Genomic DNA, 112500 nt, shown 5'->3' with positions numbered 1-112500 from the left:
CCACGTAAGGAGAGCAACTCCCATTTTCTTTTTATATTTTTTAAAAAAATGTAATTTTTGCTTGCTAATTAATTTAAAGAGGCGTTAACATAATACTCCATTTTAAAGATTATTTGCGTGAGTTAAGAAAAATAAGTATATTTTTTAATGCCATAGAATCTACCGTTACCTTTTTGCGTTTATAGAAATTTGTAAAAGGTTGTATTTATTAGTATCCAAAAGCCACTATTCATATAAAAAAATTTCAGGCTCCTACAAGCTACATGGGTCTAGAAGAAAAATAACATCAAAAATTTGGAATAAACGGATTTTAGATAACGGTAAATTTGAACGGCTATTTTGTTTTTCTAAATTTTAACTATAGTATGCCGCAATAGGGGAATGAACCCATTGCCTTTTTGCGTTTGCAAAATTTGAAAAATGCTTATGGTTTCACTGCAATAAATAGTTAAAAAATGGCATTTTTAGAGGGGGGGACATAGGTAAAAATTTTCTTCTACAGTAATAAATTTCTAGTAAAGATCTATGTACATATACGTATAAAATTTCAGCTTTCTATCTTTAAGGGTGTAGAAGTTTTGTAAACATATCCACGGACGGACGGACAGACTGAAACTTATTACTTTAGCATAACTTTTTTTCAAAAAATTTTTGGAAAAGTGCTAAAAAAAGTACGTTCGAAAATATTGTTTATATGCTGCAAAAATATTTCAAACTTGGAACTTTTAATTGTTTTTGGTTATATTTTGCTATATACGTATAATTAATGTCATTTAACCAATAACTTTGCAAAATTAAAATTTTTAATAATTAAAGATAAGCTATAATTGTGCAAAAAATTATTTTTAAGATTTTAGTTAGAAGAGTCTAAAAAGGAACAATCAAATGTCTTTTATTGTTTATTTATCTTACGAAAATAAAAAAATTAATTTACGAAAATAAAAAAATATTAAAAAAACGAAATTACCTACTTCTTCAATAGTTTTTTTCAAATTAAAACATAATTTCAATAGACCCGATTCAATTTTTCAATAGAATTTCAATAGAAAGTTGACCCGATTAAAGCAGTTCGGGAAAAATTTTTAATGCGGCGGCCTTATGCTTATCAGGGCAGTGCTACGAAAGTTCTTCTTTTGTAGTAAAGGTTTATCGAATAAGCTATATTTGAAAATTTTATAGTTTCGATTTATTGAACATGCTCTATAATAAATCTAAGTTGGATCTGAATTTTCGAAAATCCCGGCATGTTATTATGAAGAGTGTCTTGATAAATGTAATATACCTATCAAGGTTATATAATTTAGTACATCAGACTAACTTCAATTCTATAATGTTGAAGTGCATATAGCGAAACACTTATTGACTTGTTGTAGATAGAATTATGGCAGTTAACTTCACACAAATGTATTTTACTATTATTTTTTTTACTATCATAAATTTTTATTAAGTAATTGTGAAAAATGTTTGTTGGAAAACGAGTAATTGAATGAAGAAAAATAATAGATAGATATAGGATAGATATTTGCTTTCAAGTTCAGTTGCTTTACGTACGGATGCTGCGATGTAAAATTTTTTTTTAAGCTCAAAATTCAGGTTTTTCTCAAAAAAAAAGGTTTTTATAAACGAAATTTTTTGAAAGGTAAATATTGTATAACTTTTTATGTACATGCTAAATCATAAGAAGTTACTTGAATTGAAAATTAAAAATTTTCATTCCACAACTATTCAACAAAGAATCATTTCTGAAATTATTTGCCATCTTACGAGAAAAACCCTGTATAACATAAAAATATTTAGAATAAATCATAAGTACATATATCTCTTTTACAGCGTAAGGTAGTAAACTTATGAAAACACGACGGTAACATGAAAATTAGTAAGTTCTACAAGAAATCTGTACAGAATTTATATAATATAAGTATATACCTAAAATATCATGAGAAGTAAGAATAGTGGCGGATTATACGATAAGCGAACTAAACGGTTGCGGGGGTCCCCGAGTTTTTAGGGGCCCAAAAAAATTTTGCATTTTTGCTTACTGCCAGTGCATTTTTTTACTGCCAATGTTTTTGTTTTTAAACAAATTTTTTAAATTTTTTGAATTTGCATTTACATAGCTGACCTATTTTTGTATTTTGTTTTTTGCATGTTTTTTTTAATAACATAATTTTTGCAAAATAAAAAATACAAATTTTTTGTAAATTTTTTTATTCTCAGTAAATAAATCTTCAAAAATTAAGTTAAAAAAAATCACAATTTTTACTTTCTGCAAGTTTATAGCTTTAATTGTGTAAAATTTTATTGTACTGATAAAATTCTTGTGTCGCAGTGCTAAAAAGGGTAATATAAATATTATTTTAAATTTAATAATGTAAATTTTGAGGGAAATATTTGTTATATTACTTCAAATTAGGCTTCGAAAAATATTAAGTTTTAATGAAATATTTATATCTGAAATATTTTACAAAAAAACCAAAGAATTATTGTTACAGTAAGCAAACATGAAAATGCATCAAAGGTTTGTCCAGAAACGTGTCAAAAATTACCTAAAAAATATTTTAATGGAATAAGAATAATATTGATAATTTAATAGAAAAAGATATTTTAAGTCAAATTGATACTAATAAAACAATTGATGAATTCGCTAAAAATAAAGCAAGAAGAAAGTTTATATACAAAATTATTATTTTATATGTTTCCTAGTTTCTTTAGTTTAACTCTCTAAAGGTACGTTTCAACATAGACTCCTATAATGTACAAGACGTCTTAATATTTTTGCATATGTGTGTATCCAAAGTTTTTTGTTCAGAAAAAGGACTATTCATTTCTTTAGTCCATATATAAATTTCGTACGGGAAGGCTGTGTCGCTAAGCGGTAAAATAATTTATTTACTGTTTAAAATTTTAATTTTAATTTAAATTTAGTGAAAAATTATACATATTATTTGTACTTTTACATAAAATGAAAATTTATAAGTTATATTAATTAAATTTTATATTTTGTTTGTAATGTTTAGTAAAAAAAAAAGTGGATTTTGAAAAAATTGTACTAGTTCATTTAAAAAGAAAAAATGACTTAATAAATTAGTAAGATTCAATGTACTTTTTAATGTTTATATTGTAATCATATTTAAATAAAATATAATATGTAGTATATTTGATTACGTACATATAAATAGAAATGCCCCAAAAGTGTTGTGTCGAAGGATGCAGAAGCAATAGTCTACGAGAAAAGGAGAACGTAAATGCTATACCTACATTTACTTTGCCAAAGAACGAAGTCATCAGGGACAAATGGATACAAGCATTAGGAAAAAGGAGTTCTACATCACCGAAGTGTTTTTAATTGTTAAGAACTTTAAATTTTATTTTGTTTCCTGTGGCAAATATAATTTAATAAAGTACCAACTAATGTTAAGATTTTAACAATTTAAATAAGTATGTAATTTAATCTCTTATAAAAGAAAATTAAAAAATTTTTTGAATTTAGTTGAATACATAGGTACATTTATGTCATAAAATGAATTGTTTTTCTCGTCAAATATTACTAGTTTGAAGAAATATTGATTAAAAATTTTATTTTTTTATGTAAATATGTCATGTATTTTTTTCAAAAAAAATTTTGTTTTGTATTTATTATTTTGGTTTTAACTGAAAAATATTTTGTTACCTCTAATTTATTATAATGTAATTTGTTACCTGGAATAAGTAACAAGTTTGTAAGAACAAAAAATTTAATTAAGTTAATATTTAAACGAAGTAAAATAATTTCTGCATATTTTTTGTATTTAATCGTTTTTTATTTTCAAACATCCAAAATCACCATAAACATTTCCAAAATATTCGAAAATACCTAATATAAGAATATATTTCTTAACAAAAAGTATGATGATCAACTTTGAATACACCGTATGTATGTTTTAGTAAATTGTGCATTACGGAGTCTTGAAAATAAATTGGTTTTTCAAGTTTGTGTATTATTTTATTACTTTTAAACTAACTTTTAATAAATTTTATTCAAAATAATTTGATTTGGAAGTAAATTTTGAATTTAAAAAAAAACAAAATTTGAATAAGCGTTTTTTATGTAAACCAAGAAACATGGAGGAAATCCGTAAAATAATTATGTTCACCTCATTAACAAAAGTTTTTTTTTTGTTTAATTTAATTTAAAGGATCCAGATATTTTTTCCGCTTAGGACCCCCACTTCATTTGATTCGCCACTGAGTGAGAATACATTTTTTTTCTTCTTTTTTGTATATTATTCTTATTTTGTTTCCTTTCATCATTTTAAATACATTGCTATATTTCTGTAGAATTATAAGATTTTTTTATTAAAATTGGGCAACCTTATATGAACATATCTTATGGTTTATACTTATTCAATAAAAAATAGCATGAAAAAACTCATTATTTATGAATAACTAGAACTCAAAATAAATAAAGTTGGGTCAAACCAATGGTTTATATTGTAGCACTTTTCTCTTCAACAAGTGAAAATACTGTTTCTAAATACAGTCTATGTATATCTACCACACTATTAAAATTATTTAAAATAAAGGAAACTATTTCTAGGATTGCATATATTTAGGATGATGCATATATGCAGTCTTTGAAATAAAGCAAAAATTAATTTAAAGAGGCGTTAACATAATGCTCGATTTTAAAGATTAATTGCGTGAGGTAAGAAAAATAATTATACTTTTTAATGCCATAGAATTTTCCGTTAGCTTTTTGCGTTTATACAAATTTGTACGAGTAAAAGGTTGCGGTTTCGGAAATATTTTTTTTTTCCTTCTTCACTCCTAGGCGGAGTATAGGAATAGTGCATGATATCTATCATGCCCTAGTTTCTATAGTCATAGAGAGTTAGCTAGGTAGGTGACTAGCCTACCGTAGTTTTTTTTTTATTTATATTAAATATTTCAGTTTATTAATATTTACTGTTTATTTTTCTTAGTATCGAATATTATAAATATTTGAAAATTACTTGTATAATATTTATTAGTATTGCATATTAAGTTATATAATATTGAATATAATTTTTATAGTGACCTGACCGGGGTTTGAACCCGAGATCCTTCGGTTAAAAGGCCGGTGCCATAACCACTAATGGTCTGGTGTTTCGGAAACATAAGGGGTTAAAAATTCAAATTTTACATATTTCAAAAGACAATAACTTGAGGGGGGGTAAAGATGAGAGAAAAAAAAATTTCTTTTAACGAAATGAACTATTAGTTAGTGCCTTAATGCTACTAAAATTTAAGGTCCTCACAACCTGGGGTCTAGAAGAAAAATAACATCAAAAATAAAAAAAAAGCAGATTTTAGATAACGGTAAATCTGAACGGCCATTTTGTTTTCTTAAAGTTTAACTATAGTATACGACGCTAGAGGAAGCAAGCCACTGCCTTTCTGAATATGCAAAATTTGAAAAATGCTTATGGTTTCGCTACAATAAATAGTTAAAAAATGGAATTTTTAGGGTTTTGGGGAGATATAACTTCTCGAGGGAGGTAGATAAGTAAAAATTTTCTTGTACGGAAAAAAGTTTTTAGTAAAGATCTGTGTGTATATTAAATTTCAGCTTTGTATCTTCAAGGGTGTAGAAGTTTTAAAGTAGACGGACGGACAAAGTGAAACTAATAAGCACTTTCTTTCAAAGATTTTTTTCAAGAAGAATTAATATAACACAACACTTCTAGAGCAGAAGCAAAGATGTATATAAACAATTATTTTATTTACCTGCTGTGATTTTCATTATATGTAAATTGAATTTCACACACGTGTATATAAAATTGAGGAATCCATCATTTTATTGGTTTTTAAATGTGAACTTCCCAAGTAGCCAAATTAGCGAATAAATAAAATTGATTGTGCAAGAACATAAGTATAAAGAATGTATATGTTGCATAGTCAAGCAATATATCGTCATATTACACTTGTGGTTCGGCAATTGTTGCCTATTTAATCGTGATGATTATGTCTTACATTATACTTAATATATATTTAGCTAAAAATTAATATTTTAATTATAAGAAAGAATTAATTTTTTTTAATGGTTTTTTGCTAAAAGAACAAAATTTTGCATATAAAAAACATTAAAAAACAATTACATTTTTTTAAACAATTTTTATATCTGTATTTTATTTTTTCACTTAAAACAAAAGTTTTCAAAAAAGAAAACAAATTCAAAGATTTAATTTTTACATTGAGTCCCCTAGAAATAATTATGAATTTGCTCATTTTAAATTTGTTAATTTGCAATCAAAAATTAATGATAGTCTTGAAGATTTAAATATATGAATAAAATCATCTTAAATTCATATCAAATCACTTGAAAAAATCACTTAAAAAGTCAATTTAAAATTTATCTTGAAATAAACTCCGGCTAAAAAAGACCAAACCCCAGCTTTCTACCATGAGAACATTACCAAAATATTATCATCAAGAAAATCACTCAAAAAGGTCATTCAAAAAGTCACTTAAAAAATTTCTTAAAACCTTCCGACGAAGAACTGTGTCTAAAAGTTTAGACCCCGGCTCACTACGTTAAGCCGTTTTCATGTTAGAGCCATTCAAAAGTATCATCAAGAGTGTGACCGACTGACAAACAAACAAACATACAACATTGGGCTATTATTATAATAGATTAAATCTAGAATATCCATTTCCTTTCTCAAAACTATGATTAAGCTCATAAAGTATAATATTTAATTAACAAAAATACTTTTACTCTACGAGCGACAATATTTAAAGCCAAACACAAATTTTTTACCGCGGTGCGAATGTGTAATACTTTTATTTTTCGCAAGACAAATAAAGCAAATTGGCACACCAGATATCCAACATAAATGCACAGTCCTTGCTTCATTTCCTCTAAGCTTGAACAGTCGCTTATCTCAGCTTTATATACTGATCCGAAATTGAGTCGCTTAGCTTTAAATTATTTTCTGAAACCCAGAAAAATAATTGAGTTAAATACATATCTACAAAGGTTAAAGATCTATATAGAGCTGTCAATCAATGTCATATTTTTCAAATTGTAAAAGAAATTCTGATACGCTGCAGAAATTTTGGTTGTTCTTTACAAAATTTTTACGTTTAAGTATTTTAAAAGTTGTGTATTAAGCTCACGAATGCAGTTTAAAGTCGGTATATAAACATTGTTCAAGGAACTAATAAATAAATATTAAAAGTTTAAAATTTGTGAAAAAGTTATATTTCCCTTAAAAACAAAAAAACGCTTTAGTTATGACTAACGTGTCTATAATATAAGTAGCTATTGATGTACCGTGGAAGATTTTCGAAAATTAATTCGTATTCTTAGATATTCTAGTTCTTTCTACGTTTACATACTTAGAAAGCGGTAGGTCGTTGAGCCCAATTTTTGATGTGTGCTTCGGAATTCCTTGTAACATAGATGCGCCCTTCCCCAGTTCTGAAGATTTTCTTACGAAAAAAATCATTCATATTAAAGATAATACTCTCAAAAAGTATTACTCAACTAAATGTTATATACTGAACACAAGCATTATAAGAAAAATTTTCGTCGTCCTTATTGTTTGTGTTTCATATTTATACCAATGTGAAATTCATCCCTCTAAATTATGTAAATTCATACTGTTTAAAATATTGTATTTGCACACATTGTTCCTATGTGTAATTAGTACTATACTAGATTTATAAAGAGGCATTAATATTATAATGCCTGTTTTGCTTTATATTCCAATAACAGATTCTATACGTTTAATAGACTCATTGCAATTTCAAGAATTACAGAAGTTGCACTTGGTGCAAAATGAAATAACGAAATCATTTTTGATCATTTAGCTTTTATTTTTATACAGTACAAGATTTAGGTTTTGATGTAGTGTTAAATGTACTAGCAAGTTTAATAGAAAAGGTCTTTTTGATTCAAATCCATTTTTTTCAAAATCAACAAAGTACAAACATAAAAAAAGCTTTGTTTAATATGTCTTATTATTTCTTATATACTTGTATTATAAAAATGATTGTACAGCAAAAAGAAGAGTTTTAAATTTAAAACACAAAATGTGAATATTTAACACTAATGGATTGGAAGAATTTGAATAATGGTTTGCCTTTTTTAAACCTAACACCTTAGCGAAGAATATATTAGCATTTATGTGGAGCTTCTAGCCATTTAAAAGAGTTGTCGCTGATCTGGTCGCGTCCTTTCGCACAATAACTGGAATATTCTGTTTGCATTTCAGAAATTGTCAAGGAGAGTTGCTATTTTAGAATGAACAGTGTGTTAACTACTATACAACTCAAAGAGTATATTTTAAATATTTCTAAAACTAATAAAGTTAGTTGCATAACATTTGTACAAAAGTTGGGTATATCTTAGAAGTTTTTGCGCAATGACTTGAAAGGCTCAAGTAGCTGTATACAACTCCAAAAGCTAATTTTAAATATTTCAAAAAATAATTGAGATAACTCCAGTAAATTTGGTAAGAAAGTACCAAATTATAGTTTAACGACGACCAGGGACGGATCTCTCATATATGCAAAATATGCATTTACAATGACATTAAAAGGGACGATTACAATGGCAGGGACGACATTAAAAAGTTAAAAAAACCCTAAATTAAAAAAAAATAATAATTTTTTCATCCAAAAAAGGGGTTTCAAAATTTTTGTTTTTTATATCAATTTACCAGCGAAATTAACTTGATAAAATTAACTTAGGTATATACAAATACAATATTCTATTTCTAATAATATAAAAGAAGTGCACGTTTTCATCAGAAAACGTCAGTTACACAAAACACTAAGTATTGTGAAGTAAGATAAGTGAAATCCTTTCATATAATATACATAGAAGCAAGATACACAAAAAATAAAAAAATTCAAAAATACACACGCACACATAATTTATATTGTTTAATATGAATAAGATCAACACTCATGCGTACACATATAATTGTCACACAAAGCAAGATTTTTATTTTGCTGAAATTGCTCCCTATCAACGCTCGCACGTACACATATTATTATACCGTAAAGGAAGATTTTTATTATGCTGAGTTTGCGCGGCGCTAACACTCATTCGTGCACATTATATTTAAATTATTTCATAAATGCAAAATTTTATTTTTGTTGAATGGTCGGCTTCTCACCAAACAAACAATTACGTTATTATAATGTATCACTTTTTCTATATACTATTCAGGGTTGTCGTTTAAATTTTTGGATGCGCAGCAGAAATATTCAAAAAAGGGAGCCGTTTTCAAAAAAAGTGGAGTCAATTCCCATATTTTATAAAAAAAAAATTTACGATACTTCAAATTTCCTTACTCTAAGTTTAAAGAAGATCACAACTTTGTTCCTAGCTTTTCGCATCAATATATTTAAACAATTATTTTGAATTTGAATTTTCAAAATAAATTGAGCTTCTTAATTCAGTTTTAATCAATTTAACAGAAGAAAATACCCTTTCAGCTGGTGCACTACAATGCGCTAAACTTCACAATACACTCAATCGACTCAATTAAAATGACACAATTTGCAATATTATCGTCTATTAAAAAAATTCTATTCACACATATTTCATCTGCTGGCTTCCACGAATTTTCCTAAGTTTGGTTATTTGACACTTTAACTGACTAATTGATAAACTTGACTACAAAAAGATAGGTGCATATTTTAAATTAGTAGAAAAAAGCATATGTATGTACACAATTTCGTTAGCCAAGGTTTTGTCAAGAAATTTTTAAATATTGCAAAAAAATGTTTTTTTTATTTGGAAATTATATTTTTCAACTGAATAACTTTTTCAAGAATGATTATTAATATTGTTTTTGTGTCTAACTGAGGAAAAAACAAAATTGGAGCCACACGACAACCCTGATACTACTACATTAGTTAAAAACAATTTTGATTGAGAGTAGAAGGAAAATAGCGAAAGAGAATGAGAACAATATTCTTAAATAATTGAATAGATACTCGTAGTTTTGTATTGAAGTTGTGTATACCAACTCGTTTTTAAAAAAACAGTTATCAATTACAGAATTAAATATAAATTTGTAATATCTACTACATACATGAATTGAAGAAATTTTGTTTAAGAATCAAGTTAAGAATTTCATGTTCATGTGAAGTTGCGTATATCACACAAAAACTAAGTTACCTAACTCCCCCTCTCAAAAAGTTGTACAATTTTTTAACTATTTATTTCAATGAAACCATAAGTATTTTTCAAATTTTGCAAACGCAGTAATATAGTGGAAGGCTTCTTCTACAACGGCACACTATAATTAAACTTTAAAAACACAAAATGGCCGTTAAAATTTACCATTATCTAAAATCCGTTTCTTTCAAATTTTTCATGTCGTTTTTCTTCTATACCACAGTTAAAAGTCTGAAATTTTAATAGATGTTAAAGACTAATAAATAGTCCATTTCATTAGAACAAAATTTTTTCCCATCTCCACCCCCTCTCAAGTTATCGTCCTCGAAATTTGTAAAATTTGAACCTTATATTTTCAAAAACGCAAGCTTTTTCAAGTTTCTATAAAGGCAGAAAGCTAACGGTAAATTCCATTTATTTTAAAGACTGCATAAATCGTTCATCTCAAATATGTAATCCTAGAAATAATTTTGTTTATGAATGAAAATAATTTTAATACTCGTAGTGTGGCAGGTATACATAGACTGTATTTAAAAGCAATATTTTCACTTGTTGAAGGGAAAAGTGCTACAATACAAACCATTGGTTTGACCCAACTTTATTAGCACTTTTCCAAAAAATTTTTTGAAAAAAGTGCTTAATAGTTTCACTCTGTCCGTCCGTCCGTCCGTCCATCCGTCCTTGGACACTTTTTTTGTTTACAAAACTTCTACACCCTTAAAGATAGAAAGCTGAAATTTCATATGTACATAGATCTTCACTAGAAACTTATTTCTGTAGAACAAAAGTTTTACCTATCTCCCCCCCTCTGGAGGTTATACCCCCCCGAAACTCTAAAAATGGCCTTTTTTAAATATTTGTTGCAAGGAAACCATAAGCATTTTTGACATTTTGCAAACGCAGAAAGACAGTGGCTTGCTTTCCCTAGCGCGGTATACTATAGTTAAACTTTATAAAAACAAAATGGCCGTTCAAATTTACCGTTATCTAAAGTCCTTTTTTTCCAAATTTTTGATGTCGTTTTTCTTCTAGACCCCATACCGTAGAACTTTGAAATTTTAGGGGCTTTTAGATATTAACGAATAGAAGAATTTGTTAGAAGAAAAGTTTTTTCCATCTCCACCCCCTCTCAAGTTATCGCCTCTTGAAATTCGTAAAATTTGAATTTTTGACACCTTATATTTCCGAAACCGCAAGCTTTTCCAAATTTTTATAAACACAAAAAGCTAACGGTAAATTCAATGACATTAAAAAATATAATTATTTTTCTTAACTAACACAATTAACCCTTAAAATCGAGCATTATGTTAACCCCACTTTATATTAATTTTTGCTTTATTTCAAAGACTGCATAAATCGTTCATCCTAAATAAATGCAATCCTAGTAATAGTTTTGTATATGAATGAAAATAATTTTAATAGTGTGATAGGTATACATAGACTGCATTTAAAAGCACAATTTTCACTTGTTGAAGGGAAAAGTGCTACAACACAAACCATTGGTTTGACCCAACTTTATTTTTATATTCAAATAAGCTTCGAAAAAGTAATTTTTTTGTTTGTAGGTTTCTTTTCGAACCACTTACGCCAAAAAGTGAATTTTTGGTATCATAATAAAATTTTTGGTATATAAAATCATAAAATCATTTTTAAATGATTGAAATAAATCTGATCACAACTACGTAAAATATAGTTATCTAAATTGTTGAATTTATAAATTAAAAACTGAAAGTTTAGTTCCAGGCTTTAATTCTGTAAATAATCATGCATTCAGTATGATAAGGTTACAAGAGAGTGATGTGATGCACTTTGTGCAATGCTAATTACATTTTGTTTTCAGTATTAGAAGTGCTGGAACGATGCAAAGGGGGCGCACTTTTTAGAAACCGCTTAGGGCGCCGAATAAGTTAAGTCCGGGCCTGAGCATGACTCAAAAACTTTGTTCAAAACTCACTAAATTTTGATTTTATGATCAGATTGTCAAGATATAAATTTTAGTTGACACGGTAAATTAAGTAACTCTTCTCGTTTTTATCGACCGCATTGTTTATACTATGTGCAGTTTATGTGATGGCAAAAAATTTTGCATACCGAGTTTTTGGTGGAAACGCACTTCTTCATGGTAGAGAAGTGTAAATAAACTATTTTTAGCAACTTCGGTCTTTTGGGCTGTCTGTCTCTTTGTGTGTGGACGCGTGTATCTCAAATTCTGCTGATCCGATTTTAATGAAATTTTATATGTGAGTTTGTTTTGCCTATATCACGGATTGATCAACTTTTGGGATATATCAAGCTTTGGGAACTGTGCTCTTTTGCGTGCCAATTTTAATTTTTGGTGAATGTAAAGAGAAATAATCAAGCATTTTCCTTCAAATTTAATATTTAAATTCAGGATGTTAAAACAATAAACATATGAATTTTTCGGAAACGTCAGGGCTCGAAAACCGAACTAGGGGCCGAATTTGCATTTTTTATTATATCTATGGAACTACTTAATGGAATTTCTGGAAATTTAATATTTGAGTTCTGGTTGTGACCAAAACTAACTGGCAAACATTTCAGGGAATTCGGATGGCACAAAACGAAACTCTACTAAGAGCCAAATTTAGCTAGCTACTTGCTAGCATCATAAAAATTAGAAGGAAGTATTTAACAGGCATTTTACATATTTATAATTTTCTGTAATACATTCACTTAACTAGACAATACAAATTACAGTCGATTATGTGCTGATCACATAAGACTTTTTAATATGCCACTGTTTTGAGATTTAAAAATTGTTTCAAGAACTGCTCTAAACATTCTCTAAATAGTCATTTATTAATTCATCGGCTCAAAAAACGCTATGAACAATTTGTGAAGCCTTTAGGAAATTCTAAAGAAAGGATAACCGATAGAATCTAATTTATATTATACATTAAGTGTTATAAATGCAATCGATTATTTAATGATTTTTTTAAAAGTTATGTATATACATATGTTAATTTTATATTATAATTTTAATATACTCGTAAAAAAAAAACAAATTTTATTTTTAAATAAAGAGTTTTATTTCTCTAAATCAACATTTGCACTATTTGAATATTATTTACTTATTACGTACATTACATTTAAAGCTTAGCTTATTTATCACCTTAGCCACGTGGTAACGCTTTGTATGGGAACGTTGTTGTTAAGATTGCTAACATTGCGTCTGTAATTTTTATGGGAATATTTTCATGCATTAATTTGTGGGTAAAATATTTTGCTATTGAATTTTTCAGTAAATGAAATTTGAAACTAATAAAGTGTATTTTGCGTTAACTCCTCCCTGCTTAAATTCAAACGTCCTCGTTTGATTAAAAATATGGAATATTGTTAATCTGAATTACAGGCTGCTATGGTAAACTTTAAGTTGTTTGAGGAGCTGCTTTGGTATCTGTTTCTATTGTTATTTTGATTCCTGAATTATGTTGGTGGGTAAGTATCTTAGAATTATTATAGTGGCTATGGAAACTAATATGATGAATAGTGGCTATAGAACTGAAATTTATTATTTTATTGGTATTAGTATCTGAGCCCAATAGCTTAAGATGCCGGGTCTTGTTGAAATGGAATTCTTTTGACATTTCCAGGGACTTTTAATATTTCGTTAACACTGTTTTTGTTTGAATTAATATGTAGGATTGCAGGAAGAGGTTTATACCGATTTATTTCTTCTGATTAAAATGATTTATAATTTATGTTAACTGTCACATTATGGTACTGAATTCTGAATGTTCCCGTAAAGTTTATGTTATCATCGTTTATTCAAGCAACACATTTAATATAATTAAGAAATAATGTTCAGAGAGAATTTCCACTAAATATGGAACATGCATGTCTGACATTTATGACGCTCAGGTTGAGTTACGTTTTAGAAAAGAAATTAGCTGTTCTATACTGTAGTCAAATTGGATGAATGTGTGTGTGTAAAAAGTAGGAAATGATATAGGAAATTGATAACTGTTTTCCTCTCCTATTGTGAAAGATATTTGATTTTCAAATGCGTAAATGGGCGTTTCTACAGAGGAAATTAGGTTATGTGATGCACTTTCATCACTATGGGCAGTAGATGTTATCGAATTGATTTGAGCCTGAGGAGCTCTAGAAAGGGCGTCTGCAACGACGTTCGCTTTTCCTGGTTTATAGAGGATTTCATAATTATATTCCCTAAAAATGGCCTTCCACCTTTTCAATTTGTTATTGTTATTCTTACTGCTCAACCCATACGTGAGCGGTTGGTGGTCGGTGTGGATCTTTACTTTGGCCGAATCATAGAGATAGCTTCTGAGCGTATTAAGTGACCAAATAATGGCCAACATTTCTTTTTTGTTTGTGGCGTAGCTTTTTTCTGTCTCGGCCTTGACTTAATACCGCGTCGATAGCGTAGTCCGATGCGTACGTTGTTAAATGAAATTCTTTATTGTAATCAGGATAGGTCAGTATAATGTCACCAGAAGTTAAGGGTTGTTATTTTCGAAGGCATTTTTTGGTCTAAGACAATTGGTTTTTTTTGAAGACTGGGCCTTGGACGTACGTCCATCTTCCCCTCTCAAAAGATTTGTAAGAGGTTCTTGTGAGTTTCGCATAATCCTTTAAAAATCGTTTATATTACTTAGAGAGTACTAAAAAGGACCGCAAGTCCTTAATTGTCTTTGGTATTCGGAAATTTTCTATAGCTTCCACTTTAATAGGATTGGTTTTAATACCATCTGTCGAAACAATGAAGCCAAGAAAGTCCACGCTAGTTTTAAAAAATTCGCACTTGCCTAGTTGAACCGTTAGATTGGATTGTTCCAAAATTCCGAAAATAGTTTTAATGTTCTCTATGTGTTTCCTTTCTTTTTTAGAGAAGATTATTCTGTCGTCGAAATAAATATAACACATCGTTCCGATATAGCCTCTCAGAATGTCGTCAAGTGCACGCTAGAATATTGAAGGGGCGTTTTTAGCCCAAAAGCTAGTCTCAGAAACATGTTGACAAAATATGTTCAACAAAAAGGTAGTCTCATGTCGCGTTCTTTAAGGGGTATGTGATGGAAACCAGAGCGTAAGTTCAAAAGCGTGAAATATTCGTTTTCCCTAACTTGAAAAGAACCCCCTTTATTTCGAGTATTGGGCAGCGATCGCCTACCGTCACCTCATTGAGTTTGCAAGAGTCAATGACCATGCGATACTTTTTTTCTTTATTTTGATTCATTTTTTTTATTACAGCCCACACGTCTGAGTTGCACGAGGACCTGGAAGGTCGAATTGTTCTGTCCTTCAAAAGTTTTTTTGCCTGCTTTTCCACCTCGTCTTTCATAGACTTGGGGTACAGGTAATATCTACTATACGCGGTCCTATCCGTTGTTGTTCTTATATCACCCTTAACTCTTATGTTAAACGTTAACTTTTCTTCAGGTTCACAGAACAAACTGGAAAAGTGCCGTACTACTGCTTCTTTTTCCCTCTTTTGATTATTTGTCATATGGTCAGTGCGGACATTAATTGTGTTCACGATTTGGAGTCGGTGTCAATAAGAATTTTAGGGATTTATCGCTCTCCTCCTTGCATTCAAAGTAGGGCAGGAAAGAGCCACTTAATCTAAAAAATGGATATCCAAAATTTCCTTAAAGTTGGGTGGATTTTTACAAGTCGGTTCGTACGTGCCAGAGTCTTCCAAAGCTTTTTTTCCAGGAATTTCTTGTTCCTGTACCATATCATTATAAGTTTCTTCGTTATAATATGTCATGTATGCTGTTTTGTTATATAGTGATGTGTTCGTGGCGATTGTGTGAATGGTCTCTTTCCTAAAGTTTGATTTAGCATAGATCTCTTCATGTAATCTACTTTCCTTGTTTGGATACTTCTATCTACATCCATAGGTTGAGGGGGTGGCTGTCTGTTTTGAAAATTATGAAAGTTTGTTGGCCGTTTTTATAATTTTAATTCATTGTATTTTGTGATTGGTTATTATGGGCATATGGTCTTGATTGAAGTCTGTTGAAATTAGATTGTCGACTAATATTTGGAGGCTGTGGTATTAAAGCTAGCTGTAGGTAAAACGTGTTTTGTGGTTGCTGCCTCATTGGAAGGATTGGAGGAGCAGCGTTCGGCGGTTTTTGTCTAAATTTAAGTCTATTGTATGTGAATTTTAAAAATTTTGATTTTCCAGTTTAGTGCACAGATGCAGAGCCTGTGACAAATCTGCAAGCTCGTACATTGCAGGAAGCCGCGGCAAGTCTACTTCTAAACATGACAATTTGTCTAAAATTAATGATAAAAGGGAATATGCTGCTTGATAAAAGTTTTGGACTGTCCTGTTAACCTGGACCAAGGATGTTGAAGAAGAACTGATATTCGAAGGTCGTGATGTCTTGTTTGTCCTCGTAGTGTAGATTTAGACATCTATAAATCGTTTTCCAGTTCGTAGACGTGATATGAGATTCTAAAGCCATATCGGAATTTCCCGTAATTTTATTTAGGATCACGCTAAATATCCCATAATTGGGATTAAGTATATTGCTTACCACTTGAGGTCCCTCTAACCAATTTTGATATTATGTGTTTATTGTTATCAGGCATTAAGTTTGTGGATAAATTGAAGAGTCAAGAAAATTTTTATTCTTGTTTTGAGCAAATATCTGGCCAAATTTTAATTTCAAATACTTTTCTTTATTAATTTATTGAGTTGATGATGTATGATTTTCTTTGGGAATTTAATTAATATTAATTAGTTTAATTTTATTTACTTTGTTCTAGAATTTCCCTAGTAGTTAAATTTTTCGAGATACTTGTTGATTTTTTTTTCTTCTTTCCTTTTTTTGAATATTTTTATTAAACTAGAGTGTTGAGTTAAAATCGATAATTATTAATTTATTACGAGTATAGCTCTCTATTTATTTAAATTGTGTTTTTTATTTATTAATAAACTTTATGTATTGAATAAATTAAATAAATTTATGAATTGAATTTTTCAATTTTAAATTGTAATATATTTTGCACAAATATAGTTAAAAATTTTTTAGTTTATTTAATGAGTAAATTATTTTTGCAAATTTCAGAATTTATTTCTAAAATTTTTATATTTTGTTTGATTATTGGTTTGTAGTATTTTTTTTCTAAAAAGAATTCATAATTGAAGTGAAATTTCTTACAAAGTCGTGACGTAATAAGCTACGTGCACTTTTTGAACGATGAACGACTGCTGACTGCTCCTTTTTGCTGTCGCTACTGGGGGGCCTTATTATAATTAGTTAATATTGTATTAATTTAGTGCTTTGGATTTATAACAAATTATTCACATAAGCTCCAATTTTATTAAATTAAATTACTACAGTACTATTTAAGGTTCTTATTTAGTGTTACTTTTAGTTTTCAGCACTTTCCCAAAAAATGTTTGAAAAAAATGCCTATTAGTTTCACTCTGTCCGTCTGTGGACATGTTTACAAAACTTCTACATCTTTGAAGATAGAAAACTGAAATTTTATATGTATATAGAGCTTTATTAAAAACTTATTTCCGTAGAAGAAAATTTTTACCTATCTCCCGCCCTCTAAAAGCTATACTTACTCAAAACCCTAAAAATGCCATTTTCTAACTATTTATTGCAATGAAACCATAAACATTTTTCACATATTCCAAACGCAGAAAAATAGTAGCTGGCTTCTTCTATCGCGGCATACCATACTTGAATTTTACAACAAAATGACCGCTAAAATTTACCGTTATCTAAAGTTTGTTTTTCCAAATTCTTGATGTTGTTTTTTTTTAAGACCGTACGTTGTAGAAGTGTGAAATTTTAACGGTTTCTAGACTCTAATAAATAGTACATTTCGATAGTAAAAATTGTTTTTCTACTTCTACCGCCTCTTAAATTATCGCATTTGGTGGAATTGCATGGCAGTTTCGGTTAGCTACCACACAACTCCAAAAGCTAATTTTAAATATTTGGAAAAAATTATAGGTCAGATATATTCCTGCAATTTCGGTGGAATTGCTTGACAGGTTCGGGTAGCTACCATACAACTCCAAAAACTAATTTTAAATAATTGGAGAAATAAAAAAGTCAGATTCACGAAACTTGGCAGATGTTTCCAATTATAGGTCAGGCATATGCGTAAAGTTTCTATAGAATGGTTTCTCCGATTCGAGTTATATGTGCTCGATGCTAACAAGTACGGCTGAAACTTTTTTACTTGTTAATAATTAAATTTAAAACCCGAAGCTATTAACTACAAGCTATATACTTAAAATAGCCGATATTCTACATGCTAAAATATATACATAAGTATATAACATACAACAATCGAAATATTGTCATGTTTACTCGTATCAAAAAGAAGATTTTAGAACAATATATTACTTGTGTTATTATTCTTTGTTACGTTATTTCACAGGCAGCTAGCACTTGTTTGATTCACGGATTTTGACAGTAATTAAAGTAATGATAATTTACTGTTATATTATGTAAATTTGATCATTAGTTTTCAAATTCAAAATAGCTTACCTGGGTGAATATTTTTTATGTAACATTAAAACAAAATTCGTAACATAGAAATGTGTTTTATTCATCCAAACAACGTGCGAGTCCTAATTTTAAATTAACAAACATATTTTTCATTTCCCATTCATGTTGCATGTTATAATATTATCTGGTAAATATAAAATCAAACCTGTAAGAGTATGAAAAAATTATATTATAATTATTGCGGATAAAAGACTTTGGGTTATTATATTATAATGTATTATAACAAAAAATTTATTAGATTTCATTCTCATTTGCTTCTCAATAAACAATATTTTGTATATGTAATCTACGCTCGTATTTAGTATATGTAATACTATACGATGAAATTTTTAGATATACAGTTTAATTAAACGTAAGAATTTCTAATATTCACCTAAATTTGCAAGTTGATGCTTTTATAGTATTTTGTAATCCAGAGATTTTTAAATGTTTTGCTTTTTACTTATGAATTTTTTTGAAATGATTTTTTTGCTTGTTTTGCGAACTAAAGATTCAGAATCTTAACAAGCCTTTCATTAAAACTGCATTATTTTAGAGCATTAAATTTATATTCAACTGCGAATAGAAGTTTCTTTTATTTTCTCATGGGCATCGGTAGAGTACTTTTTAATGTTAGAGCGAAATGAATTAAGTGTACCAATTCACTGATCATTGGTAAATTTAAACAGCTGCGAGTCTACTCCGAATGAATGAACACAAAGGTCTCATTCTCCATTTTGACAAAATACTTCAGTAAGTACTGCAAAGAAGTCAACCTCCGCTTTTATTCTAGCAATCAGTAGTCCAGGAGGAATCGGTAATTCAATCTAGTATTTCGTAATTACACACAAAATGAAGGCTTCTCAATCAGCGCTGCATTAGAATTATTATAATAGAATTATTTTATTTATTAAATTATGTTAACTATTATGTATATCAGAATTTTATTTATAGTTTTCGACCAGATATAATTTTATAGTTTGTTAATGCTTAAAAGATTGAAAACCATTTATAGAAGCAAGTTAAATAATCTATTTTTACAATTTGAATTTTAATTCAACCCACACGGTAATAGAGATGAAAGCAATTTTAAAATACATTTCACCCTTGTTTATAAAAATATACATTACATAACCCGAAAAACCACCCAGCGTATATATAGAAACTTTCCCCCAATTTGATTTTTGAATTTAAGAAGCTGTGTGGTTTTTTTATCATTAAACATTTTTTATAAATCTCTACTAAATTTGACTTTTTGCACAATTTATACATTATTTCTCACTTTATGAATCCCCTGTGATATTATTGATACATTAATTGTGCATTATGATTTTTGTTTTAAACACCTGTTTGTATTTTATGTACCAATGTTTACATTAGGAAAAAAAGAAGAGAAAACCATAAGCAAGCAAAGCAGATGTTTTAATAACACGAAAATATTGTATTAAACTTTTTTTTTTATTATTTTTAGGTATGGTTTCAAAATCGCAGAGCCAAATGGAAGAAAAGGAAAAAAAGCACAAATGTTTTTCGAACACCTGGTACATTATTGCCATCTCATGCTTTACCTCCCTTTGGTGCAAATATTACCAATATAACAATGACAGAGGGGTTGTGTGGGACATCAATGTTTGGAGATAGATGGGGAGTTGGGGTTGGTTCAATGACTGGTGGTAAGCGTGCTTGCTATTATAGATATTATTTATAATACGATTAATATACGTAGTAGATTGTTTATAGCAAATTTTAATTTATTTTATACATTAATTGCAATTAAAAGATTAAGTACATGTATAATACGAGTATGCTTAAAACACTATTCTTGTATATAAAATATTACAGGAATATACAGCTTTTATTAGGTGATTCGTTTATTATTTCCTTACTATAACCTATAGTTTACGGCAATTAAAATGAGTAACAATTTTGTTTGGGTGGCAAGGCGTCAAATTCAACTGGATTTTCGAGATACTGTCATTTTAAGAAAATCTGATAAAATATTCACTTAGGCGAATATTTAAGCTGCCTTCCAAGAAAAGCAAAACTTTATATCAATTTATATCTTATGTTATATTTCACGACCTTTTGTACAATAATTGTAAAAGGTAAATAAATAAAAACTTTAATAATAGTCTATCTATAACTTGTTTTTTAAGAAAGTATAGCAAAAATAATAAACAAAATTTGAGTATATCGTTTTTAATAAATTTTTTTAAAGTTCGCAGATAAATACAAGGGACGAACTCTTACTTTCTTTTACATAGATATTCATACGAGGTCCTTGCAGTGAATACTGGAAAAATGGATATATTTTAAGTTTTAGTCTTATACTTTTAAAAATTTTCCAAGGTGGTTACCATGCAGTTTAATCTTGTTTTTTTTACTTTAGCAACGCTAGATACATTAAAACCGAATAAATAACCTCAAATAACAATATTTAAATTGTAAAATTGTTTCCATGCATAATCTATATCAGTGATTCCCCAAAGTGGTCTATACTAGGGGTCTACGAAATATGAATTTATTTAAATTTCTCACATCATAGATGTACCTTGCTACTGTTACAAATTTAAATCTCTTAATGAAATTAGCAGGGGGTCTATTAAAAATTGAAAAGCACTATAAGGGGTCGAGATAAATAAGTTTGGGAACCTCTGATCTATATCAACGTAAAAGTTTGTAGTGAGTTGGAAATACGTTGTCATTACTCATTGAAAGTTTTCCTAACTGGGTTTAAGGTTATGATAGCTTTGCGTGTTAAATTAACCTATTATATTTGGTTTGTAAAATTATTACTATGTAAAAGTGAAACGTTATATAGATGATTTATAAACCTTAATAAAACATGCGATTTTAGTGTTATATAATAATATAAAATTAGAAATAGAAGAGAACTAAGAGAATGTTGAATTAGAAATATGACTATCAAGGTTGGAGCTGTGATTATTGCAATGGAAGTGGATAATGCTAGGTAGCATGTTTTACGATTTTCTCTGATATGAAGTAATACCTAAAAATTTAATTAAAGTACATTATTATGTTTGTCATCGAATTAAAAAAAAATTGAAAGTTTCAAGTGAATACAATAAAAATTCTAAATTTTTAAGATAACTAATTTTTTTTTTAAGAAAAATACATTCATAAGTATCCAAAAATTAAAGGAAATAACCTCAAATTCTATTACCTCAACTTGCGTAATATATTTCTTAAAAAGCTTTTTTTTCATTTATTAATGTTTAAAAGCTACTAAAATTTTAGACATATAACTGGTATTACTTTTCTGCTTTTACAAAATTTGAAAAATGTTTTTCAATATTTGAAAAATTTAAATTCAATAATCAAAAACTGGGATTTCTAACTCTCTGAGGGAAATTTCTAAGATTCTTTACTTTTAGACGGGGAAAATAGGTAAAAATTCTCCTCCACATAAATAAGTTTGTGGCAAAGATGTATTAAAACATATAAAATTTAATTAATTATATGTAATGGGTATATATGTCGACTTTTAAATTAGAGGTGTAAACGTTTTGTAAAACGGGCAGACTATTCGTCTACTCGATCCGAGTGAAACTAGGAAGCATTTTTTTTCTAAAACTACAAAAAAAAAACATTTCATGAAAGAAACTGCTTTTCTGTACAAACTGTACATTTCATGAACTTTGAAAGCATGTAGATATACAAATCAAACAAGGACTGCCTACTGAAGACGGACGAAGGTAACGCGGCTAAGTTTTCTTTTCATACCAATAATAACAAAAAAAAAACTAGAAACGTCTTGGCCGACCTTATCCCACTGAATTATGCCCTACACTAGAACAGCTGAACAAACTCTTTATAACTAATGTTTATGGCTTAAATGAAGGATAGTAATAGCTTTTTAATATTTATGAGGGTGTGGTTACAATATATAATTTCACAAATAAAGATTTCTATCTTATTCAAGACCTCAATTAGTTTCTGGATAATTTGAAATTAGCTATCAGGATTATACAACAGCTATCCGAATCTGTGAAGCCATTTATTAAAGCTTCTAAGATATGTTGGACTTATAATAAATTTTTTTTTATTATTTTTTACTACGTTTTTCTCAACTTCATTTCTTGTTTGCTTGTCCAGAAACAAAATATTTGGATTGTTTTTTTGTATTTTGGGAAAGTGCTTTTTAGAAAGGTCCCAATCACAGCCTCGAATTGGCTCCAAATAGGGTTTCGGACCTCAAATAACCCATCCAGCCAAATTTAAAAATAGAAGGTTCAAAAGTTTTAAAATATTTAAATTTATGATGAGAGGAAATATTTTTATGGTTATCTAATATATCTATCTAATAATAAAATAAGTATCTAATATATTATATAAGTCTAATTTAGGCTGGGATAGAAAAAAACTATTTTCTTCTTTTTAGTTCGTCAGAAAAACGTATTTATGTTTTACAGATTTTATTCTAGGGTATACTGAAATGTTTAAAATTAGCTGTTATTAGAACGAGTACCTGTTTTGACAAATGACAGTCGTATTTCGTTTAATTTTGGAAAAATTTAATATAATATTTTTGAGTTGTATGGCAGCTTCCCGAAAGCCTTTTTCAAATTGTTTGGCTATGTTTGCTGTGCGAACGAACGTGCAAGTACTGGTGAAAATGTTAATGGAATCCTGCATATTTCAATTCACGTATGTATATAACACTACACTCTTGTTTTTCAAAACCGCATTCTCACAACTAATATTAAACTTTCGTCTACAGAATACACGTTCCAGCAAATTCCACAAATTTCCACAAAATAATGTAACTCTACAACTTAGTTTGTCAAAATCGAATACTCATAATTAAACTTTCATTTACACAAATTACATGTTCTTGCGAATTCAATGAATTTGTATGCTAATTAACTATCTAAACTTACGTAACACTAAACTTTTCTTTCCGGAGTTAAATTTCTACAAATCAATATTAAGCTTTCACTAATAGAACAGAATATACAAATCCGGCTTATTTGCAATTACCACTGATAAAATTTTTGTTTTTTCAATTTTCATTTCCACAAACAACTGCTGCCGAACAAGCAATTAGAAACATATAACTACGGTAGAAATAATTACACAAACTAAGTTCTTATTTGAAGTGACCGAAAGGATTCCGCGAAAGGAATCAAAGTTGTATATTAAATTTGAAAGAAGATTTAAACTCATTTTTATTAAAGATTAGTTAATTAAAAAAGTTGTAGAACAATAAAATTTAATATGAATTATTTAATATTAAATAAAATGAGTGAATTGTCAAATCTATAAAATAAAAACAACATAATATTATAATATTATATTGTATAATATAAAATAAATAAAATTGGGTATATAACCATTCAAATTAAATTTGATAATAAGAATTAACAAATCAAATCTGTAAATTCCCAAATCTGAATAAAATGGCATAATTATAAATAAGAGTGTGGAGAACTGAAAAACTTTTTTTTTATTTAAATTAAAACCGAAAATAAATTTTTTTTCCTGAGCTTAAAATTGGTATATCTGCTCCATCTATATTATATGTTATATTGTAAAAGTTAAATACGTTGACGCAAACATCGTTTATTCTCGTTAACATTATTCATTTTCCGAAAAAGAACATACAAAAAGAAAATGAGAAAAAAAATTTATCAATTCCCCTAATATTTTAGTTAACGTTTTTATATCTAACAAGTCCAAAATTCCAATACTCAATTGGTCTAATAGTCTAATATTTTTTTTTTTCAATTCCATTGACCGTGATTTCTTATTATTTTTTTTTTTTTTTAAAAAAAAAAAAAGAATTTATTTTTTTAACAAACCAATTGTTTGTATTGTACCACTTTTCCTTCAACAATAAAAATACTGCTTTTAAATACAGTCTATGTATACCTACCATACTATTAAAATTATTTTCATTCATATATGAAACTATTTCTAGGATTATATATATTAAGGATGAACCATTTATGCAGTTTTTGAAATAAAGCAAAAATTAATTTAAAGATGGTTAACATAATGCTAGATTTTAATTGCGTGAGTTAAGAAAAATAATTATACTTTTTAATGTCATGGAATTTACCGTTAGCTTCTTGCGTTTATAGAAATTTGAAAAAGCTCACGGTTTCGGAAATATAAGGGGTCAAAATTTCAATTTTTACAAATTTCGTGGGACGATAACATGAGAGGGGGTGGAGATGGAAAAAATTTTCTTCTAACGAAATAACTATTTGTTAGTGTCTAACAGCTGCTAAAATTTCATTTCCTACAACTGGGGGTCTAAAAGGAAAACGACATCAAAATTTTGGAAAAAACTTATTTAGGCAACGGTAAATTTGAACGGCCATTTTGTTTTTTTAAACTTTAATTATAGTACACCGCGATAGCAGAAGCAAGCCACTGTCTTTCTGGGACTGCAAAATTTGAAAAATACTTATGGTTTCACTGCAATAAATAGTTAAAAAATGTCATTTTTAGGGTTTTGGGGGGTATAACTTCTAGAGAGTGGAGATGGGTAAAAATTTTCTTCTACGGTTTTGTAACAGTTTTGTAGAAGTTTTGTAAACATGTCCACGGACGGAAAGAGTGAAACTAATAAGCACTTATTTTCAAAAATTTTTTTGAAAAGTGCTAAAAATAAAAAAGAAAAAATTTTTCAAATTCATATTTCAATATGGTCTCAAATATCAATGAGGAAGGTTGTATGATTTTTTCATGAACATTTTGTATTTTTTAATAAGGTAAGTTGAGTAACTGCGGCTAATAAAAATGGTAATTTCAAAAATTTGAGTTACCTCATTTCAGTTATTTAAAAGATACTTATAGAATTATTTCTTATGTGTGTATATACCTACTTCCAAACAATTTTTTTATACATAATTATTTTAAAATTAATTCAAACAAGTTATATTTAGCGTTTGCAAAACTTATTTTTGCCCTGCTTTTATATACAGGAAGTTCGAGACTCAATGGTATTCCCGAACTGATAGAATACATGCAGACGAACAAGAAGCACCTAGTGACATTTTTCTTTCTGGGCCCTTGTTCTCGATTTATGGGGCCTCAAAGTTGGAACTACCAAAAAGCGTCTTATTTTCACATTTTTATTTATAACTCGGAAAATGTGACAGGTGAATCTAACTTTGTAGAGTCATTTTATCGCTAATGAAATCCCCATTCTAACGATATACCAGCAGTTGCAAAGGCTTTTTTAGTTTCAAATACATTCAAGTCCAAAGTCAAAATTTGTTAAAAATTTTTTTTCTAAATTTTCGTTTAACTGTCATTTACTCATAATTCCACGTTATCAGCCTATCATTTTTTTTACAGGAAGAAGAGCCCTATATTAACTAACCTATATTAAATAACATGTCTACCAGGCGAAAACTGAGGCCAAAACCTTAGACTAAAAAAAATTGACTAAAACAAAATATTTTTCAAATAAAAACAATTTTTTTTAATCGTTATTACGCAGTGTTATGCATTATTTACATTTACTTTTTCTTTTCCAAAATGAAAGACATTTGCATTGCCTTTATTTATCCACAAAATATTTCCAAAAGTTTCAGGAATATTGTGTCTACGAGGATTCAATTTATAAAAAACAAAAAAAACGAGATTTTTCGCGATAAATTAGTTATAATCCAAGTAATATTCACCCTCTGATCTTCTGTATATTTTGATATTATTCTAAAAATTCAATTATTGATCTTCAGGTGTAGTTAACGTGGAAAATTTTAATTTTCCACTTACTCACAAGAGCGTTTTTTCAAACCTATGAGAAAAAAGGGTATAATAAAATAACCTATTAACCTATGAAAAAAAAGGCTCTTCACTAAAAAATAATGAAATGTTTTTTTCAGTGCCACATAAAATGTTAAAGGCGGAGGTTGTGTTTTCAGTTTTTTCGCTTTTTGTGCAAGTATTTTATGAATTTTAAATAATTATGAATGAAAAAATTATTATATTTAATTGATATTTGAAAAATAACTTTGAAATTTTATCTGCTTTATAATAAATATGAAATAACTTCTTATTGCTACTCAAAAAATTACTACTTCGGTTTAAAAAAAAACATATAAAACAAAGTCGTAATTTCAAATTTCTCTCTTAACATGAGGACTTGTAAGATTTAAGGATATTATTTTAAGAATACGTATTAAGAATATTATTTTAGGCATATGTAATCGTGTATAAAACATTTACATATATATAGGTTTTGTTGAACAATTTTTGTTTTCGTATTTACGCTTTCTATATCCTCAAAGATAGAAACGCAGCCGGAGTAAAAGGCTAATTTAATTAAAGGTCATTATGGTAAAGTGAACATAATATTTTTGAATTTACTTCGGTTATATTTTTTTTTAGAAGCATTAATATAAGAGCAAATAATACTATTATAAACATACATATCTACAATTATGATCTTGATATGTATGTAATGCAGTATTATAAATTATTATTAATTATATATCATATTTATATAATGCAGTATTATAAAAATTATTAACTACATACACTTTGACTTTATAATGCTCGAAAACTTTATTGTTTTTTGTTTAATGTACAGAAAAAAAACAAAACAATACATATGTATGTATGTACATATATCTACATACATATGTATGTATATACATATAATAGAAATACTACTACATAATTATGTATAAAGTAAATAAAACAAAACGAAAGAAAACAGTAAAAATTTTCGATACAATTATACAAACATGGATCTAATAATATATGGCTAATAAACATTGATCTAATAATAGCTAGCGCTCACATATTTCTTAATAATAGAAAAAATCTGATGTGGTCACCATATAACCGACCGCAATGTATATTAACTAAATTAGTAAAAGTACTCCAGAAGATTATAAAAATGCGTTATAAAAGTTTTTTGTGCCGTTCGAATCATACGAAAAGTTCGTCAGCAACTTCTGATAACAATCAAAGCTCAAATATTAAATTTGAAGAATTTCTATCAATTCGTCCCGGATCAGTTTCCGAGCCCGGATCTTTTAAAACAATTTATAGGTTCATTGTTTTAATACCTCGAATTTAAATATTAAATTTGCATGAAATCGGTTTATTATTTCTTTATATACGCAAAAATGTACATTTGACCCGTAGTAAACGTCCAGTTGCTGACATCCGATTTCTTCCAGAAGTTAGGACGTTTTGCGACGGTCGAATGAAGCTTATATATGAAACTTCAAGTAAATCTGTTTAATATTTTCTTAAAAATGATAAAAAATATTAAACAGGTCCGCTAAAAAGTTCTGTTCCCATGGCCTAATATATCACAAAAGTTATAAAATTTTGTATTTACATAAAATATGAAATTTTATATTTACATAAAATATGAAATTTTATATTTACATATAAAATTTCACGAAAATCGGTTCAGCCGAACTTGCGATACACACGTGCATACACAGACAGACCGACCGACAGGTTGCTCAAAATTGTTTATTTATACTTCGCTACCATGGAGAAGTGCGTTCCCATCGAAAACTGGATATGGAAAATTTGTTGCCGATATAACCTACCTTATTGTATACACAATGCTGTCGGTAATAAAGCCAACACGCAGTGTAGCTTAACGTCGAATCGACAATTTGAAATTTTATGTTTTACAAATTTCACCTTTACTACACTCAACCTTATGTCTAGTTTTCAATGCAACTAAATTGAAGGCTATTTTAAGTGATAATTTAAATTTTTATTTTCGTAAAAGTGAAAAAAAACATTTAAATTAAGATTTCTTTTTTCGAATATTGCGAAGAAAAATTTTCTGAAAAAAATAAAATTTTAATTTTGTTTCCGGTCAATAATTTAATAAAATACGCATAAGCAATGATATACAGAAATATTAGGTAAACAATATTTGTCTAAAATAAAAATAATGTATGTACTAGAAGCCCCTAGTGCGAAGCGCACTAATTTCAAATATTTTTGAAAAAAAATCTTTAAAAACAATTCTTAGTAATTCTTTTACTTCGAAGAGCACAGACTCTAATATTTTTAACTTCGTAGAGTCCGTGATCACCTGTAATAACTTACTTTAAGTCCCTATATCACAGGGGTAATCCCACAATTAAGAGAAGCTAAGTATATGAATAAGTATAAGACCTACGTATATAAAATTTTAGCCTTTTTTCCCGGAGAAATCAAATTTATCTCTGTATTACTTATAGTTCCGTTAATAATTCGTATTTTATAGCAACGATTTAACGCATATAGGTTTTTTTATGTTCACCATTTTTGGCATTTTAGATTTGCTCACTGGTAATACAATGAAACTCAACGTGTTAAAATATGAATACATGTACGTTAGTAATTAGTAATTCATTTAATAAAGGAAGAAAAATTAAAACTTAGATAAGGTTTGTCGCTGACTCGCAAAACGTAAAAAAATTATATCGATATACTCGCAGTGCTCATTATAGTAAATCAATAAATAATGATTTGAAATGATCATGAACTTAAGTTTCAAAACAAAACTACAAATTTCACCTCTCTATGCATTGTTGGTTGGGTCTAGTACCAGTACAATGTGCATGAATCACATGTTTAGTATGAATAATTTAAACATGTTTAGTATGAATAATGATCTGCACGAATAAACATAAACTTAACATATTAACTAACATAATCAGTTATAAAATTTTTTGATTTCAAGCATTATGTTGATTTACATCAAAAAAAAATTTGATAGGAACACATGACCGCAAGATTTTGTCTAGTTTAGCTAAAATGTTGCATGACACTACAAAAATGCCTCCCATAAATTTTAGGTAGGCTAGTACGCTTTTACGTAACATACCCAGAAAAATATAAATTCAGCTCTTACCAAAGGCTCATTTTATGCTTACCATTTGGTCCCTGAAAAATTTGTCAGTAAGTTTCGGTAGCAAACAGAAGTCAAACTTTTAACTTTAAGAAATTCCATCAATTAGCTTCATAGGTATGATAACAATTCTCCTTGTTCGGCTTCCGAGTCCCGGCATTTCCAAAAAATTTATAAGTTCAGGGTGTTGACACCCCTAATGTAAATATTAAATTTCACGGAAATTGGGTGATTTTTTCTCTTTATATGCGCAAAAATGTAAACTTTATATTTACATTAGGTTGGATATGTCGATCTCCGCGGCTGTACGAATTGAACCCTAATTATTATATACATATACATTATTACACATTTACATATATATTATTACCGACCGTATTGTGTAAACAATAGGTAGGTTATGTGATGGCAACAAATTTTGCATATGGAGTTTTTGGTGGGAATGCACTTTTCCATAGTAGGGAAGTGTAAGTAAACTATTTTTAGCAACCTGTCGGTCTGTCAGTCTGTGTGTGCACGCGTGTATCTCAAGTTCGGCTGAACCGATTTTGAAGAAATTTTATATGTAAGTTTACTTCGACCATGGCACGGATTGATCAACTTTTGGGATATATCAGGCATCGGGAACTGCACTTTTTAGCGGGCCTGTTTTACATTTTTGACCATTTTAAAGAAACTATTCAACCGATTTGCTTGAAATTTCGTATATAAGCTTCGCTTGACCGTCCGCGAAACCTCCTAAATTTTGGAAGAAATCAGGTGTCAGCAACTAGACGTTTACTACGGGCCAAATATACATTTTTGCGTATATAAAAAGAAATAATCAACCGATTTCATTGAAATTTAATATTTGAATTCTTCGTATTAAAATAATGAATATATAAATTTTTTGGAAAGATCAGGGCTCGAAAACTGATTTGCGGGCCGATTTTACATTCTTCACCATATCTACGAAACGAATTGATGGAATTTCTTAAAATTTGATATATGATTTCTGCTTGTTACCGAAACTAACTGGCAAGCATTTTAGGGAATGCAGGTAGCACAAAGCAAAATTGTACTAAGAGCCAAATTTACAATTTTCTAGGTATGTTAACTATAAGCTTACTAATGTTCTAAAAATTGGAAAGAAGTATTTAACAGACATTTTTATAATATTCTTTAACATTTTCACTTAACTAGATAATACATATTGCGGTCGGTTATATGCTGATCACATCAGATTTTTTTTTTATATTAATATAATGTAAATGCATAAGAACTTTTTGGGCTACTTACGTTTATGAGTAAAATCAAACATAAAAACAACTTTTTTGAGTATTACTTTATTTACATATGCGTTAATATGATTCATGCATGAATTATATATCTTTGCTGACTTTTTTCAAATAATAAATTAAACAGAACCGAATGTTATCGCCTCTGCGCTGCGTAACAGGCTTATCATGAGAAAATAAACATAACACAAAAATAAAAAAGTTCTGCATCAAATCTGTATACAATTTTATTAAATGATATACATATTTAAAATGTTGGCAGAATTTAGAATTATTTTTTTGATTTTCGTCATTTTCTTTTTCTATGTTATTCTTCCGAAGATAAAGAATATAAGCGAAAACACTCGATGGTTGCGCCATCAGATTTGGCTTGTATAATTATATATATATATAGCTAATTCTCAGGTGGCAAAAAATACGATTACTTTTAGAAGGCTAGAGACATGTGACAAAAAGCATTAGATAGGGTTTTGCCTCTAGGGTCCCAGAAAAATCTGACATTGGAACTTTTTGGCCCCGAAATAACCCTATTTTAAGATTTTCTGATAAAATTATTGTATAACAAAAGTACTTTTTCTTTTTAGCCCCGAAATAACCCTACCTTAAGATTTTCTGAAAAAATTTTTGTATATCAAAAGCATTTTTTCTTTTATACTTTATATTACTGGCAAAACAAACCAACAAATAAAACAATATTTTTTATTATAAGAAACACAAACCTAGAACGAGAAATAAATAATATTCGAAAATATAATGATCTCACGTATTTTAAGTTCGAAAAATCGAAATAAACTTAAATAAATGTCAGGTTTTATAAAAGAGATCAGATGTTTTGTGGCATCTGAATATTAACGCTTCATTTGTTATTGTTTTGAATGTTATGTTTCGTCAGCGAGCTTTAAGAAAATATACATACACAATTTATGTACGTACGTATCTACCTAAAATTTTATTTTTATTGTTCGAGCGAAAAACTGTAAAATGCTAAATTCTAATCCATTCATATGTACATACATATATTTGAATAAAATTATTATTTTGTTTTTGCCTAAACCTTTTTTTATTTAAAAAATTTAATCCTATGTGTTCACCCAAAGTTTTAAAAAAACAGGTATCCATTCATAATTATGTATGTTTGTATAATTTTATTTCTAATTGTTCCAACAGAAAATTTCAAAATTTTCAATTCTAATACATTCATATGTGCATACGTTCATATGTTGGAACAAAAAATCTTAAAATCTTCAATTCTAAAATATTTATATATACATACATATGTGTATGTGAATAAAATTATAATTTTGTTTTTGACTAAACCTTTTCTTTATTTGAAAAATTCAATCCCATATGTTCATCCACAGTTTTAAAAAAAACAGGTATCAATTCATAATTATGTATGTTTGTATTTATAATATTATTTCTAATTGTTCCAACAGAAAATTTCAAAATTTTCAATTCTAATACATTCATGTGTACCTACGTTCATATGTTGGAACGAAAAATTTTAAAATTTTCAATTCTAAAACATTTATATATACATACATATGTATATGTGGATCAAATTACGAGTATTATTTTGTTTTTGACTAAACCTTTTCTTTATTTGAAAAATTCAATCCTATATGTTCACCCACAGTTTTAAAAAAAACCGGTATCCATTCATAATTATGTATATTTGTATTTATAATTTTATTTCTAATTTTTTATCATGCATGCATTTTAGTAGCGAATTATTTTATGCATATACAGTAATTTATCGCTTAAAGTGCTTATTGTAAAGGGTATTTTATAATTCTATGCTACATAACTCAAAGCGAGGTTCTAAAATAAATTACTCAAAGATATTAGATTTCAAAGGAACTAATTGTTTGTTTAATTATGTATTTTTTGGTAATTGTTTTTCAGAACTTTTCTTATTTTAAGTTTTATCTTATTATTTTATTTATTAGGAAAAAAACATAGCTATATGTATATTAAGGGAGTGTTTTTGAAGAAATAAAGGAAACTTAAAATATCTCAGCCACAGAATGGAACACAATTTCAAAACTACAGGCATAATACTTGGCAGGCTTGTAATGCAAGCACACACAACTAGTATAATATAGAACTCGTATATATCATTGAAAAATTATATTTTTTATTGAAAAAATTTCTAAGTGTATTTATTAAATTATATATTTTTATATAATATTTCCCAACAATATTTTCAAACTGTTTCAAGCAAAATTTTTTGCGATTTAAAAAATTAAAACAAAAAAATAATATATTTTTTGCAAGCTTTAAAAATTATTATTTGCCAGGTATCCATTTACACAAATTTGTTCATTTTTATGAGAATGAATTGCGATCCTTTCATTATAGATAAAGTTAACGCAAGGTTATAATTATTTTTTATGAACAAGGTAACACAAGCATTGCCTGTCGTAAATTTGAAGCAATGAATAATAACATTTATATATCATCGTGCTTTATTTACTTTTCCCTTTTGGCTTATATAACTAATGTCTTTATATCTAACAAGTCCCAATAGTCAATCTTTTTTACGAAATATTACAATTTTTGGTTTCGTTCCTGTTTTTAGCACTTTTCCAAAAATTTTTTGAAAAAAAGTACTTATTAGTTTCACTCTGTCCGTCCGTCCGTGTGTCTGTTTACGAAACTTCTATACCCTTGAAGATAGAAAGCTGGAATTTAATACGTAGATAGATCTTTACTAGAAACTTATTTCCGTAGAACAAAATTTTTACCTATCTCACCCCCCCCCCCCCCTCTAGAAGTTATATCCCCCCCCAAAACCCTAAAAAAGCTTTTTTTTAGCGAAACCGCAAGCTTTTTCAAATTTCTATAAACGCAAAAAGCTAACGGTAAATTCCATGACATTAAAAAATATAATTATTTTTCTTAACTCACACAATTAACCCTTAAAACCGAGCATTATGTTAACCCCTCTTTATATTAATTTTTGCTTTATTTCAATGACTGCAAAAATCGTTCATCCTAAATATACATATATGCAATCCTAGAAATAGTTTCGTTTATAATTGAAAATAATTTTAATAGTGTGGTGGATATACATAGAATGTATTAGCAGTATTTTCACTTATTGAAGGGAAAAGTGCTACAATACAAACCATTGGTTTGGCCAAACTTTATTTATTTTCTTTAAATGCCACTGATCGTGTCATATTTCTTATTATTTTTTTCTTTTTTTACGTATAAAAGAGTTTAATATTTTAAAAAATCTCAGGATATTATATACAATTTTTAAAAAGCTTCCCATTTAAATTCTATTGCTCGAAAAAGAAAGGCAGTAGGAAAAAAAAAGGAAAAAAAATTTCAAATTCATATTTCAGGTTTCAAATTTTAATGTTGAAAGATGTATGATTTTTCATGCACATTTTGTATTTCCCATTAAGGTAAGTTGAGTAGTGTCGGCTAACAAAAATGTAAATAAAAGTAATTGACACATTTTAACAATTTGAGTTATCTCATTTCGGTTATTAATTCGTTACTTATAGAATCGTTTCAAATAATATCAATTAGTATTTGAGTTATTAAAAATAAATATGTATTTATCTACTTCCAATCAACTTTTTTTGTAGATAATTATTTTAAAACTTAACAAGAGTAATATATTAATAAAATGAATAATAGTTAAACAAAAGTAATATATTTATAAAATGACCCTACCTGTGTGTCAAACTGAACAGTAAACACAAACGGACAAAAATTTACATGAGTTTCTACTACTTGTCATTATACATTTGGAATTTTTGAATCATTTGCTGAGATACTATTTATTTCAAAAATAAAAAAAATATTCAAATCCGGTCATAAAAATATATGATTGTCTTTTCCAAAACCTTTTAAATATTTCTTTACTCAGGTAATATATTAAGTTTTAAAAAATTTTAGAATAATTGAAAATAGAGGTAAAATTTTGAAGTGTATATCAAATTTGTATTGGTGAAATAATATTTAATTGTATTTGAGATATCATTTTCTAATTCCCTCTTAAAATTTTTTCTTTACTATGTATTCATGTCAATATTTAATAATTATTATCCTTTCATTAATTGTATTTTCAACAGTTACTTCCCATATCTTGAGTTAACATACCCTATTAGGAAAAAAGCTGTTCACTTAAAAATAATAAAATGCTTTCGGTAACATATAAAATGTTGAAGGCGAAGGTTGTGCTTTTTGTTTTTCCACTTTTTTGTATGTATTTCAAGAATTTTAAAATAATTATAAATGAAAATATTAATATATTTAATTGATTTTTTAAATATATTTTTGAATTTTATCTGCTTTATTATAAGTGTGAATTTATTTTAATACTTCTTCTCAAAAAATAGCCACTTCGATTTAAAAAAACCCATATAAAATAAGGTCGTGTTTTCAAGTTTCTCTATTAGCATTGGGATTTGTTATATAAGTTAATAGTTCCTGTAAGTTCTTATTCAAAATTGCACTGTGTCTAAGGCAGCCTCACCTTGGAAATAATAATGGCTTGGTTCACAGTGTTTGAATAAAAAAGAACGTTTAAGGTTTAATGTTATCTTTATTCTGCTTTTCTTTAATAATTACAAGCTTTTCATAATAAAAATATTGTATATAACAATTTCAAATATCGTGTGCGTTTAACATAAAAGATCAATTTTAATAACAAATTTATAGTATGCTAAATTGAATAACAAAAATATTGCAACCTAATCAAATTTGGAAAATAAAATATTATTGAATACTATGGGTGTATGTGTTAACTTCTCCCCTTGTCAAGTTTCAAACGTCCTCGTTTGGTTGTTTGATGTTTTCGATGATTTAACTTGTTTGTGTGAAATTTGAACCTTTTTCGTGTTGATTTTGTTGAAAAATTTGATTAGTCAAACAAGAAGTATAAGTGCAGTGCAGTGGATAATGTAATGATTGAATTTTTGATACTCGTAATATTTTGATTTGCTAGTTCCTCATATAATGTGCTGATGTGATTGATATTTTCAATGTTGAGTTTATTTAGGTAAGGTAGCGAAAGTTTAGTTTCGTGATTAGGCTGCGTTACAGTAAGTAATTTTGGTGGATGTACTTCGGTGTAAATACTTGGTGCTTTTGTGTGGTTGTTTCTGTACATCGTATCGTTTATTCGGATTACGTCTTTAAATTCAATCGTTATTTGTTGTTGGTCGAATATTTTGGTAGGCGGTGCATCACTATGAAGTAGTATTCCACCTGCAACAACTTGAACGAGTTGCATTTGCTGTGGAGTTTCTGTTGGGCACGAAGCTTTATTATTATTTAGTAATTGTGTGAGGCATTTAGAATGCAATGACCGACATATGGTGATTGTAGTTGTATTTTGGCATTCAGGTAATGATTGTTTATAATTTCCGCAGTTTGCTGCTTTATTAGTCTCAAATTTAATTACAGTGGCGTTTTGAATCACCGGAAAAAAGACGAAAATTTTTAATTTGTGGTATTTTTAAGATATAATAAATTAAATTGTTGTCTTGTAAAATTTTAATTTTTGATACAGTAAACAAACTACTAATGCTAACGGGAAAATTGTCAAGATTGATTATGTTTTTTATTTCAATATTGTCCAAAATAAGTGGGTTTATAATATTATTTCTTGCCAGTACTATTGACAACGAAATGCTCTTTAAATGGTAAATAATATGATTATTTCGGTTTATTAGAAATTCGGCCAAAAGTTCAAGTTTCTGTTGTGGGAGGTTGACATAGTTTTTATTATGTTCAGTTAGGATATTAATCTGTTTCGTAAGATCGTTTATTCTGTCTTGTAAAATTGAATTTATATTTGCTTGTCGACTGTTGTTTTCAATCAGTATATTATTTTTTGTTGATAAAAGTTCGTAATCGTCATGATCAGGTGTTCCTGCTATAAATTTTAATGCACTGCCAAGGAAGTTGATTGATCTAGTCATACGCTTTGGAATTTCTAGGGTATGCATTGCATGTGAGATTTCTTCCATTTGTTGATTTAAAGTACTACGATGCCATGTTGCATTTTGTAATTGTTCAAGGTATTTCCAATTTTCTGTAATAATTTCTTGATAGTCCGTAAGATTCGTTGTGTGGGAAAAATAGAAGTATTCTTTATAAATTGCTACTTTTCCTTGCTTTATGGCAATAAAGTGTGCCGAAGAGTAGTCTATTATTTTAGCTAAGGTCAGCCGAAGGATGACGACGAAAAATAATCTGGAATATAGATTTTTCTACCATTTATCAATACAGTTGTCCCTAAATCTTTTTCTACAGTTTTTTCAACAAAAATTTTAGAAAATTTATTGCCTAAGCGTTTGTTGATGTGCAAAAAAACTTTGTCACCCGGTTTGTATGTTTTTGTATTAGAGTTCGAATTTAATCTGCTGAGAGTTTTTCCTTGGGAGTGTTGATGAAGTATATTGATTGGGTTCTCATTTATAACAGAATGAATGGAATTATTGCATTTGTATGTGGCTAATAGTCAGTAGTTTCAATGATATTTTGTTGCTCTTTGATACAGCGAGCGATTTCAAGTAGTGTCAAATTTCTCAACTTGACCGTCGCTTTCGCTGTGAAGTGTTGGAATAAAAGATTAGTCTATTTCAAAGTGGTCTCTTAGGAATGTTTTTATAGAATTAGCATTAAATGCCCTTTCGTTATCTGAAACTATGGTTTTAGTATTTTTAAATATGGATAAAATTTGGATAAGTGCTTCTTTAATATCTAGTGTGGACCTTGATGCTATAGGTTTAACAATAGCAAATTTCGAAGGTTTATCAATACATTAATACATTAAAATCGGGGTTTATACAAAATTTGAGACATTTCAAGAGATCTTTCAAGGTTTTAAAATTAATAGTGTGTCTAATGATTTTTTGGAAAATAATTTTAGTGGTTTTACTGTTATGTGGAGATTGAAAGAGAATTAGTTGAGAATTGGTTTACTGGGTATTTAATTGTTTTTATTATGTTTGATAATTCACTATGCATTGTGCCGCTATCGTCATTATTTGTTAGATTATTAATGTAATGTCCAGAGAGAGCATCAGCTACTATGTTTTCTTTACCAGGTTTGTTATGAAATGTGGGCGAAAATTCTTCAATGAATGCTCCCCAACATTTAAATTTTGTGTTTGGATTTTTATCAGATATAGCGAGTATTAGTGGCTGATGATCTGTGTAAATGTGAATGTCATTAATTCCATATAAGCAATGCCGCAAGGATCTTAATGCATACACAATGGCAAGAAGTTCTCGCTCATTTGTGGCGTAGTTTTCTTCAGATTTCGTGAGAGTTCGTGATATCATGGTAATGGGTTTTCCACATTGTGACAAGACTGCACCGATGGATACTAAGAATGCGTCTGTGGTAAGTTCGAATGGTTTTTTATAATCGGTATAGGGAGGAATTTCGTCTTCTGAAGCAAGAATTTTTTTAATACGATTAAAGGCGGTTAGGGAATCCGTGTCTAATTTAATTTTAACTTTCTTTGGCTGATTTGTCCCTACATGTCCTTTTTCTCCTCTAAGATACTTAGTTAAAGGCTTTACAATGTGAGCATAATCTTTAATGAATCTTCGGTAATAGCCGAATAATCCTAGGAAGGATTGTAAGCATCTCAAAGTTTTTGGAGTTTCACAATTAATAATGTCTTTCACTTTATCCGGGCAAGCTTTCATTCCATTTTGTGAGACTAAAAAGCCTAAAAACTATACTTCAGTTTTAAAAAATTTAGATTTTTCTGCTGAAACACGCATACCTGCATCATATAACGTTTTTAAAATTTTTTCCACATCTTCTAAATGGGTTTTTTCGTCTGGTGAAAAGATTATAATATCATCGATATAAACATGACAAGATTTTCCGATATAATTCCTCAAAATGTCATCTATGGCTCTTTGGAAAATGCTAGGATCAAGCCAAATAGCAATCTGCAGAACTCATATTTGCCGTTATTTATATTAAATGCTGTTTTTGTCTGTCTTTTCTCATAAAATAATCTGGTGGAAACCGGATTTTAAATCTGAGGTAGTAAAGAATTTAGATTTTCCTAAATTAGCTAAAATGACCGAAGTGTCCGGTATAGGGTACCGGTCAGGTATGGTTTTTTCGTTAATTCTTCTGAAGTCAATTACTATACGTAATTTGGGTTTTCCGTTTTCATCAACGCCTTTTTTATTAACAATATGAATGGGTGAATTATAGTGAGAGCTAGATACTCTAATGATATTATTTTTCGGTAGTGTTGCTATTTCTTTGTTGACGAAGTCAGTTGCAGAGATTGGATAAGGGTAACCTTTGGTGTAAATCGGTTCATTAGGTGAAGTTCTGATTGTTGCCTTTATTTGAGTATTATACGGTAAGCTTTCATTGGCTTCCGCGAAAACATTTATACTCCTTTTTATTAAGTTGTCAAATTCATTTTTGATAATTGCTGGGACTGACTCATTATCTATTGTTACTAAGTTAGCTTTTTCAGATAAAACGTGTTGCAGTTTTTCTTGGCCTATATTATGGAATATTATATCTTTTTGAAAGTCGATTAAAGCGTTAATTTTTTTAAGAAGATCATATCCGATTATATCATGAAAGGTTTTCAAAGCTGGGAGTATGAAGTATGTTGAGTTTTTACCAAAAATTTTAATTTTGCATTTTCTTGTGATTAAGTTACTACCATTAATTGATTTGACTACAAAGGGTTTGTCCACTGGTGAACCATTGTTCAGGAAGGCATGATTTTTGATATAGTTTTTTGAAGTTCCCGTATCTATCAAAATGCGTAGCTCTTGACCTTTTTCGTTGGTTTTGGTAATAAACGGTAAGAGCGAGTTTATCCTAAAAAATGAACATCTTCAGTAATATTCTACATCTTCTACAGATTCGTTATCATCTTCTTTGTCGGAAACAGCATATGTTTTTGAAATTTTTGTAATGGGGATTTATCTGAATTATAATGATCGCGGGGACGTTTAGTGTTTATAGGGTGTCTTAAATTTGGTTGACTAGGGTTAGATTGATTAAAATTGGGCTGATTAAAATTAATTTGGTTTTATGGAGCTGTAGCTCTTAGTTGGGGTGTTCTTCTAAATTCGTTTATAGATGTTGTCAGGTCTTTATTATTTGAATTACTCATTAATATTTTTATTAATAATGAGCGTTAACTGTTTGTCTACTTTGTCATAGTATTCTGAAATAGTAAGTCTACCTTATCTTAGAATACTTAGTTCACTTTCCAAGACATGTAATGGGGGTTTATCTGAGTAAGTTTGGTTTAGTCTATTGAGAATTGCGTTAAAGTTTAGTACTGTGTTAAAGGCTGCAAGGGTTGCATTAGCAGAATCTGTTATTTTATAACTCAGAATTCCCGTCGCAATGTAATAGGTTTCTGAGCCTGGGGTGTGATATTAGATAGCAAATTGAGCAAATGTTATCTATGCTGGATACGCTGTACTGTCGCCTTGGAATTCTGGAAGGGATTTAACAAGATCTAAACGGGTGTGAGTTTCTTTAAATCCAGGTTGAATAGAGACTGGTTGAAATGTTTTTACAGGAGTAGGCTGCAGATTACGAATCATTGAAGTCAAATTGTCAATTTGGACTGAGAACTCATTTTTAATCCGTTCTATAACGGCAGTAATTAGTTCTTGAACTTGGTCTTTATTTATAATCATTTTGGTAATAATAATGGCAAGATTACAAAAATTGTGTTAGTATTTAGTATTTATTTTATATAAGTTTTTTTTAAATATAATAGTTTTGAATTTAATATTAGGGTTAATATTTTAATATTTGTTCAGTTTTATAAACTTTTAATATTTATTTTTAAAAATTTTAACTTTGAATTTTTTATTAATTTATTAAGAAATTTCAATAACTTGATAAATACCCCAATTTTTTAAGGGTTTTAATTTAAATAAACTTTAAGTTAATTTTACAATTTACTGTAACCCACTATTTTGGAGGGTTTTGTATTCAAAAGTAAAATTAAATGTTTTATTTTCGAGAAAAAGATAACGGTAATTTCACAAATTACTCCAACTCACTATTTTGGAGGGTTTTAGAAGCAAAAAAAAAAATATTTTACTATAACTGTCTCTTTTTAAGAGGGTTTTAAAATTCAAACGTGAAACTAATAACCCAAAGCGAAATTTGAAAAGATATTAATCAATCAGACTTACAACAGTTTCATGTGGGATCTTTCGGGCCACAGTGCTGAGACAATTCAAAGCATATGTTGTTATTGGCCAACCAAATAAAGCAGCGATATGTTGTTATTGGATCCTTTGGGCCTTGTCCTTATTGATTCTTTTCACTATGGCCCAACGTTGGGCGCCAGTTAATAGTTCCAGTAAGTTCTTATTCAAAATTGCACTATGTCTAAGGCAGCCTCACCTTTGATATAATGATGGCTTGGTTCACAGTATTTGAATAAATAGAACGTTTAAGCTTTAATGTTATTCAAAAAATTTTTTTCATTGGTTGATCATTTTTCCGAAATATAATATTTTTTTTTTTATTGGTATGAAAAGAAAACTTCCTTTTATTCGGAATAAAATACTTTTTTATTTTTTGCTAATATATTTCGTGCGCTATCAAAGCTGATTTTCTTCTAATTAAGACAACAAACAATAAAAATTGAAATCTATTAAAATTAGGAATATTATACCTGACTTGATATAATTATCTACCTGACTTAATCTAGAATTTGATTCTTTATTTTTTTTTTTTGTTATTATTTACAAACTAAATTTATACCTGTTTTAAACCTTAAAACTGGTCAAATAATTAATTTAAAGAGCCAAGTACTTTGTCTACTGAACGTATTAACAAACTCATTAGGAAGAAAAAACGAAAAATTGAGCAGGAGAATATGAGCGCATTGTTTAAACAGAACCGGATGTTGGAAGGACAAAGAACAACATGAGCATCTTTAAGTTATGATCATCACTGTACAAACTTGATAAATAAACAACTAAGGAAACACAATATTCGGACATCGGAAACCAATAGTAAATATCAACTTAGGAGTTTGTTAAATTCGGCTAAGGATAAATTGAAGCTATATGAAAGATGCGGTTTGTACAAAATCAATTGTAATAATTGCGATAAATTTTACATAGGACAAACGAAGAGACCCGTTACAACAAGACTTAAGGAACATTTAGGTGAAATAAAACGTGCAAGGAGAGTAGGAATTAACCGGATTTTCGATTCTATGGTTGCAAAACACATTTATGAAACGGATCACACAATCACGGAAGATAACTTAAAGGTATTAAAAGAGGTAAAAGGAAAACACAGGAGAGAAGTTCATGAAAGCATGCAGATATACAAATCAAACAAGCACTGCCTACTGAACACGGACGAAGGTAACGCGGCTACTTGGCTGTTTAAATTAATTATTTGACTAGTTTTAAGGTTTAAAACAGGTATAAATTTAGTTTGTAAATAATAACAAAAAAAAAAAATAAAGAATCAAATTCTAGATTAAGTCAGGTAGATAATTATATTAAGTCAGGTATAATATTCCTAATTTTAATAGATTTCAATTTTTATTGTTTGTTGTCTTCATTAGAAGAAAATCAGCTTTGATAGCGCACGAAATATATTAGCATAAAATAAAAAAGTATTTTATTCCGAATAAAAGGAAGTTTTCTTTTCATACCAATAAAAAAAAAAGTTTAATGTTATCTTTATTCTGCTTTTCTTTAATAATTACAAGCTTTTTATTATAAAAAAATCTGATGTGGTCAGCACATAACCGACCGCAATGTGTATTGTCCAGTTAAGTGAAAGTGTTACAGAATATTATAAAAATGTCTGTTAAATACTTCTTTCCAATTTTTAGAACATTAGTAAGATTATAGTTAACTTACCTAGAAAAATGTAAACTTGGCTATTAGTAGAGTTTCGTTTTGTGCTAGTCGAATTCCCTGAAATGATCCCCAGTTAGTTTCGGTAAGAACCAGAACTCAAATATCAAATTTCAAGAAATTCCATCAATTCCTTCCGTAGATATGGTGAAAAAAGTAAAATCGGCCCGCAAATCAGTTTTCAAACCTTGATCTTTCCAAAAAATTATATCTTCATTGTTTTAATACGAAGAATTTGAATATTAAATTTCAAAGAAATCGGTTGATTATTTCTCTTTATATACGCAAAAATGTATATTTGGCCCGTAGTAAACACCCAGTTGCTGATGCCTGATTTCTTCCAAAAGTTAAGAATTTTCGCGTACGGTCGAGGAAAGCTTATATATGAAATTTCAAGTAAATCGGGTGAATATTTTTTTTTAAAATGGTGAAAAATGTAAAATCGGCCCGCTAAGTGCAGTTCCCGAGGGCTAATATATCCCAAAAGTTGATCAATCCGTGCCATGGTGGAAATAAACTTACATATAAAATTTCATCAAAATCGGTTCAGCAGAACTTGAGATACACGCGTGCACACACAGACCGACAGACAGACAAACCGACAGACCAACAGGTTACTAAAAATAGTTTATTTACACTTCCCTACTATGGAGAAGTGCATTCCCACCGGAAACTCGATATGCAAAATTTGTTGCCATCACATAACCTACCTATTGTGTAATACGGTCGGTAAATATTGCATATTAAGCAATTTCAAATATCGTGTGTAAATATCAATTAACATAAAAAATCAATTTTAATAACAAATTTATCGGATGCTAGATTGTAAAACAAAAATATTGCAACCTAATCAAATTTGGAAAATAAAATATTATTGAATACTATAGGTGCATGTGTTAATTTATATAAAGACATTAATATAACACTTACAGAGTTTAATAATGAGAGTTTATAATTATGAGAGCATATAATTCTTACGAAGTTTAATAATAACATGCTAGAAAAGTTTATGTACAATAGCATTTGCATATAGCCTGTAGCAACAAATTAGGAATACTAAAAGAAGCAGCAGCTTTGTTTGCACCTAGCTTGCACCATCTAAAAAAAATACAGTAAAGCCAAAACTCTCGGGTAAGTGTCTTTGTTTGTCTCAAGCATTGTCAAATTGAAATTCACAATTAATGCCAAATGTTGTTTTTTTTTTCTTGGAAAAGTAAGCAACGCTGGATAAAAAATAAACAAAGAAAGTTTTACGGTTTTTTTTTAAATTAGTGTTGTTTGTGAATGAAAAATTATGTAATATTAAAAAACAAGTGTAAAAAAAGAATATTGTTTAGTACTAACTTATTAAAAAAATATCACAAGTCGAAAAAACAAAATTTTTTGGAAAAGAAAAAAAGTGCATAACGTAACATAGTTCCAAATTTTTATTCCCATTTGAAAAAAAAAAACAAATTAATGTTTCTGGTCATACGCGCATTATGTAAAAAATATTTATTTTCATAATTAAAAGATATATTTATTCAACAGCGTTAAGTTTATTTCATAATTCGTAAATGTATTAAGTTTTTAATTTTAGAAGAAACTTTTGTTTTGCTTTAAACTAAAGAAAGGATTTTTTTAAGCAAAATTTTCAAAATTTTCAAAAAAAGCACATACTTACTACACATACATTCTACTTACGTTGAATATCGTGGACCTTTTTTTATGTATTTACAATTTTCCTGGAAATGATGAAAAAAGAAAAGGGATGCTGAATGAAATATGAAGAAAATGGAAAGAAAAAGTTTTAATTTCAAATATTTTATGAAACAGTACTATATATTCATAACATTTTGATTCAAAATATAAAAAGAAATTATATGGTAAAATTTATTTAACGTCAGATGCTTTGTCTAATTTGTATATAGTAATTCATAATTTTTTTCTATATGTGAATTGTTTTGTTAATATTTCCCTTTATAGAGCGAAGATTGGATCAACAAAGAAATATATGAAGAGGTTGAATACAGTAAGTAAAATAGAATAATAGTTTGAATTATTTCATAAAATAAGTATGTAAAACTGAGTTAATTAATGAAGAAGAATGCGACAATGTACCACTTGCTTTGGTAATTAGTAACCAAAATATTAATTAAAATTTGCAGTTGTGGGGTAATTTTGCATCCAAAACTCCGAAAATTAATGAAACGTCATTCCAACAACGTCTCACATTGAAAAATGTTTTGCTAACATTATCGCCATCAGCAAAAATTACATTGCGAGTAACACCACAAGATATCAAAGATGTGGGTAATATCAAAGAAGTAGTCATGGCGAATATCGCTCATTTCAGTGATGCTTTCTGAACGCACAACTTTTTTCACTGACCTATTATAAAATCTTATTCAATCGTTCATTTAGTTCACTTTATTTTTGTATACATAATTGCATGTTTTTAGCACTTTTCCAAAAAATTTTTGAAAAAGAGTGCTTATTAGTTTCATTCTGTCCGTCCGTCCGTCCGTCCGTGGACACTTTTTTTGTTTACAAAGCTTTTAACCCTTGAAAATAGAAATCTGAAATTTAATACGTACATAGATCTTTACCAAAAACTTATTTCCGTAGAACAAAATTTTTACCTATCTCCCACCCTCTAGAAGTTATACCCCCCCCCCCCTCCCATTTTTTAACTATTTGTTGCAATGAAACCATAAGCATTTTCCAAATTTCGCAAACGCATAAATGCACCGGCTTGCTTCCCCTAGCGCGGTATATTATAGTTAAACTTTAAAAAAACAAAATGGTCGTTCAAATTTACCGTTATCTAAAGTCCTTTTTTTCCAAATTTTTCATTTCGTTTTTCTTATAGACCTCAGCCTGTAGAAACTTAAAATTTTAGGGGCTTTTAGACATTAACAAAAAGTTCATTTTGTTAGAAGAAAAGTTTTTTCCATCTCAACCCCCTCTCAAGTTATCGCCTCTTGAAATTTGTAAAATTTGAATTTGTGACACCTTATATTTCCGAAACCGCAAGCTTTTTTAAATTTCTATTAACGCAAAAAGCTAACGGTAAGTTCCACGACCTTAAAAAAATATAATTGTTTTTCTTAACTCATACAATTAACCTTTAAAATCGAACATTATGTTAACCCCACTTTATACTAATTTTTGCTTTATTTCAAAGACTGCATATATGCATCATCCAAATAATATGCAATCATAGAAATAGTATCGTATATGAATGAAAATATTTTTAATAGTGTGGTAGATATAAATAGACGGTGTTTAAAAGCAGAATTTTCACCTGTTGAAGGGAAAAGTGCCATTGGTTTGACCCAACTTTATTTTTTGGTTATAGTTTTATGGCTATTCGTATTTATGGTAAATTTTAAAGAAAAGATGTAAAAGAATATTAAAGAATATGTAAATTTGTAAATTAGCAATAAGTTTTGAACTACAAAATGTCTCTACTTACATAAATAAACCAAAAAGCTTAAAAGGAACGTAGTAGACAAAAATTTAAAACTTTTGCTTAAAAAATTGGTTAACAAAACAGTTAAATTATAATTAATTTCCTATATTTCAAGAAATAAAAATTTTAAGCCATTTGAGCTTAAATTTGTTATTTATAAGAAATTTATAGAATAAAAATAATTCTAGTTATCTTTATTTTTAATCCTCGAAAAAAACTGAAATACTATCCTAATTTTTTTAAACTTTTGTTTAATTTACTTTAACCCAATAAGGATGGATTAGAAGGTTAACTTAAAATGATTAATTTTTTTAGTTTTTTCTTTTATTTAAAATATTTAAGCAAAAAAGCGATTATAATTATTATCGTTTTTTAATATTTTATGCATAAATAAGAGACATATGGTTGCCTAGTTCAATGCTTCCTTTTTTATTTCATACAGGTAGCTTTCAATTTGAATCAACTAGGTTGAGTTCAAGTTTGCAGATCTTAAAAAGTAGTTCTTATGTTTTCAGGGCTATTCTGCAAAAGAAAATTCAAAAACTGAAAAAAAAAGTTCTGAAAATAAAAACGTCCCACTGCAACCATCTGTTTTTGACATGTCAATTTTATTTTGTCATTTTAGTTTTAAACCTTGGTGTTGGTATGTTAATATTATTAATTTATTTTTAATCTTTTTATGCTATTTTCTTCATCCTCAAATCTACATAATAAGAAAACCATTCAAATTAATTGAAAAATTTAATTTTGATAATGTAGATATGTATACTTACATGTCCTCACTAGTTTCGAGTGTTTCAGACATTATACAATTTTGAAAATTAGCAAGTTTTTTTTTAGAAGAAACTATTGAAATTTATTGAAAATTTTTGAACAAAGTTAAATTTTTTTAAAGAAATTAAAAATTTTTAAGCGGTCTTATTGCGCGGTTTTATTTCTTACTATTAAAATTTAAGGTTATATTTTTTTCTTATTAATGACAGCACAAATTTAATGCTGCAAATGCTGCTGAAGTTCTTTTCAAGTTCTACAAGCAAAAACGCGCTACTTTTTGCAGTATAAATACAAAAACGCACTGCATTTGTAGAACTTCATAAGATCTGCAAACTTGAACTCAACCCTAGTCTTATCTTTCAATTTTCTTACTTAGACAGATTTTTAGTTTGGTTATTTTTATTTGTATTACATTTATATTTGGCAATAGGCACGTGTGACGCATTTTATTTATATTTGATAAGTTCTCGTTCGTTTTTCTTTGTATTGCTATGCACCCAACTCTTTTTTTACGCGGTAGATACGTTCCTACGAAAACCTTGTAAAAAAAAACGTGTAAAAAAGACATGCTACTCATTAAAATTGAGGATGTGTTCCATAATTTTAAAAACCTGTGTAAGATCAAAAAAAGAGTTTTAGGTTGACCTAAAAACCATGCAAAAAAAGTATAATATTAAAAACCAACAACTATCATAATGAAAAAAAAACATATACATATTTATGTATATTAATATTAAAAACAAAAACAAAATATAATTCAAACATATTAATATTAAATTTACGCAATAATATTACCTTTTTGTTGTAAGTAAATCCAAACAGAAATTATATTGACACTAAAACTTATAAAAAACAAATATTTTTTTCTTCGGCACACTTTCAAATACAATTATGTTTACATTCTTAATGATAACGGAATTTTGAAAAAACAGACAAATATAAAGTGCGACTAAAAAAATTCTGGAAATTTCCCCAGTTTCCCCAGTTTAGACCGTGTAAAAAGAGAGTTGGGTATATATATTGTGTTATAGATATAAGTGTTCAATTTTATTTGTATTGGATTTCATGTATACTTCATGTTTCGTTTCATTCAATACTTTTATTTGTGTTGTATATTATATTGATAAAGCAACTAATTCGGTCACTTTTGTGTGTATAGTATTTAATTTTTTTTACGTCTCATTTGCTTTTTATCAATATTGCATATAGGAGAATGTCGTTCGTTTCTATGAGTATTGGATTTAGTATATCTTTATAATTTTACTTGTATACTCATCCATCGCTTTACGGAACTAATGTGTTCTGGAAATTTTATCCGTAGATCGAATCTTTTTACTTACATTACGTTGCCACCACATAATTTCTACCTAAACTTATATACAGTTACTCACAAAATTGAGCATACACCTACTTTTTTAGCACATAAGTTAAAATAATATATACATGCTTATATATTTTTTAAAATTTTTTTTTTATTTTGAAAATATGTTTATTTTTCTACATAATTCATAAAATATTAAATAAAAAACAATAATTTTTCAATAAATATTTAACAAAAAACAAAAATATACTTCATTTTTAAGACACAAAATTGAGCATACAACAAAAGTAAACAATAAAAATAAGGCACAGAAAAGCTTGAAATTTTTAAATTAATATTTAGTATGGCCACCTTTGGCTTCTATAACTGCTTTTAATCGTCTTGGCATTGAGTCAAACAACTTTTTAGTGACAGATGGAGGAATATTTGTCCAAATCTCGGCTATTTTCAGTTTCAATTCATTTTTATTCGAGGGGCTGCAATTTTGGACGTTGCTTTTGAGGTGATGGAACAAATTCTCAATGGGGTTGAGATCTGGTGACTGCGGTGGAGTTTTTAATTGCTTTGGCACATTATATAATAACCATTCTCTTACTATATGCGAAGTATGCTTCGGGTCGTTATCTTGTTGGAAGTGGTAATTAGAAGACAGTCTCAATTTTTTTGCTGATTCTTGCAAATTTTTTTTTAAAATATCAAGATATTTAAATTTATCCATTGTAGTTTCTATGTACTCAAAATTTCCAGCTCCACTTGCAGCCATAGAGGCCCATAACATAACACAACCACCTCCATGTTTAACAGTGGGATTTATATATTTTTTTTTAAATTCTGTATTTGGTTCTCTCCAAACTATTTGCTTTCCATCAGAACCAAATATGTTAATTTTAGTTTCATCTGTAAAAATAACATCCTCCCAGAAAGTTTGAGGTTGGTTTACATAAGTTTTAGCGAATTCTAAGCGCTTTTTCATATTTGCCAATGATATATAAGGTTTTTTTTCGACAAACTCTACCATTTAAGTTGTTTTTACGTAAAACACGGCGAACAGTTTCTGTAGATATTGACTTATTTATTCTTTTAGAGACTTTCAATGTCAATTTTGGTACACTTGCTTTAGGATTTCGTTTGATTTTTCTAAGAACATACCGTTCATCTTGTGCAGATAAAACTTTTTTTCTCCCTCTACCTACATTATTTGTTAATTTTCCTTCATATCTCCACTTGTTAATAATTTTTTGCACTGTAGCATGACTCCGCCCGATTATTTCTCCAATTTCACGCATTGATTTTTTTTTCGAGTACAAGGAAATAACTAGTTTTCGAGTAGAAATGTCAGTCTGTCGTCTTTTTCCTTCCATTTTGCAAGCAATCGTAAAATAGAATAATATATTCCACTTTTTATGTTAAATTCAAGTACAACAATGTTACATAAACTATTTTCTACTAAAAACTCGAAAAAATAAAATTTTATTTGGGAAGTTCCCGTTTTACGTTTTGAGTTTAATTCGTGTATGCTCAATTTTGTGTGTCATAAAACTGTACTTTTTTTTTGTTTTTGTGGTTCCGGGGGATAGTATAGTTTTTTTTTCTTATTTTTTTATGGACTTCCATTACTAAAAAACTAAATTTTCAATTTAGTTTTTTAGTAATGGAAATAAAAATTAAATTAGTTTTTCAACTAATTTAATTTTTATGTGGTAAAAAATCGTTTAATATTTAACGAAATATAATTTAAATAGGGGTGTATGCTCAATTTTGTGAGTAACTGTAGGTACCTATTTCTTGTTAATTTTCAAAAAATATAGTAGGATTTTACTATTATTAAAATGTTATATAACAAGAATCAATAGGAAATTTTAATTCCTAAACAAAAAAGCAATTACATACATAAATTCTTTGCATTATTTTGCTCTGATCCATATTTCATAATATAAAACATTAGTTTTTATATATCTACAGATATGTACTTATATTTAACATATAAATATTTATATGTATATTAAACATTAACATATGTATATGTATATTTGAACAGAAAATTCCTAAAAATAAGTTTTTTTTTATTAAAATTTTTAATTTAATTTAATTTATTTTTAATGTAATTTTTTATACTATGTTTTTTTTTTGCAATTTAAAAATTTCCGCAAATCGAATTTTTTTCCGTAAAAATTCAATTTTATTTGTATTGCGTAATATTAAGACAGAAATAAATAAGGAAAAATATAAAATGTATATCAATTACCAATTGTAAATGAAATATGTACATATATGCAGTAACTTTTTTTAATAACTAAAAAAGAGAATTGGAATTCTTAGTCAACGATGAACGATTCATTTTTGAAGAAGTGAACTAATCAGCTCAGTTCAGTGAAGTATGAATACAAAAAAGGATATGTTGATCTTGTAATATAAAAATGTGTATATTTAATTTCAATTTCTAAATGTGCTATAACATTTCCGGAACTTTGACTATGCTTGGAACAAAGAAATAGACAACTAGATAGAATTCGACTTCATTGTTTTTCAAGATGGTCCTTCCTTAATTGTTTATAATTCGTTGGCAAGTAGAATGTTGTAGCGGGATTTTCATATAAACACATACTATTCATAAGTATCTTTGCCATTGCGTCTTGCATATGCAATCACGATATATAAACTTCAGGGGCAAACATTCGAAAAAGTGCCTATGTTCACGAACTTTTACTACAAAAATTATGGAAACGGTAGTAATAAAATTTCGAAAAAAAAATTGAAATTCAACAATGTCATTATGCCCCGTAAAACTAAATTAAATTGCTTAATTTTTCTTATAGCCGCAATATTTTATAAGTGACCAAATTTTAAAAACTGTATACGCTATTTTAGAGAAACAACCATATGTAAACTACTTTTACATATGTTTTTTAGAAAAACATATGTAAACTGCTCATAAACTTTCCGGATATTTGGCAGATTGATACTTACGATTGTTGCCATATAATTAAAAAAAAATCTGATGTTATCAGCACATAACCAGCCGCAATGTTTATTGTATTGATTAGTAAAAGTATGAAGTATATAAAAAGATTCCAAAAGATTATGAAAATGCAATTTAAACACTTCTTTAGAATTTTAAGGACACCAATAAGCTTTTAGTTAACGTACCTAGAAAAATTTGAATTTGGCTCTTAGCAGAGTTTCATTTTGTGCCGCCTGAAGTACACGACAAGTTCGTCAGTAACTTCTGGTAAAAATCAGAGCTCAAATATTAAATTTCAAGAAATTCCATTATTCCGCTCCGTAGATATGGTAAAAAATGTAAAATCTGCCCCAGATCAGTTTCCGAGCCCTTATCTTTCCAAAAACTTTATAGATTTATTTTTTTAACAGCTCGAAATTAAATATTAAATTTCGAGGAAATCGGTTGTTATTTTTCTTTGTATACGCAAAAACATACAAAGAACCTCTTAACAAAAGTTAGGAGATTCCGCGTACGGCCATAGTCGATATAAACTTATACATAAAATTTCATGAAAATCAGTTCAGCTCAACTCGAGATACACGCGTGCATACACAGACAGACAGACAGGCTGCTAAAAACAAATTTATTTACACTTCTCTACCATGGAAAAGGGCGTTCCTGCCGAAAACTCGAAATCGAAAATTTGTTGCTATCGAATTACCTGCGTTATTGCATACACAATGCGGTCGGCAACTATTTGGTTATCTCATAGAAATTGTTGATGCAGTACTGAAATTTTGTCCAAAAAATATGATACAGTAGCAATTATTTTTGGTAAAAGTCTTTTAAATTGTATTGAAAAATATGTCAAACAAATTAAAGGCTGCGTGAAACATTGTCGCACTTACTATCTGTTAGATAGTTTAAGTGAACTAACTTCATATTTTGCACTTAATTAATTTATTTATTAAAAACCCTACCTATTTATACAAAAACTATACCACTTAAAATTAATTATTTCCCACAGAAATAGGTTAGTAAGCAATTTTATGCATTTATAAAATTCATAGTTTTCCATATCATATCCATATTTTATCATATAGGTCTCAAATTTATTTAAAGTAATGTTAACAAATAAAATATATGTAATTTGACTCCTTCTAAAATAGTCAAAGTTATGTATGGTAAAATATTTACATTAACTAACTATAATGTTTGGATCAGCGTTAATATTAAGTTTTGACAAATTAGAATTTTAGAAATTTTGGTGATTTAAATAAGTGGGAAAGTAATAATAAAAAATATAGAATTCAGAATAATTGTTGTGTAACACTATCCAACTTTTGAAATCATTCATTCATACTCAATTCTACTTATTTTCGTTTTTATTTAGGAATCAATTGTTAAGTTGTTAATTGAAATTAAGATTCAATAGCAAATTTAGAAAATTTGAATTTGCGTTCCCTTATATTTTCGAAACCTCAAGCTTTTCTAAATTTCTCTAAAAGATTAATTTTATGACCTATAGGCCACACGACCAATGGCAGTATATCCAATGGCAGCAAATGCAAGAGAAGCTCAAGATCCTGAATAGGAGTGGAGCGCAGAACCCTAGCAAGAAGTAACATTGTCATCGTTTGGACCCTGCTGATTAATCTCAGGTTCAAATGAGTACGGAGCACTACACTAGAAATGAGTACGTCACTACACTAGAACTCCGTACATCAGGACCATGTTTAGTTTCAGGTCCTACCTCTTCCAGCTGGCTTCCTTGCACGAGTAAAGCGCAATAGTTGTTTTTTTCATCTTAATGATGTCAGACTTCAAGTTCAGCTTTGAACCCAAAACCAGCCTCAGGAATCCAGCCTTGCTACTAAAGGATAGACGGATACTGTCAAGTTTCGAAGCAGTTACGCCTGGAATCTTATAAATTCTAATGAAAGTAACTAGCTTCATCTTCTGAGGTTTAAGAGTTAGTCCACAGCCGGTCGCCAATTCGAATTGAGGTTGAGGACCCTCTGCATCAGCCCATTTAGGGTGTGCAAATTATATATCCAACTAAACAAACACTTGCAGAAATCATAGAGTCAAATTCAAAAATTTCTGTTGATTCTGAAAATTAATATTATTCTCATAAAAATTTTATTCCCATAAAAAATTAAAATTCAAAATTTTAATTTCTGTTTTTTTTTATTATATTTTTTTTTTTCTCATTTTACTCTAAAATTATTTCACACGGTTTTGACCAAATAAGTAAAGTAATTGTTTTTTTCATAATTTTCATTAATCTCAAATTTCAATGATAAAAACTTAATAAACATATTTTTTTATAAATTTTCGTTTTTAAGTGCGAAAGATTAACTTCGACACTACTTAAAAACAACCAGACGATATTAGAACCATTTTTGTTTTTTTCCCTTTTCTTATGAAAGATTACTACTCTGTGTAAAACTATCAGAATGGGATTTATTTTTCTAAAAGTAAATTTTTTAGTTTAAGACTAGCCATAAGAAAATAAAGATCTATTTTAAGAAATTAATATAAAGAATATTTTTTATGTCAAATTTCTTTTTTTATTGAAATTAAAAGTTAAAAAATCTGATCTGATCTGATCAATTTTTAGGACATTACCAAGTTTATAGTTAACATACCTAGAAAAATGTAAATTTGGCTCTTAGTAGAGTTTCGCTTTGTGCTACCCGAATTCCCTGAAATGCTTGCCATTTAGTTTCGGTAACAACCAGAACTCAAATATCAAATTTCAAGAAATCCCATAAATTCGTTCCGTAGATATGATGAGAAATGTAAAATCGGCCCGCAAATAAGTTTTCGAGCCCTGATCTTTCCAAAAAATTTATATGTTCATTGTTTTAATACAGGGAATTCAAATATTAAATTTCAATGAAATCGGTTGATTATTTTTCTTTATATACACAAAAATGTATATTTGGCCCGTAGTAAACGTCCATTTGCTGATGCCTGATTTCTTCCAAAACATAGAAATTTTCGCGGACGGTCGACCAAACCTTATATATGAAATTTCAAGTAAATCGGTTAAATACTTTCTTCAAAATGGTCAAAAATGTAAAACAGGCCCGCTAAAAAGGGCAGTTCCCGAGGCCTGATATATCCCAAAAGTTGATCAATCCGTGCCATGGTCGAAATAAACTTACATACTCGTATAAAGTTTCATTAAAATCGGTTCAGCAGAACTTGAGATACACGCGTGCACACACAGACGGACAGGTCGACAGACCGACTGGTTGCTAAAAATAGTCTATTTACACTTCCCTACTATGGAGAAGTACGTTCCCACCGAAAACTCGATATGCAAAATTTGTTGCCATCACATAACCTTCCTATTGTATACAGAATACGGTCGGTAATCAAATAAATATTGTGTTTTATTAAAATTATTACGGAAAATAATAATATCAATAATAAACATAAAAAAAACAATACTGATTAACGAACAAAATTAAACTTGCAGGTGGATCCCAGACATGGCCACAGCCAAGTCATCTGCGTGGGCGACCACCTTATACCTTATAGCCCTCTCCCTCCAGGAATACTTAGTAACTGATTAATAACCACTTTCCAGGGAAGAAGAGAAAACACAGCCCTTGCGGGATGCACCTTCCAACTGAGCGCCTAATGCATGAGCCGCCAAAGGAATGAAGACGACCCTGACAACATTCCATGATCTTGGAATGTGGATTAGGTCAATACAGCATGCGTAGATAATTTGCAGCCAGGGCAGGATGACCTCGACCGCATTCCGTAGTTTCACCGGCACTGTTACGACTGGGCCTGCTGACTAGAAAGACTGGAAGTTGTTAATGGTCCCTTTTCGGTGACCAAATCCTCGGCATTTGGAATAGACTTCCCCAAATATTCTGGGAAGTGCGCATTCATAAACAGCCCCAAGAACTCCGAAGCGAAGCTGGTCCAGGAGCCTGCAGTTGCGGGGAATAACCCGTCACGACTGGGTCACTTGCCAAGATCCTTCTAAGTCTAGAGGCCTCCGCAGTCCCCATAATCCTTCCACAAATTTGCCTGCAGGAGGATCCCTGCGCCTTCTCCTTCTCAGTTGATGCTTGTATATCCTGAGGTTACACTTGTATGCGTCTTAAAACTGAAGGAGCACTCTGGTTGGTTGCCAATTCAAATTCCTATATAACGATGGTCAGAAAAGGAATGATTTTCGGCCATTTTCCAATTCGTGACTAAAGCAGCAAGAATGTTTGAGGCAAGGATAATATCCAAAACCTCTTCCGATTTTCAGCAATAAAAGTGGGCTCTAGATCTCTTTTACATAATGTGAGGTTAGTATTCAAAATCAATTCTAAAAGTGGCTCACCTCTCATATTAGTTTCCGAGCTTCCTTAGTTCACATGATGCGCATTGGCATCGTTCCCACTAATGAGGCCGACTCGGAGAGACTTAGCCTTCTCCACCAAATCTTTCAAATTTTCGGGCCGAAACACTCAGGACAGGTATACTGATCTTGTAGGTATAATATCCACCAGCGTCTTTTCTGCATCTTCGTCCAGGTGCAAGCCCAGCAAGACCTCTTCTAGATCCAGGTGCATCACGTAATGGTCCGTCAGTCCCGCCTGCCAATCCACTACACTGTATTTTAAGCCCAATTGTTGTGGTTGCAATTGGAGAGACTCTGCGCTGCCTTGGCGAGCATGTGGTATCCGTGAGCATTGTAAACATCTTTACGAACAATTAGGCCGCGATTAAGCGAGTGCTGCAGTCGTAAACTTCTGGACGTAGGTCCAGAACGGTCCTAGATTGTAGGTCGTCTCTTAACGAAAAGACGTGGTACTTCGAGATAAACTTGGTATGCGTTCCTGGGCACAGTGGGATTTCGGGGTACTACTAGGCAAATGGAAAGGAGAACCTGGGCATGCCTCTAAACACTCACAGACTGCTGCTACGCAGTGCAACGGTAGAACGTACCAATCTCAAATGGGCGAATGGAACAATATGTATCGCGACAAGGAAGTTGTGACCAAAGCTAGACTTGCGTCACCCTAGGGAACTGATATCTCTCCGGCGGGAGGACATTGGCGCGATGATAGGGTTTTAACTGGACACTGTCTGTTGGCTATAATGCCAGGTGGAGGGTCCGCCCCGCAAACGATCTGTGTTAAAACTCTTAAAAATAATTACAAAAAAGTATATAACTAAATGATTGATCAGCTTCATGACCTAATACTTTTTGAGTATTTTTTTTTTAGCAATAACCCGAATTTGAAGAGTTAAATATAAGAATAGAAAATGTAAGAAGAGAAAATAATACTTTACTAATTAGAATCTATATACTATATAATTACGTTCGGTAACACTAATAATATTTATTATTAAATCTTGTTATAATAAAAATCGAACCCTGAAAAATGCGTTCTTATTGGAAATGAAAATAACAAAGTTTTAGCCTTAAAAATCAATATCAGCGAGTTTTCGCCCCTAAATACCTTATTTGCTAAAGTTTAATATAATAAAATAACATTTTCTTGTAAAATTTTGTCTGAAAAAGTTTGTCAATAAATTTAATAAATTTAATAAATACTTTTCTAACTAACACATTTTCCAACAAATAGGGAAAAGAAAACATAACTAAATGCATACGTTTAAACATATAATAAAACAATTTAGATTTTTTAGAACTTCGCCAATTTTCACACTTTCAGAAATTAATTTATATACAATATTTAATAAACTATTTTGCTAAACATATTACAAAAATAAATTTTTGAAATACTAAAAAGGTTTATAGGCATATACAACATATTAATTTTGTTCAAATATATGTGAACATAAGTATAGGTATTAGAATTGAACATTTCGAATTTTTCGTTCGAAAATTGTGAAATGAGATTGTAAGCAGATGCATATTAAGTAGATAATTATGCATGTGTATTTTTTTAAAGCTTCCTGACAAAACATTCAAAACAATAACAAATGAAGCTTTAATATCCAGATAACCCACAACATCTGATGTGTTTGCAAAAAGCTTTAATTCTATCTAAGCCTATTTCATCCTAAAAATATTAAGATAATAATTGTATTTTCCAATATTTATTTTTTGGTTTGTGTTTCTAATTATATAAAGTGTAAAAAAAAAGATATATACAAAGTATTTTTGTTTTACAAGAACTTTCACAGAAAATCTTTAAAATTGGCTAAATCGGGTTTAAAAAGTTCCAGTGTCAGATTTTCTGGGACCCTACTCGCAAAACTTTATCTAATGTCTTTTATCCCATGTCTCTAGTTCTTTAGAAGTGCCCGTACTTTTTCACACCTCAAAAATAGCTATATATGTACATATAAAGGCATTATTTGAGCATAGCCAGTATTTAGGAATTTTACATATGACAGCTATGTACATATGTACATATAAGTATATTTTATCGCTTTTGTTTTAATTTTTCTGAATCTTCCTTCGCTGAACTTTACATATTTTATGTCGTTTATATTAAATTTTATATATTTTAATCACACTGTCTTCCTAATAAAATGTTTGAATCCCTCTCTTTAAAATGTTCAAATGTTTAGCTTCAATCGTGCCGAAAAATGCAAGATACTTTTTTGGCACGTTTCAATATGTTTACAAAAATTCTGTCTGCTTACAAAAATTTTGTACCATAATATAGAAAGGTGTATTATAAATTTTGCACCATTTAATATAGAAAGGTGTATGGAATAAAATATGAATAAACATATTTCCATAGAACAATTTGTTTTGTAATTGTAATATATATAAGAATAATCTGACTGTGGAATTGACCCCTAAAATTTTGAAAGTTTGTTAGAAAAAAGTTTCTTTGTAAAAAATCCACCACCTTGAATATTCATTGGTTATTCTTATAAGAACTAATAATGAATTATAAAAGAAAAATAAAATAGCTACACGTTACATTAGTAATTAGTAATATTATTAAAGTAATATTCACAATACCTGTTTATATGTTCCTATGATTGTGTGTTTCAAATAAAAGGTTGCATGTAGCATCTCATGTACATAGTACTTAGTACTCATTTAGATTACAGTACAAAACAATGTGAAGAAGAATTTGTTGGCAGTTTATTCGTACCTCTATAGGTCAGTTGACAGGGCGCTCGCTTAGAAAGCGGTAAATTACTGGTTCGAGTCCAACTCGAGAAGAAATTTTTATTCTTATTAATAACCCACTTCTTAATTATTAAGGTTTGAACAGTGTCGACTTCCTATCCTATTTCGAGTTATATGAGGGTCGCAGAAGTAGAGTGGCGTAAGCCACAAATAAGAAAATAAATTTTTTTTTGCTGTAATCGGTTATGTACATCTTCTAAAATCAGTAATATTAGTGTTCAGTTTCGAAATAGCTTTTTCCCTATTTATTTTTCACAAAAGTACTTTTGCTTTTGTAAAAATTTTCTGATTTTGCAAAAATTTTCTGATTTTTCAAAAGCAAAGTGGCATAATCCACATTGTGGCTTACGCCACTCTGCTTCTGAGCCCCTCATATAACATCGGTAACCTATTTCTTAGACAACATTAATATCTGGTGAACATCTGCAAAAGCTAAAAAGTAATAGTAATCGTTCTCCTACTTCAAAATATATCTTTGTGCCTTAACTAAATCAATTACTAGACATACTTCTTTGTAAATCTTTTTCATTACGTAAACTGAAACATAACGTAAATATTAAATACAGCAATCCCTCCTATAACGTAATTTTTGGGACCGAAAAATTTTTTCGTTAAGTGAAATTACATTATAGGAGGTCCAACTAAACTAATACATATGACTAATATGTATGTACATACATATGTATGTATACGTATGTACTTGATATTTGCCTAAACTAGTAAGTTGTCTGTTGGTAAAGAAAGAAATTTAAATGAAAAAAAAAATAGATTATTGCATATTAAATTATTTTAAAATTATGTAAAACGAGGTAAAAATTACATTAAGTGAAAATAGGTAGGAAAAATAAAATTTACATATATCGAAATTATATAGTAAGAGGTTACGTTATAGGAGGGATTGCTGTATGAAAAAATAAAATTAATAAAACTACTTTGCAAACCATGGATTTTTAAAACTGCTTTTTTATTACAGCATTTTTAACTTGAGTATTTTTGTGCAAATCTTAGAACTAATATTTAATTCACTTATACTAGTCCAATTATAAACAAGATAGACAAAAATTTGCAAAGGTACAAAAAATCAAAGACTAAATAGTATCTCAGAACTTTCGTTGTAAGAAGAAACTCGGTTTGATTAAATGACGAGCTATTTCAAATATTGCTGAAAGCAAAAAAATACGATTTCACATGTGGGATGTCTTTAATAAGAAGACATCCCACATGTGAAATGCTGACACAACATTACATCAGCTACCGTATAATACCTTTTGTGTACAAAAAAGTTATTACAAAAATTGCTAAAGTAATTTCTTATACTAGATTTTTTTTTTCATCGAAGGAAGGAGGAAAGCATAAATGCTACTAACATGCCATTCCCGTGCATTCCATAGTTAGTTATGTGTTTTACCACCAAAACCTCCTCCTTATGTTCTGATACCAGTCCACTTAGACCAACCATCAAATTTTCTTTGATATAGATTGAAAGCGATTGAACGCTCCCCGATTTGGTGTAGCGCATTTTGCGATAAATCCTTTTTAACCTCCTGGGAGAATCTCGGATAACAAGGAGCCGAGAGGCCTCTATACTGACATGTTGCTCCAGATGAGCTCTATGTCTCACCGCCTTTTCGTTAATTTCGTCAGCTACATATGGAACTTTTAGATCTCTGTGCAAATCTCCGTTTCGCACATACCAAGGGGCATCCACCATATTTCGTAAAACCCTATATGTTTGGTACATCCCCACAACTGGATACCATACAACTTGACCGGTTTAATATTTTGGTTATAGACCCGGACCTTATTCTGTATCGGCAACCTTGACTTGCGACCTAGGAGACAATACATTTCTTTATATATTAATTCTAATTCTGTTTTTTTCTTCTTAACGTGTTTTCTAAATATTAGTTTAACACCCAGTGTCGTTTCTAGATATTTTGCCGGATTTTCCTGCGCAATATTTATCCCATTTAAATTAACACGTTGGGGGTTTACAAGAACTTTATTTACAAAATTTACTTATGCAAACTTAGTTTCATTTACTTTTATTTTCCATTTCTTGGTCCAAGCATCAAAACTAATGCCTGCTGTAACTTTCTTGTGGCGTCGTCAATATTCGATGCTACAGCCATAATTTCAGTATCGTGAGCATATGTAGCCACAATTGTGTTTTCTGTTTGAGGCACATCTCTTGTAAAGAGTTGATATAGTATTTTCCCAAAATACAGTCCTTAGGCACACCTGCTCTTATTCTCTAAATGTGGAATAGTATCCCTTCTGTTTGACTTTAAATAATCTGCCGGTTAAATAAGAAGAGAAAATATCTACATATTGCTTTGATAATATTGTTCTAACTTGTATATTAATCCTTCGTGCCAAACCTTGTCAAAATCCTATGCTGTGTCTACAAAAATTATTGCACAAATTGTTCAAGATAATCTGCAAATATTTCAGCCTTATCTTTGTTTTCTATTACCCATTAATACCCACCCCTAATAGGGGGGGCATGTAAGGTTGACGTTTTAATATTTTTTGTAGCCCTCCATAAGGAATAATTACTTTCTTCTTCTGCTGACAAATTTTTAATGTAATTATCAAATGAATCTTCTTTGATTCTTCTTATTTTTCTTTTTAGATCCTGAGTGAGTCGATTAAATGCAGTTTTATCTGCCAGATCTGGTGAGTTTTACTATCTTCGTCTAGCTCTTCTCTTTTCGCTTATCATATTCAGTATTTCTCTCGGATAAGTCCAGTCCATGTATTATTCCAGGGAGCGCTTTGTATGATTTTATTGAAATTCTCTACCTCAGAGTTCAAATCATCTTGGGTTCGTAATTTAATTCTTAAGTTTATTATTTAATATTCTTAAGTTTATATTATTCTTAAGTTTCTTATTCTTAAGTTTATATTATCTCTTCTTTAAAACTAGCCCAGTCAGCGGATTTATTAATCAACATGAGCTTATTTTGTTTCTTGGTAACTGTCTCAAAATTAATATAAGTGCAGAATGATCGAAATCCAAATCATTGTTATCTTCTGAAATTTGGCGAATTTTCTTGACTATAAAATTTTCTTGTCCAGCAGATCTGATATTTTATTTCTATCATTCGGCCAATAGGTTCGTCTACCAGTGAATTGGTAGTGACAACCAATCTCTTTAATAACTTTTTTTAGCTCTCTTCCTCTTGTTGAGGTCAATCTAGAACACCAATCAATATGTTTGAGATTATAGTCACCTCCCAGAATCTTTCTTTAAGGAGATTCAGGAGATCTTTGAATTAATCACTCTTTATAACACGTCCCGGAGGACAGTAAAGTACAACAATATAGAAATTTTGTCTATAAGACTCTATTCGTACAGAAACAAATTGGATTTCGTCTCTTTCTACTTACTTATTCCATTATGTTTCATATTATTCCTTATCCAAATTGCGCAACCATCTTTCGATTTATTATGAGGATGCGCCGCTTTATAAATTATGTAACTATTATTTTTATATCTGTTTGCTGTTTTAAATGTGTCTCCGTTACTAAACATATATCAATATTTTGGGTCCTTAGGAATGTTTCTAATATACACTTTTTATTGAGAACGCCATTTGCGTTCCACGTCGCAATTCTTATTTTAGCTTCATCTATTATTTTTTATTCTTTTTGGCGTACATACATAAACATTATCATAGTTTTTATCATATTTTGCATCATTTGCATTATATTTATATTGCTTTCAGAATTTTTTTTAGGTGGTAAATTCGTTTTTTGGTATGGCTATATGTTTCACCACTCGCCACTTGGGCATATTGTATTCCCTGCACTTTTTTATCCAGTGTAGTTGTTTTTGGGGTTTTTGAAGTTTTGGGAGTATTTCTTGGTATAATTTTTATTGGTTTATGTTGTGTATGGTTATTTTCTCTTTTTTGAAATTCCTTTGCGATTATACAGCCCCTGCAATTCGCAGGATGTGCCTCAGAACAATTAGCACACTTTGGAGCTTCGATTTCTTGTCGTAACTTTTTCCGTATTTATTTCCTTTATTGTATTTAGATTGCTTGATTTCAATTTTAGATTATTATTTTCCCCTCTGAGATACTGGATTTCATTTTTCACAAAACGCTTCTAGCTCACTTATTCTTATATTTAAGTGGTAGTTTTCAGTTTTCTGATCTTTTATTTCATTAACTGCACCCATATGGATATTTTTCTGTTTGCGCCTTTTTCTTTGGTTTTACCATATGGTGGTAACCGCATGACCCGAGGTGTTCTTTTAGAAGGGTCGGTAGTAGATGTTTGATGCAATAAGTGGTCTCCCCCAGAAACTGCGAGACCACCCTTCGAAGAGTGTGGATTTTCCAGATTTAGTGGATTACCACGTGGGGTATAAAATCTTTTTGTTCATTGCATTGATTTTGTTTCATTTCGGACTTTACTTCTCCCAGCCTTTCCGAATAAATCTCTCGTACAAGGCAGCACGCCCAATGTCTGCCGTCCGTCAGGGATCAGTCGCAGACCTAGACAGCCGTTAATTCTGGATCAGACGCTCCTGGATTTGTCCTGGATTTTAGTGGGCTCTTGCCACCAGCATTTCTACTGCGGGTATTTCGCACCCCCACCTGCCGGACAACTAATAATAGATAAGATCTACAAAATTACTGCAATTGAAAGTCAAGAATTCTACTTCATTAAAAAATTTTTAAGTTCTACGAGCAAGTAATTTAACTAAATTTTGAGTGCATAATATGCTTTAAATGCACAGAGCTTACACAACTTTGGTCATCTGATCGTATATAAATTTTACCCACATGTCAGTTGATTTAATTCTAAAACATATTTTTAAAAATACTAATTTATAAGTCACAATGCTTACAAAATTTTATGCCCATAACGAAATAGAAAGCTTTTTAAATCTTTAGTTTTTAGCACTTTTCCAAAAATTTTTTTGAAAAAAGTGCTTATTAGTTTCACTCTGTCCGTCCGTCCGTCCGTCCGTCCGTCCGTCCGTCTGTTCGTCCGTCCGTCCGTCCGTCCGTGTGTCTGTTTACAAAACTTCTACATTCTTAAAGATAGAAAGCTGAAATTTAATATGTACATAGATCTTTACTAAGCTCTTTAGCAAGCTTTTCCAAATTTTTATAAACTCAAAAGGCTAACGGTAAATTACATGAAATTAAAAAATATAATTATTTTTCTTAACTCACACAATTGACCCTTAAAATCGAGCATTATGTTAACCCCTTTTTATATTAATTTTTGCTTTATTTCAAAGACTATGCATATATGCGTCATCCTAAATATATGCAATCCTAGAACTAGTTTTGTGTATGAATGAAAATAATTTTTATAGTGTGATAGGTATACATAGAGTGTTTTTAAAAGCAGAATTTTCACTTGTTGAAGGGAAAAGTGCTACAATACAAACCATTGGTTTGACCCAACTTTATTTTATTTAAAAACGTAAACCAATACAATATTTGTATTATTTCCATATATGAAAACAAAATAAAAAAAAACTACAGATCTAATCAACACGTGAATGAAGAATCTACTTTTTAATCTATCATTTTAAACTGATAAAAATCTAATACAAACAGTTTCTTAGTTTGAAATCTAGTAATTTTAAAACCTTATTTAATTTATTTTTTAACAAGGCTTTAGTCAACTTAATCAAACGGGCTCTATTCCTCCTTCTCTCAATGGAATTAATTCTTGTATTAACATTAGCTCTACTATGGGTAGTGGATCTTATCAACATTACGGATTAAATGCTATGGGTAAGAAATCATCACGTTAACTGAAATCAAAATGATTTAAAAGTTTTTAATTTCGCGCATCAATCATATGGACTGACTTAACTATTAACGTTGTTGAAAAATATCATTTTTGATTTCGTGCAACGTTATCTTTTTAAAATTGGCCAATATACTCTAGAATATGACAGTAAATTTTTTCCAAAATGTCACTCTTTGATATTAATAATTTTTTTATCATAAAGGAGATTCTGTGATGTACCAACATTCAGCTAATGATCCGGATTGTTCAGAAAGTTCACCAAATCATATAGCAGCATCCAACAATTTAAATTCTTGTTCATCAGCCACACCACCTTTACCAAACAACCACCAAGCAAATAACCAAAGTGAGGGAAATGGAACGTCAATGGTAATTAATAAGATAGTACATCTTTAAATATCTTCTATTTCACATATACATATATTAGTTTCAAGAGTCTTTTAATAAAATAAGTTTTATTATTCTCTGCGTTAGTTCATTTCACATTCATTTAGCTTTACTTTATTTACACATTTTACTCGTATTATCTCTATCTTTTTGGAACCGAAGCTATAAGCAAATAGTAATTTTGTGAAAATTCGTTTGAATCTTTGTGTCTTAAAAAAAATTTATAAATTTTTAATACCTTAAACTAAACAAGAGTATGTGCTTAAGTAATAATTATTGTTATTCCATCATCTTTTACATAAATATAGGTATTTTAGCTTTACAATCGCAACGTTCAAAAACTTATGAAGCTATGAGCTTCATAGGTTGTAAATTTACAGATAATTGTACAATCATCTACTAATAAATTATTAACATTGAATTTGTTTACAATCGAGGGGATTTTACAATTTTTGATATTCTTATGTTTTATGAATACGAAATAAATAAACATCTTAAATTAAAAAATATTTTTTCAAATATGCTTCTATACCGTCTCAAAAGCACAAAAAAATTGGGGATAACTTTAAAAGTACAGAAATGTTGTAATTTTTTTTTGTAATACAGATGTTAAACATCATCAAGTCAAATTTGTCGAAACGAATTGTCATCAGACCTGAAAAACCAACTTAAAACGCATCTTGGTAATCAAATAATAAAAAACTAATAACAAATAGACTAACCATTAGTTGTGTCTATATGTCTACATATGTTTTAGTGTTTACATTATTCAAAATACCACCGTTCAAATTTCATTGATGTAGGTCTATTAAATTTTTACTTGTCAAATTGACATGTACAGATTTACTTTCACTTAGCATTATTTCCCATTTATTTAACACTAATTTCATTTAGATTTAAAGTCATTCTATATTACTACATCCTTCCTGCAATTTTGTTCACTGGTTTTTCTATCATAATAACTTTTGCTATACTTTCCAAGCATAAGAAAAATTGTTAGGTTTACTACAGCATTCATGACTTTTCCCATACATATCTCTCTCAACATTAATATTAGCTCAGTCGTAATGAGATCAAAAACCGGAGCTTTATTCAATTCAATGATTTTATTTCTTGAGTTTATATAAGCTTTTTTTTGTATAAGTAGAGTTCTAGTGTTTTTATGAATTACATAATTAAGGACTTATTTCATTTGGGTTAAAAATTTTTTTTAAATGGTTAGCATATAGTTTAGCTTTAACTTAGCTTTACTTGGCGTCTGATCCATCTTTTCAATAAAATTCACCTTACCGTCTTTGCTTTCCACAACTAATAATTTACTCCTTTAATTACCGTTAAGCCTTCTATACAACTTTTTTAGAATACTGATTTAAAATGTTAGACTTTTCTCTCGAGTCTTTCACAAAAGTTATTTACAACCTTTTTATCATCTTGCCCTTCTTTTTTTACTATTAAATCAATTCATCAGTGTTATCATCAGTTAAATCATTAAATCAGTTATTTGATACGGGTTAACATTTGTGGAACGAAATATTTTTCCAAACGGTTTCTTGTGTTAATTTAATAAGGTCACGCACTTCAAATCTTATTGATCTTTAGTTTGCAGTTCAGCAATTGTGTGTATTACACCCATAGGTAAATAATGCAAGGTAAAGCCTGTTACGTTTTGTATATTCAAAATATCTGCTTTTTGATTTTAAAATTATTATTCGTGTGTGTTAGTTTACAAAATTTCTACAACCTTTAAGATACAAAGCTGAAATTTAGTAAAGAAATACATTTTTAGTAGAAACTTTGAAGCAGTTACTAGTTGAACATTGAAATGATAAATGGATGTTAAAATTACTTTTATTTAAAACCATTTTTTATACCCTGTACTTCGTGATGTGTCGGAAAAATAATAAAGTCAGATTCATGTAACTTGGCAGTCATGTGTATGACATATTCACAGGTTCGAGTAATTGCTATATAACAACGAAAGGTGCAGGGTATAATTCAATCGATCGACTGAAACGTTTTTACTTGTTTTATTTTCCTTTGAGACGAGAAGTTGCAGAAATCTAAAATTTTAGAAGCTTCTAAACACAAATAAATATTTTATATTTAAGAGGAAATTCTTTCCACCTCAATCTCCTTGCAAGTTATGGTTTTCAAAATTTTGAAAGATTTAAATTTTCGACGTTTTGTAAACATTTTGTAAACTAATAATTTAGTATTTATGTTTATTGAAAATAATTGAAATGAGTTAAGCTTGTATCTGATTGGGAAGTAAGAATGTACATACATAATTTCTTCAATTATAGAAACATAGAAATAAAATAATAAAATAGCTCTAAAAAATAAACAAACCTGTTTTTGTTTGTGTTACTTACTTTCTAAAACTTTACTTACTTTTTAAAAAAAAAGAGAAAAAAAAAATCGGATTTGGCCAGCACACAAGGGACCATATTGTTTAAGTGCTGCATTAGTTTACGGAAATTTCCTTTAAATATTTATTTGAAATTCTATGAAAAATAAAAACTATATTTCAGTTAATGTATCTTGAGAAATATGAAATTGGTTCTTAGTAGAGGTTCTTTTAAAAAATTTTTTGTGTTTTTGTTTCCCTGTTAAAGTTTCCCAGTTAACTTTTTTAATAACTATAAAAATTCAATTCGTACCACAGCGGGCCTATGTGTACCAATTGACTTTTGGAAAAAATCTAGTGGTTCTTTGCTTTAAAAGCCCAATTTTTAATATGAAATTTCAAGTAAATTCGTTTGTGTTATTTCTTTGTATATGACAAAAATGGAATTTTGCCCGTAGTAAAAATCATTTTGTTGACACCTGATTTTCTCAAAAAGTTTGGTGAGTTTTGTCAGACGGAGCTCATATATAAAATTTCAGGAAAATCTGCTGATTATATTCTTAAAAATAGTTAAAAACGTAAAATAGGCTCGTAGTAAAATTCAATTCCAGAAACCTGGCATATCTCAAAAACTGATCAAAACGTCTCATCGCAAAGTAAACTAAGATATAAATTTTACTGGAAATCGATTCAGTCAAACTAGAAATATTGATTCGCACAGACAGACTGATAGATAGAATGACAGATATCTCTTTAAAAATAGTTTACTTAGGCTTCTCTAGCATAGAGAAACGCATTTCCCCTGAAAACTCGACATGTGAAATTTGATGCCATAACATAGCCTCACTTATTGTGTGCAATAGATCGGTAATAGAAAGAAATTAGTTAAAAATACATATAAAATGATTAATTAGAAACTCTATCTGAAAAAATAAACAATAATATTTTGGTTGAAAAAATTACTAGAAATAACCAGCTAATAAAGAAAGTTAATCTCTTACAATGTACAATAATTAAAATGCAAAAGGTATTAACAATGCAATCTATCTTAAAAAGAGAAAAATAATGTACCTAATTATTTCTTAGAAGTAAGGTATATATTAAATTAAAAAAATTATCAAAAAAGAATTGAATATTTAAAACTTTTTAAAAAAGCATTCGTCCAAGACCAAATTATAGTTTATAATTTCGATATTGAAAATTATAAAAAAAATTCGTAATATGTTAAAAAGATCTGAAAAAAACTGCTTAACTTCTACCCCAAAAGAAGAAAAACTCAATTCTATTGCTTTTCAAGCCCTAAACGCAGAATACTCTTGCGAGAAATTCAAAGTGTAAAAAATGCAGAAGCTAAATTACCCAAAACTTTATTTCATTCTTTTCATTTAATTTATTCATCTGATTATTTTATATATCTCTCAAACTATGATCAAATTTTAAACTATTAAAAATGTTTATATAAATAACTCAGTCGGTGTAAACCAATATAAACAAAAATTTGTTTTTGAAATATCTAGAAATAGCTTTCATTGTTGTGTACCAATTACTTGAACTGATCACTCTATAATAACTTCACGGATATGTCTAACCTATTATTAAATTTTCGTTTAGTCTCTAATTTTCACCAAAACACTACTCACTCACTTAATCACAACCTAGGTTCCCTTACTCGGGCGCCAATTAATGTCCTTCGGCGTCCACCTTGGTTTTTATTCTGTACCTTAATAATTCAAATTTAAATTCTTTTATTATTTTAATATCAAACACTTTTCAAATTTTATTTAACAAATTTTTATTAAATAAAAATACTAACTATCATAATTAGTGTTGTTTTATTACACTCATTAAATTTTAGTGATTTCAGTTAAACATTGAACATAAAGTTAAACATTGTCAATTTGACATAAAGGCACACTGAGTTATGATACCTACATATGGGAGTGTATATTTTCCTGGCTTAATTTTTATACCCTGTACTTCGTGGAGGGTATATTAACTTTGGTATGGAGTTTGTAACTACTTGAAGGAGTCATCTGCGGTATGGACATATATATATATTTTGGCTCAGCGTAAAATTCTGCGTCGATTTAGACATGTCCGTCCGTCCTTCCGATCGCACGATTACTCAAAAACGAATAATGCAATCGGCACCAAACTTTCACAAGTTTTTTCTTTTGTGCCAAGGACGAGCCCTATTGTTATTGGACTAATTTGGACAACGGGTTCGTTTAGCTGCCATACAGCTCAAAGAGTTCAATTTAAATATTTCCAGAACTAATAAAGCCATACAACTCCAAAAGCTAATTTTAAATATTTGGAAAAATAATAAAGTCAGATTCATGAAACTTGGCAGTTGTGTGTCCGATTATAGATCAGATATATTTGGGAAGTTTTAGTGGAATTGCTTGACAGGTTCAGGTACTTGCCATACAACTTCTAAAGCTTATTTTAAATATTTGGAAAAATAATAAAGTCAGATTTATGAAACTTGGCAGTTGTGTGTCAAATTATAAATCAGATATATTTCTGAAGTTTTGGTTGAACTGCTTGACAGATTCGGGTACTTGCCATACAACTCCAAAAGCTAATTTTTAATATTTGAAAAAATGTTAAAGTCAGATTCATGAAACTTGGCAGTCGAATGTCCAATTATAAGTCAGACATATCCGTGAAGTTTCTATAGAATGATTTCACAGGTTCGAGTAATTGCTATACAATAACGAAAGATGCAGGGTATAATTCATTCGGTTTATACCGACTGAAACATTTTTACTTGTTTTTATTAAGAAATATATGAGCGGTGGCTATTCATGCATTATTAGATTCATAGTATATATACATTTGTGAATATATTTTTCTTTTCCTCTTTATATATTTTTTATACTTTTTAAAAAAAATTATTATAAAAATTATGAACTTTGATCATGGCTTACAGAAATATCGGCATGAACCCTAAGGGAGAGTGACAGTTCACAGCTGACGAATTTACACGTGTTCTAATGGAGATTATAGAGGGTCCTTTTTAATATCATTAATCTCCCACAAGATTGACTTTTTTTAAATTTTTAATAAGAATTAAATTCAATCTTTTTTAAGCAAAAAAAAAATAATTGTTTATAAAATTTTTTGGAAAATAAAACCTTCTAGCGTAACCAACAAAAACATTTGTATGTTTTGATAGCTTTAAGATTTTAAAAGTTTAGTTTAAAAACACTAAATTTTATTTTAGAAAACTAAAAAAAACTAAACATTAAGAAAATGATAACGTCACAATTTTCTTTCACTTTTGCTCAAACAATATTATACCAGACCCTTAATATACAAAAACTGGAAGTCAGGACATTGAAGATTGAGAACTGGTAACATCAATAATTGTTAATTATTTCTTTAAAAAAGTTATTTTAATTCTTTTCATATGTACACAAATACGCAGTCACGCAAAAACCGAATTCTTAGAAATAAAAAAAAAGCGGTTTTTATAATTTCATTATTTGTTCTGTTTCTTTTACTTATACGTTACTTTATCTTCCTTTCCATTCGCTCTTTAAAAATAAATTATTGTATAACAACAATTGGTTATTTGTTACACATATTTAATTTAAGTTCAATAGATGATTCTGAGAAAAATGGGAAAATCATGTTTCTTATTTTCTCGCGAAAAAATTTTACCCTAGATTGTCTGATTATGCAGTTTTTGACAAAATAAAATGGTGCCACATAAATATGTCATATGGGAATTAAAATGGGTTTTAAATAAAATTTTTATTCAATCTAATTTTATAATAATTATAAAATTACAAAAGAACTATAAACTATAATTATTCTAACTATGCTTTTAACAATACATAAAATTATGATTCGAAAATGCGCCGTTCTGAGATATCTAATTGTAAATGGGTTGCTATTATACTGTTGTTATATGTTTAGGATTAGTAGGGCCATATAAGAATAAGTAGATTACTTGGAAAGAGTGCATTAGATTCTACTGCAGTGCCGTATGAAAAGGAGTAAAATTATTTATTTGCAATTTGTATAAATAATATTATATATGAATTTATATTAATGTTCGTATGATGCATAATTCAACTAACGTATATTTCTAAACCAATTATATAGACTTTTAACATAAAAAGATGAAATAATTGAGAGCGGATATAAATATATTTAGTATAGTATACATATATAATTCAGTGGCCTCAAACACAACTCGAGTTAGGTTAAGACAAAAATTAAATATGTTTACCAGCGAATTCTCCGTTTTGAGTTTCATATGCTCACAAAATTTGGTGGTTCTACGACTGTTATAGCCGGAGTTATTGTCGAATTCACACATGACCTAACTCGAAATGGTAGCTATGTGCACTTGCACTAATCGTCTAAATTGAGTTAAGAGCAGAAAAAATCTTTTTTATGTTTTTGACAAGCCACTTATTTCGAGATAGGCTATTGTTGCAAATCAAAATTAGTGACATTTTTATTTTTCATGTATGAATTTTTATAACCGCTTATCTCGAGTTAAGCTTTTGTTGCAAAATTAATTTTGAGTTTTTTCAAATACTAACTCGACATATGCGATTTGTGTAAAATAATAATTGTCGTTTGTTAAACTCATCTCGAATTAGGCGATTATTGCAAATACAATTATATTCCATAAGGCTTCTTATGTTGAGTTAGGTTTTTATAACGCGTGCAAATAAAAACAATACATCAAAATTAAGCGTTTAGTGTTCGAAATAATACATGATCAGTATAGAATATTTTTTAGTTTTTTATAACAAAAAATATTTTATAATGCTTAACATATTATTTTATGTGATACGAGTATATAGTGTAGGTACTTTATGTCCATGGTTTAAAACTTGTTCACTATAGTTAAAATTAAATCTTACATTCAGCGACAAGTAAAATAGTTGTATTTTTTAACCCAAAATATAAACATTTGCGCAAGTTACCTGAATTATTAATGCTCTAATTATCCAAATATCCCGCGCTTAGGTTTTGAATTCTTTTATTTAACAGATAACCTTGAACGTCATTTCATGATTTACCTGCTACAAATGTTATTTTTCAACCAACGGAGTTCCCATGCTAGCAATAATACATTGCTAGCTACCTGATTGATGATTGTTTTGCCTTTGTGGTCTAATTGTATTATTAAACAAAGTGCTGTTTTATTTCACCCTAATAAAACACATGTTATTAGGAAGATCAAATTTTTGTGTTCAACAAAAGTTTTTATTTTAATCATTGTTTTATAAAGCAACACTTTTATTATACACTAGTAAAATACATTTTGTTAGGAAATTCAAATTTTTATAATTTGAAAGGGTTTTCAATAAATAAAATTGGTATATCTCGGAATAGCAATATTTTGTTATACTTTTTATTACTCGTTTCCGTGAGATCAAATTTCTTCGAATTTCAAATATTTATAATATTTTAGTTACTTTGAAGGAAGTATTTTTTACATAGGCAGTTATCTATTATTGTTTTTAAATGAGCCAATGTTGGAAATTGTTAAATAATGTAAAAATTATCCAACATAAACTTTGTCCACGCTTAATAAATGTACGTTAAAAATTTTGGAACTTGCTAGGAAAGCTGAAATGATGGTGGTGGATATTATAGGTATTGCAATATGTTTGAAACTAACATTAGCGAAACTGGTCCTATAATAAAATAAAGTTGGGTCAAACCAATGGTTTGTATTGTAGCACTTTTCCCTTCAACAAGTGAAAATTCTGCTTTTAAATACAGTCTATGTATACCTACCACATTATTAAAATTATTTTCATCCATATACAAAACTATTACTAGGATTGCATATATTTAGGATGAACGATTTATGCAGTCTTTGAAATAAAGCAAAAATTAATATAAAGTGGGGCTAACATAACGCTAGATTTTAAGGGTTAATTGTGTTAGTTAAGAAAAATAATTATATTTTTTAATGTCATTGAATTTACCGTTAGCTTTTTGTGTTTATAAAAATTTGGAAAAGCTTGCGGTTTCGGAAATGTAAGGTGTCAAAATTCAAATTTTACGAATTTCAAGAGGCGATAACTTGAGAGGGGGTGGAGATGGAAAAAACTTTTCTTCTAACGAATTCTTCTATTTGTTAATATCTAAAAGCCCCTAAAATTTCAAAGTTCTACGGTATGGGGTCTAGAAGAAAAACGACATCAAAAATTTGGAAAAAAAGGACTTTAGATAACGGTAAATTTGAACGGCCATTTTGTTTTTCTAAAGTTTAACTATAGTATACCGCGCTAGGGGAAGCAAGCCACTGTCTTTCTGCGTTTGCAAAATTTCAAAAATGCTTATAGTTTCATTGCAACAAATATTTAAAAAAGGCCATTTTTAGAGTTTCGGGGGGGGGGTATAACTTCTAGAGGGGGGGAGATAGGTAAAACTTTTGTTCTACAGAAATAAGTTTCTAGTGAAGATCTATGTACATATGAAATTTCAGCTTTCTATCTTTAAGGGTGTAGAAGTTTTGTAAACAAAAAAAGCGTCCACGGACGGACGGACGGACAGAGTGAAACTAATAAGCACTTTTTTCAAAAAATTTTTTGTAAAAACGAGCATCAGCAGATCTTACTTTGAAAACTGAAGTTAATATAGTTTTCAAAACCGGAATTGACTTTGGTCGTGGTGACTGTATTAATGATCCTGATTTTAAAATTTCTAAAAAAATTAAGTATTGAAATAAAGGCTCATTGAAATAAAATAAAGTAGAAAAAGATGTTCAAAAAAATATGGAAAATTCGGTTTCAAAGCAAAACAATTTAAAGAAAAAATAATTAACACATAAAGGTATCATTTAAAAAAAAAGGTTCTCTCTCCGCTTTTACAAAAGTTGTTTAAGTAATAACCCAAAAATCAATGTAAATAATGTGCACAAATGTGTAATTCTTGAAAAAGGCGGAAATTTTCACAAACTATACTTCAAATGGCCAGTTCTTCTTGATAGATTTGATTCAATTATGGTCCTAGGTATTTGGTTCGATAACAAGTTATCATTCATAAATCACTACAACCATATCAGATCGAGCTCAATATTGAGTTTTACTAAACACTGGTCAAAGGCGTTTAATTGTCCTTATGTCCTATAACTCTAATTTTAAATTAACTATAATTTTATACTATAGGTATTTTCGAATAAATTAGAAATGTTCATATGGTGATTTGGGATGTTTGTAAAATAAAAAGCGATTAAATACAAAAAATATGCAGAAATTATTTTATTTTATTTAAATATTAACACAATTAAATTTCTTGTTTTTACAAACTAGTTACTTATAACAGGTAACAAATTACATTATAATAAATTACAGATAACAAAATATTTTTCAGTTAAAACCAAAATAAGAAATACAAAATTGTTTTTGAACAACTTTGTGTGTCCAATTATAGGTCAGATATATTTCTGAAGTTTTGGTGGAATTGCTTGACAGGTTCGAGTAGTTCTCATACAAGTCTAAAACTTTATTTTAAATATTTCGAAAAATAATAAAGTCAGACTCATGAAACTTGGCAGTCGTGCTTCCAATTATAGGTCAGACATATTTTTGAAGTTTCTATAGAATGGTTTCACAGGTTGGAGTAATTTCTATACAACAAACGAAAAGTGCAGGGTATAATTCAATCGGTTTATACCGACTGAAATGTTTTTACTTGTTTTTGTTTTAATTTTTAAATCTGACGGACATGTCTAAATCGACGCAGAATTTGACACTGAGCAAGAATATATATATTTATGTCCATACCGGAGACGACTCCTTCAAGTAGTTGCAAACTCTATACCATAGTTAATATACCCTTCACGAAGTGCAGGGTATAAAAAAGACGTTATCATACATCGCAAAAAATAATGTCTCTGATTTTTCCCCCTTAATTGTAATCCTAAGAAAGTGAATAGAGTCTGGAAGGTTTTTTGAAATAAATAAAAAGTTTATAATTAATTTATAAAAATAAATTTTATAATTAATTTAATTAAAATACTTTTTTATTTTTTTTATTATTAATAAAATATAAATTTTTTTTAAATAAATGAATATAAAAAAATTATAAAAATTTAGCTCTGATAAAGAGAAAAAAATTGAATTTTAACTGTGTTTAAATATAAATTTAAAAGAAGTTGGTGGGATATTTTCATGATTTAAAAAATATTATGTCAAATCTTCGATCTGTAACTCTCCTAAAAGGTTCAGGTCTGAATTTCAGTCCGCCATGGTGTGCAAGGAAAAATAATAAAAGTATAAACACATAAAAAATATAATAAAAGTATAAACATTTAAATATTACCAGGCAGTTAGCATTTTTTTATATTACCACGCAGTTAGCAAATAATAGCCCAATGCCATCTAAACAAACTTGTAACAAACCAACCTCTCTTGTTATTAAATCTTGAGCTGGGAACTCCACCAAGCTTAGGAATGTTACAAGGAATAGCTCCCCTTTCCATCGCCTCTTTTATGGTTTGATATACATCCTTACACTGCAACAATAGTTAATAATTTTGAACTACCCTTTACTTTTTTTTACCTTTTTGTGTAGTATTTGTGTAAAGTGGTTTAATGGCCACCATTTCTCCTCCATATGCACTAGACTTTAGTTTTAATTCATAAATCAATTATTGTTATATGATTTATTAGTAAATATGTAGGTAATGGAAAGGAAAATGAAATACAATATAAACAAAAGAAATAAAAACAATAATGAAATATTGTCAAAATAATTTCTGTTTTTCTAAGAATTTGGTTTTTGTGTGACGTAATTTATGTTGTGACGCATTTTATGTCGTGATATTTGCCTATATAGTATTTCTCTATGTAAGGTTTTTGAAGAAAACTTTGTTAATTAAAGAATTTCAAGTTTCAATTTTGAAATGAAAGATTAATTTAGAAAAATATAATATCATTCTTTCTAAAAATTAAGTAAATTAAAAAATTTAGTGAAAATATACGACATAATATTGTAAAGTTTCTGTTTTTGTTGTGAATTCATAAGTCACAATAAAATTATGAAATAAATAATTGTGAAATAATGTTTTTTGTTAATTAAAAATTTGTATTTGGCGCCCCAGTTACCGTAACAAAGTGTATAAAAAACCGAAAACACTATATTTTTATTTTTAGGAATGTGATCCTATAGAAGAATGGATTGAGCCAAAATTTTGTGCACATATGCCTCAAAAATTTTTTAACATCATTCTTTTATTGCTTCTTTTATTCCGAATAAAAGGAAGTTTTCTTTCCATACCAATAAAAAAAAAATAATTATATTTCGGAAAAATTATCAACTATTGAAGAATTTTTTGAGTATTTTGAAGAAAAAGAAGAGTAAAAAAACATTTGTACAAATATAGGTATAATGTCTTTATATCCAACAAGTCCCAATGCTAAGAAACTTGAAAGCACGACCTTATTTTATGTGGGCTTTTTAAAATCGAAGTGGCTATTTTTTGAGAAGAAATATTAAAATAAATTCACACTTATTATTAAGCAGGTAAAATTTCGAAAATATATTATTTAAAAAAACAATTAAATATATTAATATTTTCATTCATAATTATTTTAAAATTTTTGAAATATATACAAAAAAGTGGAAAAACAACAAGCACAACCTTCGCCTTCAACGTTTTATATGTTACTGAAAGCATTTCATTATTTTTAAGTGAACAGCTTTTTTTTCTCATAGGGTAAATTAACTCAAGATATGGGAAGTAACTGTAGTATCAAATTGAAAATATAATTATTAAATATTGATATTATCACATAGTAAAGAAAAAATTTGAAGAGGGAATTAGAAAATACTGTCTAAAATACAATTAAAAATTATTTTTCCAATACAAATTTTATATGCACTTCTAAATTTTACCTCAATATTTTTGCAGAAAAATATTTAAAACTTAATATATTACCTAAGTAAAAAAATATTTAAATGGTTTTGGAAAAGACAATAATATATTTTTATGACCGGATTCGAATATCCTTTTTATTTTTGAAATAAATAGTATCTTAGCAAATGACTCAAAAACTCCGATTGTAAAATGACACGTAAAATGACATATGTAATTACGATTGTAAAATGACGATTGTAAATGACATACCCAGCGGGGCCGTTTTATAAATAGATTACTCTTGTTTACCTGCTAATAAAATGTTTGAAATGGTTTGAAAATAATTATTTAAGCAAAAAAATTATTGGAAGTAGGTATATTTCTTTTAATAACTTCAAAACTAACTGAAATTGTTTGAGACGATTCTATAAGTAACGTATAAATAACCGAAATGAGATAACTCAAATTGTTGAAATGTGTCAACTTATATTACTTTTAATTACATTTTTGTTAGTCGACACTACTCAACTTACCTTGTTGGGAAATACAAAATGTGCATGAAAAATCTCACATCTTTCCTCATTAACATTTGAAACCATACTGAAATATAAATTTGAAATTGACGTAAAAAAAAACAAAAAAATATTAAGAAATATGACTCTATCAGTGGCATTTAAAGAAAAAAACAAGTAAAAACGTTTCAGTCGGTATAAACCGATTGAATTATACCCTGCACCTTTCGTTATTGTGTAGCAATTACTCGAACCTGTGAGATCATTCTATAGAAACTTCACGGACATGTCTGACCTATGATTGGACATACGACTGCCAAGTTTCATCAATCTGACCTTATAATTTTTCAAAATATTTAAAATTAGCTTTTGGAGTTGTATGATAAGTACCTAAACCTGTCAAGCAATTCCATCAAAACTTCACAAATATATCTGATCTATAATCGGACAAACAACTGCCAAGTTTCATGAATCTGACTTTATTATTTTTCCAAATATTAAGAATAAGCTTTTAGACTTGTATGGGATCTACTCGAACCTGTTAAGCAATTCAACCACAACTTCAGAAATATATCTGACCCATAATTGGACACATGACTGCCAAGTTTCATGAATCTGACTTTATTATTTTTCCAAATATTAAGAATAAGCTTTTAGACTTGTATGGGAGCTACTCGAACCTGTCAAGCAATCGCACCAAAACTTTAGAAATATGTCTGACCCATAATTGGACACACGACTGCCAAGTCTCATGAATTTGACTTTATTATTTTTCCAAATATTTAAAATAAGCTTTTGGGGTTGTATGGCAAGTACCCGAACCTGTCAAGCAATTCCACTAAAACTTCACAAATATATCTGATCTATAATCGTACACACAACTGCCAAGTTTCATGAATCTGACTTTATTACTTTTCCAAATATTTAAAATTAGCTTATGGAGTTGTATGGCAGGTACCCGAACCTGTCAAGCAATTGCTCCAAAACTTCGGAAATATATTTGACCTATAATTGGACACATGACTGCCAAGTTTCATGAATCTGACTTTATTATTTTGGCGAATATAAAAAATTTGCTGTTGGAGTTGTATGGCAGCCACCCGAACCGGTGCAGCTATCCCATTATAATTTTTAGAGCATGTGTAGAATATAATTGGACACATTTATACAAAATTTTAAATTTATAGCTTTATTAGTTTTTGAAATATTTAAAATAAACTCTTGGAGTTGTATGGCAGCTACCCGAACCCGTTGTCCGACTTAATCCAATAACAATAGGGTTCGTCCTTGGCACAAAAGAAAAAACTTGTGAAAGTTTGGTGTCGATTGCATTATTCGTTTTTGAGTTATCGTGCGATCGGACGGACGGACGGACGGACGGGCATGTCTAAATCGACTCAGAATTTTACGCTGAGCAAGAATATATATATATGTCCATACCGCAGATGACTCCTTCAAGTAGTTACAAACTCCATATCAAAATTAATATACCCTTCACGAAGTGCAGGGTATAACAAGAACGAAGCCAAAAATTCGTAGTATTTCGCATTGCGTCTTGTTAGATGTAAAGACATTAATAGCTATATCATTTATGTGTACACCTACGCACATCCAATGAAGAAACAAGTAAAAACGTTTCAGTCGGTATAAACCGATTGAATTATACCCTGCACCTTTCGTTATTGTGTAGCAATTACTTGAACCTCTAAAATCATTCTATAGAAACTTCACGGACATGTCTGACCCATAATTGGACATCCGACTGCCAAGTTTCATGAATCTGACCTTATAATTTTTCCAAATATTTAAAATTAGCTTTTGGAGTTGTATGGTAAGTACCTGAACCTGCCAAGCAATTCCACCAAAACTTCACAAATATATCAGATCTATAATGGGACACACAACTGCCAAGTTTCATGAATCTGACTTTATTATTTTTTCAAATATTAAGAATAAGCTTTTAAACTTGTATGGGATCTACTCGAATCTGTTAAGCAATTCCACCAAAACTTCAGAAATATATGTGACCTATAACTCGACATACAACTGCCAAGTTTCATGAATCTGACTTTATTATTTTTCCAAATATGTAAAATAAGCTTTTGGAGTTGTATGGCAAGTACCCGAACCTGTCAAGCAATTCCATTAAAACTTCACAAATATATTTGATCTATAATCGGACACACAACTGCCAAGTTTCATGAATCTGACTTTATTATTTTTCCAAATATTAAGATTAAGCTTTTAGACTTGCATGGGAGCTACTCGAACCTGTCAAGCAATCGCACCAAAACTTTAGAAATATGTCTGACCTATAATTGGACACACGACTGCCAAGTCTCATGAATTTGACTTTATTATTTTTCCAAATATTTAAAATAAGCTTTTAGACTTGTATGGGAGCTACTCGAACCTGTCGAGCAATTCCACCAAAACTTCAGAAATATATTTGAGCCATAATTGGACACATGATTGCCAAGTTTCATGAATCTGACTTTATTATTTTTCTAAATATTTAAAATTTGCTTCTGGAGTTGTATGTCAGGTACCCGAACCTGTCAAGCGATTCCTCTAAAACTTCAGAAATATATTTGACCTATAATTAGACACATGACTGCCAAGTTTCATGGATCTGACTTTATTATTTTGCCGAATATAAAAAATTTGCTGTTGGAGTTGTATGGCAGCCACCCGAACCGGTGCAGCTACCCCATTATAATTTTTAGAGCATGTGTAGAATATAATTGGACACATTTATACAAAATTTTAAATTTATAGCTTTATTAGTTTTTGAAATATTTAAAATAAACTCTTGGAGTTGTATGGCAGCTACCCGAACCCGTTGTCCGACTTAATCCAATAACAATAGGGTTCGTCCTTGGCACAAAAGAAAAAACTTGTGAAAGTTTGGTGTCGATTGCATTATTCGTTTTTGAGTTATCGTGCGATCGGACGGACGGACGGACGGACGGGCATGTCTAAATCGACTCAGAATTTTACGCTGAGCAAGAATATATATATATGTCCATACCGCAGATGACTCCTTCAAGTAGTTACAAACTCCATATCAAAATTAATATACCCTTCACGAAGTGCAGGGTATAACAAGAACGAAGCCAAAAATTCGTAGTATTTCGCATTGCGTCTTGTTAGATGTAAAGACATTAATAGCTATATCATTTATGTGTACACCTACGCACATCCAATGAAGAAACAAGTAAAAACGTTTCAGTCGGTATAAACCGATTGAATTATACCCTGCACCTTTCGTTATTGTGTAGCAATTACTTGAACCTCTAAAATCATTCTATAGAAACTTCACGGACATGTCTGACCCATAATTGGACATCCGACTGCCAAGTTTCATGAATCTGACCTTATAATTTTTCCAAATATTTAAAATTAGCTTTTGGAGTTGTATGGTAAGTACCTGAACCTGCCAAGCAATTCCACCAAAACTTCACAAATATATCAGATCTATAATGGGACACACAACTGCCAAGTTTCATGAATCTGACTTTATTATTTTTTCAAATATTAAGAATAAGCTTTTAAACTTGTATGGGATCTACTCGAATCTGTTAAGCAATTCCACCAAAACTTCAGAAATATATGTGACCTATAACTCGACATACAACTGCCAAGTTTCATGAATCTGACTTTATTATTTTTCCAAATATGTAAAATAAGCTTTTGGAGTTGTATGGCAAGTACCCGAACCTGTCAAGCAATTCCATCAAAACTTCACAAATATATTTGATCTATAATCGGACACACAACTGCCAAGTTTCATGAATCTGACTTTATTATTTTTCCAAATATTAAGATTAAGCTTTTAGACTTGCATGGGAGCTACTCGAACCTGTCAAGCAATCGCACCAAAACTTTAGAAATATGTCTGACCTATAATTGGACACACGACTGCCAAGTCTCATGAATTTGACTTTATTATTTTTCCAAATATTTAAAATAAGCTTTTAGACTTGTATGGGAGCTACTCGAACCTGTCGAGCAATTCCACCAAAACTTCAGAAATATATTTGAGCCATAATTGGACACATGATTGCCAAGTTTCATGAATCTGACTTTATTATTTTTCTAAATATTTAAAATTTGCTTCTGGAGTTGTATGTCAGGTACCCGAACCTGTCAAGCGATTCCTCTAAAACTTCAGAAATATATTTGACCTATAATTAGACACATGACTGCCAAGTTTCATGAATCTGACTTTATTATTTTGCCGAATATAAAAAATTTGCTGTTGGAGTTGTATGGCAGCCACCCGAACCGGTGCAGCTACCCCATTATAATTTTTAGAGCATGTGTAGAATATAATTGGACACATGTATACAAAATTTTATATTTATACCTTTATTAGTTTTTGAAATATTTAAAATAAACTCTTTGAGTTGTATGGCAGCTACCCGAACCCGTTGTCCGAATTAGTCCAATAACAATAGGGCTCGTCCTTGGTACAAAAGAAAAAACTTGTGAAAGTTTGGTGTCGATTGCATTATGCGTTTTTGAGTTATCGTGCGATCGGACGGACGGACGGACGGACGGACGGACGGACGGACGGACGGACGGACAGACGGACATGTCTAAATCGACTCAGAATTTTACGCTGAGCAAGAATATATATATATATGTCCATACCGCAGATGACTCCTTCAAGTAGTTACAAACTCCATACCAAAGTTAATATACCCTTCACGAAGTGCAGGGTATAAAAATTGTCATAACATTTTTGAAAGAAAAATGAAATCAAACAGTTAAAGCAAAAGTGATAACTTCTTCAGCAACTGAAGAATAGGGTTGAACAATAAATCTATAAGATAATAATTTATTCTGTATTTCTCTATCTTGCTATCGACCGCATTGTGTATACAATATAGTAGGCTATGTGATAGCAGCAAATTTTGCATATCGAGTTTTCGGTGCGAACGCACTTCTCCATAGTAGGGAAGTGTAAATAAACTATTTTTGACAACCTGCAGGTTTGTCTGTCTTTGTGTGTACACGCGTATTTCAAATTCGACTGAACCGATTTTGATGAAATTTTATATATAAGTTTATTTTGCCTATGGTACGACCCTCGAGAGCTGGACTTTTTAACGGGCCTGTTTTATATTTTTTATAATTTTTAATAAAATATTCAACAGTTTTACTTGAAATTTCATATATAAGCTGCATTCAGTGAATTCGGGTAGCACAAAACGAAACTCTACTAAGAGCCAAATGTACATTTTTCTAGGTAAGTTAAGCTTACTAATGCCGTAAAAATCAGAAAGAAGTTTTTAACATGCATTTTAATAATATTCTTTAACATTTTAACAAGACAATACACATTACGCTCGGGTATGTGCTGACCACATCAGATTTTTTTATTTGCTTAAGTATTAAATTTTTATCTCACAAATGTTAAAGAAATCTTAGGTATATATTTTGTAAATGTGTAATAATTTTTAATTGAGTTTTTTTGAAAAATTTTTTTGAAAAAAGTGCTTATTAGTTTCACTCTGTCAGTTCGTCCTTCCGACAGTCCGTCCCGTTGTATGTGTGTCCGTCCCTTGAAGTTCGAAAGCTGAAATTTAATACATACATAGATCTTTACTAGAAACTTATTTCCCTAGAACAAAACCTATCTTACCCCGTCTAGAAGTTATGCCCCCCCAAGACCCTAAAAATCCCATTTTTCAACTATTTAATGCAGTGAAACCATAAGCATTTTTCAAATTTTGCAAAGGCAGAAAGGCAGGCAAGGCTTGCTTCCCCTAGCGCAGCATGCTATAGTTAAACTTTAGAAAAGCAAAATGGCCGTTCAAATTTACCGTTATCTAAAGTCCGTTTTTCCCAAAATTTTGATGTCGTTTTTCTTCTAGATCCCAGCCTGTAGAAGCCTGAAATTCTATTCATTTTAGACACTAAGAAATGCTTTATTTCGTTAGAAAAAAACTTTTTTCCATCTCCACCCCCTCTTAAATTATCGCCTCTTGAAATTAAAAAAATTTGAATTTTTGACACCTTATATTTCCGAAGCCGCAAGCTTTTTTAAATTTCACAACTCGTGACATAGCCAAAACAAACTCACATATAAAATTTCATGAAAATTGGTTCAGCAGAACTTGAAATACACAAGCGTGCACACACAGACCGACGGACCGACAGGTTGCTATAAATAGTTTATTTACACTTCCCTAACATAGAGAAGTGCGTTCCCACCGAAAAATCGATATGCAAAATTTCTTACCATCACGTAACCTACCTATTGTATACACAATGCAGTCAGTAAAAATTGTTGTCTTCAGACGTCTTTGGTAAATATTGTAAATGGTAGTTTCAATTGTGCAAAAAATGAACCTAGAGGCTTAATGATTTTATTAAATTTTAAAAGGAAAATAGGTCAAACCAATAGTTTGTATTGTAGCACTTTTCCCTTCAACAAATGAAAATACTGCTTTTAAATACAGTCTATGTATATACACCACACTATTAAAACTATTTTCATTCATAAACGGAACTATTTCTAGAATTGCATATATTTAGGATTAACGATTTATGTAGTTTTTGAAATAAACCAAAAATTAATATATAGTGGGGTTAACATAATGCTCGTTTTATAGCGTTAATTGTGTGAGTTAAGAAAAATAATTATATTTTTTAATGACATGGAATTTACCGTTAGATTTCTGAGTTAACAGAAATTTGAAAAAGCTTGCGATCTCGCAAATATTGAAATTTTATGAATTTCGAGAGGCGATAATTTTAAAGGGGCTGGAGGTGGAAAAAAAATTTCTTTTAACGAAATGAAGTATTTATCAATGTCAGAAAGCTGTTAAAATTTCAGATTTCTGCAACCTGGGGTTTAGAAGAAAAATGATATTAGAAATTTGAAAAAAAAAACGGATTTTAGATAGCGGTAAATTTTAACAACCATTTTGTTTTTCTAAAGTTCAAATATAGTATGCCGCGATAGAAGAAGCAATTCACAGCTTTTTTGAGCTTGCAAAATTTAAAATATGCATATGGTTCTACTACAATAAATAGTTGAAAAATGGCATTTTTAGGGTTTTGAGGAAGGTATAAGTCTTTGAGGGGAGAAGATAGGTAAAAATTTCGTTATACGAAAATAAGTTTCTGGTAAAGGTCTATGCAGATATAAAATTTCAGCGTTTGCAAAATTTCAAAAATGCTTATAGTTTCATTGCAACAAATATTTAAAAAAGGCCATTTTTCGAGTTTCGGGGGAGTATAACTTCCAGAGGGGGGGAGATAGGTAAAACTTTTGTTCTACGGAAATAAGTTTCTAGTGAAGATCTATGTACATATGAAATTTCAGCTTTCTATCTTTAAGGGTGTAGAAGTTTTGTAAACAAAAAAAGTCTCCACGGACGGACGGACAGAGTGAAACTAATAAGCACTTTTTTCAAAAAATTTTTTGGAAAAGTGGTAAAAACTATATCTATCAAAGTATTGAAAAAGCTTTTAGTGATTCAAGAAAATTGTGGAAAGTTTTAAATGTCACAGTCAGCCACACCAAAACTGATAAAACTAAACATATCTTGAATGTTATGAATAAAAACGCGTTAAAAAATATAAAACGAATAAAATAAATGACACAATGAAAGCTTTGAATGAGTTTTTAAATGAAATTGTGTATGGTCTAGTTAAATGAAAGTGTTACAGAATATTATAAAAATGTCTGTTAAATACTTCTTTCCAATTTTTAGGACATTAGTAAGCTTATAGTTAACATACTTAGAAAAATGTAAATTTGGCTCTTAGTAGTGTTTCGCTTTGTGCTACCTGAATTCCCTGAAATGCTCGCCAGTTAGTTTCGGTAACAATCAGAACTCAAATATCAAATTTCAAGAAATTCCATCAATTTGTACTGTGGATATGGTGAAAAATGTAAAATCGGCCCGCAAATCAGTTCTCGAGCCCTGATCTTTCCAAAAAAGTTATATGTTCATTGCTTTAATATGAGGAATTCATATATTAAATTTCAATGAAATCGGTTGATTATATCTCTTTATATACACAAAAATGTATATTTGGCCCGTAGTAAACGTCTAGTTGCCGGTGCATGATTTCTTCCAAAACATAGGAATTTATTTTTGCGGACGGTCGAGCTGAGCTTATATATAAAATTTCAAGTAAATCGGTTGAATATTTTCTTCAAAATGTTCAAAAATGTAAAACAGGCCCGCTGAAAAGTGCAGTTCCCGAGGCCTGATATATACCAAAAGTTGATCAATTCATGCCACGGTGGAAATAAACTTACATATAAAATTTCATCAAAATCGGTTCAGCCGAACTTGAGATACACGCATGCACACACAGACCGACAGACCGACAGGTTGCTAAAAATAGTTTATTTACACTTCCCTACTATGAACGTTCCCACCGAAAACTGGATATGCAAAATTTGTTGCCATCACATAACCTACCTATTGTTTACACAATACGGTCGGTAATATTAAAAATAACACTTTAAGCACAATCAGAATTCTCCGTAATACAAGAATAAAATATTATTTCTTAAGCCCGTTACGGAAAACAAATTACAGTTAAAGATTTACAAGTTTTAATTGATATAATAAAACAGCCGCTGGCGAATATCATTAGTAATGCATTTACAAACAGAGTATTTCCAGATTTTCTAAAAAGTAATAAATAAAAGAAGTAATAAATAAAACAATCAGAGATTTTATTAAAAATACAATTGGCTTTGACCCTAATCACTATGGTTTCCTAGAAAATAGTTGAACAGAATCAGCTATTACAGCAATATTAGAAGAAATTTATGACTCATTAAATGAAGAATACTTTGTTAGATGTGTGTTTTTGATCTGACTAAAGCAGTTGATGTTGTGAATCATTCAAGACTACTTGCTTTTTTAAACAGACAAAAATAAAAAGCTACTTGGCAAACAGAACCCACTTTGTAAAGAAAGATGAATGTGTGAATAATGATTTACTATTAAAAATATGTGTTCCGCAAGGATCTATTTTGGTTGCACAAGCCACCCTATTCAGATCGAGTTTTCCAGAAAATGCGGCTTCGCGCTTTGATTCCGCTGGTTAAAGATGCTTTCTATTATTTTTTCTTGAATAAGGAGGATGCGGCTGTTCTTGGTCAGGACATCTGAGAAAACTTTGAATTCTAACACTTCCTGAAACTCGATTGTCCCCGTTTGGGCCTTACGGCGGCACTGGTAACCGCTGTGGCCTGTTGGTTCCTCGGCGACCCGCTGGTTTCATTTCCTTGTCCTGCGTTGTTGTTTTCCTCTGACTGTTGCCACATTAGGGAACTTTGTCTCCCGATCTTAATGGCGCCTCACCAACCTTTGCCTTAAGGACAGCCTTTCCGTTCTGTGGATGGTTTTGGCCTACCTGTAGCACGATTTGAGTTCCAGATTGAATTTTTAATGATCCGCTTGCTTATTTTTCAGCGAACTGTCGGATCTGTTCTTTTTAGATCCACATAGTTTCCAGAAGAGCACCCTAGCTTCACCTTTATTAATGCACTAGGCTAGCAGCCTTTTAAACCGTTTTCTTGTGCCAATCATCCGAACTTTCTATGAGGGGCCTAAGCTCCTGTTTAGTGTTGGTGGCTCTGCAGTATAACTCTGCCTCTTTTCGTCGGTGAAAAACCACATCTGCGGCTTCTATCCACTTCCCAGGTCTTGTGAAAGTAGCGCAGCAGTGCAATAGGCAAATCATCATGGGGTGTGATGCAAATGCGCATCACGTTGCATGGGAAAGAAGCGACACCAACACTAGAGGTGGCTCTTTATTAGAATTTGTAGAAATATTTAATGTAGGGAATCCCACAACTTTTATAATTGGGGTTGGAAAAAAAGTACTGCATATCACATTTGGCAGTCTGGATGTAAGGTTTCTGGTACGCGACTGGAAAGTGTCAGAGAGGTTTCTGTGTTGGATCATAATCTCCGCTAATGTGGACTTTGGTGGTGGATGGATTCCTTGATGAGCTGCTTCGTCGAGAAATTGGTGTCCAGGCATCTGCCGATGATATTGTAATCATCGCTGGGGGTAAGTTTGAAGGTGGCCCGGGTAACAAGACGACCCTGGTGCCTTTCACTTTCACATCTGCGCACAATTCACGTGTGCCGAGCGGCTGTAGAGAGAACATCGGAGGTCAAATTAATGGGGTTGGTATTTTATTCCAAGCTTCTTTGGCGCAGTCACAAGGAAGCTGTATTTACACGGGCATCTCGGCAGGTCGTAGGGCTGCTCTCCGTCTGTCATATTGTGGATGTGCACTATGATGGTCGTGCCGCTCCTTCCTTATGGAACAGTGGCATGGGTAAGAAGGGTGGCTCTCAGTACGGCTAGAAAGAAACTGGAACGATTGCAGAGACGCACATGCGTCTGCATCACAAGGACTATGAGAACTTGACCAAAGGCGGCAATGGAGGTGATTTTAAAGCTAACCCCTTTGCACCTCGTTGTAGAGATGGGTGCCATTTTCAGGTTGGCAAGAAATGGAGATGGAATGATCGAAGTGAGGGATCGAGGTCGTCTTGTCGGGGTGGTCCCGCTCCTATCGATGCCTAGGGAGGACATTGTAAGGAAGTACAGCCTTGGAAGTACAGACTGAAAGCGTGACTTTTCAGGTCATCCTGTAGGAACTCACGTTATCAGATGGTATGCAGATAGTTCAAAAACCAGTATTGGGACGGGTGCGGGGGTGTTTAAATCTAATGGGAACTTTTCCGAGTGTGTTTCGGGCCGAGTTACACGCCATTGAATTGCGCTTGCGGTTCAACCTGGAAAGGGGGTATCGAGGACAGGATATAATGATTGTCAGATAACCGAAAGGCGCAATCGGGTCACAATGTGTTAGGTGCCTGGCCGTGCGGGCGTGGAAGCAAATGAGGCCGCTGATGCGCTTGCAAGGAGAGAGCACATACACCTCTTCCCCGGCCGGATCCCTTCTGTGGAATGGGACCATATACTATCCTGACCGTGTGGGCGTGGAAGCAAATGAGGCCGCTGATGCGCTTGCAAGGAGAGAGCACATACACCTCTTCCCCGGCCGGATCCCTTCTATGGAATCGGACCATATACTATCCTATCTATCCCCAATACACTATTGGGATTTAAGGAAGGAATCAGAAAAAAGGCGGTTGCAGTGCTGGAGCGCCGTGGCTGTGGCAAGCCAAGAAACCCCTCGGAGATTATGGCCAGAAGCGATTTAAGAAAATTATAGGGATGGGCTAGAATCAGGTGAGAGTCCTCACCAGTATTTTGACGGGTTACTGCAGACAACCAAGTTACCTTTGGCCACGCAGTGCTCGGCGTATGCTGTTTCATTTGATTTGGGGCGTCTGTCTTTGGCCGGTTTCAAAGATCAGACTAAAACACTCAGGAGCGAGAAGTTGTTGTGAGATATGACTACAGATCCAACCCGCCACATCACATTTCACTCACGTTTTTGCTTTCACCGTTTCCAGAATGCACCGCGTGGAGGTGACTGTACCGTTCTACACTCCTTAAATCCTATTTAAGTTCCATGTTTTTTCGTTTCCACACATATGTATAAGTTTTAGTTTTTAGAGCATTTCAATTAATAAACAAAAGAAAATATTGTAATATGTATTTTAACTTCAATAATTGTAAAATTTATGAATGTAAAACTACGTTACTAGTTACAAAATTTATTATATAAATATTAAATAACAAACTATAATAAATATATTTATTACTTGGGATATATATATACACGAAATAAACATGTGCTTATTTGTAACGCCATCAATATATAGGAAGCCTAAGAAAAAACTTTGATTTATTGCAATTGCTTTTAGAAACATTTGTCAGCAAACTTTATTCTAATTTCTGAAATCAGGATTTTTGAAAATGAATTAGTTAAGTATGACATTCCCAATTGCACGTTTCTTTATTAAACTAACTAATGTTTGCTGCTGGTGGTGGCAATCTGTTCGCAAGGAATAATTTTTCGAATGCATTTGTTGCAAATTCTTACACTTTTTATACAGACTCCTTAACCCTTTCGCAGGCAAAAAAAGTAACCCGTGATGCCCGGGTAGCTCATACATTTTATATTTTAATTTATATTATTTTAACACTAATTCAAAACAAGTCATATAATAATAATAAATAGATATATGTAAATATGTATGTATATACATGTGTGATATTCTTAATATTCTATACTTAGGTATAACTTTATAATCAATGAAATGTACCTACATAAACCAAAAAATATTGATATTTACCTATCGTGGGTAAAGAAATAAGCCTTATATTCCTATCGAAATGAAAGCTAGCAAAAATCGCGAAAATTGTTCATCCTTGTTCGCTTTACTGATGATAAGTGTTCATATGTACCAAAAAAAACAAAGCAATTACACTGCTTTTGTACCGCACATTGCGGTAAAGATGTATCTTCCGATTCCAAACGGAAGGTAGAGATAATTCAGTACTACAATAGTACAAATAGTGCAGTAGATACCATGAATAAAATGTTAAGTAGCTACACTATCAAACGTAGAACATTAAAATGACCAGTTGCAATTTTGTTTCAATATGGTTAATATAGCACCTCTACCAGCCTATATTTGTTTTCGTGATTTTAACATTTATTAACAATTCCTTTTGGAATAAAACAACAAGTGCACATCGAATGTTCTTTAAAAACATGGGAAAGCAGCTGACTATGTCAAAATAAATTCTCGAGCGAATACCCCAAATGTGTTTAGAAATTTTATAACTAAACTCGCACTTGAATCTATATTGGAGCAGCCAATGACTCCACCGTCAGTTTCTCAGACAAGCTCTGCAAGGGATTCTATTGGTCGTATACCGGTTGTGGTTCGAAAAATTTTGAGGCATCCTCTTTGCGTTGCTGTTATTGCAATTGACATATTCGCTTTTGTTTTCAAGATGCCCGGTGGACACTTCGCTCCATATGCTCCTTTTTCATTTTTTTAAGTTTTCATTTGCCCCATCCGCCAATTTTAATCATACGGAGCAATTTTAATATGAAAATTTTTATATAAAAATGCGGTTTAACTTACGTAATTCTCATTCGATTAACATACATTAACCAGCGAGGTAAGACATAAGCTATTTATATTATGCTGACTTGTGATGTGCTCCACAAATATTTACAATTATAATTTTTCATCGACATCAAAGATCTAAAATCAAAAAAACGGATTTTAGGTAACGGTAAATTTGAACGGCTATTTTGTTTTTTTAAAGTTTAATTATAGTAGGCCGCGATAGCAGAAGCACGCCACTGCCTTTCTGCGTTTGCAAAATTTGAAAAATGCTTATTGTTTCATTGCAATAAATAGTTAAAAAATGGCATTTTTAGGGTTTTAGGGGGGTATAACTTCTAGAGGGAGTGAGATAGGTAAAAATTTTCTTCTACGGAAATAAATTTCTAGTAAAGATCTATCGACATATTACATTTCAGCTTTCTATCTTCAAGGGTGCAGAAGTTTTGTAAACATGTCCACGGACGGACGGACAGACAGAGTATAACTAATAAGCCCGTTTTTTCAAAATCTTTTTGGAAAAGTGCTAAAAACACGTAATATACGACAAAATATGGTAAAATATTCAGCTTGGAATAAGGCATTAGATCGGGGACCCTGGTACGCATATACTACATCCGTATTTTTATGTGGTACATCTACATACCAGCAGTGCGTGTCGAAATTGAAAATTAATTAGCAACAAATTCCCTATTGATCAAAAACTGAAACAGTTTTTTTATTAGTTGTCTAATTTAAACTCATCAGTAAGTTTCGGTGGCTCGTACAAATCATCACTTCCATCTAAAAAATTACTCAAGTTTTTTCCAACTTTATCACTTTATTATAGTGTTATATACATTATTAATATAATGCAAATATACATTATTAATATAATATATATAACAATATGATGCTATATCCACCATACTGATGTACTCCTGATGCGTGTATGTACCACGAGTTCATGGTTATAAATATTTGTAGAATAACAGTGATATTTATAATTATTTTAACTTTTCTAAAAAAATTTTAACCCAAAATAAACCCATGTTCATAAATTATTTTACACTCTTGAAAAACTTTTCAATTAAAAAAAAGAGAAACGTTAAATTTCTTCAAGAGTTGCAATACAATTAATACGATTGCAAGGCAATTACAAGTTTTTGATCAGCGTCGAATTCTGAGTTGATGATGATTCAGCGTTGAATTCTGCTGTACAACTTCAAAAGTTACTTGACTATATCTTAGAAACTATAAAAACTGTAATATTGAAATTTCACACACGCTAATACGAGTATATTAGCAGGGTAGATGTGTTTGCTAAAATTTGTTAAAATTACTTGGCTCTTTCTGTTACCTGCCATACGACTTCAAAAGTAGTTTGGCACACACAATATTTTCAAAAACACAGTTCTGAAATTTTGCATAATTTAACATGAAATACGGCAACTTGAAGTCATAGTGTGCCCATAGTCAGTTATTGCATATTTATTGGCACACAGGATAACAAATTCGTACGGGTATCACAGAGTTGACAACTCTATTTTTTCTCGTTTTTTAATAGGCGTACACAGAAAAATATGATTTAGTACAATTTGTAATCATTTTTGTCACATGATATTTTATTTTAACGTAAATTTTTTAAAGTTGTGGTATCTACCCATTTGTACTATCTCAAGGTTACTTCAATATGATATCAAATATTAAAATAATGACTTGAGAATGAATATAAAAATGATTAAATGCCAACAGCAATGTGTAATATCTAGTTTAGCTGAAATATAATATAATATAAGATTTTGAAAATATTTTTTAAACACCTCTTTCCAATTTGAACGAAGTTAGTAAGCTTTTAGTTAAAATATCTCTTGAAATATAGTTTTGGCTCCTAGAACTATAACGTTTTGTGCAATCCGATTTCGCTGGAAAGTTCATTAGTTAGTTTCGGTAAAAATCAGAACTCAAACATTAATTCTAAAAAATACTATCAATTAGCTACGTCGATATTGAAAACAAGTAAAAACATTTCAGTCGGTATAAACCGATTGAATTATAACAAATACCTTTCGTTATTGTTTAACCTGTTATTATTATAAATTACTTAAACCTGTGTAAACCTATTATAGTTAAATTACTCGAACCTGTGAAATCATTCTATAGAAACTTCACGGACATGTCTGACCTGTAGTTGGACATCCGACTGCCAAGTTTCATGAATCTGACTTTATAATTTTTCCAAATATTTAAAATTAGCTTTTGGATTTGTATGGCAAGTATCTGAACCTGTCAAGCAATTCCATCAAAACTTCAAAAATATATCTGATCTATAATCGGACACACAATTGCCAAGTTTCATGAATCTGACTCTATTAGTTTTCCAAATATTAAGAATAAGCTTTTAGACTTGTATGGGATCTACTCGAACCTGTTAAGCAATTTCACCAAAACTTCAGAACTATATGTGACCTATAACTCAACATACAACTGCCAAGTTTCATCTGACTTTATTATTTTTCCAAATATGTAAAATAAGCTTTTGGAGTTGTATGACAAGTACCCGAACCTGTCAATAAATTCCACTGAAACTTCACAAATATATCTGATCTATAATCGGACATACAACTGCCAAGTTCCATGAATCTGACTTTATTATTTTTCCACATATCTAAAATAAGCTTTTGGAGTTGTATGGCAAGTACCCTAACCTGTCAAGCAATTCCACTAAAACTTCTTAAATATATTTGACCTATAATTGGACACATGACTTTCAAGTTTCATGAATCTGACTTTATTATTTTGCCGAATATAAAAAATTTGCTGTTGAAGTTGTATGGCAGCCACCCGAACCGGTGCAGCTATCTCATTATAATTTTTAGAGCATGCGTAGAATATAATTGCACACATGTATACGAAATTTTATATTTATAGCTTTATTAGTTTTTGAAATATTTAAAATAAACTCTTTGAGTTGTATGGCAGCTACCCGAACCCGTTGTCCGAATTAATCCATTAACAATAGGGTTCGTCTTTGTCACAAAAGAAAAAACTTGTGAAAGTTTGGTGTCGATTGCATTATTCTTTTTTGAGTTATCGTGCAATCGGACGGACGGACATGTCTAAATCGACGCAGAATTTTACGCTGAGCAAGAATATATATATGCCAATACCGCAGATGACTCCTTCAAGTAGTTACAAACTCCATACCAAAGTTAATATACCCTTCACGAAGTGCAGGGTATAAAAATGTGATTTGGCCCCTATTACCATCACATAACATAATTTATTGTATCTCATAATGTATGTTAATAAATTTTTTTGCAGCGAAAATTCAGTAATACAGTATAATTACAAAATTCAGCAGTAATTTGTGATAGTAAATTTCTGAATTGTGCAGTAAACAGGTTTTGTGTATTCTGGATATCGAGGATAATATTAAAAAAAAAATTTAAAAACCTATGTAATTTATTTAAGAATTTTTATTTGCTATTTTAATAATATCTTAATGAAGCTTTGCTTCATTTTCCAAAAGAAACTTAATACAAGATTGCTCCACATGCATAATAAAAAAAAATTAGTTTGTAATCAATTTGTATTAAATGGATCAAACTTTGGATTGTGATTTATTTAATAAAATATAACGTATTTGGCGTAGAATTAGTAAATTTATCAACCATATGTGAACTTTAAAAAAACAAAATGGCCGTCAAAATTTCCCGTTATTTAAAATCCATTTTTTCGAAATTTGTGATATAACTTTCCTTCAAGACCTCACGTTTTAGGAGCCTGAAATCTTTGCAGCTTTTAGACACTAATAAATAATTCATTTCGTTAGAAGTTTTTCGTTATCACCTCTTGAAATTTGTGAAATTTGAATTTTTGGGGCCTTATAGTTTCGAAACTGCAAGCTATTTCAAATTGCATAAAAAAAAATCCGATGTGATCAGCACAAAACCGAACGCAATGTGTATTGTCTAGTTAAGTGAAAGTGTTACAGAATATTATAAAAATGCCTGTTAAATACTTCTTTCAAATTTTTAGGGCGTTAGTAAGCTTATAACATACCTAGAAAATGTTTTTATGAATAGCAGTGATATTTATAGTGACAAAAATAAACATTCTGTTATTTGTTATGATATTTTATGTGCCTCTCAGTAGATGTCTTTATTCAATACAAGTATTTAGGTGTGTTTATTAATAGTATTTTTAATTGGTTAGCGCATACAAAATTTATAAAATCTTATTTCCGGTCTGCATTACCTAATTTTTGTTATTTGAATGAAATTTGGTTACACAAACTCTATTGATGTTTAATTACGGTATTTTCATTTAAAATTACAATATGGCTTTATAACTTTTGAAATTATTTTTATGACTTTTGAAATTACAATTTGACCATTATTGATTTTGCAAAAATATGTTATTAGAAAAATTTTCAAGAGAGATTGCTTATTTCACACTATGGATTTGTATACAAACTTGAAAATTCTTCCATTATTTACCATTATATCTTCGAAACAAATTTACCATTATACTGCTATCAAGTTCTTATTTTGATTTCATCTCCGAAGAGATAAATTTTTTCAACTAAATGCTGTTATTTTGAATTTTCTCAATTAATTTTGCAAATTTCATGTTTCAGCCCTTTATAAAAGTTGCTTTAACCTCTTAAATGTTAATCGGCTTTTGTTTAGATATAACGGGCTCTTAATATTACTTGATATAACGGGCTCTTAATATTACCTTCGGATGTTTTTTATACCCTGCACGTCGTAAAGATATGTCCGTCAGTCCGTCCGTCCGTCCGTTCGATCGCACGATAACTCAAAAACGAATAATGCAATCGTTAATGAGTTCGGCTAGCTCTCATACAACTCAAAGTGGTTTTTTTAAATATTTCAAAAAGTAATGGAGAGATTGATATAAAATTTTGCAAATATGTGTTTAATTTCACTTCACATATGTTCTGAAAATTTTAATGGAATGGTTGTACAGGTTCGGGTAGCTGCCATACAACTCCAAAAGTGAATTTTAAATATTTTGAAAAATATTAAAGCTAGATTCATGAAACTCGGCAGTCATGTATCCAATTTTTGGGTCAGATGTATTTCTGAAGTTTTGATGGAATTGTTTGACAGGTTCAGGTAGCTATCATATACAACTCCGTAAGTTAATTTTAAATATTTGGAAAAATATTAAAGCTAGATTCATGAAACTCGGCAGTCGTGTGTCGGATTCCTGCACATATATATTTCTGAAGTTTTGATGGAATTGCTTGACAGATTCGGGTAGCTGCCATACTCTTCCGAAAGTTAAGTTTAAATATTTAGAAAAATATTAAAGCTAAATATAATATTAAGGCTAGATTCATGAAAATCGGCCGCCGCACATAATATCCGTGAAGTTTCTATTGAGTGGTTTGACAGGTTCAAGTTATTGCCATTTAACAATCAAAGTTATTTTTAAATATTTCAAACACAAATTTTTAAACTTAGATTGTCAAAGAGCAAACTGTTATTGTTTCATTCAGACTGTTTTTTTCTGCATCGCGTTTTATTTTTATAATTCTCGATAAGAGAAGATTTTGTTAATCCTGAATTTCATACTATTTTCTACTTCTTTAAATATCTTGAAAATTCACCCAATCTCCTTCGACGTGGTTTCACAAAAAGTTTAGAGTGCACCGAAACCTTTCGCTACTTTACTTGATGGTTCTGGCCTTCTGTGAACTTACTTTTGGATCTGGACACTAGCCGAATTGATTTTCAGGGCAGTCTCCGAACAAAATTTAAAGTGCGTGTTTAGACCTTTGCAAAGACCCATTTAACTATACTTACAAACCCTTAGCTTTCATCTCCTCAGGACATAGTTTGTGGTTTGGACAAAATAAAACAAATATCAAACAGCGATCGATTTTCAGGGAGGACTTTCACTCAAAAGTTTAGAATATACCGAAATCTTTTTAACGGTAACCCACTTGACTATATTTATGAATCTTCAATTTTCGCTTTTATTTCGGGACTTGGTCTTGGAGGGTCTTCACACAAAAGTTTAAACACACCGAGCTATTTTCATCGATACCCCACTAGACTGTATTTTGGAATTTTATATTTTCGCCTTTTTAGAACATATTTTGAGGGTTGGACTGCAAAGGGATCGTCTTCAGTAATTAATAACACGCGGAGAAGTCTTCAACGATATGCCATCAAGTTGGCTTTTTAAGACCTATGTGGCCGCCTGGACCCTGGCAGAATTTATTTTCAGGCGTCCTTCAACAAAATTTGTTGAGTATGCGAAAAGCTATTTGGAACCAATGGGATTGAAGCTGTCATCAAGACCTTCCCAAAAAATTCTTTCCCAGCTCGGTAGGTCTTCTGAGAACTGAAATGTTAAAGTTTAAAAGTTTTTTGAAAATTATATCTGACTTCCAGACAAACAGACGAGAAAGAAATTTAATGAAAACGTAATAAGAAGCATAATTTCACTATAGTTTTTGCTGCTAATACTTTATTAATTTAAGATGAACAAAATAAAATGTGAATTGAAAATGGAAGAAGTCAAAATATACTCTATATCATTGTATACATTGTTATTTTAGTAAAACTACATGCTAAAATGCCGAATTACCGGAACTACATATATTCAAAAAAGTTACTGTAACCGTTTTCCAGTTATTATTAGCATAATTTTAAGCACTTTTCCAAAAAAAATTTGAAAAAAAGTACTTATTAGTTTCACTCTGTCCGTCCGTCCGCCCGTCCGTCTTTCCGTGTGTCTGTTTACAAAACTTCTACACCCTTGAATATAGAAAGCTGCAATTTTGTATGTACATAGATCCTTACTAGAAACTTATTTCCGTAGAACAAAATTTTTACCTATCTCCCCCCCTCTAGAAGTTATACCCCCCCAAAAACCTAAAAATGCCCTTTTTTAACTATTTGTTGCAATGAAACCATAAGCATTTTTGAAATTTTGCAAACGCATAAGTGCAGCGTCTTGCTTCCCCTAGCGCGGTATACTATAGCTAAGCTTTAGAAAAACAAAATGGCCGTTCAAATTTACCGTTATCTAAAGTTTTTTTTTTTGCAAATTTTTGATTTCGTTTTTCTTTTAGACCCCAGCCTGTAGAAGCTTGCAATTTTCGGGGCTTATAGAAATTAACAAATAGTTCATTTCGTTAGGAAAAAATTTTTTTCCATCTCCACCTCCTCTCACCTCTTGAAATTGTTATCGCCTCTTGAAATTTGTAAAATTTAATTTTTTGGCGCCTTATATTTCCGAAACCGCAAACGTTTTCAAATTTCTATAAACATAAAAAGCTAGCGGCAAACCCCATGACATTAAAAAATATAATTATTTTTCTTAACTCACACAATTAAACCTGAAAATCGAGCATTATGTTAACCCCTCTTTATGTTAATTTTTGCTTTATTTCAAAGACTGCATGAATGCATCATCCTAAATATATGCAATCCTAGAAATAGTTAAATATGAATGAAAATAATTTTAATAGTGTGATAGGTGTACATAGACTGTATTTAAAAGCAGAATTTTCACTTGTTGAAGGGAAAAGTGCTACAATACAAACCATTGGTTTGACCTAACTTTATTTCTTTTGAATTTTTCGCAACATCTTGAAATTGAATATTTCTTTTCGTTCATAAAAAAAGTTTACTAACATTCTTCATAAATGTATGTTATTGTAATCTTTAATGTAAGTAATAATAAATTCCATTTTTTGAATTGCAGGACTCCCAGTCAACTCAACTGCATCATCATCAACAAATTGAAAAGCTTGAATCTTCCGATAATAATTCTTCTAATTGTCAAAATTTACCTACTGACGATAATGAGGATATATGGAAAGGACACAGTATAGCCGCTTTACGAAGGCGTGCATCTGAATTAAATTCATCTGTGCCATCATACTTGCATGTTCACAATAACTACGAACATCACAATTCAGTGTACTAATTCTTAGTGATAGGTTTGTAAAATTCAAACTTAAAAACAATGTATATAATAAACTTCAAGTATACGAAATAATAAAGTGCTTTATCTAAGACGTATATGTGCGAAAATTAATCCTTTATTTTTAATTTACTTTGTCATCTAATTTATTTATTTATTAATCTTATTATTACAAACCAAATGCTTTTAAATAATAAATAAAACCTAACTACAAAATGCTTGGTATGAAGACAAATGATTTATTTATTAAAAATCCCACCTATTTATGCAAAAATTATGCTAATTAAATTTATTATCCTTATTATGATCGGCGAAGCGAATGGCTAGGCGAGTCGAATGGACTTGGCGAATCGAATGACATTGTAAATTATGATCGGCGAATGCTTTCAACCACCTGATCCAAAATGTTGCTACCGCAAGAAGTCACAAAACCTACCGAAAATAATAAGGTTTACACCAAACAATTGTACCTTGTTATTGCTTTTTTTGCAAAAACAATTGAATTTTCGTATCCCTTCAGCAATGTCGCGGTTACTTTCCATTAATTTAATAAGTGCTCGAATTGTCTTTCGTTCGTTGTTTTCACGCCTAAATTAATACTAAACAATTAATATTTTTTGCAATATTTTGTAGAATTTTATGAACTTACTTTAAAGATAGTTTAGATTTCGCCATTATACTCGTATTACTACAAATGCTATAATATCGAATAAACAAAATCTGATGTGGTCAGCACATAACAACCGCAATTCACGTCCAATTTCTGACACCTGATTTCATCCCAAACTAAGGGGGTTACATGTACGATCGAATGAAGCTTACATATGAAATTTCAAGCTTATAATATATGAAAGCTTCCGAGCCCTGACATATTCCAAAAAACCACGACTATTGGATGGTAAGGTTGTCCTTTTATTGTTCCACTAAGCAATATTTCACTAACGACATTGCTATAAGATCTTCAGAAATTCCAAATTCAGGTTCGGGTAACTGTATGTTCTTAATGTTTTCTCATTCGTCCTTATGTAATTGTTGTTGCGGTAGAATTTGTGCAAAGTTTTCCAAAACATAAGCTGTCGTGGTAACCGAAAATGCCGTACATTATTATTTGCACATATTCCTGTTTTTATGGATTCATTTTTTGTTCGCTTGAGTTGTCATTAATTTGCAAATTCCTTTGCTAGGATAATTTACGTGAAAACACTTCTTGTTGCTTGGTTTGAAGTTAATTAATTTATTTATTAAAAATCTGACCTATTTATACAAGATTATACTACTTGGAGTAAATTATTTCCCACAGAAACAGACTTGTAAGCAATTTTGTGCGTTTATAAAGTTCATAATTTTCTCACGTTAACTTACGTGTCATATCGGTTTCAAATTTACTAAAGGCAAAATTAACAAACAAATAAAAACATAAAAAAAAACCGACCGCAATGTGTATTGTCTAATTAAGTAAAAGTGTTACAGAATATTGTAAAAATGCCTGTTAAATATTTCTTCCCAATTTTTACGGTATTAGTAAGCTTATAGTTAACACACATAGAAAACTGTAAATTTCGCCCTTAATAAAGTTTCGTTTTGTGATACCCGAATTCCCTGAAATGCTCGCCAGTTAGTAACAACCAGAATTCAAATATCAAATTTCTAGAATCAAGTAGATATGGTAAAAAATGTAAAATTGAACCTCAGATCAGTTTCCGAGCCCCGATCTTTTCAAAAAATTTATATATTCATTGTTTTAATACAAAGAATTTAAAAATTAAATTTCAATGTAATCGGTTGATTATTTCTCTTTACTTGGTTTTTCCCAAAAGTTATGAGGTTTCGCGGACGGTCGAATAAAACCTATATATGAAATTTCAAGAAATACTTTTTTTAAAGTTGATCAATCCGTGCCATGGTCGAAATAGACTTACACATAAAATTTCATCAAAATCGGTTCAGCCGAACTTAAGACCCACGAGTGCACACACAAACCGACCTAACCGACAGACTGACAGATCGACAGGTTACTAAAAATAGTTTATTTACACTTCCCTACGATGGAGAAGTGTGCTCCCACCGAAAACTCGATATGCAGAATTTGTTGCTATCACGTAACCTACCTATACACAATGTAATCGATAAAAATATGTAATTTGACTCCTACTAAAATAGTGTGAGAAAGTTATGTTTGGGAAAATATTAACATTAACTTGCTGTAATATTTGCAAACGCATGTGCGTTTATATTAAATTATGAAAAATTATAATTTTAGTAATTTTGGTAATTTTAATATATGCGAAAATAATAGTAAAAAAATATAGAATTCAGAACAATTATTATTACACAATATTCTTCCTCTCAAAGGCAAGTGAGAAGTCTTGAACCGTCATTGATGAACGATTACGAATTCGTGTTTGACACTGTGGAATTTCTTGTTGAGCTCTTCATTTACTTTATTTGTGATAATAAACCATAATACAAGTGCTAGTATTATTATATAGATGATTATATAGAAGAACATTCAACTTTAACATTCATGAACATTCAACATTGACATTAAGATGAACGTTCTTTTTTTTACATAACGTAAATATAGTTGGTTAAAGGTGGTTTTGATATGCATCCATATTTGCTGCCGATTCATTTTTGATATCATACAACTTTCAGGTAATTCTGTCTGATGATTGAGTAGTTGAACTTCACATTGATCGACTTCGCATTTTTCGTTGCATACATTTTCGTGTTTAAGGTTGAATAAATTCAAGAATGATTCTTTGATGAATTTCCAGCCAAAACATTAAAGGTGCAGATATACTGGTTTTCGAGCTACGGCCTGTTAAAAAAAAAAATTCCAGACTTTTCCTGAATATGAATAAATGCCTATAATTTTGGACCCATATAATATAGAGTTATCATTAGGAACTTGTTTTACAGGCGATTGATAGTTCTTTATTTTGGTCCTACAACTATTTATTTATTTTTATTATTATATAAACTCAAAAAGAGCTAATTAGCTCGTACAGAGTGCGTATATTGTTATTTTTACTTATAACTAAAATATAACAATAGCAAACACTAAATAATTCAATAAACGAATTTCTATATACAGCAGATGGCAATAGAATAATAGAATATAATAACAATAACAAAAGTCAAATACAAAATATTAAATTAATTTAGTAATTAGTTAAGATTAAACCCTTTGTTTTTTTTTGAATTTGTACTCATTTAAGTTTTTTTATATCAAGTGACAACGCATTGTACGCTTTTATACCAATGCAAAATATTGGTTCCAGGCCTTGCAAATTGTGGTTCTATGGATATCTTATTTGCTGTGCGAATTACGTTTATTTTATTTTTCCGTAATAAAAAAATAAAAACACCAAAATTTAAATTTTAGTTACTTATTTATTTATTTAACTTTATTCTTCGGAATAACAGTTAACCGACTTATTCTAGAGTAAACTTAATAATAATTGATTTTAAAATTGAATTGATTAACTTAAGGTCAGCAGTAATTACTTTAAGTGTGTTCATTTTATTTTAGTAATTTGATATTTTAGCTTTTATGTGAAAGTAATTACTGTTTGGTTATGAGTTTTTTTTGTATTATGCAAATTTATAAGAAATATGAAATTTATGAAATTTGTGGGAAAGAATTTTATTATTTTAAGTTAACGGAAAATTTTGTTAAATTTTATAAAAGAAAGACGACGGAAATGAGGTGTCGTCTTTCGAATCGACCCTACTTGAGTTTACTGGCATGACTCCTCCTTTCCTTGTTTTAATTTTAAAAATTTTGTACTTCCAAGCAAATATTACAATTGTGACCAAAATAGTAATTATAAATATAAATGTTATAATTTCATATATATAATAAGATTTTCTTTTATACTTAATTTCTGTAATTTTGCTAAGATTTTCAATTTGATTTAGGATAATGTTATCAAAATTTAATTTATTGTTTAGATTTGTAATATTATTCTTTAAATCTAGTAATAAAAATCAATGCTTAAATTCTTTTTGTTCGTTTTTTATTGAATAATTATTTATATTTATAGAACAGTTATTAAAATTGATTAGATAATTTCCTTTGAGAAGAAAAGATCTTTCATCACAATTACTAGAAAGATTTACATTATTTTGATTTTTGGCAAATACTAAATCTTTTTCAATTTCCAAAACTTCTGATATATTATTAAATGATTTATTGCAATTTCTTTTTACTAAGCAATGGCTTGATAATTTTAAATTTTTCAAGTCCGTATTTTTTACATAGGTAAAAGTTTTATTATTAAATTTTACAATGTTTTCTGGAGTAAATTTTAATTCTTTGTTAGTTTTATCGGTCATTGGTATTAATAATGAATTTGTTAATGTTATAAGTTCTTTTGGAATATTTATGGCGAATTAAGTTATTTTTGTCATCTATTAGAGTCCCTAATTTAATATTTTGCATTTTGTCAAAATCAATATCGTATTCGATGATTTCCTCATTTGTTAGTATACATGTTATCTTTTAAGTGTTCTATGTTGTCTTGTAAGATTTTTAATTTTAATACATAGTCAGTGTAAATTGTTTGTGTAAGTAATTGTTTGTCATATTCTCGAATCATGTTAAATTTTCTCGAAATTGTATTTCTGTCTTGTTCTATTGCTTCTTTAAGTTTCACGAAAGATTCATTAAAATTCTGATTAATCTTTACTTGTTTGTTAATGTTGGTTATTGCCATATGATTATTTTGAGTTATAACATTTAAGTGGTTTTCGATTTCTAACCTGTCGGTGTTGTCCATTGTTCCATAAAGCCATTTGTGTACTGTGCCTACGAAATTGATTAAGACACGTTTTTGTCTGTGTGGAACTAGTGTTTGTAATTTTGTACGAATTGTCTGTACTTGAAATTGTAAAGTGTTTTCCCTTTCGTTTAAGTTAGCAAGTTTTATGTTTGCTTCAAAAGTATTTAAAATATTCGAAATTTCTTCAGTATTAACTACATGTAAAATTGTATCATAAGTCTTAACTAATTTAACATTGTCCAGTTTTATTTCTGAGTAACCAAGTTCTGTATTAATTTTTTCTACTGTTAGATGTCCCTGGCAAAATGTCAGTATTATTGTCAGCAATAGCATTTTGAAGATTAATTTTACCTGAAAATTTTGATTTTCTCTTAATATTAGAAGAATGAATGTTATCAAGAGCATGTTTTATATATTTAGGTTGTTCTTTGTGCCTAACACTTTTATAATTTTTTATATAACCTTCTACTCTATCATCTTGATAATTTTCTCTTTTAGCATTATTTTTATTGAGAGACCTAGTTTTTTCTTTAAGGATATTATTATAAATTGTTTTTATGTCACATTTACCTTCCTGAATATTTTTTGGTTTTTCCTTGGTTGTGGAATGATAACTATTAATATACCATTCCAAAGCCCTCAAAATTTTTTCTTTAATATTAAGGTCCTTATTTTCAAGTCCTAACATTCTAATTTTTTCGCTAAGTGTATTGTGTAATCGTTCTATGTCAGAATTCCCGGTATGAGAATTTGGTTTAACTAAATGAAGTTCTATATTTTCTTTTCTTAAGAAATCCTTTATATTTATGCTACGAAATTCATTGTCTGTTACTAATTTTTTAAAATGCCCTCTTTGTGATTTGTATTCCCTTAATTTTTCAATTATAGTTAGGTTATTTCTGTCCTCGAGATAGTAAGCGGTTGCAAATTTAGAGAATTTATCTAAGAAGGTAAGGAAATTTGATTTAGAATTCGTGTATATATCCATATGTATAATCTGTTTGATATTTTCAGGAGTTTCAGTGAATTTGAATTTTTCTCTTATTGGATTCCTGTCATACTTTGCTCTATTACAAGTATCACAATTGTTAATGTATTTTTGAATAAGAACTTTGAGGTTCGGAAAGTATATATGTCGTTTTAAGCCCTCGTAGTTTTCCAAAATTCCGGTATGTCCAGTCTCTAGTCTATGATATTTGTTTGTTTGTTTGTAAGTGTCGTCTTCTGTCTTCATGTCTTTTGAATGAAATGAACATTTGACAAATTTTATTCCCTTAATGTCACTAAACAGTTCCTTTAATTTTTGTTGCAAAATGTTATATTTATGGTCCGGCAGGTCTGTGTAAATTTTACCCGGTTTTATGTATCTTCTTAGAATGTCGGATAGATTATTTTGTAAGTCTTGCGAATTTATATAAATTTTCCTATTCTTATGTATTGTCTCCATTTCTCTAATTTTTTGGTCTGTTAAAATAAGTTGTGTTTTAAATCGATTCACAACCGTCTCCAGTATTGGTATATGGTCATTAAGGTCTTCCTGTTGAGAATGCACCGTTTCGGTTTCGTCAACATTATTGTATAAAGAATTTGTATCTTCGTCACCCCCCCTTTCTGAGTCAATCGTCTCGATTGCATTGATTTCACGAGTCTCATTATTTATGCTGCTGAGAAAATCAGCCACTTTGTTGTCTTTACCCTTTATGTAATCAATGTTAATGTTGTATTCCCCTAGTTTCAGTAGCCAACGATATAGTCTTGGGTTAACGTCTTTACCCTGTGTTTTCGAGTGTAACCATTTTAATGGTTGATGGTCAGTTAGTAAGTCAAACTTAACACCGTAAAGGTAGGGTCTAAAGTAATTCGTCGACCACACAATTGCTAATAGTTCTTTTTCAGTTGCTGAGTATTTCCTCTCATGTTCGTTGAGGGTCCTACTGGCGAAACATACTGGGTGGCTGTCTTGTTGGAGAACAGCACCAATAGCATATTAGCTGGCATCCATTACAAGTTTAAATTTTTTGTTTAAGTCAGGGTACTTAAGTATGGGTGTTTCAGTAACCAGTTTTTTTAATTTTTCAAAAGAGTTTATATAATTAGAGTCGTTTCTGTCCACTTTCACATTATTCTTTAGGTACTGAGTCATAGACTGGGCTACCTTAGCGTAGTCTCGAATAAATTTTCGGTAGTAGTCAGACGTACCTAAAAACGATTTTATTTGTTTTTGAGTTTCCGGTAATTTCAATTTACGGATATCCTCAATCTTTTTGGGATTCGGTCTAACTCCTTCGGGGGTTAGAATATGGCCCAAATATTCGGTTTCTTTCGAAAAAAAATTGCATTTATCGAATTGAATCTTAAGATTAAATTCGCGTAGTTTATTAAATATCAACTTTATACTGTTAATGTGTTCTGCTAGAGTTGTACTGAAAATTAGTATATCGTCGAGATAGACGACACATATTTTATTTATAAAATCTCGAAGAATATAATTCATTAGGCGCTGAAAAGTGGCTGGTGCATTTTTTAGGCCAAAGGGCATCCTTATATACTCATAGTGCCCCCGAGGAGTAGAAAAGGCTGTTTTCTTTCTATCTTCCTCCCTTACCAAAATTTGATGAAAGCCTTTGGCAAGATAAAGAGTGGTGAAATATTGTGCCCTGCCAAGTTTGTGTAATATAGTCTGGATGTTAGGATTGGGGAATTTGTCGTCAACCGTCACTTCATTAAGTTAACGGTAGTCGATCATAATTCTCCACTTCTTCTGTCCTGAATTGTCGGCTTTTTTCGGTACAATCCATAAAGGACTATTGTAAGGTGAGTTGCTTTCTTTTATTATTCCTTGCTAAAGCATGTCGGATATTTGTTTCGATATTTCCTTCTCATGTATTTGAGGGTATCTGTATATTTTAGAAAGGACAGGACCATTCCGCAGTGTAAAAGGTGTCAAAGGTATGGCCATACACAAAAATTTTGCCAGAGAGAACCGAATTGTGTTAAATGTGCAGGCAGGCACTTAACATCAGAGTGTTCCAATTGCTTGGAGGCCCACCCAGCAGACTATAGGGAATGCCTTGTAGCTAAGGAACTGCAAAAACGTAGAAATTTGAGCAGCAACAACAACCTGAAGAATTCTGAACGGCCACCGAGGAAATTCACCTCGAGAATAGTCTCAAAGGATGTAACATATAAGGACGTTCTCCAAACGAAAACTGATGACGGTGGCACGAGCAATAAAACAAGGGCCAGTGACGTGAATGTTTTGTATAAAATTCAAAATATGATGCAGAACATGCTAGATATGATGGACAAAATCTCTCAGAGATTGAGTATTTTAGAGAGCGAAGGGAAAAAATCGAATACCAAAAGACCTGGTAAATGATGGCACGAAGTAATTTTAAAATAGCAACATGGAATTGCAATGGTATTGCAAATAAAAAGGACATGCTTGAAGTTTTTCTGCATACACAGAATATAGATGTGTGCCTCGTAACTGAAACATATATGACCTTAAGAAGCAGGGTTCGGTTTCCAGGTTATAGAATTTACAACTCAAACCATCCTGGAAATATAGCGAAGGGCGGAACGGCGATAATAATAAAAGAAAATGTGCTGCATTGCGATCTGCACCAGATGCAAACCGAGGGAATGCAAATGACAGCGGTTTAGATCACTTCGACTAAGCAGAAATTTAGAGTGGCTGCATTATATTGTCACCCTAGATTTAAAATTACGGCAGAAATGTTTCAACGCGTTCTGACAGACCTGGGCGATAGATTTATATTGTGGGGTGACTTTAACGCCAAGCACACTGATTGGGGTTCAAGGCATACTTCAACTAGAGGAAGAGAACTTAGGACAGCAATTGGCGGCACGGGGTGCCTTTTTCATTCTACTGCGAAGCCAGCGTATTGGCCAGCCGATGTTAATAAGTGTCCAGATTTAATAGATTTCTTCAAAACAAAACGGATTGCGAAAAATTTCATCGAGGTACATGATAACTACGATCTTGACTCCGATCATACGGTGGTTATTCTTGTACTTAAGGAAAATATAGTTATGAAAAGAGCGAAACCTGCGCTGACAAATGGAACTACAGATTGTTCAAGATTTCGCTTAGAGATTGAACGTCAAATAGATCTAAGAAAAGAATAAGAACGACCCAGCACATAGATGAGGAGGCCGAAAACTTTACTAAAATTATTCAAAATGCGGCTTGGAGTAGTTCCAAAATTAACGTTATTAGGAGGGGGGGCATTAACTATGCCCCATATATACTAGCAAAAGTAAAACGAGGCAGGCGGGCGAGAAAAAGGTGGCAGCAAACGCGTGATTCTGCTGATAAAACCAGATATAATCATGAATCGCAGCAACTAAGACGCTGTATTAGAAAATACAAAGAAGATTCGGTTGCTAATTATGTTCAAAATTTGACGGCGTGTGAGAAAACCAATTACTCACTGTAAAGGGCAACAAAGAAAATGAAGCAACCTATCAAACATCTCGCTCCTATTAAAAACAAAGATGGAACGTGGGCAAAAACTGACAAGGACAAGGCAAATGCGTTTGCGGATCATTTGGCCGATATATTCTGCCCGCATGACAGCCAGGGCGTGGATGATAATGAGGAAAATACTTTTGTTGGAGATAGCGTGACTATTCCAATTGTCAAGGAAAGAGAGGTCATAGAAGAAATCAGGACTCTTAAACCTAAAAAGGCCCCAGGATTTGACCTAATAACGGCCGATGTTTTGAAAGAGTTACCCAAAAGGGGTATAACGATGCTTACGCGCCTAATAAATGCGTGTATAAGGTTCAATTACGTGCCTGAAATTTGGAAAGTTGCAGAGATAATCATGCTGCACAAACCTGGCAAACCTATAGACAGGGCGACTTCTTATAGACCAATCTCATTGTTGCCTATGATTTCAAAACTGCTAGAGAAACTTTTATTGAGAAGACTCCAGCCTATAATTGAAAGTAAAAGGTTAATCCCGAATCATCAATTTGGTTTTCGCCGCAACCACTCAACCATAGATCAGATTCATAGAATAACTGCCCTAATAGAAAATTCACTGGAAGAAAAAACAATATGTTCTATCATTTATTCTATATTGCCTGGACGTAGCCCAGGCTTTCGATAAGGTTTAGCATTGTGAATTAATAAAAAACCTTAGGCGATTACTACCAAGGCAGTATGTTGACCTGCTCGAATCTTACCTGACTAATAGGGTATTTCGAGTTAAATAGGAAGAGGAGTACTCTTCGCTTAGGGATATCAAGTCGGGGGTACCACAGGGGAGTATATTGGGCCCGATACTATACTTGCTATACCCGTGTGATATTCCTGAATTGGAAGGAGTGGCAACAGCTACATTTGCTGACGATACAGCAGTTATCGCAATAGGACGAAATGAAAATGAATCTACACAAAAATTGCAAAGGACCAGTGATGAGATCTCAAAATGGACTGGAAAGTGGAATATAAAACTTAACGAGGTGAAATCAGTACACGTAAATTTCACTAATAGGAAAATTGACAATTCATTTTCGGTTCGAATAAATGGCGTCTTGATTCCGCCCGCAAACACAGCGAAGTATTTGGGAATGACGTTGGACGCGAAGCTCAGATGGAAGGAGCACATAAAGAAAAAGAGATCGCAACTAGAGGAGGAATACAGAAAGTTCGAATGGCTTTTGGGGAGGCGTTCCAAATTGACAATATACAACAAAGTTTTGATATATAATCAAATATTTAAGCCTGTTTGGGCTTTCGGTATTCAGTTATGGGGCTGCGCTGCGCAGACTCATAACCAATCTATACAAAGATTTCAAAATAGAGTATTACAGGACATTGTAAACGCCCCTTGGTATGTCCGTAAAGCCGATATACACAGGGATCTCACGATCCTAAGTGTCAGAGACGAAATTAAAAAGCAAGCAGCCAATCATAAAATGCGTTTATCCAATCATGTCAATATCGAGGCGGCTCGATTGGTTGACAATCAAAACTTTGTTAGGAGACTTAAACGTACGAGACCTCTCGAGTTAGTTTAGAGTTTTTTATCTGGAACAATGAGTACTTAGTACGCTATTGTGCCAGATCAAAAGCTTGTAAATAATCAAAAAGGTTAGAGCAAAATTAATGGTTAGTCGTTTTCGACTAGTTTTATAGTTTATTTTGAGGAGGGTGTTTTATAGTGGATTAAAGCTCCACACTACTGCTTTTCGTCTGGCAGTGTCTTTCGAGATTTTTCACCCTTCCTCTCTCTTAGTTGTTATGATTTGATGTTGAATTTCTGTAGTGTTAGTTAAATGGTCTCCCTCTTTAAAGAAGAGGTCGCTATAGTTATTTAATAGTTTATTTAAATGAGTCTTTTCTTCAGAGTTTAGAGATTTCGTCAAATTTTCAAAGTCATTGTTACTTATACGTATACTACTATAATCTAGTTGGTGAATTTAATTTATATTATAAGGACAACTATCTAAAAATTTAATTTTATTATTATTTATTTGTAAGAACTCATTTTCCATATCGATTATTGCTTTTAGAGGCCTAAGAAGATTCTGACCTACTATGCCATGAAAAACCTTATTGTCAAATTTAACTAGTTTCCAGATCATTTCTGCATCTTCATAAAGGCAAATTTGTTTTTATTTCTTTATTGACATATATAGTTCTATTTATGGTGCCAAAAGGAATAGGTTTCTTAATATTATACCTCTTATATCTAGGAAGTTTATTATGATCTAAAAGAGTTGTTGAAGAACCAGTGTCTATTAAACATCTGATTTTTTCATTTTCTATTTTTAGTTCTACTATCGGTAAATTCGTTTTTGCCCAGTTGCAAGAAAATTTACCTCACCCTGAATATGATCTACTTCCATCGGTTCCTGGTGATTAGCTCTATAATTATTATTGAATCTTGTTCGTCCAGAATTATTGAAACTATTATTATTATTATTATTATTATTATTATTATTATTATTATTATTATTATTATTATTATTATTATTATTATTATTATTATTATTATTATTATTATTATTATTATTATTATTATTATTATTATATTATTATTATTATTATTATTATTATTATTATTATTATTATTATTATTATTATTATTATTATTATTATTATTATTATTATTATTATTATTATTATTATTATTATTATTATTATTATTATTATTATTATTATTATTATTATTATTATTATTATTATTATTATTATTATTATTATTATTATTATTATTATTATTATTATTATTATTATTATTATTATTATTATTATTATTATTATTATTATTATTATTATTATTATTATTATTATTATTATTATTATTATTATTATTATTATTATTATTATTATTATTATTATTATTATTATTATTATTATTATTATAATTATTATTATTATTATTATTATTATTATTATTATTATTATTATTATTATTATTATTATTATTATTATTATTATATTAATTATTATTATTATTATTATTATTATTATTATTATTATTATTATTATTATTATTATTATTATTATTATTATTATTATTATTATTATTATTATTATTATTATTATTATTATTATTATTATTATTATTATTATTATTATTATTATTATTATTATTATTATTATTATTATTATTATTATTATTATTATTATTATTATTATTATTATTATTATTATTATTATTATTATTATTATTATTATTATTATTATTATTATTATTATTATTATTATTATTATTATTATTATTATTATTATTATTATTATTATTATTATTATTATTATTATTATTATTATTATTATTATTATTATTATTATTATTATTATTATTATTATTATTATTATTATTATTATTATTATTATTATTATTATTATTATTATTATTATTATTATTATTATTATTATTATTATTATTATTATTATTATTATTATTATTATTATTATTATTATTATTATTATTATTATTATTATTATTATTATTATTATTATTATTATTATTATTATTATTATTATTATTATTATTATTATTATTATTATTATTATTATTATTATTATTATTATTATTATTATTATTATTATTATTATTATTATTATTATTATTATTATTATTATTATTATTATTATTATTATTATTATTATTATTATTATTATTATTATTATTATTATTATTATTATTATTATTATTATTATTATTATTATTATTATTATTATTATTATTATTATTATTATTATTATTATTATTATATTATTATTATTATTATTATTATTATTATTATTATTATTATTATTATTATTATTATTATTATTATTATTATTATTATTATTATTATTATTATTATTATTATTATTATTATTATTATTATTATTATTATTATTATTATTATTATTATTATTATTATTATTATTATTATTATTATTATTATTATTATTATTATTATTATTATTATTATTATTATTATTATTATTATTATTATTATTATTATTATTATTATTATTATTATTATTATTATTATTATTATTATTATTATTATTATTATTATTATTATTATTATTATTATTATTATTATTATTATTATTATTATTATTATTATTATTATTATTATTATATTATTATTATTATTATTATTATTATTATTATTATTATTATTATTATTATTATTATTATTATTATTATTATTATTATTATTATTATTATTATTATTATTATTATTATTATTATTATTATTATTATTATTATTATTATTATTATTATTATTATTATTATTATTATTATTATTATTATTATTATTATTATTATTATTATTATTATTATTATTATTATTATTATTATTATTATTATTATTATTATTATTATTATTATTATTATTATTATTATTATTATTATTATTATTATTATTATTATTATTATTATTATTATTATTATTATTATTATTATTATTATTATTATTATTATTATTATTATTATTATTATTATTATTATTATTATTATTATTATTATTATTATTATTATTATTATTATTATTATTATTATTATTATTATTATTATTATTATTATTATTATTATTATTATTATTATTATTATTATTATTATTATTATTATTATTATTATTATTATTATTATTATTATTATTATTATTATTATTATTATTATTATTATTATTATTATTATTATTATTATTATTATTATTATTATTATTATTATTATTATTATTATTATTATTATTATTATTATTATTATTATTATTATTATTATTATTATTATTATTATTATTATTATTATTATTATTATTATTATTATTATTATTATTATTATTATTATTATTATTATTATTATTATTATTATTATTATTATTATTATTATTATTATTATTATTATTATTATTATTATTATTATTATTATTATTATTATTATTATTATTATTATTATTATTATTATTATTATTATTATTATTATTATTATTATTATTATTATTATTATTATTATTATTATTATTATTATT

General features: G+C 29.5%; 1 protein-coding gene across 1 annotated transcript; it reads left to right on the top strand.

Annotated features, from left to right (window-relative positions):
- The first annotated feature begins 18719 nt into the window (after positions 1 to 18719).
- On the top strand, positions 18720 to 98280 carry LOC129614972 (homeobox protein orthopedia-like). Its single transcript, XM_055529970.1, has 5 exons — positions 18720 to 18743; positions 20141 to 20342; positions 63961 to 64083; positions 64305 to 64471; positions 97976 to 98280. Exons 1-5 carry the CDS (start codon positions 18720 to 18722, stop codon positions 98198 to 98200), a joined length of 741 nt encoding a protein of 246 aa, XP_055385945.1. The 3' UTR covers positions 98201 to 98280.
- Positions 98281 to 112500: the final 14220 nt, after the last annotated feature.

The sequence above is a fragment of the Condylostylus longicornis genome, unplaced genomic scaffold (genome assembly GCF_029603195.1).
Source record: "Condylostylus longicornis isolate FDR11 unplaced genomic scaffold, ASM2960319v2 ptg000132l, whole genome shotgun sequence".
Taxonomy (NCBI): Eukaryota; Metazoa; Arthropoda; class Insecta; order Diptera; family Dolichopodidae; genus Condylostylus; species Condylostylus longicornis.
Note: the sequence above shows the minus strand (reverse complement) of the source record. Positions and strands in the feature narration are given on the sequence as shown.

Coding starts and splice junctions, on each gene's coding strand:
- LOC129614972 (XM_055529970.1), top strand. CDS start 18,720: ATGTGTTTTATTCATCCAAACAAC. Junction 64,084..64,304: donor TTACGGATTAAATGCTATGG/GTAAGAAATCAT, acceptor TTTATCATAAAG/GAGATTCTGTGATGTACCAA. Junction 64,472..97,975: donor AGGGAAATGGAACGTCAATG/GTAATTAATAAG, acceptor TTTGAATTGCAG/GACTCCCAGTCAACTCAACT.